Genomic DNA, 123,553 nt, shown 5'->3' with positions numbered 1-123,553 from the left:
AGATCATACATATCAACGGAAACATTTTTTGAAAACTGGCTATCCAATCTCCTGATATCTTCTTCTCTCGTCCATCTAAAACCTAATATCATACATATCAACAGAAACATTTTTTGAAAACTAGCTATCACATCTCATGATATCATCGTCTCTCGTCCATCTAAAACCCATGATCATATATATCAACAAAAACATTTTTTGAAAGCTGGCTAACCCATCTGGTGATATCCTCCTCTCTCGCCCATCTAAAACCCAGGATCATACATATCAACGGAAACATTTTTTGAAAACTAGCTAACCCATCTTGTAATATCCTCTTCTCTCGCCCATCTAAAACCTAGGATCATACATATCAACGGAAACATTTTTTAAAAATTGGCTATCCCATCTCCTGATATCCTCCTCTCTCGTCCATCTAAAACCCAAGATCATACATATCAACGGAAACATTTTTTGAAAACTAGCTACCACATCTCATGATATCCTTCTCTCTCGCCCATCTAAAACCCAAGATCATACATATCAACAAAAACATATTTTGAAAACTGGCTAACCCATCTGTTAATATCCTCATCTCTCGCCCATCTAAAACCCAGCATCATACATATCAACGGAAACATTTTTTGAAAACTGGCTAACCCATCTACTAATATCATTCTCTCTCGTCCATCTAAAACCCAGGATCATGCATATCAACATAAACATTTTTTGAAAATTGGCTAACCTATCTACCGATATCTCCATCTCTCACCCATCTAAAACCTAGGATCATACATATCAACACAAATATTTTTTGAAAACCAACTAACCCATCTCCTGATATCCTCCTCTCTCGCCCATCTAAAACCTAGGATCATACATATCAACGGCAACATTTTGAAAAATGGCTAACCCATCTGTTGATATCTTCTCTCACCCATCTAAAACTCAAGATTATACATATCAAATGAAACATTTTTTGAAAACTGGCTATCCCATCTGCTAATATCCTCTTCTTTCGCCCATCTAAAACCCAAGTCATACATATCAACGGAAACATTTTTTGAAAACTGGCTAACCAATCTGCCGATATCCTCCTCTCCCGTCCATCTAAACCCAGGATCATACATATCAACGGAAACATTTTTTGAAAACTAGCTAACACATCTCCTAATATCCTCCTCTCTCACCCATCTAAAACCCAAGATCATATATATCAACATAAACATTTTTTGAAAACTAGCTAACCCATCTGCTGATATAATTATCTCTCACCCATTTAAAACCCAGATCATACATATCAACGGAAACATTTTTTGAAAGCCAGCTAACCCATCTCATGATATCCTTCTCTCTCGCTCATCTAAAACTTAGGATCATACATATTAACGGAAACAAGTTTTGAAAATTGGCTAACGCATTTACTGATATCCTCCTCTCTCGCCCATCAAAAATCCAAAATCATACATATCAACGGAAATATTTTTTGAAAACTAGCTACCCCATCTCTTAATATCCTCCTCTTGCCCATCTAAAACCCAAAATCATACATATTAATGGAAATATTTTTTGAAAACTGGCTAACCCATCTGCTGGTATCCTCCTCTCTCGCTCATCTAAAATTCAAGATCAAACATATCAACGGAAACATTTTTTAAAAATTGGCTACCCCATCTCCTGATATAGTTCTCTCTCGCCCATTTAAAATCCAGGATCATACATATCAACATAAACATTTTTTAAAAACTGGCTAACCCATTTGCTGATATCATCCTCTCTTGCTCATCTAAAACCCAAGATCATACATATCAACGACAACATTTTTAGAAAACTAGCTAACCTATCTGATACCATCCTCTCTCACCAATCTTAAATCTAGGATCATACATATCAACAGAAACATTTTTTGACAACTGGTTATTACATTTTATGATATCATCTTCTCTCGCCCATTTAAAACACATGATTATACATATGAACGGAAATATTTTTTGAAAACTAGCTACCCCACCTCCTGATATCCTCCTCTCTCGCCCATTTAAAACCCAAGATAATACATATCAACAAAAATATTTTTTGAAAACTGGCTAACTCATTTGTTGATATCCTTCTCTCTCGCCCATCTAAAACCTAGGATCATACATATCAACATAAACATTTTTTGAAAATTGGCTAACCCATCTAAAACCCATTTGCCTCCTCTCTCACTCCATCTCTGTATCCTCTCTTGCACCACATCCGCCCAACAATCCTCCACATCATGGATGAACATTCATCGAAAGGGGAGCTTGAAAGTAGGATGATGCCGAATCAAGAAGTATGTAGAGAAATCGGAAAAATAATCCAAGATTTCGAAAAACAAGTTAGTGGTTTGCAGAATCTGAATACTAACGATGCATTGGTATTTGATTTCTCTGACGTCGCCTTCTTAGAGAAAATCAGCAAAGGTAGCAATGGATTCATCGCTTTTAGAGGCACCATCGTGGGCATTCTATTGCTCTGATCAAGTTCCCGTAGGAGCATGTCAATATAGATAGAGAAGTGGTCAATATTTTGACTGAAAAACAACATTAAAAAATCGTGCACAATCGTGCAATGTTTTTTAACCAATAATTCGTAGTAGTACTGCATGAGCTTTGCTTTGGTAGTTTGAACGACCTTGTTTATTCTTTCTCAATCTATACAAAATTTATTCATAATCCTACAAATAGACCATCAGTCGTGGAATACAAAAAGAAGATGTCATCCCTCAGAACAAGGTTGGGGCATATCAAATTGTGAATTCACGATGAACCGTCATGGATGCTAGTGAAACTCATGAGGTATGAAAAGGGTTGCATTAGATAACTTCAGGGTTGCACAACATAGCAAATTAATATATTATTCGTATTATGATATATAAGAATATGGTATTGGGTCTTGAACATCTACATACGCTCGAGATAGTACATGGGAATTTGAGGCCAGAAAACGTTATAATTGCGAATTCCGGGGTTCATGGGCAAAAATCTCAAATGTTGGAATGACGAAATACATGCATGGACACAGAGCTTCCCAGGCCCCCGATAAGTGTTCTAGATAAATTAATACGATGATACAGATTCCTAGATTTTTTGTTGATCCTTGTCTTATAGGCCATTCAAACTCCAGATGGCAAACTCCGGAGTTGTCAATATAGATAGAGAAGTGGTCAATATTTTGACTGAAAAACAACATTAGAAGATCGTGCACAATCGTACAATGTTTTTTAACCAATGATTCGTAGTAGTACTGCATGAGTTTTGCTTTGGTAGTTTGAACGACCTTATTTATTCTTTCTCAATCTGTACAAAATTTATTCATAATCCTACAAATAGACCATCAGTCGTGGAATACAAAAAGAATATGTCATCCCTCAGAACAAGATTGAGGCATATCAAATTGTAGATTCACGATGAACCATCATAGATGCTGGTGAAACTCATGAGGTATGAAAAGGGTTGCATTAGATAACTTCAAGATTGCACAACATAGCAAATTAATATATTATTCGTATTATGATATATAAGGATATGGTATTGGGTCTTGAACATCTACATACGCTCGAGATAGTACATGGGAATTTGAGGCCAGAAAACGTTCTAATTGCGGATTCCGGGGTTCCATGTGCAAATATCTCAAATGTTGGAATGAAGAAATACATGCATGGACACAGAGCTTCCCAGGCCCCTAGTAAGTGTTCCAGATAAATTAATACGGTGATACAGATTCCTAGATTTTTTGTTAATCCTTGTCTTGTAGGCCATTCAAACTCTAGATGGCAAGCTCCGGAGTTGTCAATATAAATAGAAAAGTGGTCAACATTTTGACTGAAAAACAACATTAGAAGATCGTGCACAATCGTGCAATGTTTTTTAACCAAAGATTCGTAGTAGTACTGCATGAGCTTTGCTTTGGTAGTTTGAACGACCTTGTTTATTCTTTCTCAATCTGTACAAAATTTATTCATAATCCTACAAATAGACCATCAGTCGTGGAATACAAAAAGAATATGTCATCCCTCAGAACAAGGTTGGGCATATCAAATTGTGGATTCACGATGAATGACGGATGCTGGTGAAACTCATGAGGTATGAAAAGGGTTGCATTAGATAATTTCAGGGTTGCACAACATAGCAAATTAATATATTATTCGTATTATGATATATAAGGATATGGTATTGAGTCTTGAACATCTACATACGCTCGAGATAGTACATGGGAATTTGAGGTCAGAAAACGTTCTAATTGCGGATTTCCGGGGTTCCATGGGAAAAAATCTCAAATGTTGGAATGACGAAATACATGCATGGACACAGAGTTTCCCGTGCCCCTGGTAAGTGTTCCAGATAGATTAATACGGTGATACAGATTCCTAGATTTTTTGTTGATCCTTGTCTCGTAGGCTATTCAAACTCCAGATGGCAAGCTCCGAAGTTGTCAATATAGATAGAAAAGTGATCAACATTTTGACTGAAAAACAACATTAAAAGATCGTGCACAATCGTGCAATGTTTTTTAACCAAGGATTCGTAGTAGTACTGCATGAACTTTGATTTGGTAGTTTGAACGACCTTGTTTATTCTTTCTCAATCTATACAAAATATATTCATAATCCTACAAATAGACCATCAGTCGTGGAATACAAAAAGAATATGTCATCCCTCAGAACAAGGTTGGGGCATATCAAATTGTGGATTCACGATGAACCATTATGGATGCTGGTGAAACTCATGAGGTATGAAAAGGGTTGCATTAGATAACTTCAGGGTGCACAACATAGCAAATTAATATATTATTCGTATTATGATATATAAGAATATGGTATTGGGTCTTGAACATCTACATACGCTCGAGATAGTACATGGGAATTTAAGGCCAGAAAACGTTCTAATTGCGGATTCCGGGGTTCCATGGGCAAAAATCTCAAATGTTGGAATAACGAAATACATGCATGGACACAGAGCTTCCCAGGCCCCCGATAAGTGTTCTAGATAAATTAATACGATGATACAGATTCCTAGATTTTTTGTTGATCATTGTCTTGTAGGCCATTCAAACTCCGGATGGCAAGCTCCGGAGTTGTCAGTATAGATAGAAAAGTGGTCAACATTTTAACTGAAAAACAACATTAGAAGATCGTGCAGAATCGTGCAATGTTTTTTAACCAAGGATTCGTAGTAGTACTGCATGAGCTTTGCTTTGGTAGTTTGAACGACCTTGTTTATTCTTTCTCAATCTGTACAAAATTTATTCATAATCCTACAAATAGACCATCAGTCGTGGAATACAAAAAGAAAATGTCATCCCTCAGAACAAGATTGGGGCATATCAAATTGTAGATTCACGATGAACCATCATAGATGCTGGTGAAACTCATGAGGTATGAAAAGGGTTGCATTAGATAACTTCAAGATTGCACAACATAGCAAATTAATATATTATCCTTATATATTATTCATATATAAGGATATGGTATTGGGTCTTGAACATCTACATACGCTCGAGATAGTATATGGGAATTTGAGGCTAGAAAACGTTCTAATTGCGAATTCCGGGGTTCATGGGCAAAAATCTCAAATGTTGGAATGACGAAATACATGCATGGACACAGAGCTTCCCAGGCCCCCGATAAGTGTTCTAGATAAATTAATACGATGATACAGATTCCTAGATTTTTTGTTGATCCTTGTCTTGTAGGCCATTCAAACTCCGGATGGCAAGCTCCGGAGTTGTCAATATAGATAGAGAAGTGGTCAACATTTTGACTGAAAAACAACATTAGAAGATCGTGCACAATCGTGCAATGTTTTTTAACCAAGGATTCGTAGTAGTACTGCATAAGCTTTGCTTTGGTAGTTTGAACGACCTTTTTATTCTTTCTCAATCTGTACAAAATTTATTCATAATCCTACAAATAGACCATCAGTCGTGGAATACAAAAAGAAGATGTCATCCCTCAGAACAAGGTTGGGCATATCAAATTGTGGATTCACGATGAACCGTTATGGATGCTGGTGAAACTTATGGGTATGAAAAGGGTTGCATTAGATAACTTCAGGGTTGCACAACATAGCAAATTAATATATTATTCGTATTATGATATATAAGGATATGGTATTGGGTCTTGAACATCTATATACGCTCGAGATAGTACATGGGAATTTGAGGCCAGAAAACGTTCTAATTGCGGATTCCGGGGTTCCATGGGCAAAAATCTCAAATGTTGGAATGACGAAATACATGCATGGACACAGAGCTTCCCATGCCCCTGGTAAGTGTTCCAGATAGATTAATACGGTGATATAGATGCCTACATTTTTTGTTGATCCTTGTCTCGTAAGCTATTCAAACTCCAGATGGCAAGTTCCGGAGTTGTCAATATAGATAGAAAAGTGGTCAACATTTTGACTGAAAAACAACATTAGAAGATCGTGCACAATCGTGCAATTTTTTTTAACCAAGGATTCGTAGTAGTACTGCATGAGCTTTGCTTTGGTAGTTTGAATGACCTTGTTTATTCTTTCTCAATATGTACAAAATTTATTCATAATCCTACAAATAGACCATCAGTCGTGGAATACAAAAAGAAGATGTCATCCTCATAACAAGGTTGGGGCATATCAAATTGTGGATTCCCGATGAACCGTCATGGATGCTGGTGAAACTCATGAGGTATGAAAATGGTTGCATTAGATAACTTCAGGGTTGCACAACATAGCAAATTAATATATTATTCGTATTCTGATATATAATGATATGGTATTGGGTTTTGAACATCTACATACGCTCGAGATAGTACATGGGAATTTGAGGCCAGAAAACGTTCTAATTGCGGATTCCGAGGTTTCATTAGCAAAAATCTCAAATGTTGGAATGACGAAATACATACATGGACACAGAGCTTCTCAGGCCCCCGGTAAGTGTTCTAGATAGAGTAATACGGTGATACATATTCTTAGATTTTTTGTTGATCCTTGTCTTGAAGGCCATTCAAACTCCGGATGGCAAGCTCCGAAGTTGTTTTATCATGGTCAACACCCAACATATGAGATAGATTTGTTCAACCTAGGCTATATATTCTTTACTTGCCTAAAGCGTGGAACTCATTTATATGGCGCCCTTCTAGAACGCAACCAAAATATAAAGATGAGGAAAAAAGACCTGAAGTCACTAATGTCGAATTGTGAAGGTTATCATTTGGTTCAAGCATTACTAAGGACAATTCTCATGACAAGTGAGAGTGCTGCTATTCTAAATTTCCATTGTTATAGATATGAAGTTAATGTTTTTGATAGGTGAGAGTGTAATGGAACGGCATCTAAAGTGGTTTTGCATCCATTTTTTTGGTGTCCAGAGTCAAGGATGGAGTTTTTTAGATACTTGTCCGATAGTGCACAATAGTTAAAGGCGGACAATCCCAACTCCGATTTTCTTACAGCATTGGAGGACAAGCACCAATTGATCTATGAAGGGAAATGGAATGATCGCATGGATTATATACTTGTAAAAAACCTAAGGGGGAATTTTAAATAAGACTATCTGGTGGACTTGCTGCGAGCAATTCGAAACATGTGGGCTCACAGGTATAGCTTCCACATGACGCTCAGGTACTTTGTTTGGAATTTTGTTGTTTAACGGTATTAAAAGAAAGTCAGTGAAAGATGACTTACCTATTTCGAATTCACAATGAATAATTTACCTCGGAACGATCGTTGAATTGCGGATGAATGACGAATAATATTACTTCACGTTGGTCTAAATGCAATCACGAGAAAAACATCCAATTTTCACAGCATAAATGTCAATTATTTTTGTAAATGAGAAATGGAATGCTTTATTTTCTTTGATGAAAATGGGACAAGAAAAGAATAATAATTCTTTATAAGCATACATTCTACCAAAACTGTCCCAACGATTATCTTCAGAAGATTTTTATACGACTCCCTCATATCATTTCAAATGGTGTATTTCCATCATAACTTATCAAGACGAAACAGTGCATTCTAATTGCACCCTATCATGGATGTATTAATAAAATACTACATCTCTCATTCGGACATGATATGCTTGATAATACTATCAATAATATAAGGCATTCAACATTCATCAACTTTAGAAACAATTCATACTTGCAAAAAAGCCATGTGACCAGTGAGTACATCTACACTTCGGAGCTCAAATTATGCACTTGTTAGAGATTACATAATGACTACAACCCTAAAAAGAAATAAAGAATTGATGTCTCATAGTGCTCAAGACATATTTTGCTACATCAATCCAAGTAGACATATTCCTTAAAAGTTATACTTGACTATTCTCATAACACCATGTATTTACAATTATATCTACAATCACTTCGACCAATAAATACATGTAATAGATGTAAAATAACAATAGTCTTCCTTTCACACTCATGCATCTCTCCATTTCAAAACAATTACTTTTATAGACACATCCCATGAAGTCATATCTATTCATGACCGTCCATAACATGCTAAAATAGCAACATTGATCTTTCACTTCGAGAACATAGTTAGAAGTAACATAAGGCACATAATGAGGTAAATTATAAATTATCTTAATGGCTCACACAATAAGTAAATAGGGATAATTTTACTCACATTCCCTTGTTGGTCGTACAATGCAAATATAGTATGAATTACATGCTATAATGGTTTTTTCTTTTTATAAGAGCGTATATTTTTTTATATTAAATATAGATCTTTGCCTAAACATAGTTACATACTTTTCATGTACTCGAATTTAGCTCGAGTGCTATATCAACTCGCTTTCTATAACGCCTAATTAAGCACTCGTATCCGACATCTTTCGGGCATACATGATTGTGAGATTATCATGTTCAATCTTATTATAAACAAATCACAGACCCCATCTTAACTCCAATCAATGCGACATATTATTTTATGTACTAAACTTACTCTTTAGCATTTATTTGTACATAACGTCTCATCTCAACGTGCTAACTATAGCACTTGAGATGATTGCTCGTGTAAGTGAGCCAATCATTGTGTGTTGACATACTTTTCAATAATATATGTGTATGCGTGTGTGTTAGTTTCATAATGGATTTGTACTTATTAATAAAATATCAAATCACTAATAAACAAACAAGTACAATACACATATCACATTCTACGTAATTCTAGTGACATCTTGTAAGTCAAGAATACGTCTCTAGGAACAGCCTTCGTAAATTGATCAACAACCATTCTATTAATTGAAATGTAATGTAAGATCACTTCTTTCAGCGCTATTATATCTCTGATGAAGTTGTTCTTTATGTCAATGTGTTTCGTCCTTTCATGATACTTAGGATCTTTCACATAGGCAGAGGTTGCATGACTATCGCAATAAACTATTACCGCTTGAAACATCAGTGACAGTGGCTAAATTTTCCAAGAAATGTCTTAACCATACTGCTTCTTGCACTACGGCAGAGTGTGCAATAAATTATGTCTCAATCGTAGACAAGGCCATGCATGTCTGTCTTTTGCTATTCCAAGAAATTACACCTCCATTAAGCAAAAACGTAAATCCATAAGTTAATTTACGCTCATGTATATCTACACCCCAATCAGTATTTGAATAGCCTAATAGGCGTAAATCATTTCTTGATAACAAAGTCGATAGTCCAATATGCCTTTTAAGTATCTCAAGATCCTCTTCACTGCTTTCCATTGTACTTGACCAGGATTTGATTTATATCGACTCACCAATCCCACAGCCTAACATATGTCGGGTCGAGTACATATCATAGCATACATCAAACTTCTGACCGCACTAGCGTAAGGAATAGTTTCCATTGATTTATTTTATTATGGAGTCTTAGGACACATCTTAATACTTAAGCATTCATCTTGCATGACAATGGTATTAATAAGATTACAGTGCTGCATATTGAAACGTTCAAGAATCTTTATTATATAAAACTCTTGTGATAAAGTAAAGAGTTTCCTTCTCTTTCAATCTTAACTCCTAATATAGAAGCAGCTTATCCCATGTCCTTCATTTCAAAATTGGAGGACAACCATTCTTTTATGATAATAACCAAAACATTGTCATTTCCAGCCGCCAATAGAATATCGTCCACATAAAGTGATAAAATCACAAATTTATCTTTGGACTGATTGACATATACACAGTGATCTTCTTTGATCATTGTGAATCCAAAAGTCGTTATAGTTCAATGAAAACGAAGATACCACTGTCTAAATGATTGCTTAAGGCCATATATTAAGCGTGAAGCTTGCAAAATTTATACTCTTTTAGCTATGAAACCTATTGACTACTTCATATAGATTTCCTCATTTAGTTCTCCATTGAGAAATGTCATCTTTACATACATTCGATATAATTTAAGGTCCAAATGTACTAGGATAAGACGTATAAAGGCAAACCTTACAACTGGTGAAAAAGTTTCCTCATAATTTATACCCTCTTATTGAATATAACATTTCGCCATAAGACGAACCTTATACTTTTCAATGGATTCATCTGCCCTTCGCTTAATTTTAAAAACTCATTTGTTTCCAATAGCCTTACGATTAGGTGGTAGATCAACCAAGTCCCAAACATAATTTGCCCTCATTGACTCAATCTCATCTTTCAAAAAATTTCTGCATTCTTCCTTATCAGAGGATAAATGAGTCTCTTGAACAGTCTTAGGCTCGGTATCATCTTTCTGAGCAACCATAAATGATTCCCTTCAATCTCAAAATGATGACGATGAATATTTTTACGATTACTTTTACGCAACTGAATTCCTCTTAAATTTAGTTTGCCAGGCAATGCAACACTCCCACTAAATCTTGTATGTTGAGATAAATTTTCATTTCCCTCTATAACATTAATGGGTGTGTTATTAGAATCTTCCATCTCATATAATTGGAAGTCATTATCAATCTCACATCTACTAAGAAAATCATTCTCCAAGAACATAATATCCCGTGACTCCATTTTGGTCATACTTCCATCAGCTTATTTACCTATGAACACGTATCCTTTGAAGTGTTTAGAATATCTTATAAAGATACATTTTTTTCCATCTAAGACCTAATTTATCATATTTATGGGAAGAATTATGAATATAAGCTACACATCCCATGAACGTAGATTATTTAAGTTTGGTTTCTTACCGGTCTATAATTCATAAAGGGTGGAAGTAACTTATTTTGAGGGCACTCAGTTAAATACATAAGCAGCAGTCAATAATGCATTTCCCCAATAGAAAATAGGTAAATTTGTTTGCGCCATCATAAACCTAACTATTTCCAATAAGGTTCTATTTTTTCTCTTAACTATCCCATTTTGTTGTGGCGTACAATGAATAATCAATTATTATACAATTCATTTTTCAACACAAAGAGTTTTGAATTGCTCAGATAGATATTCACGTCCGCAATCGGTTCTTAATGCCTTTATTGTTTTATTCAACTAATTCTCTACCATCACTATATATCGTCCAAAGTAGTATAATACTTCTGACTTATGGGAGATCAGAAAGACATAACCAAAACATGTGAAGACATTTGTGAAAGTGATGAAACATGAGACTTCATGCCTCGCCCTCACGTTCCTTTACCAAATGGTTTTCTAGTTGCTTTTCCCGCTAGACAATGTTCACATACTAGTAAATTAACATTAGTGAGTGACCCTAAAAAGTCTTCTCTAGCTAATCTTTGCATTCTTTGTAACCTAATGTGACATAATGTGACATAATCTAACATGTCAAGTACTTGCGTCAATCTCAACATTACTAAAATATGCAATTAAAAGAAAAATCATCGACATTAATATTGTATTGATCATAGTCAATGTCTAACACCATGACCTGAACCATAATAAACTATTCCAAACAAAATGTCAACACAATCACCATAAAAATTCAATACATAACCTAGGCTAAAAAGAACAATTACGGAGACCAAGTTTCATCGAATATCAAGAGCATATAGGATATCATATAGGAATAGACTTCGACCACCATGTAAAATTAATTTACATGTATCGATACCCTTCACTTCAACTCTTGAGCTATTCCCAATATATATCCATCTTCTTCCAAGCTGTATTCAATATTTCATAAACGTTTCTCAATCTCTAGCTACGTGGTCTGTTACTCCTGAGTCTACAGTCCACATTGAATGAGATTTAGCAAGCATTACAATGCTAGAAACAAAAGTATTACTTAAAGTAATTGAATAATAGGGTATATCTTTCAACTCAGTGCATTCACGAGCAAAGTGACACATCTTGCCACAATTATAGCAATTCATCTTGGCCTTGTCCCTCTTCCCACCACGTTTTTTGTGTCGAAAGGTCTTAGCCCTCTTAGGTGCCTGATCATTTTTCTTCCCTTTGTTGTTGAATTGAAGATTCCTTTTGTGCTTGAAGCCTAAAGCTTTGCGCAAACTTGATTCAGCAACATAAGCATGGATAGAGGATTTCGCGGCCTCTAGACACTTATTCTCTAATTACAAATGACGCACTATATCATCAAAAGTGACAATATTCTCATTATGCGTCATATTAATCTTCATATGCTCCCAATTGTTAAGAAAAGACTTTATAACAGCCTGAACTTACTGTTCATCAGTAAGGGAGCAACCTGCCGACTTCAGCTCACAAATTATATTTGACATCTCCCGAAGATGCTGCATCATTCTTAAATTTGGGTGCTTTCGGTATGTGTCAAACTTGATGGTGAGTCTCCTCAACTTAGTGGCAGATGTACTCCCAAACTTATCTTTCAAGGCAACCCACATTACTTGAGCTTTATCATAACTTTCAAACTCATACATGAGATCATCCTGCATACAGCGTAGCAACGTGATGCGAGCAATGCTATTTTTTTTCTTCCAAGCTTGATAAGCTTCTAGATTTCTCATGTGTTAAGCTGAAGTTCCATGCTCAGGCTCATCCATGGTATGGTTGAGAGTTTCCAAAACCTCTTGTTTCTCAAGGATGTACTGAACTTTTCGGTGCCAAATATCATAATTATCACCATTCAGTTTTTCACCCTTATTGAAGTCAGCTACTATTGTCTTAGATGCCAAAACCATAATCAATTGATATAATATATTGACATAATAAACATAGAATCAATACTAGCATATTTTTCAGAGTAACATACATATTTAATTTGCAGCAAAGACAAACTAGATTAATGATAATTGAACAAAAGACACAAAAACGAAAGTTCATTATGTTCCCAATTAGCTCTTATGTTTGATTGTTCTATTATCATTAATTAGTTTAATTTGCACAAATTTTAAGTTCTGAATGAAAACTCCATCGAATTTTACCGACCTATAAACTCCCACAAGAAAAAATAATTATATGACCTCATATAATTAACACAAAAAGGCATAGCATGATGTGAATCAACGTACAAAAACAATCATGCAGCAATTATAATAAAACCATAATTCAACATGTAACGAAAAATCAAGGATTTTTTACTATTGTTCGAATTTTCTTGGAACTAGAAAATTGAAAGTACATTAAACTATTTATATGCTATCATCAAACCAAGCTCTACACAATATATATCATACCATTTTCATGTAACCTAGCTACTGTATTTCCAAAACCATACAAAAATACAGGCTAAAAATGAATAAACAAGCTATCATTGAACCAAGCTCAACAACTAACCGTGACAAGTCTATAACAGTATCCAAAATAAAAGAGCAAACAAAACTAGCCAACATCGGATCATATGGCAATGCCAAAAGTAATGAAGTAGGATAAGAAAGCGAACGTCCAATTACCCGGTAACCTTTCAATCCCTTCTTATGAAGAATCATTTCACAGCAACTTTATCATCGAAGCTGAAGGACGACATAACCACACGATGGCTAGTTATAAATGTTTTGACAGGCAATAATTACTTAATAAAGATCTCCAACTTCAACGGATTTCTGAAAGCATTTATGTGATTATACATCGATTTGGTACTTACTTCACTTCTAAAAGTTCTGGAGATAGAACACTGAAGCGATAAAGAAAAGTCATAAAAGGTACGCCCTGGTAGGATATCCCGCACTGCTTATCCTAAATGCCTCAAGGATCGACAATATCATTGGCATTGCTGAAAATAAAAGTCCAGACAGGACATTCAAAGTGAAGTTCAAGTAATGCATCGTATGCTCACATCACAACGAAAGTGTTGGATGACATTGCCATTCTCGAATATAGCTTAGAACATTATTCGGCTTCACACATATGATGTAGTGAGGTTCAGTCGTGCTCAGCGTCTCCTTTAGAGACTGAAGTTGCAGTTGCCATTTCACGAATGTACACATGTCAACTCATTCCCCAACCTAAACCTTTAAAGTCGTTCGATCTTCAGATTAAAGAGTTACTCATCCTACGCCTATGGGTGTCGCATAAATCTATTCACAGAATTCAAAATAACAGAATTAAATCACCACTATTATAATGATAAAGTTAAAGGAAAAAGAAAAACTTGGAGAAGTGGCGATATAGGAAATGCAGCTCAGAGAAATCAATCGGCCTTTACATGACTACTAATTCTCAAGAACTTTTACTAAATTTTGGAATGAAGTCTCATGAATCAAATGACATCAACCTTCTCAAATCTGCCAATCAATCCAACAATATGGTTTCAATTGCTAGTTTTAAGCTGCGGAGGAACTGATTCCCACAACAAAGAACGCTAGAGCTACCATTCAATCTCACACACGAGAAGCATAAAGATGTCGGCACGACCTTCATTTTTGTCACAACACGTCGAAAGAAACACATTCACAGGAGCTAATTCAAGACTCCGCTATAATGGACTAGAAAAGAAGTTAAAGCATAATTATCATTTGCGGAACCAAGGAAAAAAAAAGGAAGGAGTCCTAAAATATAAAACTGTCAAAACGGCGCTTTGCAAAAGCTACAAAATTTGTCAAGTGGAGTTACTGGACCAGAGCTACATGTTGGAGCAATGAGCGCCGTTCCCTTACCCATATTTACACCCAACAGAATCCTTTTACTTTTCCGGTTCAATTATAAGCTCAGAGTAATCGTCAAAGGGACACGTGCATTTTCTTGTTTAATTGAAAGGTAATTATATCGTTTCGCCCCACGCCACATAAAAATTACAGAGAAGAAGCGTTCCTACTGAAATATGATTATCCCAAAAACTCAAAATCTGCAATCTCATGTGCTTTATGTAAAATAGAAAAATTTAGCCTTAGGAAAAGGGTTAGTTTTCCTTTGTTTGGTGATACGTGACTGAAAATATTTTCTAATGTTTGAATTGCATTTGAAAAATGATTGAAGGTGTAAAAGACGCCGACGAAGAAGAAGAGGAGGGAGCGAAGCCAACGGGAGCGCAGGAGGGGCTAGGGTTGGAGGAGGTGGCGGTGACGAAATGGAGGGGGCGAAGGAGAAGGAGAGAGGGGAGGAGGAGTTAGGATTTATGTTCACAAGCTAAAAAGGATACCGAGAAAATGAGGAAAAAAAAAAGAACAAAGAAAAGAAAAGAGGCTAATTTAAACTTCTTTCAAGTTTAGTTTAGTTGTAAATATCTTTAGGAAAGAGGCTAGTAGTAGTGTTTTGGATTATCAACTTATGAAAGGTGTTTTGGTCTAGATACCGCTCGACTTGGTCACCTTGTTCGGGCAACATAGACATCTGGCTTTCATTTACAAAGACTACTTCAAGAGGCATCACAAGCCAGGGCAGAAACTCCTTGACACAAACACAAAACTTCACCCCATTCCGAACTTGAGTCTTGGAATCAACAAATGCCCAGTTCATCCCAAAATGCCTGCAAATGCAATCCAGTCTCAGGACAGGAATGTAGACCTGCACGAGGCTCTACCTACACGGAACATATGAACAGACCTCCAACCATGAAGAACATACTTGCCTTTTTCATAGGTATCACGACCGGAACCAACTAAAACAGGGGCACGGTCGAGTGAAAACACATCCTTGTAGAGTTCACCATCCTCCTTGAGCATCGACACAGCCTTTGCCGTCGGCCCTATGTATTTAGAATCGTAGTCGAAAGGACCGGACGTGGATGATCCATACGTTAGGCGCTATCATAAACGAGTGAACCGACACAAGTCAATTTAGTTTCCACTTCTGTGAAAAAACATAAGCCCCATATCTTTTAAAAGCACAACAGACAGATAAATACCAGAATCAGAGTTAATCTTACTTGTTAATGTATTGCTTCTATTGTTCTGCAGAAGGCCGAGACCAGAAAAAGAAAACCATTCCTAACGACCTACACGCATTTTAGAATATGGGAACAATTCATTTCAAACGCCTATCAGCATCATGCCAACTCGGTTTGAACTAACAACGAAACAAACAACGAGCCAAGCCTTACCCCACCAGGTGTGTCGGCCAGTTCAATTCAAAAACTAAAAGGAATGCCAGAAAATAATTTCAATTTAAGGACATGTGACATGTCTCTCACAGAGCATAAATTTCCAATACTTCGACTGACAAAATACCGAGGATTGCTAGTCACAACACCGGTTGAATCTCCATATGTGAGCCGCTGATCTCCATGGCCGAAAGTTCAAGAATATCGTAAAGTTATGTCCTCAATGTTCATCGGTTCGTTCATTCAAACAAGCAGTGAAACAACGCTTGATTCACCAAATTGAAGGATGTTGAAAAAAAAAAATGCATTTTCAGCTCAATTAAAGCAAAAGGACAGTACGAGAAACCACTACCATCTTATGGGTGATTGCACTTACGTTTGGAGCAAAGTTGAGAAGATTAGCGTCTGAACTGTGGAGCGTGAGGAGCAACTGAACGAAAAATTCAATGTTTGGTGTTTTCTTATTTAATTTAGTTAGATCCGTGTGCTTTAAACCCTACGGTTAATCATCCAAAAATATGATATTTTTACCAAAATAAAACACGCGGACTTAACTAAATTTAATGAAGAAAATACGAAACATCAAAGCTTGAAAATTTTATCACCGTAAAACATAATGAAGAAGATCTAACCAAATTTTATCTGTTTTCAATTTATATCCTAAATCAACAAAAAAAAAAAAAAAAAAAATACGATGCTACCTTTTTATCATCTTTTTACATATTGCTCTAGTTCCATGTAAGTATATTTCACTCAATGTTTTCTACACCAGGAGAAATGGAGATCATGAGCTAAATTTGGGACGATAATACTGACTAACATATTGGACTTTGTTACTGAAAGTCGAGAGATTAGAAACTAGATTGCACATTTCGTAGTAGCTTGAAAACTTGTGGTGACCGTTTTGTTGGTTTGATCAATAAAATGACTACACTAGACATCAAGAAATAATTCACCGACCACATTAAACGAATTGAACTTTCAAATATGAAATTGCACACAGGATTAAGGCCCCGTTTGATTGGGTTTTCCCAATGGGCTTTGGGCCTTGAAAGCCCCTTGAGGAAAAAAATTTGTGTTTGGCAAAACTTTTGAATACTATTTTTCGAAATGTGGACATTCCAAATGCTCAAAGCCCAATGTTGGGGTAGGGCTGCTTTAAGCATTCGTCATTCTCCCAATGCAAGCTCTACTATTCACGCGCCGTTCAACTTCTTCCCCATGACTTCTTCGAGTTCTCTCGCCCCCGCTCCGCCTCCGTCTCCGTCATCGACGCTGCCTCCGCCTTCGCCTCCGTCATCGACGCCGCCTCCGCCTCTGCCGTCGACGCCTTCCTCTTCTGTGATAGATCCATCCACTTCGATGAGCGCGAGCAAAGACGTCGACTCCTTCGCACGCCCGAACCAGCCTCAGCCACTAGATCTCGGGCCGTCGGAGGTCAAATCTCGGGCGGTCCGAGGCCAAATCCGGCCATCGAACGACCAAATATGGCCTTCACCCCCTCGACCAACCCGACGGCCCTCCCGCCCGCCGTTTTGGGACGCCCCCGACTTCGAGTTCTCCACCGGCCTCGCAGCCGCCTCCGCCTCGCCATCGACGCCTTCCTCTTCTCGCGCGCATTCATTCCCTTCGACAAGCGCGAGCAGCATCACGTCGACTCCCTACTTCTGCACTCCGACTCCTTCGGCTCACACGAATCAGGCCTCAGGCCGCCACATCTAGGCGACCGTAGACAACAGCGTGCGTTGCCTGAGGTTCCAACCTCGGGCGGTTGAACGGCCAAATCAGGCCGTCCGGCAGCTTGGCCGATGTTTAGCCAAGCACTAGATTTAACTTTCAGATAAAAAAAAAAGTAAAAACCCATTACAAATGTGATTTTTGCCAAGTAACATTTCAATGTTATAATTTACCAAACGATATAACATTTCGAAAAACTCATTTACCTCAAAGGTATTTGTATTCTCCCAAGAGCATTTTCCCAAAGCCGAACCAAACGGGCTTTAGGGACTATTAGTGTCACGCCCCGATCCTCCGAGTGCGCGAACATCCCACTCTGGTCGATAGAAATGCGACTTCCCAGGACATGTCGCCGACCCATTCATTTTTATTACGCATGCGGAAGCGAAACAAATCCCCGACAACATTAAACTTGGGATAGAAAAAAGCAATCAATCACAACCAAACAAGCTTTCTTATAAACACATAGGTTTATATACAACACTAGATTGTCTACAAAATAGACAGGCTCAACAACTAGGAACCTGTCCTATGACCAACTTGTCGACACGTTCACCGATTCTTCAGCCTCCACCTTCCGAACTCCAGGACTTCCTGGCCCTCCACGACCGTCATCTAGGGACTCGAAATATTATCCCACAACCGGGATGAGACTACGTCTCGGCGAGTCCTACCATCTAAAACTCAATTAGGAAGAAAATACGCCTCGGGCGCTCTAGCCACACAAATAGGATAGAGGGCTTACCTCGCCTCGCCCCCTTTCCCGCACGTCGTACAATTCATATTCAAACAATGCTCGCACAAGCCGAAACTACCGACATACCCATCGGTCTATCAATTGATCAATCCAATTGATATCATACGATCCACATATCTATCAATTCATATCATCTATTAAACCATACCATCTATTCATCCATCAATACAATTACGGCTCGCACAAGCTGAAATGGATGCAATGCTCTCACAAGCGATATAGATGGTAGCTCGCACAAGCCGATATATACATAGATGATAGCTCGCACAAGCCGATATATGGATCGTTGCTCTCACAAGCCGATAAACGATCATTGCTCTCACAAGCTGATATATATATAGATCGTGCTCGCACAAGCCGATAAAACGATCTTAGCTCACCGTAAGTGCCATATATATATATATATATATATATATATATATATATATATATATATATATATATATATGTATATGTGTATATCATAATTGCTCGCCCAAGCTGATACATATATATAAACCAATTCATATCTCAATTCAATCAATCAATCAATCCAATCGATTCAAACGGGTCACACAAACCAATTACGGTGCTAAAAGCTAACACCGGGTATTTTCAAGTTAAATACCACAACTTCATGAATTTCACACAATTCCACACTTTTGGAATTATTCACCATAATCATCAATCACTCAATTTCTCAATTTAAACATACAATTAACACAAACCGACCGCACCGCGCGCGCGAAATTCTAACGACCGCCATCCCAGAGCATAATTTTCGAAATTATTAAATAATTAAATTTAATTCCGAAAATTAAATAATTAAATAATATATTATAATAATATAAAATAATAAAATAATATTTAAAATTCGAAATAATTATTTAATTAAAAATAATCAATTAGGGCTTAAATTAGATTACACTAATTTAAACATACAATTAGCCCTAATTAAACATCCATTAAACTAATCATACAACTAATCTAATTTACATTAAAATAATATAATCTAACCACCTAAACCTAATTAGACTAATCTAAACACCCCTTAAGCGTCATTAACTCACTAAGCAAGAATTAGAGGATAAACTCACCGGATTAACATTCCGGCGAGTCCACGGCGAAGGCGACGCCAAGGCGGTCGATAAACCCCAAAGCGGCGACACCAACGGAGGCCGGGGAAGACACTGAAAACGGGCCTCGAAGTCTCCAAAACCTTGCTGTCTTCTGCTTCTGATCTGGACTGAACTGCAGAGAAGAAACCAGCAACTTCAACGGCGAAAACGGGCCGATCGGAGCTCCGGCAAGCGGGTGGTTGGCAACCAATGGCTCCCGGGGGTCTTGGGGATCTTGTAGGAGGTTGGGATGGGCAAAGAAAGGGTCGGAAAGGGGCGAAACAGCAAGAAAACGCGAAACAGGCGGAACCGGGCGATTCCAGACGGTCCGGCGAGCGGCGACTTCGGGCGGCCGTACGGGACGACCGGAGAATCGTTTCGGCGAGCGGCGAGGTGCTCCGGAACGGTCTGGATGTCTTCTTCGCGGAGATGGGTGGCTCGTTCGCTGATTCAACCGGGAAGTTAACTTTTTACTCGGATCTTTGGCGAAAGGTCGGCTGGAGCAGAAACTGGAACGAGGGGAAAACAAGGGAGGAAAACGGCCGACGATGGCCTTCCGGGCGTGCGACGATGGAGGGGCTGGTGAGCTCGGTTTCCTCTGGTTCTCTTGAGCTTTTCCTAAGCCTCAACCATGGAGAAAGCCATGAATAAAGGAAGAAGATGAAGATGGAGAGAGGAGGAAATGGTCGCACGGCAAGGAGAGGGAGGAGAGAGACAACCGAATAGAGAGAGGGAGGAGAGAAGGAAGATGGACCACTTTTCTCTCTCTCTCTCTCATGGCCCACCACGACCTCATGATGATGATGTCACCTTCCACTATCTCCCACAACCTCATTCCAATGTTCATTTCATTTTCCGCCGGGTCAATTTCGTACACTTAATTTAATCAATTCTCAATCAATTCTATTCAATTGAAGCTCAATTAAATTAACCCGTGTGTCCTCGGCCTTCTCATGACATTTCCCCATCAAATGATCCAACTTGCATCCCGAAGATTCGATTAAAAATGGCCTCCGACAATCCCGAACATAAACGCCTTACTTTGCTTTTTCCGCGAAATCTCGGTTTGTAGCAAAAATCTTCTGGAGATGAGTCGACATTCCTAAAATGAATTGTGACTTGTGAGAACTTCCATTTACGTAATCGGGTTCAATTTCACGGTTAAATTCAATCCGGCGCGACTTTTAACGCGTCCTAATCTACGGTAGCTTTTAGGAATTTTCTATGATTGACTGTGGTTGATTATTCTCAAGCCACATGAAAGTGCATCTTCGACACATTGACGACTCTTGGTTGTCGTAGAAATCTCGAGGTTTCAAATACGGACGGGGTACCAAAACGATAGAGAAATCGATGCCTGCAGTCAACGGTCAACCAGGAGAATTGTGCAATTAGGTGGAATCACCCACACCGAATTACATGGTTCTCGTTGAATCGACCTATCTCCAGGTCTCTAATCGGTCCGTGCGCAATGACCCTTGCAGTTAGACGGTCGGCGATCGTTCTGGTCGAATTCTCAAGTCTATTGCGTTTAGATTCCTTAATCCGCACCACCCGATAGATCAGTTATCTCGTGAGTGGCAACCTCGAAGAGCTATAGGCACGAAGATGAAATGCCCGACTTATTTAATGAAACCAGGAATTGAAAAATCGGGATGTCACATTAAGACCATTCCCTATATAAATTGCATTTTTCGACTTCATTCTAGAGTAATCGTAATAAGATTCTTTTTTTTCCCAGAAAACAAAAATTTAATCTTATATACATGTATAATGAGAACTGAATTCCAAAAAGTGCAAACATAAGTGCATTTACAAGGGGCGTGAGTGACAAACCGTCAGTCTCATCCCCACACTTCCAATAACCTTATCGCCCCGCATCATCGGAACAGGATAAACCAATAAGGAAGTCGGACTTGTCCGGCCACCTGAGCCTCTGAGTCGCCACGTCGTACACGTCAAATTTAGAGTACTGATTCTCCGCGTGGTAGATGCAATTCGCGCCGCGCCCGTCGAGCTCGCCCGCCGAGACCACGAACGAGTCCCGGTTGCAGATAAAGAAAGCCGAATTCCCCAAGCTCCTCACCTCCTCCCATCTCCCACGCCGTCGATCCAATCTATAGACTATGAAAAAGCCGTCTGAAAACCATCCCCGTAGCCGCCGAAGAATCTGTCCGCTAAGTAAAGATCACCGCCCAACACCGCCAGATGCTTCGAAGAGCCGTGGCACTTGCGGCGGCGACCGTCGGTTTGGTAGAATGGCAGTGAGAAACTTCGATGCTCGAGAGATGTATGCATCTGCGACAACTTCCCGGCGTGATCCACGACCCAGACTTTGCCCTCATACACTACGATGTCGCTATAACCATAACCACAATCATCCAGGCTCCAATTGTCATCCCCGTAATTCCAACAACCTAATCGCGCAAATTCATCGAGGGAATAAACCGAACGCTGACCTAAATCGGAACCTACGCTATCCGGATGCATCACTGCTTTCACAAAAGGTGGAAGGAGGTCTGCGGCTGAACCGCGAGCATCGAGCGTGTATTGCCTACAGATTTCGACCATTCGGAATCGGCGAGAATCGAGTACCTTCGGGAAGGTGTTGGGGAGCAAGTGGGCGATCCTCCGCCGCGAGAAGAGGCTGAGGATCCGCATGCGCCCGCGCCCCGACTCCTCGAGCTTCAGCAGCCACCGCGCACGACCGGAGCCGGCGGCCCCGTCCGGCGTCCCGAGGGCGTAGATCGTGCTAGCGCGGAGGAAGAGGTCGGGCTGGATTTGGAGAGGGAATCGACAGGCCTCGCGACGAGGCGCGGGGATCGAGGAGCGGAACGAAGAGCAGACGCTGCGGAATCGGAGGACGTCGATGCAGGTGTCGAGCCGATCGCCGATCATGGAGAGAATGTCCATAGGAAGGCTGGACCATGGGCGCCTTTCGATTGGATCCATGGGGAGCTCTCCTGCGTTTTCTGCACAAGCGATTGCAGATGTTGCCGGGAGAAGAAGAAGAAGAAGGAATCGTCGCGCGGAACGAAGAGCTCTCCGCTGTGGAATTGGGAATTCTAGGGATTCTGCGACTCCCGTGAGTTTACTTTTTCCCTTTCCTTTTTTTTTTTTTTTTTTTTGAACTAATTTTCCTTTCCTTTTTTAGACAGTGACTGGACCGAGCAATTTTTACCTTCTAACTGGTCTATTTTTTTTTTTTTCCTCTCTTTTTTTGGGTCCTTTTTTCTTACTTCTTTTTCAATTTTTCATCACAATTTCCTTCCGTGAGCATTGCAAGCAACGGCCAATTGATTTTTTTTTCTGTGCAATCAAGTCATTTCGCCATCATCTGACCATCTATTAGAAGTGATTGGATCCAGAGTGTATGGTTCTAGACCTGAACCTCGTACCCCATCCCATCATGATCAATCTTCTTTTTTGGATTACGTACCTGACCTTATTTGCATTAAACCCTATCTTAGAACGATACCGGAACCTATTTTGTAACCATCTAATGTCTTATATGGCTTTAAATTTTACATTAATACGCGAGAAAATAACATCCTAATTTGTATTGAAAATTTAAGCACCTATTATCAATAAGTACATAAATTTTTTGACTAAACGAAATTAAGGATTCACTAGGCTAATTATCATAAACAAACATCATAAGGCAAAGCAAAAATCCTATACGATGGATAGACTGTTAAATGGGTGGGTCGGGTCGGGTTTGGGTCGGGTCATAAATGGTCCGACCCAAATCGACCCATTTAACCCGTTTATGACCCATTTATTATAGTGCAAAAATTTTTACCCATACCCACCCGACCCGTACCCGACCCATACCCAACCCATTTAACAAAACCTAAAAAGTTTATATATATATATATTAAAAAATGATATTGCTAAAATGGTTTTATACAACAAATTTAATGGATAATTTTTATAATTTTTCAAACAATTATTTTTAAAAATCGAATTTTAATTATTTATTATTTTTCTTTATTTTTAAAATTAATTTTTAATTATTTTTATTTTTATTTTAAAAATATAATTTTTCTTTTTCTTTTCTTTTTCTTTTTCTTTTTCTTCTTTCTTCTTCTTCTTCTTCTTTGGTCGGCCCGCCGGCCACACGACGACCAAATGCTGTGCCATAGGCGAGCCTCGAGCTCGCCCGGCTCGCCAACGCCCAGCTCGAGGCTCGCCCAGATCCGGCGAGCTCGAGGCTCGCCCGACGCCGGCGAGCTCGAGTCTCGCGCATCGGCGAGGCTCCGAGATCCGGCGAGCTGGAGGCTCGCCGCGTCGGGCAGCTCGAGCTCGCCCCTTGCTTAGGGCGTCGGCAAGGCCTCCGCTGCCAGGATCCGGCGAGCTCGAGCTCGCCCGACGCCACTCGCCGCCGGCGAGCTCGAGGCTCGCTTGGCCGTGCCGGCGGCCATCGCGGTGGCCGGCAACCGGAGGAAGAAGAAAGAAAAAATGGAAAGAAAAAGAAAAAAAAAATTAAAATTAAAAATAATTATAATTTCGGTTTTTAAAAAAAAAATTATAAAGTTAAAGAGATGAGAGAGATGATGAGGTTTTGAGTGAAAATAAATGAGTTATTTTTAATGGGTTGATAAATGGGTCATAAATGGGTTAGCTCTCTAACCCTTTTTTTTTTTTTTTTTTTTTTTTTTTCCCACTCTATTCCCTACTCTACACGAGGACTTGTGCCGCCTCTTGCGGGCGTGGGAGTCGCAACCCACTCTCAAACTTACGCGTCCCTACTCCCTATCCACGAGAAGATGGGGATTTGAACTCACCTCCCCCTTCCATGTTGGAAGGGTGGCCACTGGGGCGAACCCCCAGTCTCTAACCCATTTAAAACCCATATATTTTAGTCTTGACCCATTAAAACCCATTATTGATGTTTTATGAAAGAAAGCTTGACCCATTTAACCATAAATGGGTCCATAAATGGGTTGTGCAACCCATTTAACACCTCTAACGATGGACAATGCGACCGTGAGCCAACGATGGATGGTTTGACCATGAGTTAGCGAGGAGGGAAGCGAGTGAGGAAGAGAAACGATGAAGGAAGAGTGCCGTGCGAGAGGAAAAATGTAGTTCTAAGATTAAAAATCAGGGGGAAGAAAGATAAGATTTTGGACTTTTGGATTTACAAAACTGATTCCCAAACCGATCCAATCAATCTGGTTCTCAGGTGGGTATTCACTCAAAATTGAGAACCGAACTAGTTCAAACCAATTTCGAATTTTGGAAACCAGTTCTCAGACCTATTTCAACAAGAATCGATTCCCGACCTTAGTTTTCGAATGGGCTGGTTCGGTTCTTGAGTTTACCCGATCTGGTTGCACACCTCTATTGTCTATATATCAAAAGAAAAATCACTAATAGTATCATACGAATATGGGAAGCAAAATTCTTTCGTCACACCGATGAGGCATTTAATTGAAAAGAAGAAAGGAATTAGTGAAGAATTTAAAAGTCAGTCTGAATTGTTCCGACAAAATAGAATGTCACACGACTATCGTCTCAACAATTGATTAATTAGTATATTTTTATTAATGGAATGACTATATTAAATACTTTCATATAATCCAAAAACTAAACTAGATATATAATAAAATTTAGGGATCACAATGCATATTAAAATAATGATTTGGAACCACAATATATAATGGGTGAAAATTCAATGAGCATTTATATTATTATCTCAGATTGCATACAATCAATTCTCCTTCAAGGAAAAGAAGAGAAAATGATGAATGTTTTGGTCAAACTATTCTCCCATCTTTATGTAAAAGTCCAAAATTGCTGCCGAGTCAAAAAGAAACGAAAAAGGGGGTCAAGAGTCATGACCCACGCCTTCCTTGTGTCACCGAAAATGAAAAAACAAAAATCTCCATCGAGGAAAAAAAAAAAAAAAGGCAAATGTCAATTCCTAAGATAGGAATTAGAAAAATATTCGGCGGCGGTGATTTGTTTGAAATTTATCACCTATGTCATGCATTCCTTATATAAAAATCGGTTTGACGGGTATGATTTTGAGAACCCATCACTTCACATGTCGTTTTAAGTTTCAATGATGTATTGATATCCTTTAAATTTAGATGAAGCTATAGATAATATCAAGATGTTTTGGCGTCGTAAGCTGCAACTTTGTCTGTGTCGATGACAGGGGGAGGAAATTTAAGATTTACTGCGCCATATGATCTAAGGTAACACCGAGGTGACCGAAACACTTGTGTTTCACAAGGTAACCACCAATCCACGCACACACGATGATGACAGGAGGAGGCCGCCTTCGTTTGTGGCGATTCGGCCGGTCGCCGGAGGATCCGCGGCGGACAGCGCCGTGGACGGAGGTCTCCACCATGGATTCAAAATTCTAGGGTCTCCGCTGATGTTTCAAGGATTTTCACTTTTTTCTGTCCGATCCGATTTCCTTTCCTTTTTTAAACACGCTGCGTTGATCCTTCCATATTATTTTATTTTATACTTTTCCCACTTTGTGGCTTGAAAATTCTTTTCTTAATTTTTCTCATTCGAATTCTTAATTTTGCTTTTTTTCTTTCCTTATAAAATGCACGTTAATCAAATACTTAGGATAAAAAGATATCCTATTTTGACTCCCTTGGCTCTTCCGTATTTTTGAGTTAAGAATAGTGCGAACCCCTCTACATGTAATTTGCAAAATAGAATCGCAGTGAATAATAATATCATGAAAATAAACTAAATTCAAAAGAAATATAGAAAAGATTATTTTTATTCGATACACGGGACAATCTAAGAATAACATCCGCAAGTCAATCGATTTTAATTATATGATGATTAAATCATAATATCATAATTTTCAAAACTATATTATAATTTCTGGTTATTATAAGTTGGTCGAGAATTATTACAACCTTTTTATTCTAAAATTTAACAAAAAAAAATTAATGAGTGCGATCATACAAATTATGAATTATTAACAATTTTTGCAATAAATTATTATTGAGCAAATATAATAAAAATCATATTAATTAGTTATGATAATTAACATCTTGATTATTTAAGTTTAATAACTGAGTTAAATTTTAGTATAAATTTCATTTAATTGAGTAATTTAATATTTGATGACTTAAACCTAGTATGCACCTCATTAAATAATGGAAAAACTAATAATAATATTGAAATAAAATTGAATTAAATGTTTCAAGGGTTATAAGGTTCTTATCCCATTGGAATCATGCATCCTCGCCTCTAGACATTGAGCTCAATAATACTAGGGTTGAAAAAGAATTAGGAAAACTCAAAATCCATGACACATTATTGGAGCAAGCAACCCTCGACTTGTATCCCCGAGTCTCGAGTCTTCTAGAATACTCTTCGGAGGGGCAATGCGGTAATTGTACACTTATATAATAAATGCGGGTAGATGGTAGTTGGGGAAATGCGATCTCCACCATTAGATCAAGGAATGATCTACGGATACGGTTTTTTCTGTACTTGTATATATAGAGGTCTCATCCCCCTCATTGTATGATCTCATTCACGAGTGAAATACAAGTTTAGAGCTTCTCTCTCTAAAAGATCCTTGTGAGTTGAGCGTGAGAAAAGCTGCTTGGGAGAAACCCTATGGCCACGGGAACACTAGATTGGCCGCACGGGATAGGGAACACTAGATTGGCTGCATGGTTAGGGACACTAGATTGATCTCCTAAGGCCGCACGGGTTAGGGAATACTAGATCGATCGGTCCGTGACACTAGGTTGTATATTCTTTACTTGCCTAAAGCATGGAACTTATCCATATGCCCCCTTTTAGAACGTGAACAAAATATAAAGATGAGGAAAAAAGACCTAAAGTCGCTAATGTTAAACAGTGAAAGTTATCATTTGGTTCAAACATTGCTAAATGACAATTCTCATGACAGGTGAGAGTGCTACTATTCTAAATCTCTATTGTGCTTGTAGGGAATGGCACCTAAAGTGATTCTGCATCCTTTTTTTTTTGTGTGTCCACATTGCTAAAGGACAATTCTCATGACAGGTGAGAGTGCTACTATTCTAAATCTCCATTGTGCTTGCAGGGGAATGGCACCTAAAGTGGTTCTGTATCCATTTTTTTTGGTGTCCAGAGTCAAGGATTGAGTTTTTTAAACACTTGTCCCATAGAGCACGATAGTTAAAGGCGGACGATCCCAACTCCGATTTTCTTACGACATTGGAGGACAAGTGCTAACTGATCTGTGGAGGGAAATGGAAGGATCGCATGGATTATATACTTGTAAAACACCTAAGGGAAAATTTGAAGGAAGACAGTCTGGTAGACTTTTTACGAGCAATCCGAAACATGTGGGCTCACAGGTATTAGCTTCCACATGACGTTCAGGTACTTTGTTTGGAATTTTGGTGTTTAATGGAGATATTGACATGTATGATTTTTGTAATAAAAAGTATTAAGCCGGTATTGCTTGATGCCTTTCGGCAGAAACTGTTCAAGCCCATTCCAATAGGTTTCCATAAGTATTTTGCGGATAAATTTCCTGCTCTCCTGATGGAAACATATTTGGTAGCTAAGCATTACTGCTCACACGATGAACCCTTTGTGAGTTATTTTGAAAAGGATGCCTCTTTAGCCTCCCAGCTTTGGAACATGGATCATGTTCAGTTAGTGTGACGTGTAAGTGCAACTAGGTACCCTCTTAGTTTTGTGCGAATCGATGCCAAAGCCCAAGAAATTGCCAAGTTGTTGGACACAACAAATGCTTTGCAATTAAAGGTGGAAGAAGCAAACTCTCTGGTCATTGAAGAGCAAGAAGTAGCGAGGAAGGCAATGGAAGAAGCGCCTATAGTTGTGAAGGAAATCTCAGTCATTGTTCAAGACATAGAAAAGAGAATATGGTGTGAGGCTCCTCTCATTGCTCAAGATACATTTGGGAAAAAGCACCTCCAGTTGTGAAGGAAACCACTGTCATTGTTCAAGATGCAAAAAATAGGGTAACCAGTTGCACTTGCACGTCACACTAATTGGACATGATCCTTGTTCCAAAGCTGGGAGGGTGAGGAGACATTCCTTTCAAAATAACTCACAAAGGGTTCATCGTGTGAGTAGTAATGCTTAGCCACCAAATATGTTTCCATCAGAAAAGCAGGAAATTTATCCGCAAAATACTTCTAGAAACCCATTGGAGTGGGCTTGAACAGTTTCTACCAAAAGGCATCAAGCAATACTAGTTTAATACTTTGTATTACAAAAATCATACACGTCAATATCTCCATTAAACACCAAAATTCTAAACAAAGTACCTGAACATCACGTGGAAGCTAATACCTGCGAGCCCACATGTTTCGGATTGCTTGCAGAAAGTCCACCAAACTGTCTTCCTTCAAATTTTCCCTTAGGTGTTTTACAAGTATATAATCCATGCGATCCTTCCATTTCCCTCCACAAATCAGTTGGCACTTGTCCTCCAATGTCGTAAGAAAATCGGAGTTGGGATCGTCCGCCTTTAACTATCGTGCTCTATGGGACAAGTGTTTAAAAAACTCCATCCTTGACTCTGGACACCAAAAAAAAAATGGATGCAGAACCACTTTAGATGCCATTCCCCTGCAAGTACTCGAAAACATTAACTTCATCTCTATAACAATGGAGATTTAGAATAGCAGCACTCTTACTTGTCATGAGAATTGTCCTTTAGCAATGTCTGTACCAAATGATAACCTTCATGGTTTAACATTAGTGACTTAGGTCTTTTTTCCTCATCTTTATATTTTGGTCACATTCTAGAAGGGTGCCATATGGATGAGTTCGACGCTTTAGGCAAGTAAAGACCTTTCCTCATCTTTATATCTTGGTCACATTCTAGAAGGGTGCCATATGGATGAATTCCACGCTTTAGGCAAGTAAAGAATATATAGCCTAGTGTCACGGGCCGATCGATCTAGCGTTCCCTAACCCGTGCCTAACCCGTGCAGCCTTAGAGAGAGAAGCTCTGAACTTGTATTTCACTTGTGAATGAGATTATACAATGAGAGGGAGGAGACTTCTATATATACAAGTACATGAAAACCGTATCCGTAGATCTCTATTCGATCTAACGGTGGAGATCGTCTTTACTTGCCTAAAGCGTGGAACTCATCCATATGGCCCCCTTCTAGCTCGCGACCAAAATATAAAGATGAGGAAAAAAGACCTGAGGTCGCTAATGTCAAACCATGAAAGCTATCATTTGGTTCAGACATTGCTAAAGGACAATTCTCATGACAGTTGAGAGTGCTGCTATTCTAAATCTCCAATGTTATAGAGATGAAGTTAATGTTTTCGAGTGCTTGCAGGGGAACGGCATCTAAAGTGGTTCTGCATCCATTTTTTTGGTGTCCAGAGTCAAGGATGGAGTTTTTTAAACACTTGTTCGATAGAGCACGACAGTTAAAGACGGACGATCCCAACTCTGATTTTCTTACGACAATGGAGGACAAGTGCCAACTCATCTGTGGAAGGAAATGGAAGGATCGCATGGATTATATACTTGTAAAACATCAAAGGGAAATTTGAAGGAAGACAGTCTGGTGGACTTGCTGCGAGCAATCCGAAACATGTGGGCTCACAAGTATTAGCTTCCATGTGACATTCAAGTACTTTGTTTGGAATTTTGATATTTAATTAAGATATTGACGTGTATGATTTTTGTAATAAAAAGTATTAAGCTGGTATTGCTTGGTGCCTTTTGGCAGAAATTGTTCAAGCCCATTTCAATAGGTTTCCAAAAGTATTTTGTGGATAAATTTCCTACTCTCCTGATGGAAACATATTTGGTGGCTAAGCATTACTGTTCACACAATGAACCATTTGTGAGTTATTTTGAAAGGGATGCCTCTTCACCCTCCCAGCTTTAAAACAAGGATCATGTTTAATTAGTGTGATATGCAAGTGCAACTGGGTGCCCTATTTTCTGCATCTTGAATAATGACAGCGGTTTCCTTCACAACTGGAGGTGCTTCTTCCATAGCCTTCTCAGCAGCTTCCCAACTGTATCTTGAGCAATGACATGAGCATCACACCATACTCTCTTTTTTGTGTCTTGAACAATGACGGGGATTTACTTCACAACTGTAGGGGCTCCTTCCATAGCCTTCCTCGCTGCTTCTTGCTCTTCAATGACCAGAGAGTTGGCTTCTTCCGCCTTTAATTGCAAAGCATTTGTTGTGTCCAGCAACTTGGCAATTTCTTGGCCTTTGGCCTCCTCGAAGATCGATCCGCACAAAACTAAGAGAGCACGGACTCATATTGAAAGCTTGTTTAATAGCATCAACCGCACCACACATCAATAAAAAAATCCTACAGGTCGTTGAAGACAATTATGAATATGTCACCCTTAATCGCTTTTCAAGTCGTAGACTAGTTGTAAGCTCCTCCACACGCTTTTCTAGCTTGTCCTTTGCCTTTTTATGAGCACCAGTTTCTCATGCAACCTGGACAACATTTTGAATGAAACATTGCAATTCAACCTAAGTAATCATTGGAGTTAAAGAATAAACAACTATTGTAATTGAAAATTAATATTTTTGACCTGACCAGCCATTTTCAGTTTTCAGAGCTTTCTTCTTGCAATTCTACCTCTCAATCCACATTGAGAAACAATTACAACTTTATAGAGACTCTTAACATGTTTGGTGACGTGGCAAAAATGAGCCTGCGAACACTAGTACTAAGATATTTCACTTACGTACATTTGCAAATTTTTCAGCAATTGAACCATTAATGTTCTATGTGCCAACGAAAACAACAAACAGCAAATTCACTACGACAGTAACAACCACAAGAAAGACAAATTCTACTCGACATAATAAAACCTGGAGGATGATGGAAGCTTTGGTCAATTTTCTAATCCGAACTCTTTCCTAGCAATGATTCCCCTATATCCTGTGGGCGATGCGGTAATTGTACACTTATGTAATAAATGCGGGTAGATGGTAGTTGGGGAGATACGATTTCCACTGTTAGATCAAGGAGAGATCTACGAATACGGTCCCCTCCCCCTCATTATATAATCTCATTCACAAGTGAAATACAAGTTTAGAGCTTCTCTCTCTAAAAGATTCTTGTTAGTTGAGCGTGAGAAAAGCTGCTTGGGAGAAATCCTAAGGTCGTACGGGTTAGGCACGGGTTAAGGAACACTAGATCGATCGGCCCATGACACTAGGCTGTATATTTTTTACTTGCCTAAAACGTGGAACTCATCCATATGGCCCCTTCTAGAATGCGACCAAAATATAAAGATGAGGAAAAAAGACCTGAAATCACTAATGTCAAACTGTGAAGGTTATCATTTGGTTCAGACATTGCTAAAGGACAATTCTCATGACAGGTGAGAGTACTGTTATTCTAAATCTCCATTGTTATAAAGATGAAGTTAATGTTTTTGAGTGCTTGCGGGGGAACGGCATCTAAAGTGGTTTTGTATCCATTTTTTTGGTGTCCAGAGTCAAGAATGGAGTTTTTTAGACACTTGTCCAATAGAGCACGATAGTTAAAGGAGGAAAATCCCAACTCCGACTTTCTTACGGCATTAGAGGACAAGCGCCAACTAATCTGTGGAGGGAAATGGAAGGATCGCATGGATTATATACTTGTAAAAAATCTAAGGGTGAATTTGAGGAAAACGGTCTGGTGGACTTTCTACGAGCAATCCGAAACATGTGGGCTCACAGGTATTAGCTTCCACGTGACGTTCAGGTACTTTGTTTGGAATTTTGGTGTTTAATGGAGATATTGACGTTTTTGTAATACAAAGTATTAAGGTGGTATTGCTTGATGCATTTTCGCAGAAATTGTTCAAGCTCACTCCAATGGGTTTCCATAAGTATTTTGCAGATAAATTTCCTGCTCTTCTGATGGAAACATATTTGGTGGCTAAGCATTACTACTCACATGATGAACCTTATTTTGAAAGGGATGCCTCTTCACCCTCTCAGCTTTGAAACACGGATCGTGTTCAGTTAGTGTGACGTGCAAGAGCAACTGAGTACCCTATTTTCTGCATCTTAAACAATGATAGCGGTTTCCTTCACAACTTGAGGTGCTTCTTTCATAGCCTTCCCGGTTACTTCCCAAATGTATCTTGAGTAATGACAGGAGCCTCACACCATATTCTTTTCTCTATGTCTTGAACAATGATGGGGATTTCCTTCACAATTGTAGGCACTTCTTCCATTGACTTCCTTGCTGCTTCTTGCTCTTCAATGACCAAAGAGTTTGCTTCTTCCACCTTTAATTGCAAAGTATTTGTTGTGTCCAGCAACTTGGCAATTTCTTGGGCTCGAAGATTGATCCGCACAAAACTAAGAGAGCACGGACTCATATTGAAAGCTTGTTTAATAGCATCAACCGCACCACACGTCAATAAAAAATCCTACAAGTCGTTGAAGACAATTATGAATATCTCACCCTTAATCGCTTTTCAAGTCGTAGACTGGTTGTAAGCTCCTCCACACGCTTTTCTAGCTTGTCATTTGCCTCTTTAAGAGCACCAATTTCTCATGCAACTTGGACAATATTTTGAAGGAAACATTGCAATTCAACCTAAGTAATCATCGGAGTTGTAGAATAAACAACTATTGTAATTGAAAATTAATATTGTTGACCTAACTAGCTATTTTGATCTTTCTGAGCTTTCTTCTTGCAATTATGCCTCTCCATCCACATTGAGAAACAATTGCAGCTTTCTAGAGACTCTTAACATGCTTGGTGACGTGGCAAAAATGAGCCTATGGACACTAGTACTAAGACATTTCACTTATGTACATTTACAAATTTTTCAGCAATTGAACCATCAATGTTCTATGTGCCAACGGAAATAGCAGACAGCAAATTCACTACGATAGTAACAACCACAGGAAAGGCAAATTCTACTCGACGGGATAATACCTTAATGATAACGGAAGCTTTGGTCAATTTTCTAATCCGAACTCCTTCCTAGCAATGATTCCCCTATATCCTATGGGCGATGCGGTAATTGTACACTTATGTAATAAATGCGGGTAGATGGTAGTTGGGGAGATACGATCTCCACCGTTAGATCGAGGAAAGATCTATAGATACGATTTGTCATGTACTTGTCTATTTAGGGGTCTCATCCTCCTCATTGTATAATCTCATTCACAAGTGAAATACAAGTTCAAAGCTTTTCTCTCTACAAGATTCTTGTTAGTTAAGCGTGAGAAAAGCTGCTTGGGAGAAATCTTAAGGTCGCACGGGTTAGGCACGGGTTAGGGAACGTTAGATAGATCGATTCATGACATAGGTTGTATATTCTTTACTTGCCTAAAGCGTGGAACTCATCCATATGGCACCCTTCTAGAATCCAACCAAATAAAGATGAGGAAAAAAGACTTGAAATCGCCAATATCAAACCGTAAAGGTTATCATTTGGTTCAGACATTGCTAAAGGACAATTCTTATGACAGATGAGACTGCTGCTATTCTAGATCTCCATTGTTATAGAGATGAAGTTAATGTTTTCGAGTGCTTGCAGGGGAACGGCATCTAAAGTGGATCTGCATCCATTTTTTTGGTGTCCAGAGTCAAGGATGGAGTTTTTTAGACACTTGTCCGATAGAGCACGACAGTTAAAGGCGGAGGACCCCAACTTCAATTTTCTTACGGCATTGGAGGACAAGCGCCAACTGATCTGTGGAGGGAAATGGAAGGATCTTATGGATTATATACTTGTAAAAAATCTAAGGGTGAATTTGAAAAAGGACAGTCTGGTGGACTTTCTACAAGCAATCCGAAACATGTGGGCTCACAAGTATCAGCTTCCAGGTGACGTTTAGGTACTTTATTTGGAATTTTGGTGTTTAATAGAGATATTGACGTGTATGATTTTTGTAATACAAAGTATTAAGCTAATATTGCTTGATGCCTTTTGACAGAAACTGTTCAAGCCTACTCCAATGGGTTTCCAAAAGTATTTTGCTAATAAATTTCCCACTCTCCTGATGGAAATATATTTGGTGGCTAAGTATTATTGCTCACACGATGAACCATTTGTGAGTTATTTTGAAAGGATGCCTCTTCACCCTCCCAGCTTTGGAACATTAATCATGTTCAGTTAGTGTGACGTGCAAGTGTAATTGGGTACCTTCTTTTCTGCATCTTGAACAATGACAACGTTTCCTTCACAACTGGAGGTGCTTCTTCCATAGCCTTCCCGGCTGCTTCCCAACTGTATCTTGAGCAATGACAGGAGCATTATTGCTCACACGATGAACCCTTTGTGAGGTGTCCGCCCTGATGAGATCCATAGGGCATATCCCCATCTGCGTCGTCGAAAATGAGGAGGAGGTCGTTTAGTTTGGCGCGATTTCGCCGGTGGCCAAGGATCTACGGCAGATGGCGCCGTGGACGGAGGTCTCAGCTGTGGAATTGGGAATTCTAGGGTTTCTGCGATTCTAAAGAGTTACTTTTCCCCTTTCCTTTTTACACAGTAACTGGATCGAGCAATTTTTACCTTCTAACTGGTCTAGTTTTTTTTTTCTCTCTTTTTTTGGGTCCTTTTTTCTTACTTCTTTTTCACTTTTTCATCACAATTTCCTTACGTGAGCAATGCAAGCAACGGCCAATTGAATTTTTTTCCATGCAATCAAGTCATTTTGCCATCATCTAACCATCTATTAAGAGTGATTGAATCCAGAGTGTATAGGTTCTAGACCTGAACCTTGTACCCCATCCTGTCATGATCGATCCTCCTTTTTGGATTACGGATCTAACCTTATTTGCATTAGATCCTATTTTGGAACCATACTGAAACATATTTTGCAACCATCCGATCTCCTATATAGTCTTGAATTTTACATTAATACGCGAGAAAACAACGTCCTAATTTGTATTGAAAATTTAAGCACCTATTATCAATAAGCACATAAATTTTTTGACTAAACGAAATGAAGGATTCATTAGGCTAATTATTATGAACAAACATCATAAGGTAAAGACCACCGCCCTAGCGGTGTATGATGGACTCTCCCTCTCACGTGGAGGAGTTTGAACAATGGTTAGGGTTTGACCATGAGTTGGTTATCAAAAAAAAAAAAATCATAAGGTAAAGCAAAAATCCTATACGATGGACAATGCGATTGTGAGCCAACGATGGATGGTTTGTGAGAGGAAAAATGTAGTTCTAAGATTAGAAATCAAGGGAGAAAAATATAGGATTTTGAACTTTTGGGTTTACAAATTGGTTCCCAAACCGATCCGGTTGACCTAGTTCTCGGGTGGGTATTCACTGAAACCAAGAACCAAACTAGTTCAAACTAATTCCAAATTTTGGGAACCAGTTCTCAAACTAGTTTCAACGGGAACAAATTCCCGGCCTTAGTTTTTGGATGGGCTGGTCCGGTTCTCAAGTTTACCCGATCCAGTTGCACACATCTATTGTCTATATAAAAAAAAAAAAATCACTAATAGTATCATCGAATATGGGAAGCAAAATTTTTTGTCATGCCGAGGAGGCATTCAATTGAAAAAAAGAAAGGACTTAGTGAAGAATTTAAAAGTGAGTCCGACGTGTTCCGACAAAATAGAATGTCAACCATTGATTAATTAGTATATTTTTATTAATGGAATGACTATATTAAATACTTTCATATAATCTAAAGACTAAACTAAATATATAATAAAATTTAGGCATCATAATGCACATTAAAATAATGATTTGGAACCACGTCATTGTCAAAATTCAATAAGCATTTATATTATTATCTCAGATTGCATACAATCAATTCTTCTCCTTCAAGGAAAATAAGAGAAAATGATGAATGTTTTGGTCAAACTATTCTCCCATCTTTATGTAAAAGTCCAAAATTGCTGCCGAGTCAAAAAGATAAAAAAAAAGGGGGGGTCAAGAGTCATGACCCACGCCTTCCTTGTGTCACCGAAAATGAAAAAACAAAAATCTCCATCGAGGAAAAAAAAAAAAGGCAAATGTCAATTCCTAAGATAGGGAATTAGAAAAATATTCGGCGGCGGTGATTTGTTTGAAATTTATCACCTATGTCATGCATTCCTTATATAGAAATCGGTTTGACGGGTATGATTTTGAGAACCCATCACCTCACACGCCATTTTAAGTTTCAATGATGCATTGATATCCTTTAAATTTAGATGAAGCTATAGCTAAAATCAAGATCTTCTGGCGTCGTAAGCTGCAACTTTGTCCGTGTTGATGACAGGGGGAGGAAATTGAAGCTTTAGTGCGCCATATGATCTAAGGTAAAACCGAGGTGACTGAAACACTTGATGTTTCAGGAGGCAAGGTAATGACCACCAATCCACGCACGGGTCACGATGATGACAGGAGGCATGGGAGAGGAAGAGTGAAGAAATGAATGCGCTTTGGCATTTGGGGCATCTAGGCAGGGCAAGGATTTTTTGGCAGGATAGGTAATTCTACCTAAGTATAGAGAGTCTTAAATTTAAAGAATCTCAATCTCTTAAAACAATGTTTGGTCGTCTGAATTTCTAATCATGATAAGATTGAATAGGATAGAATATAAAATCTAGAGATTTTTCTGTATCATATCCACTATTTGGTGATTCCAATAATAAAGTCGGATATACTTACATCATATATATTATTTGGTATAAATGGTATATTAATATAAATGAGTCAAAGATTTTATAAATGAAGAGGGTAAAATTTCTTGCGACACTCTTGTCTACTTTATTTTTATTTATTTTCCTCTCTTTTTTAAAATAATTTATTTCTTCCCCTTCAAAGCATTCTCTCGATAAAATTTTATTAAAAGTAAACTTTACTAATATAACTAAAATGTTAAACACCTAAAATATATAATAAATATATATTTATATATTGAATTTATGTTCTAAGATTAATTCAAGTATATAAATAAAAATAAGACTAAGCTAAAAATGCTAAATTGTTAATTTTTTGTTATTTTGAATTTATTATATTATAATGCAAATATTATAAATATTGAAATATAATTTTAAATTTGTTAATTTAAGAAGTTTGTTATCAAAGAAAAATAACTTTCTTATTATAAATATTAGAAATCTTATCTATCTTTATTCCACCTCAACATGAGATAATCTTATCTAGCTTATATCCCTATTATATCTGATCTTATCATGTCTTGAGTGAGTACAAATGCAAGATAAGATAAATTTAACTATATCCTGAATTTTATCCCAATCATTAAACACAACCTAAAAGTACAACACTAGAAAGATTGCCAAATTTGGCAAAAGCATAGATTTTTCAAAAGCATCATAGCATAAGTAAATTTGCATTGCACATATGACATGGATTTCGATAAATAGTCAATTGCAATTATGTCAATTCTATCTATCTACAGCTACTTCGCATGTCGAGTCCAAGTTGACATTTTGGAAATCCTTTGAACACACTTAAATATGTTTAAAGATATTGAAACAAGTTAATGTATTGCTCGTGCCAACACATAACAAATTCATACGCTTTTAAACAAGTCTTTATGTACTTAAACATATTTACAAAACTGCACTAGAAGTCATCATTTTGTAGATGTGCAAAAAAAAAATGGTACATCTCCTTAATAATTGTATCATGTTTAAGCTTTAAAATTCCAAATCCATACATAGGCATCTCTCATTTTCGAGCTAGTTACACAAAGAATGAGTATTTTTAACAAGTATCTCTAGGGCAATTACTAATTTAACTAAAAATGGATATAAGAGTTTTCGAGACTATTTGAAAGTGAAATAAATTATACATTTTGATAAGGTCACTTTAAACAGTAAGTTTAAATTTCCTAAGTAAGAAACAGCAAATGCCCAAATAAGTACTACTCCTTAATATTATCTACGCAAAAATGGTAATTGATAACTCTCTTGGTTGGCACAGTTATTTGAGGCATTGAGAATTTTTAAATTGGGGAACCGGAGGTCACGCGTTCAGATTTCTTAAAATGCGTGAAAGCCGCTCTCTGGATTTAATCAAATTTGTGAGACTCGCCGATTATATATAATGTGCTTTGAGATAGATGGGTCCCTCTGCGGCGGCCCCATATTATATAGGAATGTATCACGTTTGAATTTTAGATGGGCAGGAACCGCCGTACAAGAAAGACCGCCGCCGAAACGACCAAACGGAAATCGACTTATAATCCGAATCCTCGTCCGACAGAATTCGACTTGGCGGAGGAATCTCTCCAATAATTCTCCTCCCTCTTCTCTCTCTCTTTTCGCAAGCCCCATGCACGCAAACCCACCGTCTGCCTCTTCTTCTTCTTCTTCTTCTCTCCCTCTCTGTCCTGATCATTCGTAGCAGCAGCATCTCCCCATCAACCCATCAACCCCTCTCCCTCCCTCCCTCTCTCTCTCTCTCGCCATCCCTCTCTTCTTGGCAATTGGCTTTGCATCTTGCGTGCGCAAGAGCATTTAGCCAGAACCCGAGAAGGAGGAGAGGGGAGATTCGGCCATAAAAAAGGAGAGCGATTCGGATCAAGATGTGCTTGATACACGGCGCTGGAGAAGGAGGAGGAGCAGGAGAAGGAGAGGGTATGATGGAGCCGAGCTTGGAGCCGCCGACCAATTTCGCGATGGTGGAGGAAGGCATCTACCGATCCGGCTTCCCTCGTCCTGTCAACTTCCCCTTCCTTCGATCCCTTCAGCTTCGCTCCATCGTGTAATCAGGCTTCCCTCATCCTCGTTTTGTAATCCTGCCTTTTCGTCTTACGTTTTGTGTGTTTGGATCAATGCATTCTTGCAAAGTGGTCTTTTTTTCTTTTGTATATCTCCCCCACATTTGCTTAATCACGGAATGGTTGCATTTTATGTATATATTTGCAGATACTTGTGCACCGAGCCTTATCCAGAGGAAAATCTCAGCTTCCTGCGCTTGCAAAACATTCGTCTCTTCCAATTTGGGATCGAAGGGAAAACGGTGAGCACATATGTTCATGGGAAAAATCTTTCGCATTCTCGACGTCATCCGATAGATTCTTAGCTGAAGCTCCTCCTTTGCGCTTTAAGATATGAGATTTCTCGGTTTGCTCGTTCTAGTTGTGTATGGCTGACGTCTATGGTTGGTTACCCGCGGTCGGTTCTGAGAGAGAATGAATCTTGGCATTTGCAGGAGCCTTTTGTACCCATTCCTCGAGAAACCATAACGGAGGCTCTAAAAGTTTTGATCGGTACGAGAACATGTGCTTCCGATCCATCGTTCATGTTAATGTTTGATTGCGATGATTCCTTAGTCTGCGAAATGTATCGCATCTTTATGTATTATTCCGGAATGGGCTCACCTCAAATTCTTTTTGCTTACAGATGTGAGGAATCACCCAGTTTTGATCCACTGCAAGCGTGGAAAGGTATTGTTCAAAATCTTTGGATGCTGAAATTAGAGTTAGGGGATTATGCATCTTTAAGATAACGTCGAGATCCGCAGAACATGCCCGTTTGATGGGTCAATGTGTTGCTTCGGCTGCTACCGTTGTCGGATATTCTTGGACATGCCAGCTTAATTCTCAGAATGATTCTTCTTTTCTATGCATCTCCAGCTTGTTGGCCTGAATTATGATGTCTCAATCCTTCACGCGTTGATTTCCTCTCTCTCTCTCAATACTTCCTGCCCATCTTTCCTTTCATCCTGAAGGGTTCATACTTTGATCATGTGGATTTCGACCTACCATGGGGCTTTATCTTCAGCTATATATGTCTTTTCTTTCCTCCTTATGCAGCACCGGACAGGTTCTTTGGTGGGTTGCCTCAGGAAATTGCAGGGCTGGTGCTTGTCCTCCGTGTTTGAGGAGTATCAGCTCTTCGCCGGTGCGAAATCCAGGGTCACGGACATGAGGTTCATCGAGACTTTCGACGTGACTCAACTGAGGCAGTGCCCGTACAGCGTCATCTACCGTTACCAAGGTTATAGTTCCAACAAGAGGCGGTTGATGTATGGAGAAGAGAGTGTACAGAAGCCTCAAGTAGCTTCGAGTTAGGAGGGTCTGCAGGCCTAGGCAGGACACAAAGGAAGGCGGATGCCTTGGTCACTACGCAGGGCGTGACATTGCAAGTAGTTGTAAATTGAATTCGATTTACCCCTACGAAAATACTTCAGCACAGGCGCTCTTGGAGGCTTGCGGTCTTTGCTTTCTTGTTTTGGGAGAATTGATTCGTTCTTTCCTAGACTCTAAGGGAATTCCATTCGAATGAATAGAATAACATTGTTTTCCTAATGTCTGCTGGTTGACATGCCATTAGCTAAACTGGATGTCCCCGACTCCATCCTGCTTGGTTACTTCCTTGAAATTACTTCTTCGTTGGGTATATCAGGCCGATTACCAAGTAATAGATGATACCATTAGGCAATTTAGCATGAAAAAATGATTGGCAGGTATCCATTATAAGACTCCCAGAACAAGAACGCTAAACATCTTGTGAAACACTGGGAAAGATCACCATTGCTCGACCTCCATTTGACGACAAGGCCTCCTCCAAAGGTTGCTCGGTCATCCAAAACTGTCGAAATGAGCAACCTTGTTGTCTGGTATGCACGACAAAACTCTAGAGAGGGAGAAAGAGAGGGAGAGAGTCGGTACTACTCAAATAAATAGAATGATTACACTAAGAACAAAACTTGGACTATTGGATGCAGAGAGTTCACTAGTTTTTTTGTTGTATTATGATGCTATTGATTTTTTTGGAAATACCAAATGAAAGTAACCAGAATTTGCTAGCAGAATACTCCTTTCCTGCAGAAACTGCCAAAGCGGAAAAAATGAAAAAATGAATGAACTCAGGAAGGATAATTTCCCAGGATGTGATGATAGATCGATGCTGAAGATGCATTAGTAGGACCAACAACTGGAAGGCAAGGATCGTACAGATGATCATCCCTTTGCTCCTGCTTTGGAGTGAGGAATCTCATATCGTTCTGTTTTAGCCGCTGTCCTGAAAGGGCTGACTGAAGTGAACCAGCAGGCTTTCCAATATGATTATCATCGAAAAGACCGGTCACAGGAACTTTTGGGTACGGGCGAAACTTGTAAGGTAGAGAGATAGGAAGATCTGGAACTAAAGAGGCTATAGGACCGGCCTGATGCATTGCACCCTGGCTGGGATTCAGGCCAAAGGAGCCACAAGGTATGGCACTTTGCAGAGGAGGGAACTTGAACGGGAACACAGGGGAAGCGCCAAATTTCATGTCGTTGCCAAAATTGGTGAGTAAACTCGATCTCAGAAACTCATTATGTAACTCAGGCTTTCTATCAAATAGTGGAAGGTCTTGAACCTGTGCCTCCGGCTTATTAGTACGAGAGTTTCTAGGTATTGCCATGTTTGCTTGAGCACCAACAGCAGCTGGAGACAAATTTCCACTACCTGAGGGTAAATTGCTATTCCTGGCTGCAGGAACTTCATGGTTGTGTTTTCCCTCGTATGTCGTGATTACATATTTAAGGTTGTCAGAGGCTCTTTCCACATGCTTCCTCACAGAGCAACCAGCACTAGTGCACTTGTAGTAGCTCCTATGAGATACATGAATAAGAATATTCAGCAAGTCGGAATCCAACATCAGATTTCTCAAAAGCACTAAGATACTCTTCTCTAAGTCATAAAACATGAAGTTTCAGCTGGGATCTCAATTGCTCAGGTAGAATTCTGATCACAGAGGACAAAAAGAGCACTAAGAGAGAAAACAAACGATGCATTATAAAAACTTGGAAAAGGAGCATTTGGTGTATAATACCTAGGGTTGGGATTTCCTTTTACCACCTTTTGACCATATTTTCTCCACCTGTAACCATCATCAAGTATGTCTATGTCGCTCTCTATCTGGATGACAACCCTCGGTTCACGGACAGCTCTGGATCCCAAATTCGATTCACTCAAAGAGTTCTCTGATTTCCTGTATCAAGTGGTTAGAAAAGTTAAAAGGCGTTCCCTGCCAATTTCGAACATGGAAGGATGAAGCATCGAGAAAGAAAACAATCACCTTCGTTTTGACTCAGGTTCCTCATCGTCAGCATCCTCTCCATGTGACATGCTTCCTTGTGTAGCCCCATCTTCATCGTCACCATCAGTGCTAGCCAATGTAGAAGAGAGTTCTGGAGTTTGTGCTGATTCAAAAGCAACTGCACATTTTCCTTGTGAGGTTGGCAGAAGACCAGAAAGCTCAGTTAAGACAGATGTTGAGGATGTTTGCTCTGGACCATCAGGTCTCCAATCCGGACCGAGCCTAACATCTTTAGACCCTAACTGGTTATTTCTCCAAACTGATCCACCTTCAACTTTATTAGCAGCTCCACTGCCGTCAGCCATCTCTGACATTTCATTCAGTGAAAATGATGATCTAAGCAGTCCACATCGAATAGGCTGAGGTTTTGGATGATTATGAGTACCCTTATAGATTATTTCTGTTATTTGACCATCAAGAGAACGCTCAACCTTCTTTTTAACCTGACAATTTGGCTGGGTACACTTATAGTAGCTTCTTGGAAATTCACTACCTTTTACTTGCTTCTGGCCATACTTTCTCCAATTATATCCATCTTCTGAAGTCCTAACTGTCCCAACTGAGGGGTACATCCCTTTTTGATCTCCTTCCTCAGCATTGTCAATCCGCGTATCCTCTTCAGGAACAGATTCTTTCTCTTGGGCACCATCTGAGTTCATTTCACTCAATACTTCTGCATCAGAAGATGAATTAAAGGCACCGTTCTTTTCAGCAGCTTCCTGATATATTTCTGTTTGGAATTCAATATCCATTTTAGGATCTTCTAGAAGGAAGCCTTGTTTATCAATGTCGATCCCCTGTGAATGATTGGAAGAACAAACCCAACAAAGTAAGACATCATATTATCCAGTAAAAAGGTAAGAATTCCCATAACTTGTATATCTGCCAAATCTATATGGTTATTAGGAAGCAACCAAGATAGTAGAAAGTCACATTCTATACTTGACAGGAATATTTGTGGAAGTTTCCATCTAATTGTCTCCTAGTGTCCATCACATGATTTCTCAGTAATTGCTTGGTCTCGGCTGAAAGGTAACAAGAACTCATGCAGGCGCGCGCGCGCGAGAGAGAGAGAGAGACCCACAGTCTTCAAACAATTGTGTGGTTACTGGTGCAAGCAAATGTCTACACTGGAGTTGATCTATCAAACAGGTTACTAGCATTGCTTTCACTTTAAGCAAGTATTACCTGATCTTGTAAAGCAGAAAAACCAGAGAGAGGGGAGGAACACCCATCAGGCTTGAAGCTGAAAGTCCGGCCACTGGAGAATCCCTTATCACCATCATTGGTACTTTCTGAGTGCGCCATTGAACTATCAGCAGGAAAGGTAACCAGTGAAAATGTTCCTGTGGTGGGAGACAACTGTACCCAAAACAACAAAGTGTTAAACAAAGTTTTTTTGAGCAAGAGCTGCCATAGAGACACATGAAGGCTTCCAGTAACTGTGATGACAAATTAGACAACATTCAAGAAAGACCTCCTGATAACTTCCTTAAGTTTAGTGGATGCATATTCACAAGGGAAGCTTTCAAAGATTCAAGTAAACATAAAGATGTGTTTATTCCAGCCAGCTTGCTAGGAATTACATACTATCTTTGGCATGCTAGGAATGCCACGGCTTCATAATCCTTCCTCCTTTCATCTGTTTTGGGCATCTTATATTTGGCGTTCACTGTAGGTTGAGCAACTCTAAGTTTGTCTTGTGCAAGTGAAATAAGCGACTACGCTGCAATTGGGGTACATTGGAGTGTGAAATTCTGGCATTTCATTATTTTGGTTGAATGTAGTAGTCTTTTTAACGTCTTGTGAGGACTTGTTCGCCAAAGTAGTCCCGCCCATTTTGAATTGCTTATCTGCAAGAAAGTGTTTAAGAGATTGGAAAATAGTAAAACTGCCAGTTTCCTACTCTAGCCAACAAAAAGGGCATGGCGATGAGTTTATGCGAAAAAGTGGAAAAGGGTGTAATTTGATAATTTTTGGAAAAAAAAAAAAAAAAAACTTATATTACTACTGATGAACAGTAAAGATCTTTGAATTCTATGAGAAATTTCTAAACTATGATGACACTATGTTGCCCATGTCAAATCATATGGCACATTGATTACTACTCATCTTATAATAGACTTGAACGTTACTGGCATTCTTAGGTAAAAGGTTGAGACGGTGAAAGTCAGCTTTGAATTATATTAGCAAAGAGCAAAGATAAAGAAAAAGAAGAATATATATGGAATTCGAGTAATTTTTGAATGGATTCGAATGATTTTAGGATGTTCAAATTCAAGCTTCGATCGCACGAGCGATTTGTATGATTACATGATGATTGTGGTTACGATTTTGGATTTACTATCATGTCCATCACACGACAGCTGAACTGTTCTTTTACATTTCGATAGCAGAGATGGCCATGATCGGAGTTTCCAGGGAAAATCTTGACGTCGGGATCAGACGTCACGAGCTGCACTCGGCTCCACATTTGAACGACGATCACATTATCTCAATCAAATTCCAGGGAAGATTCCGATCGCGAAATCGAACGATCCAATCCATCGATTTCCATCAAGAAGAAAGATCAAAAAGCGGGGAAAAAAAAAAGTCCAGAGAGAAGGAGCAAAGAGACCTGGGAATTAGGGAGCATGACAGGCGAATCCAGCAGCGCGGTGGGGCTGATCCCGGGAGGTATCGTCAGGCGCGGCGAAGCCAAATCACTCGCCCCCGCAGCCGCCGCCTCCCCCGCCCCCGCCCCCGCCCCCGCCCCCGCCGTTGCCGCCGTGTCGATCCTGGCGCTGGCCGCCGCGTTGAAACCGCACTTGGCGGCCCTCCTCTCCGCGATGCTCCCTCCACTCCCACTCCCCCTCCCCCTCCCCCTCCTCCTCCTCCTCCTCCGCCGCCGCCGATCTTCTCGCCCTCGCTCGACGAGCCCCCGCCGCCGCTGCGCCGCCCCGCTCCGGCGAGGAGGGCTCGTTCGCGTCCATCGCCTAACCGAACGCGTAAGAGAGAGAGAGAGAGCTTCAGCTCCGGGAGAGACGGAGCTCGAGACGGAGAGCTACATGAAAGGAGACGGCGAGCGAGCTCGGAGGCGGAGGATGCGATCGCCGCCGGTAGCGGTGGAGCTTTTCGGTGAGTGAAGAACGAAGAAGAAGAAGACGACGACGGCGGCGGCGGCGACGGCAACGGCGGCGACGGCGAAGGCGACGGCGACGGCAGAGGAGAGATAGAGAGAGAGAGAGAGTGCGAGTTGGCGGGGTGGTTATGGCGTGAGGACACTCTCTGAGCTTTTTCTTGCTCGGAGCGAGCGCGTAAATTTAAGACGGGCAGGACCGGCTGCCACGTGGCGCCCGGCGGCCCCGTCGGGGGATGTGGGGGCTCCCACCCCTGACCCCTCCCGCTTTCCCTGCGGGAGCTCCACGTGGCGGTCCGGGGGGGGAAGGAGCGTCACGTGGCGCGCGCGTGGCTCGCTTCCTCGTTGCGTATAGCCTATTATAGGAGGGAGCACGGCGCGCAACTCACAATGGCATAGTAAATTGACATCGATTTGGCGTATCAAAATTCCGAAATCGAATTTCGTACTCGTTCAAGAAATTAAATTGTATTTATTTCGAGTACACATGTTAAAATGAATCACGAATCATTCCTTATTATTATATGAATTTGTTATATTTATTAAATGAGTTATAAATGAATTTATAATAGTAAAATTTAAAATAATATGGATAGTAAGTAAGTTCATAACTTATTTAGATTAATTTACTTTTATGGCTCTCTTTCTCTTTCATTTGATCTCTCATGCTTCCTTACTCCACACTCTCACTTTACTTTGAATATGAGTTTTTCTAAATTAGGATAAATATGGAAGTAATTTAATATTATGATCGGGTATTAATCATTAGATATGTATTGAGTCGAATTATTTTCAACTCGACTCAAATTTGACCCATCCATCTATCTGATAGCCCTAATTTTTAGTTTTCAAAACTCAAATTCATGTACAAAAACAGTAAAAAAGATCGGTCACTAACTTGTATTCTTTCGATTTTTTGCAAATTGTATATTCGATATAATTCTTTTCTTTTTAAAGCGCTCTCCCTTCGTTCTTCATGTGTAATTTCGAGAACATGGCTTACGCTACATTAGTTCTTCTTCTTTTTTTAACGCGCTCCCCCAATTTCATTTTTTATGACGTAATAATTAGTGGGTGAAAGAGGCAATTTGATAATTAACGATTAGAATTAAATAAAAAATCGAGAATGCTGACGTGAGAAGGGAAATGAGAACCAGTGGCGCAGGAGAAATGTCAGGCGGCGGGATCTGGGGGAGCGAATGGTCCGACGCGAAATCCTGAGGGAGGGAGGGAGAGAGGGTTTTTGGATCTTCTTTTCTTGATCTGAACCGAAACGGCGCCCGTGGGAGGCCGCCACGTGGAGCTCTGCGGCGGGGAGGTTCGGTTGCGCGAATTCCCAAATCACGCGCACATGAGAAATGACGGAACCGGAAATTGATCCACATGTTGGAACGCCGCAGCACGAGCGCCTATATCCTGGCGGATCTGTTGTCATCGCGCGACGCAGGATCGGAACGGACTCTGGACCGGAATTCGAGTCGGTTGGATCTCCTACGGAATCATGCGACCCGACCCGACCCGACCCAACCCAACGGAATATGATCGGCAAAATTTTCTTGAACGAATGGATTAGATTGAATTCATGAGTTAAGTTATCAATGGCCGGGTTATCGTGAATTTAGTTGAATATAAAGTAGAAAAGAAAATTTGAAAATTTTCTTTATGATCCGATACATCATACGTCGGGGTGAAAATCGGATCTTTATAAAATGGGATCAAAAAAAAAATAAGATAACATTATATGAAAAATCTTTATAAAATGACGAAATAAGATAACATATCAATCAAGATTGGCACAATCAAATAAAGATATTTACATGATCTTGAAAAATACAAAAAAAAATAAAATTATGGAAATCATCCTAAGTATCTCTAACAAGCTTTGAGATCAATCTTGACAATGTAGAAGTTACATCTCGATTCATCGCATTTTCACCCCCTAAATCTTGGTCACAACGACAACAGAGCAATCCCGCACGCCCCCCAAAAGATTTTACCGACAGACAAGCTGGAGCCGATATGCCGCTTCCTAAGCTCGCCATGTCATTTTTCTCTTAGATGTAATCATCTTAGGACAGATAGATCTTGGAAACGAAAAAAGTTGAGCTCCCATTATTGTTTGTTTTAGCATTCATATAGAAATTGCAAGGGCACAAAAGGGGGAATTAGAGGAAGCTTGTGATTGGGAATCGCACGTTCTATCTACCGACACTAGCACGCATCATAACAAGACACTTTCTCAAAAAAAAAAACATGTTGGGACACGTATATTAAATGTATATTTTTATATATGCATGATAAATTATCATTTTAATCAAATTAATTTGATTCAAATTAATAAATAAATAAATAAATAATAAAAGAGCATAGGATGAATTTACACTAAAAACATACATCCACCATTTGTTAATATGATTTAATATTTGAATTTGATAAATTCAACTCTATTCCAATAATTCATAAAACTTGTAGGAAAAAAAATAGCAATTTACATTATGGACTCGCATGTCAAGGTGTCTCGAAAGAAAAGAAAAGAAAAAACTTGGGAGGTGAATTGTGCATGACAGGAAGAGAGAGTTAGAAGAGAAGACTAGGTTTTCTTCTTTCTCCATTTATTATTTTTATTTGTTTACATATTTACATTTTAATCCATCGTTTACTTAAAATTTTTAAAATTAACTTCATACATGACGGAATTACGAGTGGGAATTCTGAACTTGTAAGTCGAAATTCCAGACTCAAGTGTCCAAATGTCGGATATTTTAATGCCTGTTGACTAAGTGTCAGAGAGTGTTTAGTACATATCGAAGTGTCCGACATAATACAAAAGTTTCCGAAAAATATTAGTGCTTCTTACTATCTCATGCCTTCAACATATAGACGACTCATTAATAAAGCCATCCATTTCGCTCATGACAAGGTATGGGAAGGACGCTTGAACCATCTCAACAGTGCATGCGGTACCAATTATAACACCGTCAAATATGAACTTGAACCCAAAAAAGGGGAAGAAAAAGGAAAACCCAAACCCGACCCAGGTTTACCTTGGGGTTATATGTGATTTGGGTCAGTTTCAAGTCAAAGAGCACACACATCTCTTATTGTTTGGGTTAGGTTGGTAATATGGAAACCCGACTCGACCCTACTCATTGACACTTCTATATACACTAGCATCTAAGATTCAAATACAACAAGAAGACGGATGACTCATGGCTCGTTTGATAACCATTTTGTTCTTAGAAATCATTTCTAATCAGAAACGATTCTTTTTTATTTTGTTCCCGAGAACAATTTCTGAGCAAAAAAACGCATTTGATAACTGCACAAAATTTCTGATTTTAAAATAAAAAAAGAACAGAAATACATTTGGTAACTACATAAAATTTCTATTAAAATTCTAAAATTTTATCAAATCATATAAATTCTATTGATTAATTATATTTATACTAAGTAATAAACATATTAACTAATCAAATGTTTATTAAATAGTAAATAATAAACTATAGTATAAACTATAAATATAAATACTAAATAATAAATTAACATACAAAATTAAATATGTATTCTATATATAGCAAAATTTCAATTCATACTTCAAATCTTTTTTTAATTATTTTTTAAATAATTTTATTAATTTTATTAATTTTTTTCTTTCTTCCTCCACTTCTTCTTCTTCTTCTTCTTCAAGGTGGCTAATCACCAGCCTTGGGACGATCTGTGACCGACTAGACGAGGGCAGCGACCTCACTGGAGCGTCGCCAACCCTCGGTGAGGTCATGCCTTGTTGGCCGAGTTTCGCTGGCAGCTGGGTGAGGCTCGCCTGACCATCCTCCCCTGGCCATCGGCAAAGCTCGGTCTCGCCAAATCTGGCTGGACCAAGCCTTCGGCAAGCTCGCTAGGCCTCGCCGACGGTTGGGCGAGGCGCCAGTGAGCTGGTCCAGGCCTCACCAGTGGCTGGGCAAGCCTCCGGCGAGCTCACTAATGACTAGCAGCAATGGGCGGCAAAGGGTGGCGTTCGATGGGAGGGGGCGATGGCGACAGACGGCAATGGCGATGGTAGATGGCAATGGCGGCAGCAACACTTGAAGACACAAGAGTGGGAAAAGGAATAAAATAAAAAGAAGAGGAAAAAAATAGGTAGACTTGATTCTAAAATTGTTCCTAGGAACAAAGAATCAACATTTTTTTTTATTCTATTCTAAATCTGTTCTTAGAACAAAAATTTTACCAAACACGATTTTGTTCTAAAAAAAACTCTCTAGAATAAAATAATAGAATTTGGCACTGTTTGAATGGTTACCCAAACAAACCCTCGTATGATCATAACAAAGCTTCATCTACGCTTGCTTCGATTAAGGTCACGAACATGGGACAGAGAAATTTGTAACGGAGTATCTTTGCGTGATTCGGTTTCGTGCTTATACTAAACAGGATCATATCTTGCCGGAATTGGGATTTCATCCATGTCCGGATAAAGCCATTCCCCTATTGGAGATCCCTGTTTTAAGCAATAGTTATGGGAATGCTTTTCGCCCCCAATCGTTATCGGCTTTCATCGGATGGCAAGTATCGCAGCAGTCGATCTCATTGGCATCTGTGATGCAGCCACTCGCAACGGTCATTCCGAGACTATACAACAGGACTCCTGGCAAATATAGCAAGGTGCAAGCTTCCCTTTTCTTCGAGAATGATTTAGGACTAATTGACCAATCAACTAAATACAATTGAAATATTAGGGACCGAATCGGTAACAGTACAATAGGTTCAAATTTTTTTGGATAATTATCCTGTCAAAAAAAGTTTGCTATTAAATAATCCTAGAAATGGGATATTTGGTACATTTATTATCTAAAGTCCAAAATTTGCTAAAAATATAAGGAGATTTAATCATATCTGCTTTTGAAATGCCTAACCAATACATATAGGCAAAACTCGATCAAGCAAATAGATGCAGACCTTGGAATAACTTTCTGCTTTGTACATCCTTGCACGAGTAAATTTCCATCTTACCAAGAAAAGTTAAAATATACGAATGAAATCATTTTTAAATAAAAAATTAATATTTTTCTCGGATTTTTCAATGAATTGTCTTTGATTTCCATAACTCCCTAATTCATTTGAAAAGACGAAGTTTAAACAAATCATTTGCTGGGAAATTTCACTAAATGGCAGGTGCAACTTGTTGCACTGAACCGCAAGAGGACCCTCCGCCGCCGCCGCCGCCGGCGGTGGTGGTCACTCTAGGCGAGAGGGCCGCCGACACCAGCACGAAGAAGGCTGGCATCCTATCGAACACCCACCTGTCCGACTTAGCCGCCCGGTCCAGTCGATCTGGCCTCTCAAAGCACCTCCCTTCGCCTTCGCACCGGTAGCCACGCCTGGAGCAACCTTCCTGGGGCAGGACTGGCCTCGGCCGGTCCATCAGTTGCTTCTTCACCTCGGCCGGCAGCCGCAGCGCGAAACGTTCGGTGTCCTCCCCGGTCGGACCAGCGAGTGCCCAGTCGAGTGCGAGCGAGGAAACCTCGGCATCATGCCGAAGCCACGTCTCCGATCGCAATAGCTGAAACTGCCGCTCTCGTTCATGTCCCATGGTCCTGGCAGCTGGATTCCCTCTCCTCCGCCTTCTCGCTGGCTCCTCTCCGGCGTGCTGGCATCCGGCGAAGCCGCCTCGACGATCACCTCCACCTCGGTGCTCGACTCGGCCTGTTGACTTTCCAAGTCGCCGGCGGGCCGCGACGCGAGGTGGGCGCGGCAGACGGGGCAGGAGGTGTGGGAGGCGAGCCACGCGCCGATGCAGTCGGGGTGGAAGGCGTGGTCGCACTCGGGGATCAGGCGGAGCACGTCCCCATCCTCGAAGTCCTCCAGGCACACGGCGCACCCCAGTGATGCGTCGCCGATCCGGTGCCCCTTCACGGCGGAGTAGGCGGCGGTCGGGAAGGTCTCGACGACGGCGGGGTCGAGGCCGCGGGGAGGAGGGGAGGCGAGTCGGTGGAGCGAGCGGGCGGTGGAGCGGCCGATGGAGCGGCCGATGGGGCCCTCGAGGACGGCGTAGCAGCAGAGGAGGTAGGCGAAGTAGGCGGAGAGGACGATGAGGAAGACGATGAGGATGAGCATGGCGCGGGCGACGGAGGGTTTGAAGACGTGGTCGTCGGCCGGGGCAGAAGGGAAGGCCGGTTGGGGTGCGGCGCAAGGAAGAGGGGTCGGGAGGAGGAGGAGGAGGAAGAAAAGGAAGAGGGCGGCGGCGGCGGCGAACCTCCGACGTGTCGGCGGCGGATGTGAGAACGGAGGCATGAGGGAAGGCGAGACGATAATCGATGTCCAATTCAACCGGACGACTAGAAAATTTTCGTTTTTTATTTTTTGATCGGTGGACGACTTGAACTTAAAAGGCAATTCTCGTTATTTACCATTTTGATTTCTCTTGCTTATATATATATTTACCATTTTGATTTCTCTTGCTTATATATATATATATATATATATATATATGTGTGTGTGTGTGTGTGTGTGTGTGTGTGTGTTAAAATTAAGATGGAAAAAGAAAATCTAAATTCGGTGGGAGATGCCTCGGATTTCAAATTTTAATTTAAAAAGTCGAGTTTTTATATGTTAACTTTAGTGGATATTCCTTTACGAGTTTATGTTGTGCCTAATCCAAATAAATAATTCAACGTACTGCTTCAAAAACACGTGGGTCCCACGAAAGTTTAGTAGGAAGATATTGGTGTATTAAAAAATTACATTGATCATGGGAGATTAATAGTGGGCAATTATTCTCCTTTTTAGTAAATCAATCATTATTTACAGCTGTTGCTTCTCAATAGGTATGAAAACTAGTGTGTATATGCAAATACTATAACCAAGTGTATGTATATAATGAAAGTTAAAACGAAAATATTTCATGGAAAAAGAAAAAAAGCAAGCTAATTGCTTATTTCTAGTTTCGAATAATGGGGTCGAGAAATGTTGGCAATACAACTATTAATAGGTGTGGTGATAGGAGTTGTGCCAATTTTGTGTCATATCCAAAATCAAATAATACTGCAATTTGGCATGCTATTGATTTTACAACATTTTTTATATTTCATGAAAGTTAAAACAAAAATATTTCATGAAAAAAGAAAAAAGCAAGCTAATTTTTTATTTCTAGTTTCGTATAATGGGGTCAAGAAATGTTAGCAATACAACTATTAACAAGTGTGGCAATAGATGTCGTACCAATTTAATGTCATTTCCAAAATCAAATAATATTGCGAAATGGCATGTTATCGATTTCACAAAATTATTTATATTTCATGAAATAAAAAACAAAAAATATTTCATGAAAAAAAAAAGAGGAAAGCAAGTTAATTACTTATTTCTAGTTTCGTATAATGAGATCGAGAAATGTTGGCAGGATAGCTATAATAAGCATGGCGATAGGTGTCATACCAATATAATGTCATTTCCAAAATCAAGTAGTGCTGCAATATGGCATGTTATTGATTTTACAAAATTAAGTATCATATCACATACGATGCATTGAATGTCAAGTTAACATAATTGGTTCAGCTATCTCAACAAAGACTAATTTAGGATTTAGGGAGGGGGAATGAGGACATCAACCACGAAGAAAGGATTTTTAATCCCATATATGATAGCGTGTCATGATCCGATGAATAGTACCCAAGACGAATTTCGTTATTACCTTCACACATTGTGAAAATTCATTGTTTAATCTCGTGCCATCAATAGATCAATATTTTATTTTTCTTGTTAAGTTACGTCTGAGTTTGAGTTTTGATTGAAGGATCCGGATCGGTTTTTGTTATCTTGAATTTGTTAGGAAAGAAATCCTAATAAATCACTTTTCCATATTGAGTAGAATCGCCCAAGTTATCGGACGGTGAGGATGATTGTCGTTTTCTTTATTGGGATTTCGTATGGATAAGGGGTGCTGGTCAGAAGAGAAAAAGAGGAGGATGGTGCCGTGATTTCTACGTCTGAATTGACTGTTTTTTTTTTATTATTTTAAATGCGCCGTGTATTTGGGTACAAATTAGGACCAAAAAATATCCGAATGTATGAGCCGATCATTGCTCTAGGATTCTCCTATTGATCAGCGGATTACCACTAGCTTGTCCCCTGGAATAAGGACCAATACTCCGATTGAATCACGCAAAGTATTTATTATTTTTTTAGGCTACTTTTGGTCGTCCCGATTTCTAATTAGGATGAGATCGGATAGGATAAGATATGAAATCCTAAAATTTTTCTATATCCTATCCACTATTTAGTGAATCACAATATTAAAGTCGAATATATTTATATCATATCATATATACATTTTTTTAAATATAAACGCATATCATTGTAAATGAATATAAAAGTTTATAAATAGAGATGGTGAAAATCTTCGTGACACTATTCCATTATTTTTTTATTTTTTTATTTTATTTTTCCTCTTTTTAAAATAATTTCTTTATTATTTTGTTCCCCTTTCATCATTCTTTAATAAAATTTTATCAAATAATAAACTGTACTAATATACCTAAAATAAAAAAATAAAAAATATATATATAATAAATATAAATATATAATTTATAGATTGAATGTTTATTATAAGATATAATTAAAGTTGAATATATAAACTAAAATATTAAATTAAAAATTTTTTTATTTCTTAAATTATATTTCAATATAATCAAAATATTATATTAAAATATAATTTTAATTTTGTTAATTTAAAATTTTTGTTATTTGAGAAAAATAACTTTTCTATTATGAATATTAGAAATCATATCTACCTTTATCCTACATTTTCCGTGGGATAATTTTGTCCGGCCTATATTCTCCTTATATCCGACTTCATCATATTCTAAGCAAGCACCAAACATAGGATACGATAAATCATATCCTATGCCGAATTTTATCCTGACTGTCAAACGCAGCTTTAATGATTTTGTGTTGATATAATTTGCAACATTCGACAATTTTTTCTAGACAAATATAACGGGGCATGACACAATAATGCATGGGACAAAATGCTTTTGTAAAGTTGATCGATGGAATCGACATGAGGCAGCAATATGTATATGTGTCTGCATAACATGTTAGGAAATATATATATATATGTGTGTGTGTGTGTGTGTGTGTGTGTTTATTAAACAACTAGACAATGATTCCATGATTAAAGAAGAGAGAAGAACTTGATACGATCTTAGGTCGTGAGATCACTGAAGTTGCTAACACAAAAGGTAGACCGGTTTGTCCATACTTGGCATGCATTTATTCAACGGCCTTTCTAGTTTTGATAGGTAAATCTCAAGTCGAGTAGCTAAAGCATAGGGTGATCTCATATGAAAAGTGTTTCACCTAGGTTTTTACCTTTGGAGTTAATATTACTTAAAAATACTAAATTAGTATGCTTGTGACAAATTTTTCTCAGATTAATTTTTTTACCATGAAAAAATCATAAATTAGTACATTTATGACAATTTTGCGCTCTTTAAGTTTTAGTTAAATTTTATCGCCAATTGCTTAGTTGGTGGACACGCAGTGGTTGACAGATATACCGATGTAAGATTTTATGCCTTGTTTATCATAAATGTACCAATTTGTGATTTTTCATAATATTAATTCAATTTAACGGAAACTGATATAGAGTACATTTGACCAATTTGAGGTTTTTGTTGGTCAATAAACTAATTTGGGTTAAATTTACCAAGATATATTAATTTGAGATTATGGTATCAATCATTTGTCGTTCCTAATGTTGTTGCCACCAGCACAGACCAACCAGGTCAATTCTCAACTCGATGAAATTGGATGGGCTTCTGCTTTATGAGAGGCCTACTATGGGTGGTGGCCCATGGGCTTTTTTCTTATCTTATCTGTTATCACTAAAATCCTTCTGCTTGCGGTCTTCAATTCAACTAGTTTTGGAGTTTTCCATTTTCTGAATTGAAAAAAGAAGAACTAGGAAAGACAGGAAAAAATAGAAGTTTTCTAGATGGACATATTCAACATTTATTCTCGCAATAAGAACCACTAGCTCGATTGAATTGAAGGTGTCGAGGCGGACGTAAGAATTTTGGTCGGGTTGAAATTGTTCCCAGAATTTATTAAAGAGAAAAACGATATCTATAAAAACTTTCTCTAGGAAAATTGCCAGGCGCATCTAGCGGTCGGAGAGCAATGAATTGACCACCACCAACCCCCCAATTCATCTGCCATTGTGCTAGCGGTTGTATCTTTTAAACACGCCGTTGGTTCAATTAATGCATATGTTCAAAAGAGGCTTGGCAAAACGATGCACCAACGCATCAAAATTACAAGTGCATTTTCATGGAAAATAATAGATTACATCTTAGTGTTGCTGACACTTGAATTTTTATGGACAATTCAAGTGTTCATTCTTGTAATGGTGAATTTAAAAATAGCGAGATAATAATGAAAGTCAAATCTAGACAAGTTGTTATTGTCGAAATGTTGGTTCTAGATAAAAAAAATTATGCTAGTTCAATTTGGAATAACATTTTTACGTACGAGTGAGGGGTGGAGTTTTATAATATATGTTTTATGTTACGTATTTGAATCTTTTATTATTTTATAACTGTACATGAGTACGTGTTCATCTTATGGCTAGTTACTTTTGACGGATAGGGATTTCTTTATTGCTTCTATTATTTTTTTTGTAAAAAAATAAAAACCAGAAAAAAATTGAAAAACGATTTCAAAACTAGTTCTAAAGCAAACGGGTAAATTTCATGTTCTAAAAACTGGAACCAATTCTAATAAGGAAGTCTCGAGTTATAACTTGGATCAATTACCCCTAACTGTAGCTTCATCTTCCCCTTATCCTCTATTCGATATTTCTTTTATTATTATTATTATTATTATTGTTATTATTATTATTCAAATTCTTCAAATCCTTTTTCTTTTTTATTTAAAAAGAATATTTTTTTTTGCTAAAGTTGCAACACGAGTGCCACATAAAGTTACCACGTCAACATCTCTATTGACATTATTAATGAAAGGATTAATTCGCACAAAAACGTGGCCCGAACGGGTCGGGATCGGCCCATGAACCGGCGGATCACGGTCGGGCCTTCTCGCATTCTTTTCCATCGCTTCGGAAAAAGGCCCTTGCGCTTCGCGTTTGCGGCATTCCCTACCGCGTTCATGGCGAGAGAGAAGAGCCCCGGCTTGAAGATCCTCTGGCTCTGGACCTTCGGCACCGCAGCTGGTTGGTCGCGCCTCTCTTTCTCTTTCTGGGTTTTTTGTTCGCGCGTACGCGGGTGCGTGTAGATTCACTCTCCATCTCTGGATCTTGCAATTGCAGTGTTGGTGACGAGCGTGATCAGGACGAGGATGCAAGACATGGAGCAGCTCATGAACGCCGCCGGCGAGCCGGACCATCCCCCTCAGCGTCCTTCCTCCGACGCCGTCGTCCTGCTCCACCCGTCTTCGGAGCAACCGGGCCAAGCCCTTCGCGACGACAAGATCTAGCGACTGTTGAAGGGTCCGATCTCGCGGCTGCTCTCCTGGACCTGCACGCCATGTGTTTGATGAATGTCGTCAACGAGCTTCGACCCGAAAAGAAAATGATAAAGGACTTGTCTTATAAATTGTCTTTCTCTCCATCGCTTGATGTTTGCATGCGATGCACTTGATAAACGTCTTGATGAGCCGAGTTTTAGCTCTTTTATGCATTCTTGATGAAGTTTTTGTATTCGATTAATTATCACAAATTTTTGTTACGTTAAATTTATTTAGTATAATTGATATAGAAATAAGATGACGAGCATAGAAAGGGGGCTACCAAAAGAATGGGTAATTATCGAGAATATAAATTAAACACGTTGTTGTGATAGAGTGTTGGGATGGTACAAAGAAAATTGTGTTTCTTGGCTTAAAGATATACAAATTATCATAGGCTATGTGCGTGCGTGCGTGCTTGATTATATATTATTTCTTATGCAACGTCGTGATTAATTAATAATAAGATCGATAACTTCAATTCATCACTAAAACATCTTTACTAGAAAACATATTTTGAATGGTTCATAATGAGTGCATTACTTAGCATCACTAAAACATATTTCATGAAAAAAGAAGTCTATTGCCTTACTTGACTTCTAATATTTTGATGAGGTTGTAATGGCAAGCTCGCTAATTTCATAAGTTTTATTATGGGTGATGCAAAATAAAGTACAACTCAATCCAAATATTCCGTTGCAAATGCTAAAAACTTGATGGTACCACTAAGAGGAATGCTGTGAAATAATTATGGCTCAATTTGAGAATTCTGTAATAGGTAGCATGAGATCCTTATAATAATGCAAATAAAAGATTGCTAACGCTGGTTACTAGACCTACCTTTCTAAGTTGTTAAGGAAAAGAACTCCGAATGAACATTTTGCAAATACTTATTCAAAATATTGGAAAAGAAAATACGAGAAGATTGAAATTAGTTGTCACGCTCAAGCAATTCGCAAATTTCACCGAGCGTGGTTTTCAAGGGAAAGAGGATAGCTAATATTTTCACCTTAAACATTTTTATCTTGATTCTTTGGTGGACTTAATTTGTTTATCTAAAGCTAAATTGCATTACAATATTAAAGTAAACGCTAAATGGGAACTCAAAAAGTGAGGATCTCGCTTTTAGCTTAAATATAAATATATAGATTTTGACCTACTTATTAATTTAATTATCACTTCTTCTACATTTAACACATGCTGTGGACCACATTGAAAAGATTTTGGCTGGCATATATACTCATGAAGCCGAAATTCATGCCCATTTAGTGTCTGTTTGGTAATCATCCAAACAGTGTCAAATTTTATTTTTTTGTTCTCGGAGTAGTTTTGGAATATAATCGCGTTTGGTAAAATTTTTATTTTTGGGAACAGATTTTGAGTAGAATCAATAATAATAAAAAAAGTTTATTCTTTGTTCCCAGAAACAATTTTAGAATCAAATTTATCTAATTTTTTTTTTCTTTTTCCTCCTCTTTCTTCTTTTATTCTTTTTCCCTCTCTTGTTCCGTCTGCCGCCGCCGTCGCCCACCTCCACTAGTCACCGGCGAGCTCACCCTAGCTGCAGGTGAGGTTTGGCCTCGCCGATGGCTAGGCAAGCCTCCCGGCCATCGGCAAGCCTTGCTTGGCCGAGTGAGGCTTGGCCTAGCCATTGGCGAGGTTTCGACCTCGCTAGATTTGGGCGAGGCTACTCGCCTAGCCAAGGCTCGGCCTATGAGGCATGGCCTTGCCGATGGTTGGCGACATTTCGGTGAGGTTGCCGACCCTCGTCCGGCCGATCGCCGATCATCCCAAGGCCGACAACCGGACTACCTTGAAGAAGAAAAATAAGGGGAGGAAGAAAGGGAAAAAAGAAGAAGGAAAAAATTAATAAAATTATTTTAAAATAAATGTTTTGAAGTATACATTGAAATTTTGCTATATATAGAATGCATATTTTATTTTGTATTTCAATTTATTATTTATTATTTATATTTATAGTTTATATTATAGTTTATTATTTACTATTTAATAATAATTTGATTAGTTAATATGTTTATTACTTAGTATAAATATAATTAATCAATAGAATTTCTATGATTTGATAAAATTTTAGAATTGAAATAGAAATTTTATGTAATTATCAAACACATTTTGTTCTTTTTCTATTCTAGAAATTATAAATTTTGTGTAGTTATCAAATGCGTTCTTTTGCTCAAAATTATTCTCAGAAATAAAAAAAAAAATCATTTATGATCAGAAATTATTTCTGAAAATATAATGGTTATCAAATTCGCTCTTAAGGATCCGTTGATGACGTAAGCAGACTCTATTTATTGTTTGGCTACATGTTCTTTAGATTTGACATCTTGACTCTCTAGCAAAAGCATGGCAGATAGCTTAATCATGCAGGGAAAAAGCATCTTTGCAAAAGATAAGGAAAAACTTTCAAAAATAACTAATTGATCCATAATTTGGCATTTGAGATCGTGCGGTCTAACCGTCACTTCCATTATCAAGTTTAGGAAAAATCCCACTGAAAATCTTATCCGTTGTCTGGTGGGACCCGATGGTCCGTTTATTTGAAAAAAAAAATTCGAAAAATTATCTTGTGACTTTCCTGTTTTGGATGTCATAAAACAAATCGATTTATGGAAAACTTTTTGTTTATTAATTGAGAACAATAGATTTATAATGGGGAAAACAACTTTCCATAAATTATCAAATAAATCATTTTCTTTGAAAATGAATTCCGTGAAAAATATTTTTTTCATTAAATTTTTAGCGAAACAAATACATCCTAAAATGAGAAATTTCATTTAGTTCAAAAAAAAAAAAAATGAGAAATTTCATCGATGCTTATCTTGTACCATAACTTGAAAACTCATTTTATCAAGGTCCTATCCATGATGACCATTGAAAATCCTACATAGCAGCATTCATGGGATTTTTAATGGCCGACATGGACAGAAGTCTACCAAAATGTACTTTCGGGTTATTAGGCATGAGTTTGAGGATATTGATGATAGGAAAAAATGATTAGGATATTATTAATTTATACATCGATTGCCATGTGGAAAGTATGGGTGTCTCAAGATTCGTTTATGCAAAAGATAAATGAAACCTCCATATTTTAGTACCGTACATATACTGAGACCAATTTGGAGGAGAAATGAAATGAAACCCCCGCATTCTTTTATTTAATATATAACGTTAATGTTCATTCAAAGTTACAATGCTGCTATGAACATTCTATTGAAGTACATGACCTACAGAAACTACAAATTCTAAGACTGTGCATCCTTTTGCATTTAATGAAATTTTCTTAGCCGTGTTGTCATCCGGAATTGCACACCTTTAAAAAATATATTCTTCCTTTCTTTTGACCATTAATTAAAGAATTTCGTTAAAAGAAATCACATTGAAGTCCACATATTTTCAAAAATGTATTAATGGTCGCAAATCTTTAAATTTCAAAATTTTTCTTAACTACTATGATTTTCCTATGTTTAGCAGTAATCATGCCTGATAAAACACAACAAAACCCTCTTGAATTGACATGTGGAGCTTGTTATGCTCATGGTCTGTTATCTAATATCTATATACTGCCTATCAGTTTCTATTTATTTAAGTGAAAATACCATTTTTGAAAATACCATTTTATCTCACTTGTTGTCCCTTCCAAAACTACCCTTCATAATCGCAAAGGAAAGTCAATAATTTAAATTCCATCCACCACCCAAAACACCCATTTGCTCCATTCAAAAATATAATTATATGCTAATCCATTTCCTCCAAATTTTTTTTTTTCTCAATTCTCATTTCATTATTAATTTTTTTTTCGTTTACCTGCACATGAAGTTAAAAACTTCCATAACAGGTGCTGCAGAAGTGAAGGGAAAGAGCAGCAGAAAAGGACTTGGCCCTAAAAAAATATCTTCTCTTTTTGGGCCTTCATCATCTCCTTCCACCGCCCCCTTCTCTCTCTTCCCTGCGCATATATACGTGCGTCCAGTGCCATTTTCACTTTACTTTCTCTCTCTCTCACTTCCATCTCTGTCTCTCTCTGTCTCTGTCTCTGTCTCTCTCTTCTGAGAGACCCTTCAAGTTCATACGCCAGAAGGCACCGACCGAGCCCTCCTCCGTTCTCCACTTATCTTGGTTTATGAGGTAAATCGGTTCGCCGCTCGATTTTCTCTAGACCCATCTGATGATCTCGCGTCCCGATTTCCCCCTTCCCCGCCCCGTCGTGGCGGCGGGATCTGCTGTTTTCTTGGTGAGGTTGCGCCGTCGGCGTGCGGATTGGGTCGGGTGTTGTTTGGTTCGTTCGGCGGATCTTGAGAATTTGTTGATTTTATCTTTGGGATGGTGTTCGATAGGGTTCGATTGTCCATTTTTTTTTATCTGGGTCCGTCGGATTGGTGGTAAAGTTTCGATCTTTTGAGGAATCTTGTCGCCTTTTACCCCCATGTCCGCCTTGTATTCGATTCGATTCGGTTCGATTCGAGCCGCCTTTGTTTTCTGTAGATTGTTTCGCCCATTTCGTTTCATTTCGTAATTCTCTTGCTCTTGCGAGTTTGATCTTTTTTCGAATACGACTGCTGACGGTGGATGTTTGCTTTTTTCTTGCGCAGCTCGAAGGAGAGACCCACTCTTGGGTATGTTCCTTCTGTAATCTTTTACTAGTTTCTTGCTTAAATCCCTTTTCCTCCGGTGCTGCAATTGCAATTTCTTTACCTGCGTCGCGAAAATTTCTTCTTGCCGTCTGTTTGCGTTAGTGTGGGAAGAACCCCCTAAGGGGGTCCTACAAAGCGTCCTACTTTTATTCTGTTTTTAGGTATGGAATTAGTTATTGACATGAATTGACCTTTTCTTTACCTGGTATTCATAAACACATGATCTTGGGATATCCCAAGAATATCCCTCTTGGGAATCTGCAATAATCTCCAAAGTGGGTTTCTTGAGAGAAATAATTGTATGTTGTCTCCCTTAACTCAAGGGTGTGTTCAAGGGTGCGTTCATTTTGCAGAAAATTAGTGATTTGGAAGAGATTTTCTGAAAAAATGATTACTTATATAGTTTAGAAAAGTTAGTCAACGGAAAATATTTTCATCATCGAATGCAATCTGTGCCTAACTATTTTCATGAGCAATTAAAAGTTTTTCTCTTCATTTAATTTTTGTAATCTATGCAATCGATTATTTTTTGGAAAATATTTCCAAATCATTTATTTTTCGTGAAATGAACGCACGCTAAGGTTGTATCTCCTCTCTCTTGTTTGGGCAATCCTGCATGCAACTTGTGTTCAGATATCTGTGCAGAGCCATGGTCATCAGTTTTCTTTCTTTAGCATCTGCAGACCTTTGTAGCTTTCATATTCTCGGAACGTGTCTGGTCACTTACTTAAATACTTCTGTTTGTTGTATTTTGACAGTGGCACGCGGATTAAGACCCGCAAACGGAATATTGCGGCTCCTCTGGACCCTGCATCATTTGCGGATGCAGTGGTCCAGATTTATCTGGATAATGCTGGTGATCTGGTAATTTTGCCACCAACGTGATAGACAATCCTATTCAAGTTGCATTTTGCAATTTAAATTGACCTAGTATTTCCTGTTGCAGGAACTTGTTGCAAAGAGTATTGAAGCTTCAGATCTCGACTTTTCGAGATATGGTGACACCTTCTTTGAGGCAAGCTTCTTTCTAAGTCTATTTCTTGGCTTTTGTTTGTATCTTGCATTCATTTTTAAGAAGAAAAGTGATAATTTAGCAACCTTAATTGTATTCTTACATGGTTCAGGCGCGTTCTGTGCCACAATGAAGCCTTCTTTGATGATGCAGTTCATCCACTTACAATTTCAGTGTCGAGTGATTGTGAGACTTCCTTTTTTTCCTGTGTGCTAAGAATGACCTATTTATGTAACAGATTCAGGTTTAGCTTGTAGGGATGGGAACTTGGTATGAATTAATATGCCTTCTAGAGGGCAGTTGATTTACTGAAGGTGTTCCAGCCTCTTTTAAGGTCTTGTTGGTGGGGATGTAACATGATATTTTTAACTGGTAGTCAGGCATTAATAAGCATACGAAGGAGAAATTAGCTCCCTGAATATTTTTTCCTTCTGGCTACATATGCAGAGTCTTCTCATATCAGTTTGCAGCTCATATGAAGCTTTATGTGGATGTAGGGTAACAAGAAGAGTAGGCCAAAAAGAATCATACAATAAGAACAGGGAAAGTGAATGAATAATATATGGAGAGAGAATGTTAATGTGACCATTATATGATATTGCACTATGTACAGGTAAATCCATAGGAGGTTGGAAAGGGATATAACTACTATGACTTCTTCCAAAGTTGGGTTGTCATGATTTCAACATAAATCCTTTTATTTTTGGTGGTTACCGATATATATGCTTTATGAAGATGAGAATGAAATATAACTATTGGATTTTCTCATTTCGTACTATGCTGGCTAGGCTTTTGGCATGAATTTTTCATTAAATGTTTGTGGTTATTTAGACTCTACTTTTATTTTGTGGATATAACCTTGCTAGATTCTCCATTTCAATGGAAAGATTAGATAATTAAACTTGTGGTGAACTAACTCCTGCATTTGTTATGAAAGAAATCTTGTCAATTCACATGGCTTTCTTATTGTTGGCAGAATGTTTAAGACTTTCCTAGATTTTGCTTGTTTTGTTACTACAGGTTGCTTTCACAGGAGGGCGTACACAACCTGGAACTACTAAGCCTGATGAGGGTGAACGCCACCCTTACTCTATCATAGAGTGTGAGCCTAAACGGGAATTGATTCTCCCATCTGTCATTTACATACAGAAGATTTTGCGCCGGAGACCATTTCTCATTAAGAACCTTGAAAATGTCATGCGAAGATTCCTGCAGTCTTTGGAGCTGTTTGAGGAAAATGAAAGGAAGAAGCTGGCAATTTTCACAGCCCTGGCATTTTCCCAGAAGTTATCAGGCCTGCCACCGGAGACTGTCTTCCAGCCAATGCTCAAGGATAATCTTGTTTCCAAAGGGCTAGTGCTTTCCTTCTTAACAGATTTCTTCAAAGAATATCTGATTGATAATAGCCTTGATGATTTGATTGCAATACTGAAGCGGGGGAAAGTGGAAGAAAATCTGCTGGACTTTTTCCCAATTAATAAGCGCTCTGCTGAAGCTTTTTCTGAGCATTTCACGTGAGTGTCTGCTTTCTAACTTATGGTCTTGGCTCATGTGACACAATTTATTTGGCTGTGAATTTGCATTATCCTGGAGTGTTTTCTTTTTCTAGAAATTTTAGTGTCCTCTATACTCAGTTTCTTTCTTCTTAGGAATGGATTGCAATAAAAATAGAAGCTTTTCACTTGATATGGAGTAACTTAAATTATAGTGTCCTCTATACTCAGTTTCTTGCTTTCTGCTGTGGGGTTTATCTTTGTGTTACGGTTCTTTGTCAAAAATAATTACTATGTCTATAATGCAGTCGTTGAACTATTCCCTCAGCCTCCTCCTCGTTTCTTACCTCCTCCATCGTGCATGCATGTGTTAATGAACAGGCACATAAACAGGCAATTTTTCGTCTTCCCATTTGGGATTTAGATGTCATCTCCAAGAGATGCTATCCTATGTGCTTATGAGACTGAGCTTCTTAGAAGTTTTTCTTTTCTTTGACCGAAGTAGAGTGATTAGAGTGATTTGTGCTTTACTAATGTGGGATATAATTATAACGTCTTACCATACTGGGATTTGCCTTTAATATGATGTTTATTTGTTACTCACAGCAAAGAAGGGCTGGTAGCCTTAGTTGAATACAATGAGAAGAAAGTCTCTGAGGTAAAATTGAGGGAAATGAAATCAACACTGACAACACAGATAGCAGAGGCAGCTGATATTGCTGAAGTCATTGAATCTGCGAAGCAGCAAGTTAAAGATGCCAAGTTGCCAGATACTGAGGTAGTGCGCATGCTTTGGGATGTCATTATGGATGCTGTTCAGTGGTCTGGGAAGAATCAGCAGCAGAATGCAAATTCAGCTCTGCGCCAGGTATATTATCTGATAAATGCGCCGCTGGGCATCTAAAATCTGAAATTCTTTCTTAATTTTTGCCATTTGTTTATTAAAGATAGTACTATAGTATTATTCCGAACCCCTGTGATATATTTTGTGACTGATTCAAAGTTGAGCAAGTTATTGGAAAAGACGTAAAAGAGAACCTCAAACACTTTCCTCTTGGATGAGTGCATCTAGATGAGGATGGTTAGGTTTGTATTTGGATATTTAAGAAAACATAAGAGTTAGAAATGAGCTTTCCGTGAAAAGTTGTCGTGGCCCACCTGAAGATAAGACAACGGAAGACAATTGTAGTGGTGCTGGTTTTGACATGTGAAGAGACATTTGGAAGACGATGTAGGGAGGAGATGTGATTCCATGGTAGAAAAGCAGGTGATAAGTTGAGTCTTAGTAAGATGAGAGTTGGAAGAGAAAAAGGATGATATATATGATGAAGTTACCATACCCCTTTGTTGGCAGATTATTGTACCCTGTTGCCAATAAACAGGGTGTTTATTCATGTGCACTGATATTCTCTCTTTCCAAAGATATCAGTGTCCTATTTCAAACCGTGTGTACTATAATTTGAATTGATCCTTGATTTTGGTGGACCACCATAGCTCATTCTTGTATCAAATTCTCAAAATTGACTGCTTAACTTACCCTGTTGATTGCTTTGGAAGAATTATATTGTCCAACAGAAAAAGCCTGTTACTTTTAAAACTACAGGATGTCCTGCCCATTGAAGATCAAAGATAGAAAAACAGAGTCGAGCACATTAAAATTAAACATCAATGACAAAGCACTTGAATGGTACTAAAGTAATGGGATATGTAGTTGGATAATTTCAGTATGTGTTGTGAGGAGATCAGCATTTTTTTTTCCCAGAGATTAATTCGAATTTATCGTTGATGTAATTGGGTGGACCACCATAACTCATTCTTGTTTCTAGGTCTCAGCATCGACTGTTTAAGTTATCCTGTTATATTGCTTTGGTAGATGTATAATGTCTGGGTGTGGATGGCATCGAGTGGTACTAAAGTAATGGGATATGTAGTTCTGATAATTTCGATATCTGTTGAATAGCTATCCACAGCTCATGTTTTCCATTCTTACACATGTAGCCGGGGGTTTGGTGAAATTTGAAATACCATTTTACCAGATTCCATGGAGAGTTAGTATTGAGATTCTGTAATGTACTAGACCACTTCTGCAAACTTTTCCTTCCTACAAATAGTTTGTTCTGTTGTATGGTTATATGTATAGTTGGAATTGCAATCTGAAGTGATTGAATTCCTCTGGTATCAATCTACATTAGATCAGCATAGGGCAAGCCAGTTAACCTGCTGATAGATACTAGTGAAACATGACTTTGTGGAAGCAAATTGACATTAAGGGAAGTTCTAGAGCTAAAGTGAGCTATGGTGCATGATTTACAGTTGAATCTCCAAAAATGAGCAAGGAAAATTGTAATAAAGTAAAGTTCTGGAGCTAAACTGGGCTGCTCATCACCATTTTGCCATTGTGGTCTGTTTCCTGTAACGTTGGTGTGATTTTTTCCAGTACTTCGAAAGGGATCAGTTATTCTTCTCCTGTTATGTTAACGTCAATAGTACTCGCTAGAGGTTTTAGACCACCAATTTGCTGATGCTGTTGTAGGTCAAAACATGGGCGGGACTTCTAAATGCTTTCTGCACAAGTGGGAAACTTCAGTTGGAGCTTATGTACCAAGTCCAGACTCAGTGCTATGAGGACACTAAGCTGATGAAGCTGTTCCCTGAGCTTGTGAGGTCACTGTACGATAAAGATGTGCTTGATGAAGATACCATCCACCACTGGTTCCGCAAGGGGTCCAACACCAAGGGCCGGTATGCAGTCTTTATCACTCTGGAATCACTTTCCTATACACAATGAATTTTTCCCCCATGTTCCAATCAAATTTTGCAGCATGCTTTGTTCAAGCAGTTCAACTGAACTTCTTGTCACCATCAGAGTTCTTGCTTGCCATTAAGATTTGGGTCTAGTGACATTTTGTAAGATCTGCAATTTGACAAGTTGAGTCAATCTATAATTTCCTGAATGCATAATTTTGGCATGAGAAACATATAAGCTTGAAATACCGGGTGATTATTATTGATGGTGATTCTTATTGATGCAAACAGAACATAACTTGGGTATATGTTTTACTTTTAAAAGTGTTCTGTATTCCCTATCTTCACTAGCGAGGTTTTTTCTCATTGCTCTGTCTCTTGCTTCAATTCGATGCGAAAAGCATGTGCTCTGAGTGCAAGAATCTTGTGCGAATCTCTGTTATTTCGGAGACCAACCTCATGATTTGTGTGATTTCAAAACTCCGACAGGCAAACCTTTGTTAAGGCCCTCGAGCCGTTCGTGAAGTGGCTGGAAGAAGCAGAGGAGGAGGATTAGGCCCTCCATGTTTCAACTCCTCTAAACAGCAGCTACTTGCCTCCCTGCTGCTGCTGCTGCTGTTGCTGCTGTCTTTTAATCTGTTTTCTGTTCTCCCTGTGATTTGGTGATGATATTCTTTGCTTTTCGCTGACTGATAATGTTCCCCAGTTTCACACTCTATATGGCTACTTTCTATAGTTTACTTTCTACGAATGTTTCGATATGGGATATCTTCAAGCAATGTTTGGTAGTGGGCAATTCGTGCAACAAGGTGAGGCGCTTGTGAGCCTTTCGAGCGCGCCTCTAGCTTAACGACAATCCCGAGCCATGTTTGAGCAGCAAAGGCGTAGAATTCTGAGTTACGAACTGAGCCATGCTTCTTTCTGCTTGAAGTAAAATATGAAGTGGCCCCATTGGAGAAGGGTATTGGTTGGACTTTCCCAAGGGGCTTGGGGAAAATTTTTAGTGTTTGTCAAAGTTTTTGAAAGCTCATTTGCCCAAATATGAGCATTCCGAATGCCGAATGCTCAAAGCTGGGGAGAGGCTGCTTTATTGTTCATCTTATTTTCCCTCCGTCTTCTTTTTCTTCCTGGCCATCAGGCTTCTCCGACAGCTGCCACAGCTGCCTGAGTTCCGCGTGATCTTAGGCCGCCAGATCTAGCTTCTGTGCTTCCAAGCGCTTGAAGTTGCGTTAGCATCGCATGAGGTCGTGCCTCCAGGTGGTGATGGCGTCGCCTGAGAGTCGCAATCTCATGTGGCCAAATTTGGCCGTTTGGCAATGCTTGCTGCTGGATTTGATTTTTAGATTTAAAAAAAAAAAAAAAGTTTTTTGATTTTTAGATTTAAAAAAAAAAGAAGTTTTGATTTTTAGATTTAAAAAAGAAGAAGTAAAAGCTCATTTGTAATGTAAGTTTTGTTAAATGGTATTTTGTTAAAATTGCCTTTCAAACAGTGTAATATTTCGGAAAATTCCTTTGCATTCTTCCAAAAGCATTTTTTCAAAGGTATTTATTTGCATTCTTCTAAGGACATTTAGTAAAGTGACTTTGTCTATTTGCGAATCCTCATTTGCGTGCAACTATTAAAGCAAAGCCTTTATTTATTTTTATTTTTTTATTCCGTCCCTTTAAAAAAGAGGGAAAATACTGAAAACATGTCCAGTGACCAAATACAAGTATTTATTTCTTAAATTGACAGTTGCTATTTCTAGACAAAATCCCTATTTTGAAATGACCAAATGACCCATTTGCAATTTTCTGGACTCCCACCATACACAAAACCCATCTTCCCTCGGCCGCAAGTTCATTGTCAACAAAAAAACCGTGGTCGCCGTCGAAAACCCCTCTCGGTTACTGTTTGCTCTATCCAAATTTGCGGCCTCCAGCAGCCATCGCCATGAGCCTGAGCTTTTGAAAGGGAGAAGGGGGAGAGATTTGTGCAAATTGAATTGAACTTAGAAGAGGAGAGGCATACAATTTGTAGTTCTGAAAATATAAAATACGTTCTGTCATGGGGTAGAAGGTTAGACGTGTGTTTTTAATTTCCCCCCCATAAAAAGAAGAAAAAGAAAAGAGAAGGGTAGAAATCTTTCTACTCTATGTGTATTAGTGTAAACTCATGAAATAACAATGCTTGTTGTACATTCTATATTACCACTGGCTGCGGTGGCTCCGCTTGTAAAGTCTTCCCCATCGTGGGGGACCCACTGACCCCTTCTAAGAGGGAGAGGGTTCGACTCACCGCGGAGACGCTTGGCGTCTTACCCGTTCCATGGGAGTAGTGGATCCTCCCGTGGGACCCCAGGGTTTACCCCCCGTCACCCCGGGCCTACCGAGGTTGTCCGTGTTGGTATGGTATGCGGGCTACCTGGGTTAAAAAAAAAAAAAAAGTTCTATGTTAGAAAATCATGTGACCTCATTACCGTGGCTCTTCACATAATTCTTGTAATTTACTTGCCCACTCAACAAATCAAAGTAACATTTCACTTTTGGTCCCTAAATTTGCGTAGCTTCTAAAATCCATATGATTGGAGCCGACCTGTTGTTGGGGTCGACAAGAATTTTGACAAGGAAAACTCTAGTGCAATAATGCATGCTCGTCTTGAGAAAATTTATCTCTTGAGGTTCGAATGTAACCTTTGCCTTCGAGCTTTCCAACCTCCATGCGTTAGTTGATAACCGATAAATGCATCGTCTCCAAGTGACTAGATTTTGGAGCTAAAGGGACTTAATTGGAAAAAACTATGCAAGGTCAAGTATTTGATTGAAACAAAAAACACACACCTCCATGCACAAGGGGTGTCAACGGTTCAATTTAGTTCGGTTTTTTTGAAAAATGAACCGAACTGAATCGTTAGGAAAAACTTTCGAACCAAACCCAATGAGACCCGAACCGAAATTGGTTCGATTCGGTTTTTCGATTTTTGGTTTTCAAATTTTAGTTTTCGGTTTTTGCATTTGTTATTTTTTTTTATTTTTTTTTTGTTGTATATATTTTTCGTTTCCAACAAATAAACTCTTTTACCGGAACTTATTACCTCTTCACGCCGCTTTTACCCTAAAAATTTGACTTTCCGATAATATCATGGGATTGGTATCCAATGAATGATAACCATATATATTTTTTTAACAATGGGCAGATTCCTTATTTAATATTACCTATAACCGCATAATTATGTAAATCTCTCATAAATTCGAAATCTGTATCAAAATCATCGAGATTCTCAACAATTTCTAGATTTATTTCCTAAACTAATTCGTATCACCCCTTGTCTTTATCTATTTAATTTAATTTCCATATTTACATACTCACAAGCAGGTGCCCTTTTTGTTGGCCTAGTTTTTTCCAGAAAAAGACAAAGGAAATTGCAAATTTGCGGATTTTTTTTTTTTATTTACCGAAAGTATCCCACGTGGGTCGTCGCCTTTTTCCCAATCCATCCCAACGGTCACAAGCTCCGCCATTTGAAAATTAATCCCGGTTCTCCACTTTCCAAGAACTAGCCGTTACCGAAATCAAATCAAAAGCACCAAGAACCAGATCGAATCCACTTTGATCTCCATTCTCACTCGCCATTCCACTCTCCCTCTCCCTCTCCCGATCTAGTTCTCGAGCACTCGAAGCGCGACCATTCGAATCGCCACTGACTCGAGCAACCCCGCAGCGGCAGCGGTCGAAAACCCCCCCGGCCATGGCCACGCCCTCGAGCAAATCTTGCCAGAACCCGACCCCCCCGGCCAGGCACAACCACCACCCCGTTTCGAGATCATCGGAGGTCGGGAACCCGATGAGGAGGAGTTTCAGCGGCAGCCCGTTTTCGAAACCCTCGGTCGTCCCCAACTCGAGGGGATTCAACCCGGTCACTCCTGCCAATAGCCCCTCAGGTTCGATTCTTTTTTACCAGTTCTGTATTCAAGATTCGATTTTCCTTATAAGGCGATAGTTGGAGATGATGAATGTCTTGGGTTTTGGTTTATTTTAAGATTTCTGGGGTCTCACTTGTTATGCCTTGACCTCGAGTTCGTTATCTAAATTGGGTTATTTTTTTATGACGTGTTCTCTCCGTGATTTTGATGCCGGGCTCTGTCCTCCTAGAACGAGTAGCATATTCAGAAACAGGGGTAGCTACTGCTCTGTAATTTTTGCTTTTCACAGTGCATTGACATTTTCTTTGAAATGTGTTTCGATGAGCACGAGTCATGATTTGAGCGTTAGTCTGGTGAAATCCGTCAGTAGTACTTGTCCGTAGTTGCGCACATACAGCTTACTGTGCTTTGTACTCTTTTGCGTCGCGAGCTCTGCTGATTTTTTCTTGTTATCTCAATGCATAGAGTACCCGCAAAGACTCTCGGCGGGTAGAGATAGCTTGACATCGTTCAGAGAGCATGAGGATAAAGAAAATGGGAAAGATCTGAGCGCGAAGCAAGCGCGGACCAAATCGGTGGCTCCCTTCAAGAGTCCAAAGAGTCCAAAGAATTTCATGTCTCCGACGATTTCCGCGGCTTCTAAAGTCAATGCCTCACCGAAGAAGAGGGTACTGACGGACCGGAATGAGCCCGTTAGAACTTCTGTCGCGCTTTCCGACTTGAGAAGTTCGTGTGGCTCGTTGAGTCTCTCTGAAGCGCTAGAAGAACCCAACTCGAAACTAGAAGTGGAAACGGAGAATGTGGCGGTTGCAGATTCTTGCGACTCGACTGTCACTGATTTGGACCGCGCGGATGCTAATCATGTAGTTTCTTCGTCGAAAGGTTCCAGAAAGAAAGTAGCTTTCGACTCTAACGTACAGACAATCCCTCTGGATGAATCGGAGACGTCTGACGTTGTTGATGTGAATGAGGATCTTAAGACCAGTCCTGCCCCCGGATTACCCTGCAATCTTTTGGCACCACTTGATGCCGATCCGCTGATGCCGCCTTATGATCCCAAATTCAATTATCTCTCACCGAGGCCTCAATTTCTTCATTACAGACCGAGCCCTAGGAGAATGCATTATCTTAGCAATGAGAAAGATGGCAATCCTCTTGACGACACTCTTTGCATCGGAGACTTTTCGGACACTGATCTTACTGAAGAAACACTATCCGATGATTCTCCAAAGGAACCGGATGTTGTTTCTTCAAGTGAGACAGCGAAAGCAGCAGACAGTGATGAAACTGAGGATGCTTCTAATGGCGAGATGGCAAAAGAAGCAGATGGTGATGGAGAGGTGCTTTTGGATGAAGAGTTTGAAACCATCCCAAATGCAGCTAGTCTTGAGATGGCGAAAGAGGCTGTTGAAGTGAAGAAAGTGTCCAAGTGTCGATTCTCCACGATAACGAAGTGCATTTCTTTGGTTTTTATCCTTTTGGTCGTTGCGGGCATGGCGATGACAGGAGCTAATTCTCCACTGAGAAATTGTTCTTACATCAAAGGTTCGATGTTCGGTGAGCTTTTAGAGACTTCTAAATTAGCTGAAAGTGTCAGAGTTGATTTCGATGAGCTTGCTCAGAACTTCTGGCATTTGTACGGTGAGTCAGTATCTTACATTTCTGAGCTGATAGAACACTTGAAGGGTGACAAGCGAGTCAGTGGCTTCAGCTATTATAACTTGACTAACTTGCAAGAGGATTTGTGGATTGAAAAGAACATTGTTGGTGCAACACCAATAGTTGAGCAGCATGATGGTGAAGTTGCTGCATCTGAAGAAGTGGACGAAACAAATATTCTAGAAGTTGAAGAGGCGGATGGTTTTCAGGTTGATGACGGTCTGATGATTGAAGAGGAAGTAGCTGAAGTTGTCAAGCAGCACGATGCTGAGGTTTTTGCAGGGCAAGAAGAAGTAGCTGAAGTTGGGGAAGAAACAAATAACCTTGAGCTCGAAGATTTCGAGTTGCAGTTTAATGTAACTGAACCGGAATTTCCAGAGGAAGAGCAATTCCAGGAGACTGTGGTTGCCGCTACATCTGTGACTGGCAACGAGGAGCAACAGAAGCCTGACTCCGTTCAAGTTGTGGCATTCGAACCAGCAGAGTTTCAAGGAGAGAAACTAGTTTCTAATTGTGATGAAAGTGACTCCAACCAAAAAACAGTCATTGGCTCAGAAAACATCAAAGCAGTCAATGTGGCAGTGAACTCACAAAGTTCAGAGGCAGAGGATTCTACCATTGTAGAATCTGAAAGCAATGTATCTCTCTATGTTATGGCCGGACTCATTCTGGTTGGTCTTAGTCTACCAGCAGCTGCAGCTTTCTTTTATGTGAAAAGAGGAAGCAGTTCCGTGAGTGCTCCAACTCCAATGGAACAGCCATGGGCGACCAAGAATTTTAACATCAGTCCTGTGTCAGCAAGTGTGGAGCACACGATGTGGCAGAGGCGGTCTTCTCTGAATTGTCCCACTGAGGTTGACATATCTGGAGAATCATGCCCTTCAGAAATGAGCAGCTTCCAGAAGAAGTCATCTCTTGGCTCGGGTTTAAAGGGTGCCAATGAGGCACAAAGCCAGGAGAGGAGACTCAAGAAGAATTATAGGAGGGAATCACTGGCTTCTTCTTCTTCAGAACTCTCGATGGATTCCCACTCTTACGGAAGCTTCACCACATATGAGAAGGTCGCCTGCAAGCACGTAAGTATCTAATTGACCTTTACCAGTATGACATCTATATGTAAACATGAAAGAGTTAATCTCACATTTTCGGTGCTTGTCTTTGATTGAAGCGAAATGGAGATGAGGAGGTGCTTATCACTCCAATAAGGCGTTCGAGCAGATTGCTGAAGCAAGTCACTTCTCCATGACTAGAGGAGAAAGCAATTTCTCCCCTGACTCTCGGTTGCTCCTGATTCCTACCATTTTAGGATTCAGTGGTTTGACATAGTTTAGCTAGATTTGTTTGACAGCAGTATGAACAGCTAAACATTTCAGAATATCTAGCTTTTAGAACTACTGATGTCTAGCGTTAGTAATTAGCTTTTAGAGCTTTCGAACTGCTCTAAAACCCCCTCCACTTGTCCCTGTGGTCTGATTTATTTCCAGCAGAATATCTAGCTTTTAGAATGCTTTCTACTTTTTCTGCCTTGTCTGGTTCGTTCGTGATAGAATTCTAGCTCGTCTGTCTTGTCTGCCTGTGTTTGTGACATGTTTGGGTCACACTCCAGCAGAATACCTTTGTTATGTAGACTTTTTCAATTTTAATCACACTCCATTGACAAAGCTGCAGATCAATTATGCTCTGAGATCCTTTTTCCTTGAGCAGATAGATGATCAATCTTTCAGATATAACATGTTAGGAGGACCTAACTTGAAACCTAATGTTCTGTAAAACCATTAATCTGAAATCTATTCTGAGTTGGATATGTCTGAAAACTGATATGTATTCCATGATTCCAGTCATGTCAAGAAGACTAATAACGCAATAAATTCACAGCAGGAGCAGTAGAATTCGAAGCGAAACAACATCAAACTCTTTCAGAAAAAGAAAACCCAAGTCCCATGAAGATTCTTGGATTAAAATCACTAAATCGGTTAGGATTTGAATGCAGAGGTAGAGGAGTGAAGATCACATGCTTTAGCTCTTCCAAAGAGATATCTCGCTCTTTGATTGGCGCATTTGCAAGACACATCTGTGTGAATTTGAAGGGAAATGAAGTTGTATTCTGAGCTGAATTAGAGGGAAAAGTTAAGGATATTTCTGAAAACAGATCTCTGTTCCATCATGTCAAGAAGACACTAAAAGGGAACAGATTCACAGCAGGACCTGTAGAATTCAAAGCAAAAAGGGCACCAAACTCTTTCAGAAAAAAGAAAACCCATGTCCCATCAAGATTCTTGGATTAAAAATCACTGAATCAGTTCCTACAACAGACATCGCTCTTCGGTACCTGGCCCATTTGCAGTACCCATTTGCGAGACTTGGTTGTGTGAATTTGAAGGGAAATGAAGTTGTCAAAACGGGCAAGGATTCCAGCAAGATTGTTTTTTGGAGCATCCCCGTCAGTTGTTACAACCCCAGAAGACCAAGGCAAAAGGAAGGATGGTCCCCCCGCTCCAATCCCCACACCATTGTTGGACCGCTCAGCAAAAGGCAATTTTGATTTTACAGCCTATTTCCCAATATGTTTTCACATCATTCATTCCTCACATGATAAATGTTCCGTCACCACTTGTGCAATCAAACATCTAGAATAGAGGTCCTCCAATCGCCCGAAAAGGACCGGGGCCCCGTAGGAGCGTTGTCGTGGAATTCACGTTTGAAATTCGACGGCCTAGGTTAGCTGTCGATCGAGGATATCGGTCGCGATTCGCAGTTTGTGGATGGTACCGGCGTTTGCCTGGGGAGGCATGAATTGAGAAAGAGCCTTTATGCGTATGTGCATATGCATGCCTGAAAGCAACAGCACGCGAGGGGGCCTCAATATTGAAGCACGAAAATCTTGTGAATGAAATCAACGGTCATCGCACTGACTAGGCATAGACTGTTTGGTGAAATGTACCATTCGTTTGATCCTTGAATTAGGGACCCGAATGAAAGTTTCTCATTTTATGTGAGAGATAGTGGGGCCCAGAAATGAAATTGTGGGAGAGATTGTGGGTCAATTTCTGATACGGAAAGGAGTATTTGGAAAGCGACTCCACCTAGAGGTGAGCATGATCTCAGCATAGCTCCTAGAGGTAAGCATAATCTCAGGATAGCACTTAGAATATGTGTGGAAACCTATCCGATTACTTGTTTCAAAAATGCAGGTTCTCCAATTTTTTGAACCTGAAGTCAATATTAAAACTTGTGACAGGATATGTTCTTAATTTTATGATATTTAGGGATGGCTTTAGATTCCAAAAAATAAGATATTTGTTCCAATGGATAAGTTCTAGATATAATTTGTACAGAATTTGGAACCCTTTACCTCTAACTCCAATCAACCTAATTAGAAGTTCCAAGCACATTTTCTTCTCCCCACCGGCAACATTTCTTGCACGCATATGTCACGGGCCGAAAGAAGGCCAACCCGAGAGGTTTGCCCGAGTTCGCTGCGCGGTCACGATCCCAATCAATCGGCCCGTGACACATACATAATGCACATAAAATAATCAATGTAGACATTAATGTGATGGATACGCCAATTGTGGTATTAGATTTCAATGGTCCCGACCCTCGACTTCTTTATCGATTTTCGAGGACATTAATGTGATGGGTATGCAAATTGTGGTACTAGATTTCGATGGTCCCAACCATTGACTTCTTGTTGATTTTTCAAGACCGGAAATCTCGAATTTATGAGTAGAAGCATGTCGTGATTTCATCCAGTCATCAAACGCATCTGTCGTTCCACGTTGAAGCAAGTTATTTGGAGTTGCCAACATGCAATGCGTTGCGCTATGCTTGTTTCTCAATGGATACGTTTTCATGTGCTAAAGTAATTAAATCCGAACCATCGGGATTCGCAGGTGGCTACCCTTCCGATATGGAAAGGAGGTGAGGGTTCAAATTCCCACATTCTCGGGGAGATGGGGTGGGGACGTGTAAGTTTCGGGAGTTGGTTTCGATTTTCACGCGCCTGAGAAGAGCGGGGCAAAAGTCTGAGAATGAGTGTATAGTAGAAATAGAGTAGGACTGACAAAAAAAAAAAGTAATTAAATCGGCCCACTAATTTAGTAATTGCGACTTCTAAGGTCAGGCTGAATCCATTATGGACATATTCTTCTTTTTTAGTTAAGCGAGAATGACATTAGCGGTCTCTATATTTTGACAAAATGTGCAATATCATTTTCAAGTTTTTACTTCGTTTGATGTGATCCTTAAATCATTTCAAATTATTCAATCTCATCCTTAAAATTTTAATTTATTCAATCTAGCGACTCACATTTCCCTACAAGGTCAAGTAAGTTTTTTTGGGTCTATTCAGATTTCATAATAACATTATCCCTTGCTCTTCAGAGTACCTTTTTATTTCAATCCATTTCCTCAATAAAAAGAATGTGCCATACTTTCATTACATTTCTACTTTTTTTTTTTTTTTTTAATCTTTTCATTACAATAGTTCCATAATTCCATTTAAATATAATTCAGCTCATGATTTGTGTAACAGTAAAAGTGTAACTTCATTTAAAGTTGCATCTGGTAAATATTGCTATTTAAAATAAAATTTAACTTTTCAGATATAATTTTTTGAAAGCTTTTGTATTCCGAATTTTTTTAAATTAGATTTATTTATATGTACTAATAAGAAAAATAAAATAGGAGGAATAACAACCCGACGCAGCCCTAAAATACAACCCCACAATGCGCAAATGAATAAAACTATTCTTGGCCTGCATTTGTATTAATTCGAATATGGTTATGCTATAAATGACCACACATCCATGTTCTCATTGGACACCTGAGAAGAATTTTTTTTAAAAATAAATAATTTTTTTTTTGTTGTCGCATTAAATGAATGTAAACCTTCATTTCTCTGTATTGCCAGTCGCAATTCTTTTACTTTTATAGATGTGGTTACTTTTTTTTTTTCTTTGTACAAAAGACATTTGGGCCACATTTAAATGAATTTGACATAAAAGTAGGACACCAACGACATCAGAAATTACTTACGCTTCTAAATTTGTGTCCTTTTACAGAGATTCATTAGCTTCTGAATATTAGTCATTTTGTTATGGTCGTGTCCATTTAGTTGATTGTTTATTGCGAAATGAGCAAGGAAGCAAATTGGACGTGACCCATAATATTATAGCCAAGAAATTATAGTCCACCACAATAGATAATACCTCCATTTATTTGAAAACTAAAAACGCAAAACTGCTATGATATCATATGTAATGATCATTGTTAATTGTTTTAAAGTTTTAAACTAAGAAGGACTGCTTTTGAATTGGTAAAGTCTAAACCTAAGGCCATAAATTTGCATTGTTAAATGAAGACTTAAAGAGTGCATTTGCTTCACGAAAAATTCAAAATTTGAAAATCATGTCCTAAAAAATAATAGATTATATCCTAAGAAAAATAAGTCAATGAAAATTATTTTTGACTACCTATCATCGTGAATAATGAAAATATTTTATCATTCTTTTATTTCTCTAAGCAATAGAAGCGACTATTCTTATGAACTTACGCACCTTAATACTAATCTTGCACGAAACAAACACTACACTATTTTATCTTTACCGACACGTTTATAAAAACAAACAATTGATCCAATTCGAAATGACATCGAAATTTTCGGACTAATTTACCCAAAAAGATCGACATTTTTCAGCGCTCGTGTGAGGACTTTATATAGCACAATAAAATATATGGGAAAAGTACCAAAGAAGGTTGCCATCTTTTTTTTATGGCTTCTAGGGAAAGACAGGGATGGTTTGCTGAACCCACCTGCGGCGGAACAGAGAACACATGTTATGGACTGTAGAACCAAAGCATCCGTCTCTGTTTTTGGACCATTTCGTGGCCGACAGCAAGTTGGCACTTGCAACCTAACCCAGATGATTATATCCCCAAACATGCATTGTGTGCATTAATTCAAGTGTACTGAAAAGGTCAAAAAAGAAAGGGTCAACTTCTTTTTTTCTTTTATCGAAAGGTTGATCTCATTAAGAACCCTAACATCGGTGCTGATGACGTATTTACCCCCAAAAGAAAAAAAAATCTCGAGCTGGTATCCTAATAACACGATTATCATTCCATATAAATCTCGAACCGATATCCATGACATATATACCCAAAATTAATTTCTGTTAAAACACTAAGAAAAAACAAACTAGTGTCGATCCGAATCTATGTTCCATTTTCAGACCCCCAAAAAAAAAAAATTTATGCTCCATTTGCATTCGATCCAATGTCTCGTTAAAATGTGTACGCATCAACAGACGCGATAGACGACTGTGTGATGGATTTGACGTAAAGAATAACGGATCCGATGTAGAAAATTCTCATGGTTTGTTGCGCTTGCATTTTCATGGAAGGTAATTTTGGGTCCGGGGTGCTGACTTGGGGTTTTCTTGCAAGACAAAAATTAGTTTGAGGTGAATGTATTATGGGTACCCGTTTGAGATTTTTCGTGAGGCAAAAATTAATTTTACGGTAAATATATTAAGAATGTATCAATTTGAGATTTCTATGAGAGAAAATTAGCTTGGGAAAATATGTTGTGGTACTAATGTGATTTTCTTAATGATATTGACGCAAAACGAAAAGGTGTTTGTCGTATGCAATCAATTATTCACACTTGCATTCATAAATTAATAATTAATTCGTGTGGGTCACAATTTACGGCAATGACCTAGCTTTATTTAAACATAATAAACATTGAGAAAAGACATTTTTTTGCAAACTTTTATTTTCCAATTTTATGGGCAACTAAACTTATTCTACCACTTTATTCAATTTCACATGATTAAAGTGAATATGGTTGTTGTCAACATGTATATTATAGAATTACCTCTTGCCGGTCTGTTCTTTCCTTTTTGAGGCACATTACTTTAAAAATAAATTTATTTCTCGAAATGGGCGATTTTGAAAGTTAGGTAGACGATGGATTTCATTGGAGAATGCTAGTTGAGTGGAACCTAATCTTTCATTAGGAAATTAATGTTGCTCATTTAGCACGTGTTTTTTTTTTTTATCAACTTACGTGTTGTACAATATGTCTCTCCCATCACTTGTGTGAATTGGTCATTTTCGTGGTAATTATTAAATAATTCGCGTGACATTTCATGTGGACTTTGTCAAATTGAAAGAAAATAAATGAGTAAAGAAATGCTTGCTTTGAATATAGTTGGTATGATCACATGCAAATGATTTTGTCTCACAATTAGTTAATGTGGGTTAGTGATTCACGTGGTATAAGTCTATATCCACGAAAAAAAAATCGGAAAATAAAAAAATGGGGACGAAAAGATCAGAGTAATAAGCAATAATTGAGATTAAATTTTAACTAATAAAATTATAAAATTAGTAATCAGTATAGATGATAGCGTATGCCATAGCCTATACCTTTCTTATACACTCGGCTTGGTCCTAAATCCATCACATCCACATATAAATGTGCAGAAAAATGCACACTTCAAATAAAAATAAAATAAAAATACAAGTATAACATCACCCTCTCTCTCTCTCTCTCTCTCTCTCTCTCTCTCTCTCCCCAACTAATTCGTGAATTTATTTTTGGGCCGCATTTATTTTTATATGAAAAGTAGGGCATTGAAACTTGTATAGAAGAAAAGAAATAAAACCTTCTTTTTATTTATTTAATTAATAACCCGTTCCTAATAATGGGACCAAAAAAAGTAATCTTTTGACAAGCGTTTTGCAGCTCAATTTCAAAATCTCAGTAACTTTGTGTTTCATTTTGTTGGTTTCAAAGGGATACTTTATATCTAACGGGAGTCCAATTCAATTTCTAATATATCTAATTAGGTGCAAAAGGGTGTTACAACATTCTCCATCGATGTTTAAAAATCTCTTTATGGGTTTAATGGTTCCTCAAAAATCATCCCAATTCAAAGTTTCTTAAATCGTTTAAATAAATTAAATGACTTGAAATGATACGCCAAAAATTAAACATCACAACTAAAAACACCAAAGATAAATCTCATATTTAGAAAAGAAATCCAAGCTTCTTCCCTAAAAATCTCCATAACTCTTCCTTTTAATCTTCTTGCTTTCCAAGGATACTGTAGATTCAATGGACGTCCGATTCGATTCCTCATATCTGATTAAGTGCAAAAGGGCTAGAAATCTATTTGTGGGTTCGATGGTTTCTCGAACATCATCCCAATTCAAAAGTTTCTTAATTCTTTTGAATAAATAAAACCACTTGAAACGGATGACCAAAAATAGACATTATAACTGAAAAACACCAAAAGTAAATCTTATAATTAGAAAGGAAAGAAAAGAAAAATCCAATCCCATCCCCAAAATAGACCCAATTAAGTTCATAACTCTTCCTTTGGATCTCATTTTTTAGTATGCTAGATCGCTTTTACACGGCCAAAACTGGCATCCGCACTCTGTCAACTGTGCTGAACATGCTCGATTCTCTCTCTCTCTCTCTCTCTCTCTCTAGAAGTCATCAACGAAAGAGAGCTTTTTCCGTGCGATATTTTGCCGTCGTTGGTTTACATTCTCTCCACTCCTTTTTCCCATCTCGACTATGCTCTCTCTCTCTCCTCCCTCCCTCTCTCTTTCTCTCTCTAACTCTCCGTTCTGAAGTGTTTGTTCATGGCTGTCTCCGCTTCTATTCTTCCCTTCACGTTCCGTTCCACCCTCAATGATTTTGCTCCGTTCGAACCCTCTAGGCTGGACTCTTTCCTCACCTGGTGACGAAATACCAAGACCCATATTGGAGTTTCTCTTCTAATTCCTCGGGATCATTGAGATCGGTGGGGGTGTTGTCGAGTGGTTTTCCTTGGAAGGGGTAATGCTTTGAGACGTGGGTTCTGCTCCAAAGAGTGAGGGCCGTACATCGCCTCCGGGTACATAGATCTTGCTGCTGTCTGTATTGGGCGTGCGCTCTTTCGGCCTTGGTTCGGCTATAGGAGCAAAGGGTATGAAGAATCTTTAGTTGTGAGGCTGAAAAAGACGAGCTTTGCGGCCATGCACGGAGAGTCCGTTGTGCGACAGTGAGATGAGGATGGATGTGCTTCGGTCTGCTGCTTCCGGTTCGTTCGGTGTGAATCTGGAGGTGAGTCAATGCGGTGATCAAGATTTCAGATGCATTGTGCTGACTTGGTTCAAAGTTCATAATTTGTGATGACTGGTGGATTGGCGGATTGGTCCCTGATTCGAGCTGTCGATGGTGGAGGTGCTCTAGAAGATGGTGGTGAAAGACTAGCGGATTGAGCCCACGGACGGGCCCGCGAGCTCGACACCCGCGCTGTGTGAGCTTCTTCCCGGTAGTTTGTGACGGATTCGACTAGGGAAAACGGGGAGTGCGGCTGTTTGGCTGGCCTGGAGTGCATTCTGAACATCATCAGGGCGCTGAAAGGGGGCTCCTGCTTGCCTGTGGAGAGCAGGAGCCCCGGCCATGGCTCTCCGACGAGAACTGGGAATCCCTTAAGGAGAGGACCCGATGAACCGCTGCACAAGCTTCCGGGGAGGATGTGCTTGAATGGTTCCAGCGAGGTCGCCTCTCTTTTTACTCTTCAAGGAAAGAAAGGGACCAACCAGGATGCCATGATTGTCTGGGAGGTTTGCTCCTTCCGATTATCCTCTTAATTGGCTGACCAGTGCTTTGGCATCTTGGTAGTTTTTTCTTTTTGTGGAATGATTGTGCTGGATGATCTTGAGATGCCTTGTGTGCGTTTTAAGGAAAAGAGGATGCATTGCTGAAGTAGCCGAGCATGTTTCTTGAATGAGCCGGCATGTTCACGATTTGGTCTGAATTATATATGGACGCTTTTTCCCTTTTCCAAATTATATGCTTAGAGCTTCCTTTTTACTTCTTGCGTGCTCATGCATCTGCTAGGCTTGGACACGTGCATTGAATGACCATGTTTATCAACTCTTCTATTGGAAAATATTGCAGAGTTTCTGAAACTCTTTTTATATAATTGCTTACAAAGTGTAAAATCCTATATATCTATGACCTTTGCCTATTAAATGTGTTTCAACTGATTGCTTAATCCGTTTGGGTTTGATCCAGTAAGTGCGTGTTCTCTGTGTCTTTCATTGGCAATTTTCTCTGAATAGAACGTGTTGGAGTTGATGTTGGCAAATGCATAATAGGGCCTTCTAATTGCGTTTTGCTCATTTTTGGAAATTTTTGGAATTTTAGAACTTCGGGTCCAGGACAGACACGATATTCTGTGGTGTCTTTGATGGACATGGTCCATTTGGTCATTTGGTGGCAAAGAGAGTCAGGGATTCTCTTCCGCTGAAAGTAAGTGCTCACTGGAAAGTCAATCTGAACAGTGAAGATCTCCAAAGAGAGATCAGCATCAACACCATGGGAGGCATGTCTCCTGGAGAGACTGCCTTCGTATCTGCTGGTGAAGAACCAAGGGCCTTCGCTGAGCTTGAGGAAATAGAAAAGCAGGTCCAAATGCTGAAAGAATCATTTTTGAAGGCTTTTAAAGTGATGGATAGAGAACTCAGAATGCAGAAGAAAATTGATTGCTTCTGCAGTGGCACTACAGCAGTTGCATTAGTCAAACAGGTTGACTTCTGCATCTTGATGTCAGTAATTGACTATAGCGTGGATCTTTTGATCTACCTGTTTGATCATGAATGACTTGATTGTTAAATAGGGTCATCGTGTTGTCATCGGAAATGTGGGAGACTCCAGAGCTGTCCTGGGTACACGAGACAAAGACGGTTCTCTTATTGCAGTTCAGTTGACTGTGGATCTAAAACCCAACATTCCAGGTTGCTTTTTCTTACTCTTTCTTGAAAATAGTTGCTAAGTTGAATAAGCTGAAGGTTTTGCTGCATGTATATTGGACGATAAGAATGTTGAGATAATAAACAAGTGCATTAAGAATCTGATTCTGGAGCACATTGATATAAGCAGATATCAAAGCTGTCGTATTACTCACCTGTCTATTTTATTCCCCTCACAGCGGAAGCAGAGAGGATTCGCCGATGTAGGGGGAGAGTTTTTGCACTTAAAGATGAACCAGAAGTTGCCAGGGTTTGGTTGCCAAACAATAACTCTCCTGGCCTCGCAATGGCTCGGGCTTTTGGAGATTTCTGCCTTAAAAATTTTGGTCTAATCTCTGTGCCTGATTTGTCATGTCTCAGCCTAAGTGAGAAAGATGAATTTATTGTCTTGGCTACCGATGGGGTGGGTGACACATCTTGAATTCATGCCTATCATCTTCTGTCTTCTGTTCCAATCTTCTTTATGTCCTTAGCTTCACCCTTTTTTTTGTGTGTTTTTTATTTTATGCAGATCTGGGATGTGCTGTCTAACAAGGAAGTGGTAGAAATAGTAGCATCGGCCCCTGCACGTTCCTCTGCATCAAGAGCATTGGTTGAGCGTGCTGTTAGAGCTTGGAGGCACAAGTACCCTACTTCAAAAGTTGATGACTGCGCTGCAGTCTGCCTTTTCCTTGACATGAGCAACTCATCTGCTGCGTCCAGTGCAAAGTCCCACGAGCAGCTCGCTTCTGTGGATGATCGATCTGAGATGATCAGTGAGAAAGATCTGGTGATCTCAAGACCCATCGAAAGTGACTCAGAGATCACGACTGAAGAAAGCAATGAAGATGCGGCAAAGCTGGAAGAAATGCAGTCAGAATCAGAAACGGAGTGGTCTGCCCTAGAAGGAGTGTCTCGTGGGAACACTCTAGTAGATCTTCCCGGGTTTGTGCCAGAGAGGGAGGACAAAAGGAAGAATGCTGGAAAGAGGAGCCATATGTAATCAAGCGCTAAGAATGTGTGCTCATGTGCTTTTTGTTACTTCAGTTTCATCTGAATAAACTCTGCAATCCTTTTCCGTGCTTTGTAGCCACAGAGATGATTATTGGGGGGTCCATGATAGTTGTTAATTTGTTCCTGGGAGGTGGCCCAGTCTGTATTAGAGTGTCTGGGGGATTTTCTCTCCTGGTGTATACCGCATATCAATTTTTGTAAAATCCACCGTGTCAATAGTCATTCTTTGATAATTATGTATTATGATGGTTAATATGAATGTGGTAGTGTTCATCTTAATCATATTTAGTAGAAGTTGAACTTTGTTCCTCAGTGTCTTTGATGAAAAAGTTTTTAATTTTTTGGTCGGACATTGATGAAGTTAAGTTTCCCAATTTCCAGCTTTGCTTCCTGCAAAAGATGCACAGACTGACAATGATGATTTGCTCCAGTTTGTCCATCAGGGCTAAGCATTTCGAGATCCTTTTTCTTTCATGCCGTGTCGGTTTCATAACAATCTAATTCACATATCCATGTACCAGAAGCTATGATCTGAGGTATGCTTATGTTGACAATGTCTAGCTTAATGGCAAGTTCTGAATTTGGACTTGGAGGATCTCAGAGGCAGGGCATAGAATTCAGAATTTCCTTTAATTTTCGTTTTCTGCTTGAGCTAAACCTTGCCATAGTTCTAGTTCTACATCCAGTCATGCAAGTTGTGGGCCCATGTAATCTCCCTCAGAGAAATAAGTGGTCAAAACAACTACATGGCTCCCACCTTATCCGGAGGGAGAGGAGAAATATCACAAAAACAATAGGAAGCTCTTAATCCCACCACAGTCTTGTACCAATACCAGAATGGGAGGATATGACTGCTTCTGCTCTCGTCACCTCGTCTACCGCCACGGCCAGCGGAGGCCGCCTTCGCCGGAGCTGCTGCCGCGACGCTTGCTCTTTTGTCTTCAGGTCACGGACTTACACCCCTCGTTCCCATCAGGACCACCACAAGTTTTTACTCAGAGGTTTGGCTACTTAAATTTCTGCAGCCTCTTCTTTCTGTATGAGACATGCTTTGTGAGCGCTCGTTTCAGCATGATTTCTAGAACTACGTTCGGAATGATGTGATTCCATTTATCATAACAAAGTAAACTGGTTTATGATTTTGACAAAACGTGCATGCTCAAATTTTGAAGAAAAGTAGTGTCATTATGTTGGATATATGAACTTGCTAATCAACACGTTAGCTCGACCGCCGCTACCTCTGCCAGTCGACAGGACAGAATTGGCACCACATGTCCCAGCAATCTTCCAGTCATCCTTGCTAACTTTCTTTCATTTCATTCGTAGCATCTGTAAAAACAGGATAAAGAAATGTGGTCATCGCTTATTCATAGAGAGATGGATTTGGACGGAAATTGGCAGCGGTGCTCCTTTTATATTCACCTGAATAGTTAATGCTTGTTTAGGATATAACTGGAATATTAAAGTGGAGAAGCAAGGCAGCTCTGTGCTGTCTTACAAAAGAAGAGCTGCGTTTTGTTTTAAAGAACAAGAAGCGTTGATGCCTTTTATTTTCTGGCAATATGCATCATGGTCGGTTGTGTTGCAGTTACCAATGATTCATCGAGGGGGACAGAGTTGTCCCAAAATCGCAGTTTGGAAAGATCGGAGGTTGATAAAATCATCGATGGTCTGGATTTTGGTGAGCTGTGCAATGAGTTTGAGTGCATAAGTAGTCCTTTGGTGGAGTCTACAGCTAGACAACTTGCCCGTGATATCTTGGAACTTCGTGAAGGCAATCGTGCCATGGGGACATATGCTGTGTCTGTCAAATACAAGGTATCATTTTGTCCTGCCACAACCCTGTAGAGAATCTATAAAGTGTATCGTTGACTCGTCGTACTCACCTATGATGATTTAGTATCTGCATATAAACGTTCGAAATGATCATTCATCAAATGGACAGTCGCTTGCTTATTGATATTTTCATCACTTGATGGCTTAATAATCCAGAGCTTCTATCTGGCTTCTGAATTTCTTTTTTCTCCTCAGGAGTTCAAAACTCCTCACCTGGAACCATTCTTTGATGGCTCTTATCACATGGAACTCTGCTTCTGTTGCAGGATCCACTTAGAAGTTTCACTGGTCGTGAGAAATATAAGCGACCATTGTGGGTTACTAGAGCATTGGACAATCCCTCTGTGGTAAGTTCATGTTTAAACAAGTGTGCATTGCTTCAAAGTTGAAGTCTTGCTCCGACTCCTGACTTGATCTGGATAGACAGTGCTAGTCATGCTGATTTGTTCTAGAAGGTGCAGTGCCTATTTATGTAATATCTGCTGCGTCATTGTGCTTTTACAGGCTGTCCAAGAAATGGCGATGCTGTCAACGAGTGTCTTAATTATCAAGTGGACAATCAGAGGGAAGCCTAAATCCGCAATTTCAAGTGTGGGAGGGGACTTAATAATCAAAGTCACCTCTAAATTTACCTTGAACCAGATCAGTGGCCAAGTGATCGAGCACGAAGAAATTTGGGATTTGTCAGCATCATCACCTATCGCTCAAGCATTTTTCTGGACTTCACGGCGTCTCTTTGCTACAGTTGAGACTGGAAAAGATTTGACGGAGTATGTCAAGAATTTCACCAGCCGCTTGTCAACTAAAAAAGAGAACATGGATATTTATCCTGACCCCTCTGGTGATCCAACCAAAGTAAGTCTGTCTAGTAAAGAGCCATTAGAGAATGATTTTGACTCTGATGCCTACTGTCATTAGTCATCACTTTTGAGCATGCATCACGCATATATACATCATCATGTAACATGGGACAATGGGTGGGTATTAACGAAGGAAGGATGAAAAGACTTGTATGAGTTGAAAAGAATAGGAAAGATGCAATCTTTGTAGGGGTGGCAATTTTATTTCACTTCATTGAGTCAGTCAAAGTTCATTCCAAGCTGTGAATTGGAACATGAAATTGCATTAAAGACTCCTATTTTGGGAAGACTAGGAAAATCACATATGAATCGAGAGGCATAATATTTCACAATAATTTTTACCTCATCATCCATTTTTTTATTATCGTCGTTTCTAACTCCTGTTTATCACCGAGCAAAGTTTCTCACTGATTATGAAAGGTGCTGCTGCTGTGACTTAAGTACCGATAAGTGGACTCTTAGGATTCTTGAAGTTGCTTATATCTTTTGCCTTGTCATGCAAGTGTCCTCCTTTTCGCCATTTCAAGTTGGAACAGGCATTTGTTTCATTCAACTACGTCCCATTTCTAAGTTTCTGCATTGAAATTTGTTCAATTGCCATTTATTTCTTTCATTCCCTCCCATTAACACTCCACATAATCTGTTTCACGCAGTTCTTTCAGAGGGATGACGGCTTCCAGCAAGACCTCTACCAAATAGCGCTGTTCCTGGCGGTCCTCTATTTTGTTGTACAGTTCTTGAGGACAACCTTATAGATAAAAGCAATTAGTTACCGTAAGTAATGTATGAGAACTTATGCCTCATGGAAACTGCTAGTCACTGCACTGCCAGTCCCTTTTGTTTTCTAAATGGTATAGTTGTCATCCTGGTGTCCTTTAGTCACATTATGTTTGATCCAATAATTGCCGACTAATTAACTCGAATGTATATGTATGACCCCGTAAAACTTTATGCTGTTCATTCGTCGCCAAACTTGATGAAAGTTTATATGACGTTGGATTTCATCATTGTTGGCCTGGGAAATAATTGTTGAGTTTGTGCAAAGCGAATGTAAGCAACTAGGCGTCTTGTCTTTGTTGTTAAAAAGAGAGAATTTTTGGAAACATGCATAAGACCCTCATCTACAAGAACGACGGTCCACATATTGCAGAACCAGAAAGGCTCTAACCCCTATTATTTACACGGGACGGTTCTTCGACCTGAAGGATGCTTACTACTGTTCGGCATCGGATAAGTTGGAAACCGAGGCAAACTTCATCACACTTTTTGACCTGCACTTGCTAAAAAGAAAACTATGATTTTTGCATAGGTCCTGGATTTCTGTAACCTGTTGCTGCCAAGACTGCGCCAACATAACTAGAACAATCCGATACTAGGCTACAGCATGACTCGTCTTAAACAGAATAATCTGATCAGTGGTTACAGCACGACTCTTCATCTTTGCATCATTCTTTTTCCAAGCATTTGCAAGTCTGCTCCAATGCCCGTATTTGGCACTAGACTGCAATTCTAAGATGAACTAAGACAGGTCGGAAGAAAAACTCTTCATTGAATATTAGTTTTGCTGTATTGCACAGCAGATGCTAACCCAAAACAACCAAATACAAGCATCCACCAATTCAAGAAGACAAACTACTTCATCTAGAAGGCATCAATCAGAGTCTTTGGGGCAATCACGCTGCAGAATTAGTTGCATGTAAGTAGCAAATAAATTCTTCACTTTCCTGAATAAATCATACCAATCCTGCTAACGTCAATTAAGATATGTGCCCGACAAAACAAAAGGAAAGGAATGAATGCTGCACAAGGTTTCTTGCTTTTTTCTTAATACTCTCGGCCATGCTGAGCAGGTTCAAATCATGCCTACAACATGAAATTATACAGCACAGCCGCTAGCAACAGCAAGACAGCTGCTATACTCGGGCTGACAAGTTCGGAATTAGAACCTAGATTATGAGCACCAACAGTATAAGTTGCTCCAGACTTTTCATCTTTCACCATGATGCGTGAGGAACCTGAAATCAGATATGGGAAATACCAAAAGCATAAGCTGAAATAACGAAGAGGTTCAAATGTCCTGCATACACTACGACCCACATTTCGTACTTCAAAAATTCTAAGAGAAACAGAGTTAGTGTCTCTTACGCACTAGAAATACTCTGCAGGGTAAGTATTCCCAACAACAATATCCATACTCTTCAACTAAAAAATACTTAATAAACACCAAGCAGGCAGAAGCTAAAATAAAGATATAATCACGCTTACAATTGTAGTCAGCCCAACCAATCGTCTGGTTCTCAAGATCATACAATACCAGCTTATTGGAGAACACCAAATCTGCATGCAAAAAAAGTAGGCGGGGTTGCCAAATTTAACTGGTTATTTCCATCATACCAATTAGTTTGCTACATCAAGACATCATGTGTGTATCATCATAACATTCCTCAGTCATTAACAAATTCAACTCCATGAAAAATGAAGCTCATGCATCCACAGAATCATGACCCTTTCCTGCCTCTGATTTCCTATGAACACTGCTGATGGACATTCCACCACATTATTAAGTATTAGCTCCATTCTTGAACTTTCACCTTCTAGGAGGCTTGATTGAGAGATTACTGGCTAAAATGACTTGAATACACACTTTACTTCCAATGTGATTAGACCTGAGGACAGCACGATGCTTAATGATATCAGCACAAAAACTATGTTTACAAGAGGAAGGAATATACCTCCCAGTAAGGTGATATCTTTCCCATCCTTAGATTGCATCTCAGCGCTCATAAAACCAATACACCAGGTATCATCCTGTCAAATGTTCAAGTCATAATTGGTTTATTGGGATAGCAGTATCTGGATTCATGTTCAACAGATAACAAGTGAAATCCCAGTTTGTGTTCTACACTTGAGGCAACTGAAGAAAGAGAATTGGTTTATTAGGATAGCACTATCTGAATGCACATCCAACAGGTAAAAGTGAAATTTCAGTTTGTATTCTACATTTAGTCAACTGAGGAAAGAAAATATGCTTCTCCGTGAGTGAAAAACAATAATTATGAAAAGAGGAGGATTGAAGATGATTTTAGACACACTGCACTGACATCAACTGTAGAACATGTAATGAGTATTACAGAAACCAAGTCTTTCATAAACAGTAATCCACAACCTGGAACTCTGCAAAAGTGAGTACAAGCAACAATGCCACAAAGGAATAAACCCAGAAGTTACTTTTTAATATGGACAAAAGGAAATTAAATCTATTTAAAAAGAAGTGTGAGCTTAAAAAATTCATCATCACTGTAAATATTAAATGAGAGGCCAAATTCTCTAGATTAAATCTTCATGAAGGGTTTGAAAACAAGCATGACTAGAAGGCGGTTATAGGAGAATAATGAGCACATTTTACTTACATGATATCGAAATAAGTAATCGTGAGGATAAACTGCTAGAGCAAGTGAACCGTCGAAGTGAAACTTTACCACTGGAAATCCATTGTCGACACTGAAGAAAACAGGGAAAGGAAAAAGAAAGATGATTTGGCATAAATCCACATGGCTTCAGTGAACTTAGATACTTTTCTTGGTTGAACAACTCAAAACGTCCAGCCCATTGTTTTCAAAATAAATGCATCTAAACACATCGAAATAACATCTCAAACAATACACAAGACAACATCCTATCGATGAGTAATACTAACTTGGTAAGACACCAATAATAATCGGTACACATCAATAGCAATCTGATTTATAGCATTCAGGAGAAATTTTTAAACACATTCATGCTGATAAAGACCTTGTCCTAGCCCTTACCTTCCGACAAACTTGAAACAACTAAATTGTTCCTCAACAGTGTGTAGATCCAGTCCAGGCTGCTGAGCCATAATCTGATGAAGTTCTCACATGGAGTTAAAAAATTCCGAGAAAAAAAGTAAGGGGTAGAAGATATAGGAGAATCAATATATACCTTTTCTATAAGTGGGTTATATATGTCCCCCGGAAGATAGGCCAATGTTGTGCCACTGTCAATTATTGCTTCATTCTCACCTCCAAAGCCGAATATATCTGTTGGAAGTTCCATAACACGACCACCCACCTCAACAGCCTTCATGACAACATTGTAATGTGCCCTATGGTAGTTGATGGAAATAGAATCACATTTTGTACGCTGAGATCTAACCTATTTGGCTAATGGATGCCTATAATGGTAGAATCACGCCATTAACAAATGAATTTAGGATTCAATATGAATAACTGATCAAACCAAGAACAGAGTATGATGCAGTACGAATGAAGACGAATGGATGCCAAATAGTGAAAGGAAGAACATCACCAGCACATTCTCTCCTCGTTTTCTTTTGTGGAATTTTAATAAAAAATCGAAGACCTAAAATTCAAGGACCAAATGTATTTAATCATAAAAAAGGCTTGCCTTCTATCGTCATTATATTCGAAGGCATTTAAGCAATATAAATCACTTCAAAGGGAACCCTTTAACATGGCTAGAAATATGCATCAGAATAATGTAGCAGCATACAAATGTGTAAGAAAAAGTCTTCCGCAAAAGAAAAACAAAGAAATTAAATAATCTGAGCTGCTGAGAATCTTTATGAGTATATTACCACCCAATCTCTTTATTTAATTAGCATCTCATACCATTTAAAAACTATATTAGTTTTGATTATAGTAGTTTCAATAACTATAGTTATGTTCTCCTTATGAAACTGCAAGATAATCTTCAGCTACTTATGCAAAACCTGTCTTTTAATTCTTCATCCTCAAATTGCTTGAGCCTTTGATGACAAGCACAGTAATGAAGGATATGCCAGACAAGGACCCTTCGGCTAATGATAAGAATCAGTGACAATTAAAGAGACAAACAAGCCAGAAAAGCACAATATGAATTAGGACAAAAGTGAGACGACAGAAAGAGAGACAGAATAAAAATGAGTAAGTACTGTGACATATAAAGAGCCATTAGAGAAGTTTCTAGATTGTATGTCAAACTGTATTAATGTCGCCATGGCTAGAGCTTATTAGGTATATTAAACTGCTAGGTCAAAGGTCAATGTAAAGAACAATGATAAAATTGCAGAATAACAAACAATAACGTAACAAGTAAAATGAGATGTTGTGTGCAAGGATCATGCCACGTACTGATTAGGTACCAATGGAGTAGTCTTGACTTTTGGCTGCACCACTTCCCCGATAGCAAATATTCCACCACCATTTGTATTATCCAAGCAGTGTGCAAAAACCTTTTTCACCTTTCCTGATGAAGCAAGCTGAGAAAGCATGGATGAATTTGCTTGTCCAAAACCAATAATCCCATCAAGAGCCTCAGATGATGTGCCCAGCCCTCCAGATTGCTTAGCTGCACACCTGTTCACCAATGTAACATGTTAAAAATTAGAGAACCAGCATGCAACTAAAAGTGAAATCGCATCAGAGTGAAACTTCTCATAACAAAATGCAATAAAACATTTATATTTGCATTCGACACTCTCAAGAATGTAAACCAGAAAAAAAGTGTTAAAAAAGAAATCTGAAAATCAAGAGAAGTTAAACTAGTTCAAATCAAACAGCCCATTGAGATCACCAGCATATTAAAACAAATTCAATGTAAAATTAAGTCTCTTCTTTTAGGATTTATATCCCCAAGTGCCTGGCAAACACTCAATCTCTTTTTGGAATGAGTTTTCAAGTAGCATTTAACTAGTAAAGATGCTTTTCAAGTAAATAAGCAGCTGCTATAAGTGCTAATTTAAGTAAAAACGATTTTAAGCCGAGATTCAAAAACGATTTTAAGCCGAGATTCACCCCTTTCTAATCAATGCTGAGCAAAAAATGGCTGTGACAGAACATGTTGAGACATGATTCTCTACACTTACCTAGTGTAATATGTGAAATCCTACTACTCTCAGAGAACCATTATATTGTTGGTTGAGCAACCTACCCAAATATCACACTCGAATTCATGGACGATGCTTGAAGATTCCCAGTCACTCGATTTAATATTACATTATCCTCAACAAAGTATCCTGCAGTTGAGCTTCCATCTCCATAAGTAAGATTATATGGGCAAAGTACGTCGGGCTTGCAACCAGGAAAAGCGGCATTGTATGTGGAAGTGCAAAACTCTTGATCACAAGTGATCCGTTCTGCTGTACTCGAGCCATTTGGGTTATAAAGAGTCAATTCCACCTGTTGTAGGATAAGAATAATAAATGAATTCTCATAGAAGATCAATGTGATTCCGAGATCCCAGTTGCAAAGTCGAACGGTCATTTCAATCTGTCATAGTTCAGTTTAAAGATGTAAGGGGTACAACAACATACACCGAGATTGCTCTTCTTGGGACACTGGTCGCAGCCAATGCAGTTAATCCAGAGAATGTCACTTCCCGTATCAACTTGCACATAATAATCCTTGGGGGGAGTCCCAATTCCAATTTTCGCAAAGTAGAGGCTACATAAACATAACCCAACAATGGCTACATAAGGAACTGGACGGTCATGATATCCAAGTCAATTTGGCTCGACTCATAACAAATTAAAAAGAACCCAACAATAAAGTTGCAGACTTTGATATAATACGGATCATCCCAACGGAACTTCAGACCGGACTTTTACAAACATTAACCATATACCATCGACGCCTCTCTTGTCATCGTCCTGTGCTGCCAAAGTCAACATATAGTTTAACAGGGATATAAAGACCAGGAAGTCAACGTGAAACAGGCCTCGGCACGTACAAAATGCGGGAAGGCAACGAGAGTATGTTACATCAAAGGTGGTGGAAAAAAAGAGAGGAAAAAAGACATCATACGAACAATTCGAAACCGCCTCAAGAAGGAAGCACGACAGAGGAGACAGATTGCGGAGCTCAAATTATAACACAGGAGACACCAGCACGAGAACCGATCACGAGAGGGCTGTAAACCCGTGAGGAGGCGAAACGAAAGAGAAACGGGAATCACCCGGTATCGGTGGGAGTGCCCTTGCCGCCGAGGGGGAGATCGACGGCGGAGAGGAGCCGGCCGTGGCGGCGTGCGTCGTGCGATCTCATCGCGCCCAGCATCTGCCGGCGGCCCCTGAACCTGTGGTGCACATGCAGCACCACGTTCCCCTCCGCGGCCGCCACCGACGCCGCCAGGCCGAGCACCACGACCACCACCGCCACCGCCGCCACCGCCGCCGGCGCCGACGCGAGCGATCTCGCCGGACCCATGTCGCTCCCGCGCCCGGAGACTCAGCCGGGTTATCTCTCTCTCTCTCTTTCTTTCTCTGCGGAATGAGTTGGCGAGAAGGCGAGTTTTGGGACACGAGAAAAAGGCAGCCCACGCCAACTGGGCATCGCCGCATTTATAAGGGGGGGGAGGAGAGCAAGGAACAACGACAGCTTCCGTCTCGTGCTCTTCTCCCTTCGTGCTCATCATCCGTTGTCTCTCTCTCTCTCTCTCTCTCCGTGGCGTTGGCTTTTTCGGTGCGCTTTCACGTTTCTATTCTCGCTTTTGTTCCAGCTCCTTCCTTCCTTCCTTCCTTCCTTCCTTCATTACCTCCATATAATATAAAAATACATTCCCTTCCTGCCTGCCTGCCTGCCTGCCTGCCTTCCTTTCTTCCTTAACTGTCGTAGCCAAAATCAATTTTTTGGGAGGAAAATACCAAAAAGAAAACATTGGATTACTGAAATTCCAAACTTACATCAGTCCATAAAAATACCCTTCTATCTACCACAAGTTTGCTCGTTATGACATTACTACCCAAAATTCTTTTTTGGCCTCATCAATAAGTCATAATTGTACTGATTTGTCATCCTAGGGAGACAAAAATAAAGAAGAAAAAGACTTAGGCTGTCGATGTCATAGCCAACTCAAATTTTTGGAGATACAATAAAAAAGTTTAGGATATTGATGTTACGGCATGCATGGTTTAAGATTTTTCGATGTATTTCTAGGTGTGATCCAAAAAAAGTTAATTCTATAATTAATTTATTACACTTTGATCAATTTTCATTTCTTGAGGCCTAACGCGGAATTCAGTAAATTTCCAACGACATGCTGATGTAAAGGACAGGTGGGCTCTTCTGACGCCATGGCCATGTCACTCAATCTGATCATTCAACTTCCGGTTGAAGTGAGTTAGATGCAATGTAAATTAAAATTTAAATTAAAATCAAAACTCAACATCAAACCCAATAAAGTAAGGTGAATATTGACAAAATTTACTCCCCTGTTGATTTTTTATAGCAAACCCTATCACCTTAGAAAAGTGCATATGTTCTTTAAGAGATGTTAATGGTTCGATTCAGATTTTCATGATACTTGAATCGAACAAAATCATTTGGAATCCCACTTGTTTTGACCCAAACTATAGACCGACCAAACCGAAAAATCTGATTCGGGTTGTGTTCCCCCCTCCCTCCCTTCTCTCTCCCATTCTAAGTATATACCCTGATTGCGCATCAAGTTATTCCAAACCTAGCCTACCACATTTACATCTCTCCCATCCTCTCACAATATATGTTCATTCTGAGCTGAATTCAAATTTATTGGACAAAGAAATTTAGGAACAAGCTAAATTAGCAAAACCACATAGGAAGTTAGTTTTAATTGTGGAACACATTCAATCAGGTTAAGTATTATACAATAGCTTAGCTTTGCAATGCAAGTGCTTGCATAGATATACGAACATAGTCATGAGTATGATAACATATCAGAATTATGAATGACCAAGATCTTCCGTCTTTTCATCTCGCAAAACAAATATTTTTCAACAAATTCAATAATATTCTAGCAATCTTCATTATGGCCAAAAGACCATATTAGCTTAATCTCTTGAGGAGAATCTTTCAAAAGACCCAATTAATTATTGATATTGTGAATTTCCAATCACGAAGAAAACATCAAATATGCTTTTTTTTAATGATGCTCTAGTTTGCAAGGTTCTCTATTTATGTTATGAACAGTAATTGTACAAATCTACTTACAACTTCTGTACTCAACTCCAAGAATGAAAGTATCCAATGGTGCAATAATGAAGCTATTGGGAGAATGATAAAATTTGTCTGCTGATCTCTTACAACAGCAACACCTTGCTTTGATGAGACCTCATTTTTGTCAATTTTTGGATCGAATCTTTACATATTATCTATTTATGAATTATAGGCTTTTTTTTTTTTAAATTCTTAGGATTGCAAGTGAGAAGGGAAGAAGAAGAAATATGAATCATCAAACTCCTCAAATGAATGAGACATGAAATTTCCTGATAAGGTCAGTTTGGTTTAAGTTTTTTTGACATCTTAATGTTCTTGTCTAATCGTTTTTTTTTTAAATTCTTTTATCAAGTGCTCAATCGTCAACATAATTTTTTTTTTTTGAAAATTTATGAATTTATGGTGGACCTGAGTGCCGGGTTACGTGGTACATGAGGGCCAATGCAACTTAGATAGGTGGGGAGGATCAATCGGAATAGCCAATAATAGCTCAACTTGCAATGTCAATCATTTGACATCCTGCACGTGTACAATCATGGGTAGAGTGAATGGACACATCATCGATTTATAGATTAATTTTTTTTTTAGGAAAATATTTGGAAATTATTTGTCTTCCAAAAGCTCAAATGTAAGCTAAATATTCCTGACATTTTACCCTATATCGATTATATAACATATGTAATTGTAAATTAAATTATTTAATAGAATATATATAATTTGGTTAATTTTTTCCATTTTCTGAGTGTGATGAGTTGACTTTTGGGAAAAGAAAAGGAGGCAAAAATAAAAAAATAAAAAAGAAGAGAGAGAAGTAGTGACGGCCACGAACTTGGCATTGGATCGCGTTGCCCAACCTTTAATCTTCTTTGGGATCGCGCGGCTCTTCAATTTCTTGACGTTCCAATTTAATTTTGTTTTTTTCTAATAAAAAGAAATGAATTTTGGAGTGTATTATTATTTCAATCGTTTACTCTTCGTTGCTATAATAACATAGTAAGAGTTACGTTCTATATATTTCCATTCAATGGCATTCGAGTATGCTGTTTCCATAAACATCTCTCCCATTTTCTTTACGCTTCGTATTCTCTCTTTATTTTATAAATTTCCCTCATTTGCCGCGAGGGCCAATCGAGACACAACGCCTTTACCCATTTGTTGTAGTGCAGATTGATTTCCCGGTGGGGCTTCAAACCGAATTCGTGATTCCCATTTTCAAACCATTTATGGGAACGGGGACATAGCTTTGTTCTTCTCCCTACGAAATGTCCGGAACTTGAAAACATGCCCAACCAGCCTACCTCATCTCGACATGCCCGCAACGATTCCTGTGCTCCTAGTCCGCTTTCCCAATAGTGCGTGCACCACCTCCTTATACAGCCAAGGCCCCGGCAACTACACCCGGCGGGACTGAGAATAGAGGAGGGGCAATTGATGAAGGTGATTTTAACTAACCAATTCACTCCTGATGCGTGTCATATTAACACTGACGAATACTAATGATTCTTACCAATGATCTAGATAATCCCACACGACAATGACATTTTACAACCTAACAGTCTGATCTTGACAAGATATCACTTTGATATCATTTCATTGGAGCATATGACGTGATATTACTATCTAAAATGTTGAACATTCATTAACTCCAACACTAATGCATACTAATGGTACTTACCGGCGATCTAGATAATTCTGCAAGACAATAACATATTCCAGCCCCACAATCCAATCTTGGAAAGAATGTTGAATGTGTGCCAGCCCTCAAAAAGGTATGAACGCATTTGTTGCATCCTTCCACCACTTGCTATTATAAGATCACCTCCTATCCAATATAAAGCGACTATCCACCAACAACAACATATAAACTGTAATCCGAGCACTTGGTTTGCTCTTTCCAACTCTCTCTCTCTCTAAGAAAACATTCCCCCCTTTATCTCTAAGTTCCGCATCATCATCTTTTCCTCTAAGTGCCTCTCGTTTCAAAAGCCTCGAAGGGCCAATTTGAACACAATACCAGACTGCCCCAACCCCTTTGCTGTGGTGCGGAATTGATTTTTCTAGTAAAGCCTTAGATCGAGATCGTGATTCCCATTTTCAAGCTTTTGCTAGGCCACTTCGCCAATTGATGAATATGACTATTTCAAGTGGACTAACTCTAGTTCTCGTTCAACTTTAGCTTTGCCAACCTCAAGCAGCTTGGAGGTCGAACACCATGCCCACATGTTAGCATAAGCTCACGTGGAAGGCAAGCTTCAATCTTGTTAAGTCCACTGGAGAATGTTGAGGAACTTTTTTGGGATGATTTTATAAATTTTTATTTTGAGCCATCTCGTGTAACTTTTCGAGAGGAATCTTATCGTGCATATAAAATTACTTGAGAATCAAGTTATTATAACACATCCTCCACAATTCTTCCTGTCTAAAGGAGCTTTATAGGACAAAACTTCGAAAGAGAACGTTTTATCGTAAAGGGAATCTTTTTCGAGCTTTTTTTTTTTTTTTTTTTTTTGGGTGATTTATTGTTAGGTTCCAGTTAAGAGCCATGTTTTCAGGGGTTATGCTTCGCAACTTGACCAGAGTCACCAGGGGAGGCCCAAGTACCTAAATAATAATGGGCTCATTGATAAATTACCGAAGGCCCAGCTTGTTGAATACCATTTTGGAAGCCCAGTCCAAGTGGCCGGTAGAAACACCGTATGGGGAAGGAAAATTGAAATATATGATCTTTAAAGTGTAAATATGGTTTATGAATTTTTAATTTATTTGATATGATCTTTGAATTTTAGTCCAACGTGTGATGTCATTAATTTGTTTGGTGTAATCCTTAAAATTTTTGTACATATTGAAACTAATCACTGAACTATATATAAATTGTTTGATGGAAGGATCTCATTGATTTCGATCCAAAAAAAAAAAAAAAAAAAAAAAAAAGAGGATAACATTGGTTATTTTCATATAGTTTAGGGACTTGTTCAAATATTTACCAAAAGTTTAGAAACCATATTGAACAATTGAGTTAAATCGTAGAAATCATATTGGACAAATTGAATGTTGCATATTGAATCGAAATTTAATAACTATTTTATGTCATTATTCCTATAAGAAAAGCTCTTGTGATTGAGCGGCTATTTCCCGTTGATTTGGCTTGAGCATTAATGGATCTCAAAGAGCAACTTCGGGCACTCTTATTTGTAGTACATAATTTTGCTTCCAGAAAATGTTATATTTAATTTAACGAAATTTTAATGTATGCATCCTGGAATTTTCTTGCTTTTGAAGTATTTTAATAAGTTCCTCTCGATTGTCTACAAAGATCTCTCTCGGGTTTTCTTAATGATTAGAGCGGTTCATTGATGAGATTGAGTCTTGATCATGCTAAGGAGGATTTTGTTCTTTAACTCTATGCTTCCTACTTAAATTCACTTGAGCAAGAGTTAATCATTCGCCCAGCAACCCAAGGCTGATTCGTTGGGTGATAAACATCTGCCTTTTGCATTGAAATTTGTTCAATCGCCATTTTTTTTCTTTCATTCCCTCCCATTAACACGCGACATAATCTGTTTGACGCAGTTCTTTCAGAGGGATGACGGCTTCCAGCAAGACCTCTGCCAAATAGCGCTGTTCCTGGCGGTCCTCTATTTTGTTGTACAGTTCTTGAGGACAACCTTATAGATAAAAGCAATTAGTTACTGTAAGTATTGTATGAGACCTTACGCCTCATGGAAACTGCCAGTCACTGCACTGGGCATACTGTTTCTGTTTAAAAAAAAAAAAAAAAAAATCTGTCCCTTTTGTTTTCTAAATGGTATATGGTGTGTTTGTTTGTGTTTTTGTTCAAAAATTATTCCGGGAAACAAAAAAAAGAAAAAATCATTTCTGTTTCGGGAAATAATTTTTGACCAAAAAGACGCGTTTGGTAAACATGTTCGAGAATAAAAATAAATAGAAACACATTTGGTAAATTTATATTTTATTTTATTTTATTTTTCATTTTTTTTCTTTTTTTCTTCTTTTGGCTGGTCATGACCTCAACTATGGCCGAGACCAGGCCGACGAGGGCCGGCGGCCTCACCCAGATCTGGCGAGCCCGAGCTCGCCCAGCCATTGGCGAGGCTCAGCCTCATCGGATCTGGGCGAGCCCGAGCTCGCCGAGCCTCACCCCGCGCCGACAAGGCTTGGCCTCGCCTTGGTGGCCGGGCGAGCTTGGGCTCGCCAGATCCGGCGAGGCCGAGCCTCGTCAAGGGCCGTGACGCTCGCCTTGCCGAGGGCCAGCAACCCTCCGGTGAGGTCGCCGGCCCTCGACGGCCGGTCGCCGACCATGGCTGAGGCCAACGACCAGCCAAAAAAGGAAGAAGAAAAGAAGAAGAAAAAAAAAAAAAGAAGAAAAGAAAGGAGAGAGAAAATTTGTTTTTCAAAAGTGTTTTGAAACAAAAAAATATATTTTAAACAAAAACGCAAACAAACGCATTGCTTTTTTTTTTGTTCTTGGGAACAAAAAACAGAAAATCTGTTCATGAACAAGAAAAGAAACACAAACATGCAGGCCCATAGTTGCCATCCTGGTGTCCTTCAGTCACATCATGTTTGATCCAATAATTGCCGACTAAGGCCGCGTTTGTTTGTGTTTCTTTTTTTTGTTTTTAAACACTTTTTCTGTTTTTTTGTTCCTGGGAAAAAAAAAGAAACAAGAAACACAAATTTTGTGTTTCTTGTTTCGAAACACTTTTGAGAAACACTTATTTATTTTTATTTTTTTTCTCTTATTTTCTTGTTCTTTTTCTTTTGGCGGTCGCCGGCCTCGGCCATGGCCGGCGACCGGCCGACGAGGACGGCGGCCTCGCCCGGATCCCGGCGAGGCCGACCTCGCCCGGCCGGCGAGCCTCGGCCTCGCCGGACCATGGCGAGGCTCGAGCCGCCCGGCCGCCCTGGCGACCTCGATCTCGCCCCAGATCCGGCGTGGCCGACCTCGCCCGGCCAGGCGGCGAGCCTCGGCCTCGCCCGGCGGTGGCCCGCAAGGCGCGCCGCGGTGGCCGGCAAGGCCGCGCCTCGCCGCCCCCAGGCGAGCTCGGCCTCGCCGGATCAAGGCGAGGCCGACCTCGCGCCGCCCGGGCGAGCTCGATCTCGCCCGAGATCGGGCGAGGCCGAGCTCGCCCGGCGGCGGCGAGCCTCGGCCTCGCCGGATCGGGGCGAGTCGGCGTCACACGGCGGTGGCCGGCGAGGCGCGCCGCCCGCCCGCCGCCGGGCGAGCTCGGCCTCGCCGGATCAAGGCGAGGCCGAGCCGGCCTCGCCGGCCGGTCGTCGGCCAAGGCCTTGGCCGCGACCGCCAAAAGAAAAAAAAATGAAAAAGAAAAAAAGGAAAAAAAATAAAAAAAATAGAAAAAATAAAAGAAATAAAAAAATTATCTAAATTTACCAAACATGTTTCTGTTTATTTTTTATTTCCAGAACAAGTTTACCAAACGCGTTGTTTTGTTCAAAAATTATTCCCGGAACATAAACACTTTTTTCTATTTCTGTTCCCGGAACAATTTTTAAAAGAAACACAACTAAACGCGCCCTAATTAACTCGAATGAACATGTATGACCCCGTAAAAATTTTTGCTGTTCATTCGTCGCCAAACTTGATGAAAGTTTATATGACGTTGGATTTCATCATTGTTGGCCTGGATAATTATTGTTGAGATTGTGCAAAGCGAATGAAAGCAACTAGGCGTCTTGTCTTTGTTTTTAAAAAGAGAGAATTTTTGGAAACATGCATAAGACCCTCATCTACAAGAACGACGGTCCACATATTGCAGGACCAGAAAGTCTCTAACCCCTATTATATTATATACACGGGATGGTTCTTCGACTTGAAGGATGCTTACTACTGTTCGGCGTCGGATAAGTTGGAAACCGAGGCAAGCTTCATTACACTTTGACCTGCAATTTGCTAAGAAGAAAACTATGATTTTTGCATAGGTCCCGGATTTCTGTAACCTGTTGCTGCCAAGACTGCGCCAAAGTATAACTAGAACAATCCGATACAAGGCTACAGCATGACTCGTCTTAAACAGAATTATCCGATACGTGGTTACAACACGACTCTTCATCTTTGCATCATTTTTTTCCAAGCACTTGCAAGTCTGTTCCAGTGCCCGTATTTGGCACTAGACTGCAATTCTAAGATGAACTAAGACAGGTCGGAAGGAAAACTCTTCACTGAATATTAGTTTTGCTGTATTGCACAGCAGATGCTAACCCAAAACAACCGAATACGAGCATCCACCAATTCAAGAAGACAAACTACTTCATCTGGAAGGCATCAATCGTAGTCTTTGGGGCAATCATGCTGCAAAATTAGTTGCATGTAAGTAGCAAATTAATTCTTCACTTTCCTAAATAAATCATACCAATCCTGCTAACGTCAATTAAAATATGTGCTTGACAAAACAAAAGGAAAGGAATAAATGCTGCACAAGGTTTCTTGCTTTTTTCTTAATACTCTCGGCCATGCTGAGCAGGTTCAAATCATGCGTACAACATGAAATTATACAGCACCGCAGCTAGCAACAGCAAGACTGCTGATATTCTCAGGCTGACAAGTTCAGAATTAGAACCTATATGATGAGCGGAATTAGAAACTATATGATGAGCACCAACACTATACGTTGCTCCAGACTTTTCATCTTTCACCGTGATGTGTGAAGAACCTGAAATCAGATATTGGAAATACCAAAAGCATGAGCTGAAATAACAAAAAGGTTCAAATGTCCTGCATATGCTAGGACCAACATTCCATACTTCAAAAATTCTAAGAGAAACAGAGTTAGTGTCTCTTACGCACTAGAAATACTCTGCAGGGTAAGTATTCCCAACAACAATATCCATACTCTTCAACTAAAAAATACTTAATAAACACCAAGCAGGCAGAAGCTAAAATAAAGATATAATCATGCTTACAATTGTAGTCAGCCCAACCAATCGTCTGGTTCTCAAGATCATACAATACCAGCTTATTGGAGAACACCAAATCTGCATGCAAAAAAAGTAGGCGGGGTTGTCAAATTTAACTGGTTATTCCCATCATACCAATTAGTTTGCTACATCAAGACATCATATATCATCACGACATTCCTCCGTCATTAACAAATTCAACTCCATGAAAAATGAAGCTCATGCATCCACAGAATCATGACCCTTTCCTGCCTCTGATTTCCTATGAACACTGCTGATGGACATTCCACCACATTATTAAGTATTAGCTCCATTCTTGAACTTTCACCTTCTAGGAGGCTTGATTGAGGGATTACTGGCTAAAATGACTTGAATACACACTTTACTTCCAATGTGATTAGACCTGAGGACAGCACGATGCTTAATGATATCAGCACAAAAGCTATGTTTACAAGAGGAAGGAATATACCTCCCAGTAAGGTGATATCTTTCCCATCCTCAGATTGCATCTCGGCGCTCATAAAACCAACACACCAGGTATCATCCTGTCAAATGTTCAAGTCATAATTGGTTTATTGGGATAGCAGTATCTGGATTCATGTCCAACAGATAACAAGTGAAATCCCAGTTTGTGTTCTACACTTGAGGCAACTGAAGAAAGAGAATTGGTTTATTAGGATAGCACTATCTGAATGCACATCCAACAGGTAAAAGTGAAATTTCAATTTGTATTCTACATTTAGTCAACTGAGGAAAGAAAATATGCTTCTCCGTGAGTGAAAACAACAATTATGAAAAAAGGAGGATTGAAGATGATTTTAGACACAATGCACTGACATCAACTGTAGAAGATGTAATGAATATTACACAAACCAAGTCTTTCATAAACAGTAATCCACACCCTGGAACTCTGCAAAAGTGAGTACAAACAACAATGCCACAAAGGAATAAACCCAGAAGTTACTTTTTAATATGGACAAAAAGAAACTAAATTTATTTAAAAAGAAGCACGAGCTTAAAAAATTCATCATCACTGTAAATAAAAAATGAGAAGCCAAATTCTCTAGATTAAATCTTCATGAAGGGTCTGAAAACAAGCATGACTAGGAAGGCGGTTATAGGAGAATAATGAGCACATTTTACTTACACGATATTGAAATAAGTAATCGTGAGGATAAACCGCTAGAGCAAGTGAACCGTCGAAGTGAAACTTTACCACCGGAAATCCATTGTCGACACTGAAGAAAACAGGCAAAGGAAAAAGAAAGATGATTTGGCATAAATCCACGTGGCTTCAGTGAACTTAGATACTTTTCTTGCTTGAAAAACTCAAACCATCTGGCCAGATGTTTTCAAAATAAATTCATCTGAACACATCGAAATAACATCTCAAACAATACAAAAGACAACATCCTATCGATGAGTAATACTAACTTGGTAAGACACCAATAATAATCGGTATACATCAATAGCAATCTGATTTATGGGATTCAGGAGAAATTTTTATACACATTCATGCTGATAAAGACCTTGTCCTAGCCCTTACCTTCCAACAAACTGGAAACAACTAAATTGTTCCTCAACAGTGTGTCGTTCCAGTCCAGGCTGCTGAGCCATAATCTGATGAAGTTATCACATAGAGTTAAAAAATGCCGAGAAAAAAAGTAAAGGGTAGAAGATATAGGAGAATCAATATATACCTTTTCTATAAGTGGGTTATATATGTCCCCCGGAAGATAGGCCAATGTTGTGCCACTGTCAATTATTGCTTCGTTCTCACCTCCAAAGCCAAATATATCTGTTGGAAGTTCTATAACATCACCACCCACCTCAACAGCCTTCATGACAACATTGTAATATGCCCTATGGTAGTTGATGGAAAAAGAATCACATTTTGTACGCTGAGATCTAACCTATTTGGCTAATGGATGCCTATAATGGTAGAATCACGCCATTAACAAATGAATTTAGGATTCAATATGAATAACTGATCAAACCAAGAACAGAGTATGATGCAGTACGAATGAAGACGAATGGATGCCAAATAGTGAAAGGAAGAACATCACCAGCACATTCTCTCCTCGTTTTCTTTTGTGGAATTTTAATAAAAAATCGAAGACCTAAAATTCAAGGACCAAATGTATTTAATCATAAAAAAGGCTTGCCTTCAATCGTCATTATATTCGAAGGCATTTAAGCAATATAAATCACTTCAAAGGGAACCCTTTAACGTGGCTAGAAATATGCATCAGAATAATGTGGCAGCATACAAATGTGTAAGAAAAAGTGTTCCACAAAAGAAAAACAAAGAAATGAAATAATCTGAGCTGCTGAGAATCTTTATGAGTACATTACCACCTAATCTCTTTATTTAATTAGCATCTCATACCATTTAAAAACTATATTAGTTTTGATTATAGTAGTTTCAATTACTATAGTTATGTTCTCCTTATGAAACTGCAAGATAATCTTCAGCTACTTATGCAAAACCTGTCTTTTAATTCTTCATCCTCAAATTGCTTGAGCCTTTGATGACAAGCACAGTAATGAAGGATATGCCAGACAAGGACCCTTCGGCTAATGATAAGGATCAATGACAATTAAAGAGACAAACAAGCCAGAAAAGCACAATATGAATTAGGACAAAAGTGAGACGACAGAAAGAGATACGGAATAAAAATAAGTAAACTATAACTGAAAAGTGGAAATGTCATTGGGAGAATGCAAATACCTTTAAGGTAAAAAAGGTTTTCTGAAATGTTAGACTGTTTGGTAAATTATAACTGAAAAGTGCTTTAGGGAAATGCAAGACTGTTTGGTAAACATATATTTGAAAAGTCCTTTAATGTGACCAAATTAAGTTTTTTTTTTTTTTGGGTAAAAACCAAATTAAGTTTTTTAGTTTTAGTATTTTTTTTAAATTGCAAAAAAGAAATAATGACTATTTAACATTTTACATTTTCATGTTGAGAGTAATGTAAAATATATATTAATAAATTTATTTAAAAATTATATAAAAAGAATTTGATTATAGATTAGATGCAAAACTTAACTTTTGGCCTAGGTTCTTTTAGGTTTTTTTTCAACTTTGAATAATTTTTTTCTTAATTATTGTAGTATTAATCATCTTCGTTAATTAATGATCATTCTAGTGTATTGATAAAAAGTTGGGTTATTGATTATCAAAAGATAAAAATGACACAAAAAAAAGAAGGTGAACCCAACATTTGCAAAGGGTTTTTATTATTTTTTTAAAAAATAAAAATAAAATCTGATGAAACTCTGTTGCTGATCAACGGCGGTTGAGGTGTTGGGAAGATGTTTGGTTGTAAAAAAAAAAAAAAAAAGTCAACTGATGAATAGTAGAGGTGGACTTGCATTTTAGAAATCTAAAAGCCCAAAGCAGGTCCCCACCTGTTTTGGGTTTTCTTGCTTTGGGCTTTCAGCATTTCAGAAGCTAGCATTTGATCAAAGACATTTCCAAATGCTGAACCAAACATCTAAATTTTTTCCCAAGGCCTTTCGGGGCTGAAAGCCCCTTGGGAATGCTGAACCAAACGGAGCCTAAGTACTGTGAGAGATAAAGAGATATTAGAGACGTTTCTAGATTGTATGTCAAACAGGTTTAACGTCACCATGACAAGAGCTTATTAGGTATATTAAACTGCTAGGTCAAAGATCAATGTAAAGAATAATGATAAAATTGCAGACATAACAAACAATAACTTAACAAGTAAAACAAGATGTTTTGTGGAAGGATCATGCCACATACTGATTAGGTACCAATGCAGTAGTATTGACTTCTGGCTGCACCACTTCCCCGATAGCAAATATTCCACCACCATTTGTATTATCCAAGCAGTGTGCAAAAACCTTTTTCACCTTTCCTGATGAAGCAAGCTGAGAAAGCATGGATGAATTTGCTTGTCCAAAACCAAGAATCCCATCAAGAGCCTCAGATGATGTGCCCAGCCCTCCAGATTGCTTAGCTGCACACCTGTTCACCAACATAACATGTTAAAAATTAGAGAACCAGTACGCAACTACAAGTGAAATCGCATAAGAGTGAAACTTCTCATAACAAAAATGCAATAAAACATTTATATTTGCATTCGACGCTCTCAAGAATGTAAACCAGAAAAAAGGGTTAAAAAAGAAATCTGAAATCAAGAGAAGTTAAACTAGTTCAAATCAGACAGCCCATTGAGACATGATTCTCTACAGTTACCTAGTGTAATATGTGAAATCCTACTACTCTCAGAGAACCATTATATTGTTGGTTGAGCAACCTACCCAAATATCACACTCGAATTCATGGACGATGCTTGAAGATTCCCAGTCACTTGATCTAATTGTACATTATCCTCAACAAAGTATCCTGCAGTTGTGCTTCCATCTCCATAACTAACATAAAATGGGCAAAGTACGTCGGGCTTGCAACCAGGAAAAGCGGCATTGTATGTGGAAATGCAACGTTCTTGATCACAAGTAATTGGGTCTGCTGTACTCGAGCCATTTGGGTCATAAAGAGTCAATTCCACCTGTTGTAGGATAAGAATAATAAATGAATTCTCATAGAAGATCAATGTGATTCTGAGATCCCAGTTGCAAAGTTGAACGGTCATTTCAATCTGTCATAGGTGCAGTTTAAAGATCTAAGGGGTACAACAACATACCCCGAGATCGCTCTTCTTGGGACACTGGTCGCAGCCAATGCAGTTAACCCAGAGAATGTCACTTCCCGTATCAACTTGCACATAATAATCTCTGGAGGGAGTCCCAATTCCAATTTTCGCAAAGTAGAGGCTACATAAACATAACCCAACAATGGCTACATAAGGAACTGGACGGTCATGATATCCAAGTCAATTTGGCTCGACTCATAACAAATTAAAAAAAAACCCAACAAAAAAGTTGCAGACTTTGATATAACATGGATCATCCCAACGGAACTTCAGACCGGACTTTTACAAACATTAACCATATACCATCGACGCCTCTCTTGTCATCGTCCTGTGCTGCCAAAGTCAACATATAGTTTAACAGGGATATAAAGATCAGGAAGTCAACGTGAATATGTTACATTAAAGGTGGTGGGAAAAAAAAGAAGAAAAAAACATCATACGAACATTTCGAAACCGCCTCAAGAAGGAAGCACGACAGAGGAGACAGATTGCGGAGCTCAAATTATAACACAGGAGACACCACCACGAGAACCGATCATGAGAGGCTGTAAACCCGCGGGGAGACGAAACGAAAGAGAAACGGGAATCACCCGGTATCGGTGGGACTGCCCTTGCCGCCCAGGGGGAGATCGACGGGGGAGAGGAGCCGGCCGTGGCGGAAGGCGTCGTGCGATCTCATCGCGCCCAGCATGTGCCGGCGGCCCCTGAACCTGTGGTGCACCTGCAGCACCATGTTCCCCTCTGCGGCCGCCAACGACGCCGCCAGACCGAGCACCACGACTGCCACTGGCACCGCCGCCACCACCGCCACCGCCGACGCCGGCGCTGACGCGAGCGATCTGGCCGGACCCATGTCGCTCCCGCGCTCGGAGACTCAGCCGGGTTCTCTCTCTGGGGAATGAGTTGGCCAGGAGAGGGGAGGAAGGAAGGCAAGTTTTCGGACACTAGAAAAAGGCAGCTTACGCAACTGGGCATCGCCGCTTTTATAGGGGGAGGAGAGCAAGGAACGATGACAGAGAAAAAATATTGGGTACTGACTGGTGCTTCAACATGGCAAACAAATATTTTTCAACATATTCAATAATATTCGAGTAATCTTTATTATGGCCAAAAGACCATATTAGCTTAATCTCTTGAGGAGAATCTTTCAAAAGACCCAATTAATTATTGGTATTGTGAATTTTCCAATAATGAAAAAACATCAACATATGCTTTTTTTTTAATGATGCTCTAGTTTGCAAGGTACTCTATTTATGTTGTGAATAGTAATTGTACAAATCTACTTACAACTTTTGTACTCAACTCCAATAATGAAAGAATCCAATGGTGCAATAATGAAGCTATAGGGAGAATGACAAAATTTGTCTGCTCATCTCTTACAACAGCTACACCTTGCTTTGATGAGACCTCATTTTTATCAATTTTTGGATTGAATCTTTAGATATTATCTATTTATTTATGAATTATAGGCTTTTTTAAAATTCTTAGGATTGCAAGTAGAAGGGAAGAAGAAGAAAAATGAATCATCAAACTCCTCAAAAGAATGAGACACGAAATTTCATAATCAAGTCGGTTCGATTTAGGTTTTTTTGACATCTTAATATTCTTTTCTAATTATTTTTTATTTGATTCTTTTAACAAGTGCTCAATCGTCAACATAATTTTATTTTTTTTTTGAAAATTTATGAATTTATGGTGGACTTAAGTGCAGGATTATGTGGTACACGAGGGCCAATGCAAATGGGTGGGAGGATCAATCGGAATTGCCAATAGCTCAACTCAGACATTCCGCATGTGTACAATCATGAGTAGAGTGAATAGACACATCATCGGTTTTTAGATTAATTATTTTTAAGAAAATATTTTTAAATTATTCGTCTTCCACAAAGCTCAAATGTAAGCTATATATTCCTGACATTTTACCCTATATCGATTATATAACACATGTAATGGTAAATTAAATTATTTAATATAATATATATAATCTGGTTAATTTTTTCCATTTTCTGAGTGTGATAAGTTGACTTTTGGGAAAAGAAAAGGAGGCAAAAATAAGAGAGGTAGTGAAAGGCCACGAACTTGGCAATGGATCGCGTTGCCCAACCTTTACTCTTCTTTGGGATCACGCGGCTCTTCAATTTCTTGACATTCCAATTTAATTTTGTTTTCTAATAAAGAGAAATGAATTTTGGAGTGTATTATTATTTCAATCGTTTACTCTTCGTTGCTATAATAACATAGCAAGAGTTACATTCTATATATTTCCATTCAATGGCATTCAAGTACGCTGCTTCCATAAACATCTCTCTCATTTTCTTTCCGCTTTGTATTCTCTCTTTATCCTATAAATTTCCCTCATTTGCGGTGCTAACTCAAGTATCGGAGGGCCAATCGAGACACAACGCCTTTACCCATTTGTGTGGTGCAGATCGATTTCCCGGTGACGCTTCAAACCGAATTCGTGATTCCCATTTTCAAACCGTTTATGGGAACGGGCAAATAGCTTTGTTCTTCTCCCTACGAAATGTCCGGAGATTGAAAACATGCCATCCCGAAATGCCCGCAACGATTCCTGTGCTCCTAGTCCGCTTTCCCAGTTGTGCATGCACCACCTCCTTACACAGCCAAGGCCCCGACAACAACACCCGGCAGGACTGAGACTGGATGAGGGGCAATTGATGAAGGTGATTTTAACTAACCAATTCACTCTTGACACGTGTTATATTAACACTAACGGATACTAATGATTCTTACCAGCAACCTAGATAATCTCACATGACAATGACATTTTACAACCCGACAATCTGATCTTGATAAGATGCCACTTTAATATCATTTCATTGGAGCATATGACAGGATATTACCATCTAAAATGTTGAACATTCATTGACTCCAACACTAATGGATACTAATGGTACCTACTGGCGATCTAAACAATTCCACAGGACAATAACATATTCCAGCCTGACAATCCAATCTTGGAAAGAATGTTTAATGCGCACCGGCCCTCAAAAAGGTATGAACGCATTTGTCGCACCCTTCTTGCCACTTGTTATTATAAGGTCACCTCCTATCCAATATAAATTGACTATCCACCAACAACAACATATAAATAGTAATCCGAGCACATGGTTTGCTCTTTCCAATTCTCTCTCTAAGAAAACATTTCCCCTTTATCTCTAAGTTCCGCATCATCTTCTTTTCCTCTACATTCCTCTCGTCTCACAACCCTCGAAGGCCTAATTTGAGCAAACCCCTTTGCCATGGTGCGGATTTGATTTTTCTAGTAAAGCCTTAGATCGAGATCATGATTCCCATTTTCAAGCTTTTGCCAGGTCACTTTGCCAATTGATGAATATGACTATTTCAAGTGGACTAACTCTGGCTCTCGTTCAACTTTAGCGTCATTTGCCAACCTCAAGCAACTTGGAGGTCGAACACCATGCTTGCATATTAGCACAAGCTCACGTGGAAGGCAAGCTTTAATCTTGTTAAGTCCGCTAGAGAATGTTGAGGAACTTTTTTGGAATGATTTTATAAATTTCTATTGAGTCATCTCGCGTAACTTTTCAAGAGGAATCTTATTGTGCATATAGAACACATCCCCTGCCATTCTTCCCGTCTGAAGGAGCTTTAGAGGGCAAAACTTCGAAAGAGAACGTTTTATCGTAAAGGGAATCATTTTCGAGCTTCTTCTTTTTTTTTTCGGTGACTTATTGGTAGATTCCAGTCAAGTGCAATGTTTTCAGGAGTCATCATGCTTCGCAAAGAGTCACCAGGGGAGGCCCAAGTACCTAAATGATAATGGGCTCACTGATAAATTGCCAAAGGCCCAGCTTGTTGAATACCATTTTGGAAGCCCAGTCCAAGTGGCTGGTATAAACACCATATAAGGAAGGAAAATTGCAATATATGATCTTTAAAGTATAGCAATATGGTTTATGAATTTTTAATTCATATGATATGATTCTTGAATTTTAGCCCAATGTGCGATGTCGTTAATTTGTCTGGTATAATCCTTAAAATTTTTGTATATGTTGAAACTAATCCTTGAACTATATATAAATTGTTCGATGGAAGGATTTCATTTGTTTCGACCAAACAAAAAAGAGAGGATAACATTGGTTATTTTCATATAGTTTGGGGACTTGTTCAAACATTTACCAAAAGTTTAAAAACCATATTGAACAATTAAGTTAAATCGTAGAAATCACATTGGAAAAATTGAATCTTCAGATACTATATTGCTTATTGAATCAACCTATCCAATGGGGCAATGGGTTATAAAAAAAATTGTCTTTCCTTTTTTATTTTTAAGTTTTACAATTAAGGGATTCAACCGACCCCGTAAGCTCTAGGATGGCCTGTAGAAAGCCTCTGTTTTTTGCCCCCGACCAATTTCGATTATAAGTAGATTTACACCTCGACATTTATATATTATGTAAGTTTCAAATGCTTACAATTGAAAATGGAGTAAAGTACATTTTCAGTCCTTCATCTTCGTGAAACTAATCGTTTATTTAATCATGTCCTCTAACTTTCTAGAATCATGCGGTTTGTACTTCTCGATTTTATTTTGAGCTATTGATCAACTGCCGGCATTACTCATGTGACAAAAAAATGAGGCGTGATGTAAGCGGGATGTTAATTTGGCGCCAAACGAGCAGATAGACAGACAAAGCACTTGATTGCAGAAACCAAAACTTAAAAGGATGAAATTGCTAAAATTCAAGAAATTAGTGGACTTGATCACGCTAACTAAAAGTTAGATAACCAACTTGCAAAAGCCCTAAAACTAAGAGAATTAGATCCGTACGTGACACCCAACTCAAAGAGCAATCAAAATCAAAGTCACTCTAAACAAAACTCAACATTTTAAGAGGAAAATATGCAAGCCAGTGAAAGATTAAATGGTACAGTAGATTTAGGTGCATCTTCTGGGTAATCACACGGTTAGCCAGTCGGCTCATGGCTAACCGGAGAAGAAATATATGTATAGATGGCAGGCCAACAATGGTGAGTCAAGGGCACAAGGCCGGGTCGAGCCGACCGTACCCCACCTAGAGCCATTCCCGTTGTCAATTACCTTCCGGTGTGAAACCAAGGCGCAGGACCAACCTCACCCTCATATCACTGGATTGGCATACGTCGCTTCTTCAGCGAGACCAGCAGCAAAGCCAAGCACTCGTCTCTACAACCCGAGCGATATAACATGTCTAATCCAAGCACATAGATAACTGCATTCACTAAGTTGATAGATTGCGGAATCAAACAATACTGTCCACATAACATTCCACTTGCCTGAACATAATACTCATGAAGATTCACTAAGTTGATAGGTGGATCTCCAGACAAATCTTAAAGATGGGGTTTTTGACGTGTGGCTTAAGAGACGGATTCTCCAGTGAACGCCGTCTGCCTACCAAATTTGGTCGATCGAGTAGCGCACGGCGTGACCATGGATCGATACCGTCTGCCGCCGTTACGTCAGCAGCACCGGCTCGGAATGCAGACACGCCGCCAAGAGATCCGGCTGACGGAGCTTCTTTTTGCCGAAATCGAGACCGACGGTGGAAGAAGGAGAAGGAGACTGAGCGTGACGCACTTCTTCCTCAGTTCCTACGTCTTCGCACGCGCACTCCTCGGTGGAGATACAATAAAACCCTTTATCTAAATCCTCCGGGAGACTCCAATCATACCCTCGTTCGGTTTCATTCTCCAATCCTCCTGCAGAGGTTCTCTCTCGGCTTTGACCGGGTGAGTGATGATGTTCTGCTCTGATTCTGTCCCGGTCGCTTTGTTTTGTTCGCGCGCTGAATCATGGGTTGTTCTTGGTCGACCTAAACCTCCCTGTTTTCGACGTTGCTGAGGTCCTAACGTTGAAACGTTTGGAGGGTCGTACCGAAATTCCTCTCACGTTTCTTCAGGGGATTAAAGACCGAACCTTTTTGGATTGTTTGAAGGTGGGTGTTGAGTTACTCCCCTGTTGATTTTTTTTATAGCAGACCCTATCACCTTAGAAAAGTGTATATGTTCTTTAAGAGATGTCAATGGTTCGATTCAGATTTTCATGATACTTGAATCGAACAAAACCATTTGAAATTCAACTTGTTTTGACCTAGACTATAGACCGACCAAACCGAAAAATGTGATTCGGGTTGTGTTCCCCCCTCCCTCTTTTCTCTCTCTCATTCTAAGTATATGCTCTAATTGCGCATCAAGTTATTCCAAACCTCGCTTACCACATTTACATCTCTCCCATTCTCTCACAATATATGTTCATTCTGAGCTGAATTCAAATCTATTGGACAAAGAAATTTAGGAACAAGCTAAATTAGCAGAACCACATAGGAAGTTGGCATGCTCTTCTCAACTCTCTCTCTAAGAAAATATTTCCCCCTCTATTTCTAAGCTCCGCATCATCTTCTTTTCCTCTGAGTTCCTCTCATTTCACAAGCATTGAAGGGCTAATTTGAGCTCAATACCTAGACCGCTCCAACCCTTTTGCCGTGGTGTGGATTCGATTTTTCTAGTAAAGCGTCAGATTGAGATCGTGATTTCCATTTTCAAGCTTCTACCAAGCCAGCTCGCCAATTGATGAATATGACCATTTCAAGTGGACTACCTCTGGCTCTCGTTCAACTTCAACATCTGCCAACCTTAAGCAACTTGGAGGTCAAATGCCATTCCCGCATGTTAGCACAAGCTCATATGGAAGGCAAGCTTCAATCTCGTCAAGTTTGTTGGAGAATGTCGATGAACTTTTTTGGGGTGATTTTATAAAATTTTATTGAGCCATCTCGCGTAACTTTTCGAGGGGAATCTTATCGTGCATATAAAATTACTTAAGAATAAAGTTTTTATAACACATCCCCGCAATTCTTCCCGTCTGAAGGAGCTTTAGAGGCCAAAACTTCGAAAGAGAACGTTTTACCGTAAAGGGAATCTTTTCGAGCTTTTTTTTTTTTTTTTTTTTTTTCGGGTGATTTATTGGTAGGCTCCAGTCAAGTGCCATGCTTTCAGGAGTTATGCTTCGCAACATGACCAGAGTCACCCGGGGAGGCCCAAGTACCTAAATGATAAAGGGCTCACTGATAAATTGCCGAAGGCCCAGCTTGTTGAATACCATTTTGGAAGCCCAGTCCAAGTGGCTGGTAGAAACACCATATGGGAAAGGAAAATTGAAATATATGATGTTTAAAGTGTGAATATGGTTTATGAATTTTTAATTTATTTGATATGATCTTTGAATTTAAGCCCAACGTGTGATGTCGTTAATTTGTCTAGTGTAATCCTTAAATTTTTTGTAAATATTGAAACTAATCCCTGAACTATATATAAATTGTTTGATGGAAGGATCTCATTGGTTTCGACCAAAAAAAAAAAAAAAAAGAGAGGATACATTGGTTATTTTCATATAGTTTAGGGACTTGTTCAAATATTTACCAAAATTTTAGAAACCATATTGAACAATTGAGTTACAAATTGAATGTTGCATATTGAATCAAAATTTAATAACTATTTTATGTCATTATTCCTATAAGAACAGCTCATGACTGAGCGGCTATTTCCCGTTGATTTGACTTGAGCATCAATGGATCTCAAAGAGCAACTTCGGGCGCTCTTTATTTGTAGTACATAATTTTGCTTCCAGAAAATGTTATATCTCATTTAACGAAATTTTAATATATGTATCCTGGAATTTTATTGCTTTTGAAGTATTTTAATAATTTACTCTCGATTGTACACAAAGATCTCTCTCGGGTTTTCTTAATGACTAGACCGGTTCAATGATGAGATTGAGTCTTGATCATGCTAAGGAGGATTTTGTTCTTTAACTCTATGCTCTTCCCAACTCTCTCTCTAAGAAAACATTTCCCCCTCTATTTCTAAGTTCCGCATCATCTTCTTTTCCTCTAAGTTCCTCTCATTTCACAAGCATTGAAGGGCTAATTTGAGCTCAATACCTAGACCGCCCCAACCAATTTGCCGTGGTGCGGATTCAATTTTTCTAGTAAAGCGTCGATTGAGATCGTGAATCCCATTTTCGAGCTTCGCCAAGCCAGCTCGCCGATTGATGAATATGACCATTTCAAGTGGACTACCTATGGCTCTCGTTCAACTTCAATGTCTGCCAACCTTAAGCAGCTTGGAGGTCAAACGCCATGCCCGCATGTTAGCACAAGCTCATGTGGACGGCGAGCTTCAATCTTGTCAAGTTTGTTAGAGAATGTTGATGAACTTTTTTGGGGTGATTTTATAAATTTTTATTGAGTCATCTCGCGTAACTTTTCGAGAGGAATCTTATCGTGCATATAAAATTACTTGAGAATCAAGTTTTGATAACACATCCCCTGCAATTCTTCCCGTCTGAAGGAGCTTTAGAGGCCAAAACTTCGAAAGAGAACGTTTTACCGTAAAGGGAATCTTTTTCGAGCTTTTATTTTTTGGTGATTTATTGGTAGGTTCCAGTCAAGTGCCATGCTTTCAGGAGTTATGCTTCGCAACATGACCAGTCACCCGGGGAGGCCCAAGTACCTAAATGATAATGGGCTCATTGATAAATTGCCGAAGGCCCAGCTTGTTGAATACCATTTTGGAAGCCCAGTCCAAGTGGCTGGTAGAAACACCGTATGGGGAAGGAAAATTGAAATATATGATCTTTAAAGTGTGAATATGGTTACTGACCAAAAAAAGTGTGAATATGGTTTATGAATTTTTAATTTATTGATATGATCTTTGAATTTTAGCCCAACATGTGATGTCGTTAATTTGTCTGGTGTAATCCTTAAAATTTTTGTACATATTGAAACTAATCACTGAACTATATATAAATTGTTTGATGGAAGGATCTCATTGGTTTCGACCAAAAAAAAAAAAAAAGAGGATAACATTGGTTATTTTCATATAGTTTAGGAACTTGTTCAAATATTTACCAAAAGTTTAGAAACAATATTGAACAATTGAATTAAATCGTAGAAATCACATTGGACAAATTGAATGTCGCATATTGAATCAAAATTTAATAACTATTAGTGTCATTATTCCTATAAGAAAAGTTCTTGTGACCGAGCGGCTATTTCCCGTTCATTTGACTTGAGCATTAACGGATCTCAAAGAGCGACTTCGGGCACTCTTATTTGTAGTACATAATTTTGCTTCCAAAAAATGTCATATCTAATTTGAAGAAATTTTAGGCCCTGCATGGAAACGTTTCTATTCCTTTTATGTTCCTAGGAATAGAAATAAAAAAAAGTGTTTTGTTCAGGGGACGGTTTTTGAACAAAAGAACGCGTTTGGTAACGTTTATTTCGGGAATAAAAATGAATAGAAACACGTTTGGTAAATTTTATTCTTTTTTTGTTTATTTTAATTTTTTAATATTTTTATTTTATTTTCCATTTTTCCTTTCTTTTTATTTCTTTCTTCTTTCTGGCGGCCTCACCCGGCCCTGGCGAGGCTCGCCGTGGTTGGGCGTGGCTCGGTGTCACCGGCGCGGCAAGGCCGAGCCTCGCCAACCTCGCCGTCGGAGCGAGCACTTGCGCCCGAAGCCCGCGGCCTTGACACCGTCCCGATCTCACCACGCCATTCGCGACGCCGTCTCGCAATCTTTGCTCGCGTCGCCCGTGTCGATCCCGAAGCCTCTAGTGCCGCGCCACCATCGCACCGTCCTCCGAGCCCTCGCTAGAACCCTAGCCAAAGATCTCCCCTTGAGCGAGGCCGAGCCTCGCCTTGGCCGGGCGAGCTCGGCCTCGCCGACGCGGGCGAGGCTCAGCCTCGCTGGGGCCCGACGCTCCGCCGAGGTCGCGACCTCGACGGCGTCGGCCAAAGAAAAAGAAGAAGAAAAGAGAAGAGAGAGAAGAAGAGAAGCGTTTCTTTTCCAGAAGCAAATTTTTGTGTTTCTTTTTTTGCTCCAATTTTGTTTTAATAAAAACAAAAAAAAAAGAACCGAACGCGTTTGCCATTTTCTTTTGTTCTCGAGAACAAAAAAATGCAAAGTGTTAAACATTTTTTTGGAACGTTTATGCAGGGCCTTAATGTATGTATCCTGGAATTTTCTTGCTTTTGAAGTATTTTAATAATTTTCCTCTCGATTGTCCACAAAGATGTCTCTTGGGTTTTCTTAATGATTAGACCGGTTCATTGATGAGATTAAGTCTTGATCATGATTTTGTTCTTTAACTCTATACTTCCTCCTTAAATCCACTTGAGCAAGAGTTAATCATTCGCCTAGCAACCCAAGGCTGATTCCTTGGGTGATAAACCATCTGCCTTTTGCATTTCGTGTTATTTTTCAAGAACTTTGTTAATGTAACAATTTTTTAACTATTTGGAAAATAATAATATGCTGTGAATGACAAATTTTTGAAGGAATAGATCCTATAGCAATTACTAATTATTTTTTATATTTTTTATTTAAAATAAGTTGTTATTTTCACAGTAAATTAAGAACGGTCATATAAACATTTCTTTTTCTCAATCCATCACCTCCTCTTTACACCAGGCTTATAAAATCGACAATTCCAAATATACTCCTCCTGTTCACATGACGATTGGGATTCGAATATGTACACGACCGATGAGAGCGAGGGAGGCTAGGGAAAAGGGATATCCCCTCGGATCGAGCAAGCCGATGCCCATGCCGACCATGAGATCAAAACGAGCGCCATTCGTTTGTGGTCGGAGTGAATCCAGCTCGTGGGGTCGAAGGATGCGTCCTTGCTCGGTCCGCGTGATCGACTCATCGGATCATGCTCGGGGCACGACAAAAGATCGATTCAGTCCGATTTGGTCGTTTTCCAGGAATGGCCCCCGAATAATATCTCGCTCGCAGGCTCCAATTTTTCCACGACCCCTTCTCGACGCCCGTCGTCCTCCTCACACGCGATCCGATATCCCCAAAACACCCCCGCCGGCGTCGCCCCATATCCACAAGACGAAGGGTGTTTCCGTCTTTCCAATGTTTTTAAAAACGACAATGGGCCCTTGTCGTATTTATAATCGCCCGCGCCTCTTCGAACTCTCCACCCCCGAAGGCCCCGTTTCGTTCCTTCTCTCTCTTCGCCGTCGCCGTCGCCGTCGCCGTCGTCTTCGTTTTCTTCTTCTGCTCTCTCTCCGATCAGCTCCGATGGCTCTGCAACTTTCTCTCTCTAACCCGCCCTCGCTCCGTTCCAGCAGCGCTGGCAGCTCCGCGCTCTCGGTCGCCTCCTCCTCGTCTTCCTCCTCCGTATTTTCGCCGCCGTCGAGGCCTTTGAAGAGCGTGAGCATCGCCGGTCGGGCTCCGAGGAGCGGAGCCGCCGGCGTGGTGAGGTGTAGCGTGGAGACGGCGATCGCGGAGGTCGGGCAGGTGACGGAGGTCAACAAGGACAGCTTCTGGCCCATCGTTAGGTCCGCCGGCGACAAGACCGTCGTCCTAGATATGTATACCCAGTGGTAACGTTTCCTTCCCTCTCTCTCCCTCTCTCTCTCGCTCGCTCGCGTAGCTCATCTTCTTCGCGAGTTGGACTGTGCTTTCCTCGATATCGATTTCCCGTACTGTTTATGTGAACTGTGATCGGTGGCCAAGATTCAGAGGAGCTGCGGGAAGCGGCGAAATCGAAGATGATTACTGGGGAAACGCAGGACGTCCTGCTTACTTGGCACTTGTCGGGTAACCTGTCGAATGTATGATGAATATCAGATTGTTTACTAAGCTAGAGTGTAGCATCACCAGTTCCAGGAAACTCGCTCGATTCTAAATTCGGATAGAATTATTGAACAGAAGTAAGTAACTTCTTGGAAAAGTATAGACCGGGGAATAGTTGCAGGGCTCTGCTCAAAATCACGTCTTGCTGCCGCTTTACAGAACCGTATGCGCGAGGCTCTTGCCTTGTGATGCTCCTCGGTACCATGTTCTGTCCACATCCTAAAAGGGGTTACACGATGATATATCGGGTGTGGAAGTAGGCCAACATTTCGATTGGCAAATTTGCCCGTTTAGGATCTGTGCTTCTTAGGACTGCTGCTATTCGCCCGAATGGCATTAGATCCTGCACCTTTGCTCCGAAGCTTTTGGTTGATGGCCGATGGCCTCGGCATGTAATATCCCCTGCAGGAAGTTCCTGCTTGATTCACATCGTTATCACATGGAAATTTTCGGGGTGGCTGAGTTTTAGGCATGGCCTCAATTAACAAATTGGGGAGATCTGGTTTTCTTTTGATTATCCCAAGTGTGAGGATCTCTGTGTTCATTGAGCTTTCTTACATTTGGTGGCAGGTGTGGACCTTGCAAGGTGATGGCTCCAAAGTATCAAGAACTATCTGAAAAGTACTCTGATGTTCTCTTTCTAAAGCTGGACTGTAACCAAGACAACAAGGTAACGAACCACTTTCACTCGCGGGATGGTTTTGCGTGGTCCGCTCGAATTCCTCCCTTTCTCACACTCCCATGATCTTTCGAAACATTGTCCGTCAGCCTCTGGCAAAGGAGCTTGGCTTAAAAGTGGTTCCCACTTTCAAGATCCTCAAGGACAACAAGGTCGTGAAGGAAGTCACCGGGGCTAAACTCGACAATCTAGTCCTAGCGATTGACGCCGTCAGATCGAGCTGAATTGCGCTCCACCAGAAGAGAGATTCTCGTATACCATGACCGACTTCGCGGCATAATCGTTGTACTTATATGTATCTATCTGTATCCATCACTTGAAATTTCGAGCTGAAGCTGAAATGAACCGGAGTGACTTTACACACGCCTTTGAGCACTGAAGTCCTGAAGTCGCTGGACTACCTATCTTTCAACTGCGAGGTAACGCACGACGTCGGTGTTTACCTGATGTATGTATGCAAAGCTCAGACAGCTGCTAGAAATTCAAGAAGCTTACAGAACTTGTTGCCAATGAAGTCTTCTTTGACACAAACTAGCATGCATGTCTTCTTTCACTAGTCAAGAGGGCCTCTAATCACTATGTCTTGTCTACATATGGTAGTTGGGATAAATTCAGGATATGATAAAATTTATTTTATCCTACGTTTAATGTCTGCTTAAGATAGGATGAAATCGAATATAAAAGGCATATAGACTGAATAAAATTATCCCATGGGGGTAGGACGAAAGTAGTTAGGATTTTTAAAATCCATAATAAATAACTTGAATGATAATCTTCTTAAATTAAGAAAATTAAAATTATATTTTAATATAAATAATTTTAAATTCTAACATAAGAAATTCCAAATAACAAAAAATAACAAGTTAACTATTTTAATTTAATCTTATTTTTACTTATATGTTCAAATTTAATTATATTTTATAATACAAATTCAATAAATAAATATGAATATGTATTTATATTTATATTTATTACATATTATAGGAGTTTTAGTATTTTAGATATATTTTTAATAAAATTTTATTAGAGAATGATGGAGGGGGAAGAAAGAAATAAATAAAGAAATTAATTTAAAAAGAGAGGAAAATAAAAATAAAAATAAAGTATGCAAGAACGTCGCGAGAGATTTTACCATCTTCATTTGTAAAATTTTTGGTTCATTTGTATTAATATGTCATTTATATCAAACAATATACATGATATGATATAGATATATTCGATTTTATTATTACAATCATCAATTAGTGGATAAAATATAGTAAAATCTATGGATTTTATATCATATCTTATTCAGTTCTATCTTGATTAGAAATCTGGACGATCAAACGCAATATGTGGTTCTTGGTTAATTAAAAAGGAAATATGATTTTGACCAAAAAGGGAAAAGGAGAGATAGCGTTAATTTAGTCCTCAAACTTTAGTTCAATGTGCATTATCATTATTGGACTTTTAATTAGTTCAATACAATTCTTAAACTATTTATAAATGTTCAATCTAGTCCTTGAATTTTTAATTTGTTCATTCAGCTCCTCAACTTTCCTTAACAAAGTGATGTTAGTTTTCGGTACTATTCATAAGTTTTCACAATCACAATATTGTCTTGATAATGAAAAATCTCTTTATTTCAATCCATTTCCTAAAACAAAACAAACAAAAAAAATGCTATCATTTTATGACATTTTTTTCTTTTTATTAATCTTTACAAATATTACGATAGTTACATTTAGGTAAATATTTAGTACTAGTAAATGTATAACCTCATTTATAGAGTCCAGGCTGCATCATTTGAAAAACTTATGACTCATTTGCAACAAAAAGGAAAAATCACCCGATTACATTCCATATAAAAAAAATTTGGTTTGCCTAGCATAATCTTTCTCTTCTTTGTTGTTGTTGTTATATATAATATTCAATGTGAAATTTGTAATATTGAGCTCTCTTCGATGTTATTTGGTCTTTTTAAGCATTAAAAGTTTAGGAATATTTAGCAAGAATTTGTCTCGACGATGAAAACTTTACAAAAGTTTTTTTTTATAATTAAAATGATTTCACCAAAAGTCTTTTTTTTTTTTATAATTAAAATGAGACAAGTTCAACGGAATTCATTATGATAGATCACTGGAACACAAGAAAAACGGTAAAAGAAGGCTTCAAGTACCAAAAGTTGGCATAAATGGACACTTAGGTGCCAAAATTTACGAAAGTGGCATTTAAGTGCCACTTTTTATGAAAAATGAGACACTTGAGTGCCACATCCGACAAGCCTTGCCGGAAATTTTACGTGACATTTTTTTATTAATTTTCTCGCTTACGTGGCTTGCTGGAATACCGAATCAACAAAACACACACAAAAACAACGTTGTTTTGGCATAATTTAAGTTTTAATATAATATAAATTAAATTAAATTAAATTTAAAACAAAATAATAATTTATATTTATAATTAAAAAAAAAAAAGGAGGAGGAGGAAGGCAATCAACGGTTGAGGGCTGAGCCCTCGCGCTGCCGCCTCCCGCCATCAACGGAAGGTGGGGGAGGGTCGGCCGGGGCTGCCGAGCCCGACCGAGGGCTGGCCGGGTGACCCCTAGCAGGTGGTGGCCCTTGGATTGGCCGGGTGAGGGCACGTAGGCCCTCGTTGTCGGTCGGCTGGGGCCGCGGCCCCTAGTGCAGGCTTGACGGCCTCGGCCGACACTCCCCCACCTCCCGGTGATGGAGGGGAGGCGGAGTGGCGGCGGCAAGGGCCGAGCCCTCGGCCGCCGACTGCCTCCCTCCTTTTTTAAATTAATTAATTAAATAAATTTTTTAAATTTAATCTAATTAATTATTATATTAAATTTGAATTATACCAAAATGACGTCGTTTTGATACTATTTAGCTACATCAGTATACAAAATGACGTCGTTTTGCGCGCAGCTTGCTGGAAAATTGCTACGTTAGCATTTTCGTCGGATTTTCTCATCGGTGGTACTTAAGTGTCACTTTCGTAACTTTTGGCACT

At 39.3% G+C, this 123,553-nt stretch overlaps 12 protein-coding genes and 1 pseudogene across 12 annotated transcripts; 7 read left to right on the top strand and 6 right to left on the bottom strand.

The window, feature by feature from the left end:
* Positions 1-14,599: 14,599 nt before the first annotated feature.
* Positions 14,600-16,263, bottom strand: LOC104430850 (annotated as a pseudogene).
* A 5,830-nt stretch (positions 16,264-22,093) lies between these two features.
* On the bottom strand, positions 22,094-22,882 carry LOC108955351 (putative F-box protein At5g60060). The gene has a single exon (XM_018862994.2). The coding sequence runs from the start codon at positions 22,880-22,882 to the stop codon at positions 22,094-22,096; it is 789 nt and encodes a 262-aa protein (XP_018718539.2).
* Positions 22,883-39,161: 16,279 nt separating this feature from the next.
* On the top strand, positions 39,162-41,123 carry LOC104434799 (tyrosine-protein phosphatase DSP3). Its single transcript, XM_010047662.3, has 5 exons — positions 39,162-39,635; positions 39,800-39,893; positions 40,086-40,143; positions 40,277-40,320; positions 40,690-41,123. Exons 1-5 carry the CDS (start codon positions 39,457-39,459, stop codon positions 40,945-40,947), a joined length of 633 nt encoding a protein of 210 aa, XP_010045964.1. The 5' UTR covers positions 39,162-39,456; the 3' UTR covers positions 40,948-41,123.
* Positions 41,124-41,649: 526 nt separating this feature from the next.
* On the bottom strand, positions 41,650-44,318 carry LOC104434800 (probable WRKY transcription factor 2). Its single transcript, XM_039304060.1, has 4 exons — positions 44,151-44,318; positions 42,942-43,759; positions 42,696-42,854; positions 41,650-42,474 (listed from the first exon to the last, which is right to left on the bottom strand). Exons 1-4 carry the CDS (start codon positions 44,268-44,270, stop codon positions 41,745-41,747), a joined length of 1,827 nt encoding a protein of 608 aa, XP_039159994.1. The 5' UTR covers positions 44,271-44,318; the 3' UTR covers positions 41,650-41,744.
* A 7,195-nt stretch (positions 44,319-51,513) lies between these two features.
* On the bottom strand, positions 51,514-52,194 carry LOC120290583 (E3 ubiquitin-protein ligase ATL6-like). Its single transcript, XM_039306892.1, has one exon. The coding sequence runs from the start codon at positions 52,192-52,194 to the stop codon at positions 51,514-51,516; it is 681 nt and encodes a 226-aa protein (XP_039162826.1).
* Positions 52,195-57,153: 4,959 nt separating this feature from the next.
* On the top strand, positions 57,154-57,793 carry LOC104426825. The gene is made up of 2 exons (XM_010039992.3): positions 57,154-57,307; positions 57,404-57,793. The coding sequence occupies exons 1-2, from the start codon at positions 57,244-57,246 to the stop codon at positions 57,568-57,570; spliced, it is 231 nt and encodes a 76-aa protein (XP_010038294.2). The 5' UTR covers positions 57,154-57,243; the 3' UTR covers positions 57,571-57,793.
* Positions 57,794-61,586: 3,793 nt separating this feature from the next.
* LOC104426833 (basic leucine zipper and W2 domain-containing protein 2) lies at positions 61,587-68,293 on the top strand. The gene is made up of 8 exons (XM_010040003.3): positions 61,587-61,749; positions 62,214-62,237; positions 63,014-63,119; positions 63,202-63,270; positions 64,288-64,781; positions 65,367-65,628; positions 67,294-67,502; positions 67,995-68,293. Exons 1-8 carry the CDS (start codon positions 61,745-61,747, stop codon positions 68,059-68,061), a joined length of 1,236 nt encoding a protein of 411 aa, XP_010038305.2. The 5' UTR covers positions 61,587-61,744; the 3' UTR covers positions 68,062-68,293.
* A 2,780-nt stretch (positions 68,294-71,073) lies between these two features.
* On the top strand, positions 71,074-74,375 carry LOC104426844. Its single transcript, XM_010040014.3, has 3 exons — positions 71,074-71,426; positions 71,874-74,143; positions 74,236-74,375. The coding sequence occupies exons 1-3, from the start codon at positions 71,234-71,236 to the stop codon at positions 74,311-74,313; spliced, it is 2,541 nt and encodes an 846-aa protein (XP_010038316.2). The 5' UTR covers positions 71,074-71,233; the 3' UTR covers positions 74,314-74,375.
* Positions 74,376-81,556: 7,181 nt separating this feature from the next.
* LOC104434803 (probable protein phosphatase 2C 33) lies at positions 81,557-85,193 on the top strand. The gene is made up of 6 exons (XM_039307724.1): positions 81,557-82,191; positions 82,321-82,697; positions 83,284-83,664; positions 83,756-83,873; positions 84,068-84,291; positions 84,400-85,193. The coding sequence occupies exons 2-6, from the start codon at positions 82,608-82,610 to the stop codon at positions 84,868-84,870; spliced, it is 1,284 nt and encodes a 427-aa protein (XP_039163658.1). The 5' UTR covers positions 81,557-82,191; positions 82,321-82,607; the 3' UTR covers positions 84,871-85,193.
* A 488-nt stretch (positions 85,194-85,681) lies between these two features.
* Positions 85,682-88,537, top strand: LOC104426854. Its single transcript, XM_010040025.3, has 5 exons — positions 85,682-85,882; positions 86,470-86,699; positions 86,984-87,064; positions 87,222-87,572; positions 88,231-88,537. The coding sequence occupies exons 1-5, from the start codon at positions 85,729-85,731 to the stop codon at positions 88,330-88,332; spliced, it is 918 nt and encodes a 305-aa protein (XP_010038327.2). The 5' UTR covers positions 85,682-85,728; the 3' UTR covers positions 88,333-88,537.
* Positions 88,538-89,263: 726 nt separating this feature from the next.
* On the bottom strand, positions 89,264-95,021 carry LOC104426861 (aspartic proteinase 39). Its single transcript, XM_010040035.3, has 10 exons — positions 94,553-95,021; positions 93,912-94,041; positions 93,530-93,777; positions 92,731-92,955; positions 91,541-91,703; positions 91,387-91,460; positions 90,988-91,078; positions 90,310-90,385; positions 89,843-89,914; positions 89,264-89,592 (listed from the first exon to the last, which is right to left on the bottom strand). Exons 1-10 carry the CDS (start codon positions 94,801-94,803, stop codon positions 89,441-89,443), a joined length of 1,482 nt encoding a protein of 493 aa, XP_010038337.2. The 5' UTR covers positions 94,804-95,021; the 3' UTR covers positions 89,264-89,440.
* Positions 95,022-102,999: 7,978 nt separating this feature from the next.
* LOC104434804 (aspartic proteinase 39) lies at positions 103,000-109,044 on the bottom strand. The gene is made up of 10 exons (XM_010047668.3): positions 108,782-109,044; positions 108,183-108,312; positions 107,800-108,047; positions 107,279-107,503; positions 105,207-105,369; positions 105,053-105,126; positions 104,654-104,744; positions 103,976-104,051; positions 103,513-103,584; positions 103,000-103,262 (listed from the first exon to the last, which is right to left on the bottom strand). The coding sequence occupies exons 1-10, from the start codon at positions 109,042-109,044 to the stop codon at positions 103,081-103,083; spliced, it is 1,524 nt and encodes a 507-aa protein (XP_010045970.2). The 3' UTR covers positions 103,000-103,080.
* A 10,152-nt stretch (positions 109,045-119,196) lies between these two features.
* LOC104426868 (thioredoxin F-type, chloroplastic) lies at positions 119,197-121,087 on the top strand. Its single transcript, XM_010040048.3, has 3 exons — positions 119,197-119,624; positions 120,448-120,547; positions 120,646-121,087. The coding sequence occupies exons 1-3, from the start codon at positions 119,320-119,322 to the stop codon at positions 120,778-120,780; spliced, it is 540 nt and encodes a 179-aa protein (XP_010038350.2). The 5' UTR covers positions 119,197-119,319; the 3' UTR covers positions 120,781-121,087.
* Positions 121,088-123,553: the final 2,466 nt, after the last annotated feature.

This window comes from Eucalyptus grandis, chromosome 2 (genome assembly GCF_016545825.1).
Source record: "Eucalyptus grandis isolate ANBG69807.140 chromosome 2, ASM1654582v1, whole genome shotgun sequence".
NCBI classification, from domain to species: Eukaryota; Viridiplantae; Streptophyta; class Magnoliopsida; order Myrtales; family Myrtaceae; genus Eucalyptus; species Eucalyptus grandis.
The sequence above is the reverse complement of the archived record's forward strand: the minus strand, read 5'-3'. Positions and strand labels throughout refer to the sequence as shown.

Excerpts from the sequence above, each read along its gene's own strand:
- LOC108955351 (XM_018862994.2), bottom strand. The coding sequence starts at position 22,882 with ATGGACATTCTCTCCATGATCGGCGATCGGCTCGACACCTGCATCGAC.
- LOC104434799 (XM_010047662.3), top strand. The coding sequence starts at position 39,457 with ATGTGCTTGATACACGGCGCTGGAGAAGGAGGAGGAGCAGGAGAAGGA. Across the intron at positions 39,894-40,085 it reads TTGGGATCGAAGGGAAAACG|GAGCCTTTTGTACCCATTCC; the intron begins GTGAGCACATAT and ends TGGCATTTGCAG. Across the intron at positions 40,321-40,689 it reads TCCACTGCAAGCGTGGAAAG|CACCGGACAGGTTCTTTGGT; the intron begins GTATTGTTCAAA and ends CTCCTTATGCAG.
- LOC104434800 (XM_039304060.1), bottom strand. The coding sequence starts at position 44,270 with ATGGCGCACTCAGAAAGTACCAATGATGGTGATAAGGGATTCTCCAGT. Across the intron at positions 43,760-44,150 it reads TTTCTGCTTTACAAGATCAG|GGGATCGACATTGATAAACA; the intron begins GTAATACTTGCT and ends AATCATTCACAG. Across the intron at positions 42,855-42,941 it reads GAACCTGAGTCAAAACGAAG|GAAATCAGAGAACTCTTTGA; the intron begins GTGATTGTTTTC and ends CACTTGATACAG.
- LOC120290583 (XM_039306892.1), bottom strand. The coding sequence starts at position 52,194 with ATGCTCATCCTCATCGTCTTCCTCATCGTCCTCTCCGCCTACTTCGCC.
- LOC104426825 (XM_010039992.3), top strand. The coding sequence starts at position 57,244 with ATGGCGAGAGAGAAGAGCCCCGGCTTGAAGATCCTCTGGCTCTGGACC. Across the intron at positions 57,308-57,403 it reads GACCTTCGGCACCGCAGCTG|TGTTGGTGACGAGCGTGATC; the intron begins GTTGGTCGCGCC and ends TTGCAATTGCAG.
- LOC104426833 (XM_010040003.3), top strand. Across the intron at positions 64,782-65,366 it reads GCTTTTTCTGAGCATTTCAC|CAAAGAAGGGCTGGTAGCCT; the intron begins GTGAGTGTCTGC and ends TGTTACTCACAG. Across the intron at positions 67,503-67,994 it reads GGGTCCAACACCAAGGGCCG|GCAAACCTTTGTTAAGGCCC; the intron begins GTATGCAGTCTT and ends AAACTCCGACAG.
- LOC104426844 (XM_010040014.3), top strand. The coding sequence starts at position 71,234 with ATGGCCACGCCCTCGAGCAAATCTTGCCAGAACCCGACCCCCCCGGCC. Across the intron at positions 71,427-71,873 it reads TCCTGCCAATAGCCCCTCAG|AGTACCCGCAAAGACTCTCG; the intron begins GTTCGATTCTTT and ends CTCAATGCATAG. Across the intron at positions 74,144-74,235 it reads AGAAGGTCGCCTGCAAGCAC|CGAAATGGAGATGAGGAGGT; the intron begins GTAAGTATCTAA and ends CTTTGATTGAAG.
- LOC104434803 (XM_039307724.1), top strand. The coding sequence starts at position 82,608 with ATGTGCTTGAATGGTTCCAGCGAGGTCGCCTCTCTTTTTACTCTTCAA. Across the intron at positions 82,698-83,283 it reads ATGCCATGATTGTCTGGGAG|AACTTCGGGTCCAGGACAGA; the intron begins GTTTGCTCCTTC and ends TTGGAATTTTAG. Across the intron at positions 84,292-84,399 it reads TTGTCTTGGCTACCGATGGG|ATCTGGGATGTGCTGTCTAA; the intron begins GTGGGTGACACA and ends TATTTTATGCAG.
- LOC104426854 (XM_010040025.3), top strand. The coding sequence starts at position 85,729 with ATGACTGCTTCTGCTCTCGTCACCTCGTCTACCGCCACGGCCAGCGGA. Across the intron at positions 86,700-86,983 it reads CTGTGTCTGTCAAATACAAG|GATCCACTTAGAAGTTTCAC; the intron begins GTATCATTTTGT and ends CTTCTGTTGCAG. Across the intron at positions 87,065-87,221 it reads CATTGGACAATCCCTCTGTG|GCTGTCCAAGAAATGGCGAT; the intron begins GTAAGTTCATGT and ends GTGCTTTTACAG.
- LOC104426861 (XM_010040035.3), bottom strand. The coding sequence starts at position 94,803 with ATGGGTCCGGCGAGATCGCTCGCGTCGGCGCCGGCGGCGGTGGCGGCG. Across the intron at positions 91,079-91,386 it reads TGTTTCAAGTTTGTCGGAAG|TGTCGACAATGGATTTCCAG; the intron begins GTAAGGGCTAGG and ends TGTTTTCTTCAG. Across the intron at positions 89,915-90,309 it reads AGATATCACCTTACTGGGAG|ATTTGGTGTTCTCCAATAAG; the intron begins GTATATTCCTTC and ends TTTTGCATGCAG.
- LOC104434804 (XM_010047668.3), bottom strand. The coding sequence starts at position 109,044 with ATGGGTCCGGCCAGATCGCTCGCGTCAGCGCCGGCGTCGGCGGTGGCG. Across the intron at positions 108,048-108,182 it reads CCAAGAAGAGCGATCTCGGG|GTGGAATTGACTCTTTATGA; the intron begins GTATGTTGTTGT and ends ATCCTACAACAG. Across the intron at positions 103,585-103,975 it reads AGATATCACCTTACTGGGAG|ATTTGGTGTTCTCCAATAAG; the intron begins GTATATTCCTTC and ends TTTTGCATGCAG.
- LOC104426868 (XM_010040048.3), top strand. The coding sequence starts at position 119,320 with ATGGCTCTGCAACTTTCTCTCTCTAACCCGCCCTCGCTCCGTTCCAGC. Across the intron at positions 119,625-120,447 it reads CTAGATATGTATACCCAGTG|GTGTGGACCTTGCAAGGTGA; the intron begins GTAACGTTTCCT and ends ATTTGGTGGCAG. Across the intron at positions 120,548-120,645 it reads ACTGTAACCAAGACAACAAG|CCTCTGGCAAAGGAGCTTGG; the intron begins GTAACGAACCAC and ends ATTGTCCGTCAG.